The sequence below is a fragment of the Mixophyes fleayi genome, chromosome 3 (assembly GCF_038048845.1).
Source record: "Mixophyes fleayi isolate aMixFle1 chromosome 3, aMixFle1.hap1, whole genome shotgun sequence".
Lineage (NCBI taxonomy): Eukaryota > Metazoa > Chordata > Amphibia > Anura > Limnodynastidae > Mixophyes > Mixophyes fleayi.
Window position 1 is genome coordinate 262,687,098 of NC_134404.1, and position 144,179 is coordinate 262,831,276.

The 144,179-nt window shown below is 39.6% G+C and overlaps 1 protein-coding gene across 4 annotated transcripts; it reads right to left on the reverse strand.

Moving 5' to 3' along the window:
- Window positions 1-7,852: 7,852 nt before the first annotated feature.
- On the reverse strand, window positions 7,853-117,963 carry CNST (consortin, connexin sorting protein). Of its 4 annotated transcripts, none has more exons than XM_075203533.1 (12): window positions 117,852-117,963; window positions 99,103-99,180; window positions 77,492-77,922; window positions 65,133-65,299; window positions 60,384-60,414; window positions 58,481-58,567; window positions 56,414-56,528; window positions 54,483-54,504; window positions 53,934-54,030; window positions 36,853-37,679; window positions 10,420-10,555; window positions 7,853-9,418 (listed from the first exon to the last, which is right to left on the reverse strand). In XM_075203533.1, the coding sequence occupies exons 3-12, from the start codon at window positions 77,889-77,891 to the stop codon at window positions 9,213-9,215; spliced, it is 2,088 nt and encodes a 695-aa protein (XP_075059634.1). In that variant the 5' UTR covers window positions 77,892-77,922; window positions 99,103-99,180; window positions 117,852-117,963; the 3' UTR covers window positions 7,853-9,212. The 4 variants fall into 4 exon arrangements, with proteins under 4 accessions (XP_075059634.1, XP_075059633.1, XP_075059635.1 ...); XM_075203532.1 differs by having other exon boundaries at window positions 117,848-117,952; XM_075203534.1 differs by lacking the exon at window positions 99,103-99,180 and having other exon boundaries at window positions 117,848-117,944.
- Between the last annotated feature and the right edge of the window lie 26,216 nt (window positions 117,964-144,179).

Below are 144,179 nucleotides of genomic sequence, written 5' to 3' on the forward strand. Positions count from 1 at the left end.
TACAAACACAAAAGACAAACTACACTAAGTACAGACACACTCTCAACACAGTCACACACAAGTAACACAGACAAAGAACAAGTCAAATACCAAAAAAAAATACAGAAAATAAAAGAGAAAATAAATGTACAAAACAGAAAAATACCACAGGACTACTCACACTTCAATCAGATATCGCTCCACCAATCCACCAAACTCCAACTCTCACCAACTCACAGCAAACCACTATCCTCCAAACTCCTCTCACAAAACTCCTTAAACCCCTATCAAAGAAAAAGTGTCAGGCCAGTGGTTTATATAGGGCTTGTGATGTCAAATCTCCTGACTTTGAAAATAGCCAATAGTAACAGGCCAGGAGACAGGTGTAATTTTCAAAAATAACCGCCTTTACACAAAAGCGCCGTCATTTAAAGCAAAAGCGCCATGTTCTATTCAAATCCGCCGGCGGCTTCGAGCATTACATCCCGCCGTGACATCACCGGCGGCTTCAAATTGAAGCTGATATGCGCCCATTAGTAAATCCGGCTGTTTGCAATGCAAACCCGCCGGAAAACCGCCGCGATGCATGGCGGCTTCAAGCCGCCATGCATCACGCCTGTTAGTAAATCTAGCCCTAAGTGACTAAACATCCCAGAAAATATCCAAAGCCCTGCGAGTAGTTCAAGCAGACAAGGTAGATATAGCACTGATTCAAGAAACACACTTCAAATACAGCCCTCAGGCTTCACTTTTATGCACCCAATGTTTTCTATAGCAATAATTTTAAAGGGAAAACAAAGTTGGCTGCTATTCTATTCCCTAAACATATCCTTCAGTCAGATAAAAAGACGAGTAGATTAGAAAAAGAGAGGGGTGATTGGATCAGCTTAGTTAATGACACAGTTGGGCATGAACGTTTTGTATATACCAGCAGGAAATGTTATTTAAAATATGAAAATATTTGAGGTCATTGACTGAATTCCCCTTATACTTTAACCTCCATGTCGAGATCTTCTGAAATGAATTTAACCTGCAGGCAACTTATGATAATGTGTTTAATAAATATTGTTTTCTTTATACTCTGTTCTCTGTATTATATAACCTTTGTATCCTATTACACTGCAAGAAGGATCTGAACTGAGGACATGAACTTTTTACACAAACATTATAGAAATTTGAGCAAGCAATAGCTTCTTCTCCAATGGCCAAAAGTCCTGGCCAAGCAGGCTTCACAATTTCTTATTAAAAGACTTTCAAATACAGGCTTACTCCCCTTCTGTAGGAATACAACTCCATCTCACAAAAAATAAAATAAATCACTAGGTAATCACTAGATGCTTATAGAACAGTCCGACCTAAACAGGGAAAGTGCCCTTTCTAATGCCCAAGCTACAGACCAATTTCGCTCCAAAACATTGACATAAAGCTCATGTCAAATTGATGGTAAAATTTTGCTCCCTGAGATAATACATTGAAATGCGATTGGGTTTGTCCTTGGACGCTAAGCCTGAGACAACACAACCAAAGTGATTAACCTGGTGCACCTTGCTTCCCAAAAGGAGACCTACTCAATCCTTTCGTCTACTGATTCCCAGAAGGCATTCAACAAAGTGGATTGGGGTTTTATGATTGGATTTTAGGTCTCCATAGAATCTTAGCCCTATAGGACTCAACTGCAGCTAAAATTCGCTGCAGTTGAGTCCTATAGTCGGGTCCATGTCAAAGTTAATATCAAATATGGCACTAGGCAGGGCTGCCCGCTATCACCTTTAATATTGGTCCCTGCATGAAGGACCTTTCTATATACCTGATGGGAGTGCTTGCAGATAATGTCCTTTTGGAAGAAAGTGATTCTCACCACCAAAACTATTCTGAAATGTGAGGTCCAGGTAAATCCAGGTTTCTAGCTTTTAGTTATGGCTAAAATCCCTATTGGCAAACATAAAAAAAGTCTAAACAATGCCATAAAAGGCAGTGATCCCAATCCAACTAGAAGAACTCTTTTCCCCACTTTACTAAAATATTGTTATAAAAGAATAGAGTACTACATGATTTTGAAAGATATTACATAATTAGCAAATGACAAATTTACATTTGAATTCTGTGCTGCATGGCTACAGTGGATGGAATTTAAATAAACGGATCATTACAAAGGTCACATGGTAAGGGAGTCTCAATGTCAGGAGCCGCGGCGGCCACGGGCACCGCCGCGACTCTCCTCTTTCCTGTATTGACGTCCCCGGCCGTCGCCATGACGACTGGGCGTCACTTTCGGACGCCGAGTGTGTTAAGCACTGCGCCCCGGCAAGTGCTGCAGCCGGATGCATGCGCTAAGTATAGCCTGTGGGGTAATGAAGCAGCATTTATTAGGTAGTGCTGCCTGTTGATCATTACAGGGCTGAGCCCTGATTGCCCAATTTCTGTATATAAGGCAGGGAGGGCTTAGCCTCCCTGCCGGTTATAGCGTCCTAGTGTGTTACTTGTGCTGACCTGCTCTGATATTCTGCTGGACTCCTGTTTTGACCCTTTTGCCTGTTTACCAGATTTTGCCTTATTGCCTGTGCCCCTGACCTTTTGGCTTGACCCTTGGATACTGCTGATTTGCTCGTGAATCCGACCCTTGCCATGTTTTCTGACTATTCTACCAAGCAAGTGACCTCGGATTGTTCTCTGGATACATTGTCTGCTGCTGGCCCTCGACCCTTGCCTGGACTTCACTATGCTGTCTGCCATAACTCTCTATTCCTGGGTTCTCCGCAGCCGGTACACATCTCACGACCCTCCGTTTGTCTGCAGCCAAGTCTGTCCCCACCACTAGGGGCAACAGTGAACACCAGACTTTCCGAGCAGACTCCGGGTTTTGTTGTACTGGCTGGAGGGGTTCCTAACACTCAATGAATCGGGTGAGGTGACTTTTTAGGATCCTGGAAAACATTAGGGCATAAAACCATAGCTCTTGGCCAAATTTTGGGTAAACCTATGCCTCCGTTTCAAATGAGAACATTACATACCTCCTTCTCCTCTTCCTGTTTTTTTGTTTTTACTATTGCTTGTTTAATGCTGGCCTAAGTCAGTTAAACTGGTCATCGCCACCCCTGGTTTTACAGTACTAACCTTGGCCACAGAAACTCTTAGGGATGGTATTTGTTCATACTAAACTTTTTTGTACAGTCTGTTCCCAACATTACTAAAATTTTATATTGTTTGTATCATTTTTATGTTCTTATTTCTTAAGTTTGAATAAAGTTGCCAGGACGCCTCAGTATTATCAATTATTAAGCCTACTCCTTGCTTGAATCAATAGGTCCAGCAACTTCTTGCCTGAACTGTATCAAACTCTTCAGCAAAATATTAAGACTTATAATTAACAAAGGCTAGCATTACACACAAACCATACAACATAACACAATATATTTTTAAAAAATAAAAAAAGCAAACAAGTTTACAAACTGAATTACAGCAGATTCACCTTTTTCTTCTTTTCTTTATATAGCAGAAAGTAGTATTACAATATATTTTTGTTTAGCGATTCAATTTGTGAATTGGTTTTTTACTTAGGTCCCGTTTTTTGAGGTTGGCAAAAACCAACAAAGCGAACCTTAGTGAACTGTGTGGTTAAACTTACTCTTCTAATTTAATATTTACCGTTTAACAAATACCCTAGCTCCATTCAGATTAGTCCCGCTAGAAAGATCAAATGATGTATTTTTATGTTTGTTAACCAACATAATTGGTGTATATATTATGTGTATCATATTTATATGTATGATATCACTATAACTGATCAATGTTTTACTTAGCGTTGGATATATGAGCAGTATAACAGTCATGTAGTATGGGTGTGTAAAACCACATATACCACAAGATGAATTATGAAAGTGCCTCCCGGATACTGCCCTCTGTACTGAGCCAGAACTGAAATTGGAAGCTGCTGCACAGGTACAAACAGTCAGCTCTGGTTCAGTAAACACATAATAAAGCAGGTTTAGAGAGTCACACAAATTAAACATGAGGTATGATCAGTAGCAGGAGCTGCTGGTTCATCATTTTTTCAATGCAGAAACGCACATCCTCTTCACCTGCATTAAAAAAAGGAATTGAATTAAAAATCGGACAACAAATACAAATAGAATGGGATTGTGCAGTAGATTGCTTTGGCTGTCCACTGGGGCATATGAAATTGCAATAAGCAACTCGTTCAGCATTCAACCATGTAATACCATGATGTCTACTCAGAGCCCCATTTTGTCTAAAACCATTCTTCAGTATAAGCAGAAGAAATTCACAGCATGTGTCAAAATTATAATATCCATAGAAGCTAGCTTAACCTTCATAACTATGGCAAACAACATAAATGGAGCAAATTTAAAACTCTTTATAAGATGTAAGTCATGACAGGACACCAATTATGTAATATACACTACTGAATCCCAGTAGTGTAACATATTAAGTGTGACTTAGTAAATGTTTGTCCTAGGAAAAGAGGGAAGGAGACTAGCCATTAGTGCGCTGCCTTAGAACATTGTGGGAATGTTATAAATATATAACATACACACATCTCACCATTAGTGATATAGGAAACATTAGCACTTAGACCGTCCATGGTTTCAATTAAGGTCAACTGAGGCACAAATGATACCTTCCTCCAAAATTTACAACTTAAACCCTTCTACTGCTACGGCCATTACAGTTATACCATAGCTTACTTGAACCGCAGCTGTGCACGCTTATGCAGCCAGCCCCAGTCAGTGAACAAATAGCAAGAGAGGCTCCGTGAGGCAATGAGGGAAACAGGCGCTATAACATTATGGCACATAATGTACTAAGATATATATGTATACACACACACACACACACACACACACACGTATAGTCACAGTCAAGATTATTGATATACAGAATGTTTGATAAAAGTGGTATAAATAGTACAGAAGTACAAAGTACAGGAGGCATATCTAGAATTACAACATGAGTTTATCATGACACTTGCTTGTCTCACCAGACCTACTGTTGCAACATGACCTATTTGCACAGTGTGGTAATGTTTAGGAACCTCAGAGAGGTTTTGCAGGGTTGACAACCGGTTACTCGTGAACATATATGTATAAAACAGTCTTCACACCAGAAGCTCTTACAGTGCAATAAAACAGAAATAAAACAATTCCTCGCCCTGACACATAAAATAAATTCCACCGTGGAAGCAATTAAATAATGGAATAACTACTCACTGTTGAATACTTCCCTGTTGCTTCCCCTTACCAGAAACCACTCTATTATATTAACACACAGAGGCATCCAATAGAATGCCACATCTTGTACCCAAAGACGTCCTCGGAAGACGTGCTCTACGTAGTAGAGCAGGGAGGGGTGACTGAAGGGAAGGCAATTACATGCCTTAATGACTCAGGCACAAAATCTCCAATAACTTTTAGAAATTCCTAAAACAATCCTTTAAAAAGACTAATAGGCACATTATTTGCTTGAGCTTTGAGGGTCCAGGAAGCCACTATACTAAAGACGAACTAGGAAAGGAGTGTCAGATGACCTCTGAGATTGTGGCTGCGTTTCACTCATACTATGCCAAATTACCTTTCTCGGCACCTCCCTCAGGGCCACCATGACCTCCGACAAATATCTATTGCTTCCTATATAGCGGAGATTACATTTCCTACTCTCTCAGATGCCGATAAAACTTTCCTCAAACAACCTCTCACTCCAGAAGAGTTAGTTGAAGCCATTAAGTCTTCCCCTTCTGGAAAAAATCCAGGATCGGACGATTTCACAATTGCATATTCTAAAATGTTTAGGGACAAAGTGGTTCCCCTGATAATTTGTGCTTTTAATGCAATTTCAGATGACACCCATTTTCTAAACAGTCTCTGGAGGCGCACAACACTGCGATTCCTAAAGAGGGAAAGAACCTGTCCCAGTGTCAAAGTTATAGACCAAATTCTCTACTTAATGTAGTCGTGACTCGGAATGCGAAACTCATAGCAAACAGATTAAAGATCAACTTCCTAAACTGATCTACTCTGATCAGGTGGCTTTTGACCCAGGTCGAAAGGCATGGGACAACACCACCAAAGTTATAGATTTAATACATGTAGCTTCAAGTTCTACCAATCCCTCCATGCTTCTTTCCGCAGATGCTGAAAAGGCCTTCGATAAGATAGACTTGTAGGTTATGCAAAGTATATTGGCACACATGGGACTGGCCTTCACAGGATTTTGGCACTCTATAAATATCCCAATTGAGAAATCTGTCGTTATCTCCAGACAAAACATTTTCTGATCTCAGCTATTGTTCATAAAGACATGAGCAGTGTATCCACAATATATGAATCCATGTGTTTGTCCTCGGCTTGTCCATCCCACATGTTGTCCATGATTTATAAACTGCTTATGGAGAACCTATTTGACACTCTCCAGAAAGTTACGAGAGACTGGGAGCGAGACCTTGTGGTGCAGTTAGGGAAAGTGACTGGGCAGATATTTTGTGCACTCTGGCTTGCTCCGTTAGGTTAAAGGTTCAGGAAACCCAATAAAAAAAGTGTAGACCAGATGGTATCGTTTTCCAAGTATTTTGACAAGGGTCAAAGGGTCCCAGGGGTCCCTAATACATGTTAGAGGTGAAGGAGGCCGTGGGATAACCTCTTCACATCTGGAGGAGGTGTTCTAAATTGCGCAACTTTTGGAATGGTGTAATTTCAATTTTAAAAACTATACTGGGATGCGAAATTCCAGACTCTGTCTTTTTGACGCCTTAATAGGATTTCTATGTCAGTATCCAAATACAAAAAATCTCTTGCAAATCAACTTAATTGTGCTACAAAAGAGTTAATCCAGGTTCATTGCCGGTCTCTTACTCCTTCAACTTTAAGTGGTTTGCCAGGAGAGAATATTTCTGGAGTACGGATGACATTATCCTTTCTCCTGCCGACAAATTTGGAGTCTATTGCACCACATGGGCAGTTGGTTGAAATGTACAGACTCAATACTATATAATTCTATACAATCCAGACCATCATAGAACCCCTCTACTGAGGCTACCACCACCCCCCCCTCCGGTTGTCCTCAAGAGACCCTGGGCCCTAGGATAGGATACTATGCATGATCTTCCCTCTACTTACCACACTCCCCTCAATACTCCCCTCCTCCTTGTTTCCCCCAGTTTATTATATTTGCGTATTCCTCTCCCATTCCTTGCTCTCAAGTGAAAGATACTCTGCAATTTATATGAATATAACTTTGTTTCTTCTTGACTGTTATGGATGCTACTACCAATTCAAAGTTCATTTGTATTAATGGGCAGACAGACATTTAGCTACACTTTAATAAGTCTTATTTTACAATTTGTTCGGTGTCTGTTGTACTACCAAAACATCTTTAACGCTTTGATTTGATTTACCGCTTTGATACACTAGTGTATGTTATACTTGGACGGTACTGGTTTACTTTTACCAAAAAAAAACCACTAATAAAAGAGGTAGTAGTAGTTTGTATTTCTACCATACTCAGCAATGATTTACTTCTGGAACTTTGTGGATAATGGGGTTTTGGATAATAGATTCCATACCTGTATTTGGTAAGAATAAAATTCTTTGTAGCATTGTCTCTGTATTTCGTGAAGCCTATGCTTATTACATGGAGACCTCTCTTTGCAGTAACAAAACTAAAGAAACACAAATTTATTTAGGCTATTTTGCACAACACTGCAGAATATGCTGGTGCTATTTAAATAACAATATTGTAGGGGTAAATATTAATCACTGACAACTATGTTAAACACCTTTCTGATCCAAACAGAGCGATAAACATAAAAGTAGGAATCTGTAAACAAAGCATTAAAAAATACAACATCAGATCACCCATGTAAAATACTTTTTCCTTTTTAATATTAAGACAGAAATGGCAAATTAATTTATACACAGATCTTGAAGAGACAACAATGAAAACAAATGTAAAACAAGGCAAGACCGATAAGCACAGATCTATCTGTAAGGGCAACCTAATGTGCATAATTATTGCAATATATATTTAATAAAGGCTATTTCTAAAGCTCTCTTTCGATAGTATTTGCCATCTCAAAATAATCTGTACTGTTAAACATTTCCCCAAGATTTGTTAACTTTTACAGTACTATTGTTTTACTTTCAATAACTATTTTTTCATTTAAAACGTTTTTCTTTTAGACATTATAAAGATGGGTTCTGACTATTTTGGTGCACTGATTAAAGTCAATCTTTTCCTGAAGCAGCTAAAATAAGATAGAAACCCCAAAACTCAAAAACAAACCACAAGTTTGATCTGAAGAAAAGAAAAATCATACTACATGATACAAGACACCTCAATTACAAATATATCATCATTGCACATCTCAACACATCACAAAAAGTCTGCAATTTCCCTTTAAACTGATCAAACAAATATAAATACATTTTAACAGGAAAAAAGTACTGGGCCAGCCAGTACAAACATGTACAGAAAGAAACATTACCCTCATGGCTAGTAGCACAATGAGTTGCAAAAATGAATCTGGGTTTCTGTGAAAATATTAGTTTTATAGGGAAAATGTGTTTGTAACTTTGGAAACCAACATTATTAATAATTGAAAGCCATTTTGTACCTATACAAAAATATTTCCAAAGCATAAAATAGTTAAAAAACAAAGCTGAAAAAAACTGAAATCTACATAAATTAAAATAAAATATGGAGGAGACAGGATCAGTATTTTTGTGATGTACATCTTTGCAAACGTCATAGTCTACATGTTGATGTATGAGCAGAATCTTTTTTTGTTTCAGTGATCAGACCGCAGAAGCTCAAACAGTCACCAAACAGAAATTAAAAATCTCACAACACACAAATAAATAAAAAGCATAAAAACAATGGGGTCCAACTTTAAAACATGCAGAGTCGTTGCTGCATTAAAAAATTGAATGCCTTAAGTTGTAAAAACAGTAGGTGGACTTTAAGTCTTCAGTGGTTACGTTAGTGGCTGTAGAAAGTTTCTGTGCCATTTTGGATACATAATTCGTTCCCCCACCATTATATGTCATTACTTAATATTCATCTAAAATAATTGACCATAAACTCTTTCTTCTTTTACAATGTCTTCAAATCAAATTGAAATGTTCATTAATTAAGTTACACTTTAACCCAAGAGTGTGAATTATTCCAAGGTTTAGTGGTAGACAAAAGCTACATGAGAAGGCAAAACGAAGTCTTGTCCGCTATGTGACAAACAGCCAGTGCCTTAAAGCTTGCATTCCCTGTGCAGCCTGAGTGTAGTAGAAGTCCATGTTTGCAGCAAAATCTTTACATATAGAAGACTCCATGTCGCCAAACGTACAGTATAATGCAGTTCCACCAATGCTAACAAACACAGTTACAATGCAAAGTGCTATCAGCAAAATGCAGGAGCCTCCACCAATCTCTTCTGCAATAAAAAGAAAAATATTGATGTCAGTGCAATTTAATTTCTTTAGCATCATAACACAAACTAAAAAAACATAAGCTTTAAAACGCAACACGCTTACATGAGCATGTGTTTTCTTATATTAAACTCGTCAAATAATTTAACATACAATATATCAAATGTATGGCAACGTTTACAGACAACTTGGAAATTGTGTAAAGTAGGAGCAATTTTAGTTTTAACCACTTTTTTTTTTTAAACTCTACTTTAGATTTAATTTGGGCACAAAGTTCTGAAGATCTTCTGACTTATACATTGTGAACGTCAAGACAAAGGAAGTTAAGCTGGAACTAAAGCTAAACAACAGTGGACAGTAAATTGCACTGTCTTATATTTTATTGTTTTTCAAATACAATCATTTTTTCCTCAGTAAAGAAAACTGTTCTGCATTTCTGTTCGGTTTATAACATATACATTTTCTTTTTAGAATGTCCATATCTTCAGTCAGACTTGAACTAAAATAACCTGCAAAGATAATTATCTAACCTGATACAGCAGAAAACTATTTTAATAATTTCTACACCAATGTTTGAAAAAATTAAAAATAAAAAAAATTTTCCAAAAAGAACCATATAATAGATATATTTTGGTTTTGTAGATGTGTCTGAAAGGAAGTATAAAATAACAATTTTTATAAAAGGATAGGTTATTTTTATTAAGTTTCTTTCATTCATCATTTACTACCATCTATTAATTTTACTTAACGTGCCTTTATTAGCCTCCGACACTGAACATAATTTTTATACAATCTGGCTCAATGCTCATTTGCCAAGCATATTTTTTTTTTTTTTAAAGAAAGAAAAAAGAAGTTTCCTTTAAAAAATCCCTTTTTCTAATATAAATAAAAAAACACTGTAAGGTAGTCCCAAACTTACTGGATAATGCAGGATTGTGGTTTGTATACTACATACCAAAACTGTGATAAAAACGGACCTCATATTAGCATCCTTTAATGGACATACCTTGGTCGAGAGCATCTTCTGTTTCCTGAAATCGCACTTTCCTCTTTGTCTGTTTCTGTGATGACTGGCCGAGATTCTCCCCCTCGCTTCCATCGCGCTTCTTTAGTATGGAGACCAGCCCGGAAGCAGGGTTCACCTAAACATTTACCAAAAAAAACACAACAACAAGTGATTAGGCTACCTTTCTTGATAAAAGTTAGAACAAACCCCTTCCTATGGGATCAAAATATTCTGCCAACAACTTAATATATCTACATACTGTTTGATCAAGATAAGATGTCATCTACAGAGGTCATCAGAAATAGTATAATCAGTAGGCAAATTATGTTGGTGAATGGTCAAATGGACACTTTAGAACTCTGCGACTTTATGACAAGAAAGCCATGGTGTTCTAAAACCAGTAACATTAAAGGGAATGGAAGAATGTTATCCTCCTGTTACACTGGCACAATTCCACTGCCAAAGCACTGCACGCAGCAATCGGACAGCGGGACAACTAAAGCATGACAATGGAACACCATTCCACATTTACTTTAATGTTACACTAACTGAGCATATTGTATTTTCACTTTACAACACTACGGCTTGTTGCCAAGAAAATTGCAGTGTTCTAAAACTCCCATTTGACACTGCACTCAATTTGAAACAACTGAACACAGGGAGAACATACAAGCTCAACACAGAGAAGGCCATGGTCGGGAATCGAACTCATGACCTCAGTGCTGTAAGGCAGAAGTGCTAACCAATAAGCCACCGTGCTGCAGAGGCAGAGTTGCAGTCAATGGTGTAAGCTCAGAAGATGGCTGTTAACCAGTGGAGTTCTTGTCAAAGTGTTAGAACTTTTCAATATCTGGAATTAACATGCTTTGTACTTTATATGAATATTGTAGCAAAACACAATGAAAACACAATGAAATGCACAGTGTTTAACATTCAAGTTGAATCTCTGTTACATATACATATATTTGCTTTCTTCATGTACTTATGCAGAGAAGGGACATCCATTTGTATGCATGCCAGCATATTTTAAAAAGAGTGAACGAAGTGTACACATTTGGTTGACCTTTTCAATATATTTTACAGTTGGGAATTTATTATCTTCATATTCAAAATTAAATAGTACATGTCTTTATGCATCACAGGCTTATAAAGAGAACGTGGTTTTTAGATGTATATTTTGAATAAAAATTGAGCCTTTCCACAGAAAGTGTAAATATATTGTGACAATATAAGTAAATGTGTTCCTGGCACTGTTTTTCTTCTCAATATTATCAACCTTAGCTCAGTTTAGTCTCGGCACTTTGTTCTTGTTCTTTCTTGGGCTCCCTTCTTTGAGGCAGGGTTGGTGTCTCACTCTCTCTCCTTGTAGGTAGGAGCCACCAATCACCAAATGTACATCTCCACACAACTACAACATTTTGTGTTCCCTGCACAACATGTTAATTGCTAAATTTTTGGCTCATAAAATTAGTCCATGGCTCCTACCATTTAGATCAAATTGTCTAGGCCTGGCCTACAGTGTCTATTTGCCTGCATATAGCAGACAATCTAAATACAGAGATTTCCCTCAGACTTTTGCTTGCAGCTTTCATTAAACCATTCTCTAGATCAGACAAAAACTTGGCTTTCACATGACATTACATACTATGAACAGTTGGCGATAGTAAACAGCAGCAATCCCATGCAAAAGAAAATGGTGTTTATTTGTTGTTTTGTTTTTACTTTTATTTTTTTAACATAAAGCATTGTGGCAGACTGTTAGGGGAATGTTGGTATATTCCATTCTCCCTTGGTCTGTTTCTGATTTATGTTTCTGGACCATGGAAACCACAGTTACATCGCACATGATGTAGTGGACAGAGAGGCTTTGGAAAGTTCCGCTATCACATGACATGCTGAAAGCTGTGAGCCTATGTCTGGCAGCCATTTTTGTTTGCCTACAAGAGACCTTTTGAATAGGCGATAATTATTTGCAACAGGATAGCTAAGAAAAATGATGCATGCTTAAAAGGAACTTAACTTGCTATTTAAAGAAAACAAAATATTCTTTGTGGGGATTACAGCTTTAAGTTTTATGATACCTACTACACCATTTCCCTAAATAAGAACACTATTGCAATACTGATAAATTACAGTATGCTCATTACAATAAAATACACTATGTGAGTCTCTCTATTGTATCAGCCAAATGAACTGCACTTGTTGATTTTCCCAGACTGGCTTTATCTTCTCTGTGTGGGAAATCAAAAAAGAAAAACACTAAATCTCTCTTAAAACGATTGACATAATTAATGCAGCTCTGAATTAGTATCAATATCATACTTTAAATAAACTGGATTTAGCTAAACCATCACAAGTGCAACAAGCAGGCAACATGGCTTTTAAATTTAGTTATAGGTTACAAAGCATTTGAAGTCACAGCCAAGTCATAATCTACTGGATTTAACATGTGCAGATTCTGTACTCAAGCTCAGCAATAAAAAGTCACACGTTACAGTATTGTATTTCTAGTACAGTTGCATGTGAGGGAGGAGTACAACTGAACATACAGACATTTTGATCATCCAATCAGAATGTTTGCTCTAATATACAGCTGTCATTAGACTGATTCTATAATACAGAGAACATTTTAGTGATCACTATATAATGCAGACCCCACATTTCTTGTGGCCACTTAAATGCATACCTTAAAACTCCGGCAGCTACTAGACAATGTAGAAATAATAAATGGCAAGTTAGTTAGGTGAACGTCCTTCATTTGTCAAAGAATTGTGTGTGTTCCCTTTGTCAGTGGCAGCAATATGGACAACACTGTCATAAGTGTGTCAAAAAAGGGTGACCACCCTAATGACATCCAGCCAATGGCAGTTCTGTGGTTGGAAAAATAATGCTTATAAAAAGGAGTCAACAGACTGACAACTTATGCGTAGTGTCAGGGCTACTGCCAACTTACAGCCGATTTCAGCATTGTAACACACAACTTGCTGCATGTTTTCACAGATGGAACATGACAGCTGATGACCCAAGTGTGGCCCCAGTGTGCTTAACATTGGAGCATGGGAAAAACACTGCCTACTGTGATGGAAGGATGAGGAAAAACTGTCTAAATCCAAAGCAGACTGGTTATGGCATAAACTGCAACCCATGGTGTAAGTAGGGCATGTTTGCAAGCCAGGATATCTAAACTCTGTTGAGGTTCAAGAGCATCCCGTCATGGCAGCAGTATACCCAACTTAGAATAACTGTATTCAACAAGATAATGCATCATGACACAAGGCTGTGAAAGCCTTGAAATGGTTTCAGGAATATGGCAGCTAATACAGCTTAATACAGCAGTCTTCTCACTTGTTAGCTCTGAATCCAATCGAGCATATGTGGAACAAGAAGAAAAAAAAACTATTCCGAGCATAGATCTACTACCAGCTAATTTGCAGATCAGATCTCTAACAAGTTTAGTTGATAAGAGCCAGTATCCTGTGCTGCACACAAAGATCTGTTAAGCCCATGCTCCTTCAAATTCAGTTTGAGAGGAAACAGTGGAGCAACCTGCTATTAGATAGATGTATCTAACACAATACATAATGACGGCTGTAGGGGTGAATTTCTGCTATAAATGGTTCAGAATTTCTTCTTAAATATTTTCAAACAATATCACATATCAAAACTCAATAACTGAAATTAATGTAATCAATGTAAGCAAACAGACCTGTACACACACACTTTCTAACAAGTGTTTACTTAGTTGTGTGACACAACGTCAACAGTGCCTGCAGTGCTCCTACAGGTTAAAGCTTGGTAGATATGCTGCACAGAGGACTTGACTTTGAACACTATTATAAGGAAGGACTAAGTAAACAATTTTGTCTATGCTTTTAACAGGTGTTTGTCATCGCCCATGTGGACGAGCCCTCATATTCATTTTTCGAGAGGAGTTTTGTTACCTGACTAGACATTTTTTTTTACTGTTCATATGATAATGGTCACTAAGCCTCCATTTTAATATATAACTATGAGAAAAATCCAAAACTGCATTAAGGCACCACAGATCCCATAGCAGCTAAACATAGCAGTATCGGAAGAAATTGCTGTCCTCAAACTTTGTGGAAACATCATAAATTGATAATATTATATCAGAGATACTGTTCTGTACTTGGAGCACTTCTTAGAATATTTCTTGAGCTGCTTGCAAGGAAAAGGTTCTCTCTGTCACTGCTTTAACAATCTTCTGGTTTAGGGCGTGGACAGTTCTGCAGCATGATTGCTTTGGCCTTAGCTCACCCTCTGATTGCAATTAGATTCAGAGTTCAGGCTCTACTTTGTGTTAGTGTCAGCCTTAGTTAAGACAAGCTGCTTGCTTTGAGTCTTTAAAGTCAGGAAAACCTATATATTTTTAACTTACTGCTGTTTTATTTGTTTTTGTATTCTGTTTCAAATATTTGTTTTTGTATTCTAGTTTCAAATATTTACCATGTATATGTTTTAACTCAATAAAAATGACTGTGCTCTCAAGAATAACAGCATGACCTTCTTGTAAAATACAACTCCTGAACATAAAAAATACTGGTAGGCAGATGCGTTATCTCAATAGGGAGATGACTGATATATAGACATATTTATTTAAAAAAAAAAAAAAAAATATATATATATATATATATATATATATATATATATATATATATATATATATATATATATTTATTTATTTATTTTTTTCAATGGAGACAAAGGAAACTGAGGCTGGCGCCATGTCCTCCAGCAGGCACAGGGCAGACAAGTGTGTCATGAGGTAACCCGTCAAACGTCAATAAGTGAATGTAATAGCAAATACTTGTGCTATACTATTATAGCATAATCTTTTTTTTTGGATCATCCAGACATTTTATTAGAATGAGTTATGCATCTTGATTACGGCTCTCATACTGGTCATAGATTATATTATGGTGGTATGTCAATTTACTTACATTTTCCCATATTGTCATTTCTAAATTTGGATATACTGCACTTGTGAAATAACCAGGTGCTTTGGATCTGTCTAGTCCTTGCTCACCATGAGGCCTAATGCATTCAGTGGACATCTGAAGGCTGCAAAAGGATGTTAATACTTAGAAGGCCACAAATATGTTTGAGTTCAATTTATCACTCCTTGAATCACTTAACAATAAACACCTAATAGATTAAGGTTAACTAATATTTGATAACAGATTAAAAATTGATACTGATTAGTAGCACAGAGAGACATGTTGTTTGCTAAAATACTGTAATATATATTAACGCAGAAAAATATTCTGGTACTTAAAAGTGAATTAACTTACCTTAGCCTTCCTGTTAAAACCATTTGTCTGTGACATTGGTGGTGTTATGTACAAGGATAGAAGTTATTTCACAGCACTAATGTAGTAGTACACCGTCACTGCAATAGCGTAAGTAATACACTGTTCACTGACAAGAAAATTAAGAGACTAGTACCTTTTAGAATGGAATGTGCTTCCTGATTGTTTTATGCTCAAGTGTGACATTCCAGCCCAATTCTTGATAAAAGTCATGAATGCAGACTGCAAGCAATACACTTTAACTATTTCCTTACCAAAGAGAATGTAAACCATATCTCTCAAGGATGTAATTAAAAAGTAGATGTGGGTAAAGCAGGTGAGCTTAAAGGAGGTCACCAATTCTGTAGTGCTCACTACTCAGTCACCTCTTGTTTTAGCAAAAAAAAAATCAAAAAAAAAAATCAAAAAAAAAAATCATATTATTTTAAAAATATATGTCTATTTTGAAATCACACATGGAATGCATAATTACATATAAGGTTGAAAAAAAAAAAAAAAAAAAAGGACACATTGAGTTGACCCCCTCGTAAACTCTATTTGTGTTGGTCCAGAGGAAAGCAAAACAAAACCTCCAATGACCTCCTAAATTTAGCCTCACAGAAATGGCAATCGGATAAATTCCAAATTCCATGGATCAATCAGCCCCATAAGGTCCTCTACTAATTATAGGTACAGGTACCATTCCACAGCTGAAGTACCCTTACAGTTAAGAGCTAAGCTGATGGTAAACATAATTCTTTGATACACAGTTGATGACCTCTTGTCCTTTCTATGAACTGGTCAAAAAGTTTGTTGAACAATTGTTTTTATTTACCTCTAATATATTTATGCGCATTGATTTGGTTACCTCTAAGGGGACCTTTGGTTACCTCTTTCCCCAAAAAAAATAAACCTAATTTTTCTAACCTCTCTTCATAATTTAACCACCTTCATTTTCCTTATTAATGAGGTTGACAGCCTCTCTCAATCTGTCCTATGTCCTTCTTAAAAAGAGACAACCAAAACTATTATAAACCCATATTAAAGATGTGCTAAAACTATGATAACCCATATTAAAGATGTGCTCTAACTTACACAATGTTAATAAATTGTTTTCATTGTTTATTTTGTTGATCACTCCTTTGTGAAACCATGCTGACACTGTCTTAAGTTATTTGGTACAATATATTTCAGAATTAATTCAATTTTTTTTTTTTCACAGTCGACAGATTTCACAGGTCAATTATTTCCGTGTTCTAATTTTGTTGGCACTGACACAGTTATGAGGGGGTCCATAAATAGAAGAAATAGTGGTTTATCAATAACTGAACTTAGGTTCTTTAGTATAAGTGGGTGGATACCATCTGGACAAGGTGCTATATCCACTGGCATCAATTTCATGCATTGTATTATTGTATTTAACACTAATACAATGCATGAAAACGGGTATTAAAATGGAAACCATTGTTTAAAATTACTTTTTTCTTTGTCTTCTACATTACTTTTCCTAATTTAACCTTTAGATGCCCAATGTTATAAGAAGTATTTTTCTTGTTATGTATGTACTTGAAAAATGTACTGCAATATTTTGCAATACATTTTTCGCCTCTAGCCTTTGTTAACCTATCCTTTTTTTTAAAAAAACAAACACTTTTTATTCGCTTTGTTTCATTCCTTGTATTTCCAAAATTAAAATTTAACTAACTTATAGATTAAACAATATACCCCCCCCCCCCACCTTGTTACCTCCAATTCTTTCTTATTTAACCACCTTGGCTGCCTTATATTCCAAGAAATGTTGTCATCATATGGTGTTTGAAGCAGTACATCAAGTATTTTTCTTTTGGCTTCTGTGTATTTATTTAAAGATACACTGCCACCAAACAAGAAAGATTTTACTAACATGCTCCTCCCCTTCATGGGTTGTTATATATAACCCTTTTAACGATGGCTACTCTTTCTCTTACAGTCTCGGCCCAAAAAGCACGGGAGCGGAGGGAAGGATGGGGGGAAAAGTTGGGCGATTAACATAGCACTCACACCTGCCCTCCACCAACATTTAAAGTTGGTGCATTTATTTGCCACTTCTGTAATATAGAACCTGCAGAGCCCTGGACAAACAGCTGCATGCAGAAGACTATTAGGTTCCAGCTAACGGAAGGGACACTTTCAGGTGGGTGGTAGTGCAGTTTGCAACCTGCTATGCTTCAAGCTGATTCTGCCCTTCTTATATTCATAGTTTGTATCCCATTTTGTGTACAAGGTTTTTTTTTATTGAAACTTAAGCCAAATATTACCATGTTGTGATGACTATAACCATAATACTCCTCACATGTTAATTAGCTATAATACGTGTTCTATAAAAGTTATTTTTCTTACACTTTTAAAATTAGTGGCCTTTTAAGATAGATAAAAATCAGCTTCCATTATTGCCACTACATTGCTTGTGCCAATTTGCATCTGGATAATTAAAATTACCCATAAAGAGTACCACATTATTATATGCTGCCCTTTCCACTTAAATATAAAATGTATTTCAGTACAATTATTTATGCTAGGTGGCTTATTCCAAATCCCAATCAGTACTTTCTAGTGTCCATCTCCCATAAGGACTCTACATTGTCAGAGATCTCCAGTTTGACAGATTTTAAATATGTTTTTACATATACATAAAACACTCCTTCTTTCCGATGTTTCCAATCCTTCCTAAATATTATATTCTTCAACATAAATGGTTTAGTGTTCAAACATCATTAACACTAGTTCACATAATTTGCTTGAAAGACTTCTAGCATCTCTTACCATACAAGTTTAATTTTACAGACATACCTTAAGGTCTCTTCTATTTCCCCACCTCTCCCAATTTTCCCCCATTTCCCCTGACAAGCCTGTTACCTGTCTACACTGTATTGCACACTGCTCCTGTCTTCACCATCCCACCCAGTTCCTAGGTTAAAATCTCCTCCAGCTGTCTTACCATCTTCTCTCCTTCTCTTTGAGGTGCAGCCTGTTCCTACTATAGAGCCTTTAGCAGAGATAAATGGGCCCAGTTCTCCAAAAACCCAACACCATACTTCCTACACATACTTCTCAGGCACATTAACCTCTTCAAGCTCATCCTGTCTTTCAAGTAAAGTGTGCCACATGTAAGGTTTCAAAAAATACCGCCTTAGAGTTCCTTGCTATAAATTTACAGTCCAAGTCCTTCAAAAAGTTAGTACACCTGAACAGACAACCCCCATATCAGCCAATTTGAAGTGTGCTACCCTACCTCAGTATTCTGATCTCCCATGTGTCCTCCCTTTCTACACTGGCCCCAACCATTGCTTGCTCTCACTGTGGCCAGTTGGTCACTTAGGTAAAGAGTCTGGGTTTCCAGATGAGCAACTTGCTCACATCCTGTGCAGCAATATTCACCCTGCTGTTTTATTCATCCTGTTATAGGGAAATACTTTATTTTTATTCCAGAAGTACATACATAGAACAAGATGTACACCAGGTGGAATTACCAATCATGGAATATATAATGATTGTGATCTACTTAAAACTGTATGTGGATACTTAAGTTGGGTACAAAGCTATGCAATTATCGTGCAGATCACACAATTTACAACCGTTAGTTCAGATATGAATATAAGTCTGTGCGCTCCCATGATCATGTTTTGTCGTACCAAAACACGTCGCATCTGTTGATTTGGTTTTCTAAGCCTCCTAAAAAATCACAATCGACAATGGAATAGTGTCGGGAAACGTGGAAGTGTCTGTGCACTCACAACCAGCAGCGTAGGCAGATATCTGTAGAGGATGTACAGTTACGATCTTTCAGGCAGATGGTAAAGAGAATGAAGATTACAGATCTGACCGTAAATTGTGTAGGTTTGTACACATGAATTGGCATGCTCATCGGGACTTTCAATCATTGGTGAAATCATTACAGAAATTGCATCTAAAGTAAGATTGCACAGATGTGTATCCAGCTTAAGTCTACAAAGAAGGTTTTGAATATTTGTAACAAGTCATAAATAGTAAATGTGATGTATAGTACAACAGAGTATTAATACAGTAGCATTAGAGTACCAATAGACTAATGGCAAATAAATTATAAATAAGTCTTAAAATCTTGCTACCCCATTTTTGTTCCTGCGATTAATATCCATCTGTATCGAATGAAATATAAGCCACACATCAAATAAACTTCCATAAATGCCCTGAAGCAGCAGATTGTAGCCAGCATGTGAAACAGCCACATACTGATTATGACATCACTTATGACCATGGACTGGCAGACAAGTTAACCGTTGTTGTAAAGCTAGTGATAAAAGCAAAAAGGAAGACCATCTAGTGAAAGTGAACCTGTCACCAGAGAGCATGATGAATCAGTGTATAAAAAAACTTTTTCATAAACAAATATTTTTATTTATTTTCTTAATATTTTACAGACCATCAGAGCAGGAGCAGTGCTGAAATACCAGACTCCAAAGGTGTTTCAACCTTGTTCATACACAAGTAAATATAACAGCATTGTGTACATATGAAGTTGTACTGTGCATAGATGGCCTGTTGTAGATCGCATAAGATCAAGCAGAACACAAACCGTAACATTAAAGACTGTGCCCACCTTTGACAAAATTTGAAAACAGCATTCCCAAATATAACAAACATATATCGAACACCTCCTCACATCACTCCTATACTTTCAAGTTATAGGTACCAATAGGTACTCACAATAGCCTAAGCTATTTAAAGTGTGTAGCTGCTTCTCACAGACCACCAACAAAGCTTTACACTGTAGAGGCATTGAAGCGTTTCCACCAACTGCAGCGGAATACAAGCGCCCTCCAACTACTGTAAAATCACCCCTGATGTCAAGAAAGTAGAACAGTCAGGGTGAATCTATGTGGGTTCTGGTAGAGTCAGCTGACCAATGTTAGGTGAATGATGCCGTGGAGTGTCAGCATACTTAGTATTCACATTGGCAGACTGAATCATCTTATATTAGAGATGATGTGGAGGTAAGGAGAGATCAACCGGATAGAAAACTTAAAATAGAGTACAAGTACCAAGGATACCATATTTTATCTACATTAGGGCTTAGGTTATATTAATATTTCAGCAAAGTAGGACTTTGCCTTAGTGTTCCTACTAGAATTCCTACCAAAACTAATCAGACTCTACCCTACTCCCACTTTTACTACTGACACGGTCTCATCTCCACTTTAAGCCACATTCACTTCTTGGGGTATATTTAGTAAACTGTGCATTTGAAACCGTGGAAGTGCTGCCTATATGAACCAATCAGATTCTAGCTGTCATTTTGTAGAATGCACTAAATAAATTACTTTAATCCAATTGGTTGCTATAGGCAACATCTCCACTTTTTCAAACCCGCAGTTTAGTAAATATACCCCCTTGTCCTAGCTCTGGCTTTTTCCCAGTAGATTGTAAGCTCTCTCAGGAGGAGGGCCCTCTATTTTTCACATCTGTATTTAATTCTGGCTAACTTGTATGTCTCTGTTTAATGCATGCTTATGTTTTCCACACTATCTGAAGCTGCAGAACACTGTAGCGCCTTACATATCTACATTGATAATAGTATTGTTTTATTGATGTCTGCTGAGGACAGGTGTTTGGAAATGCTCAATTTTGGGCAGCTAAAAAGCAGCGTAGCATCAATACCATACTTACCAACTTTATGACTTTCAATTCCGGGAGCCTGCGGAGGAGGTGGGCGTAACGGGGGGCGGGGCTCCAAAATGCTCGTCATTTTGGACCCGCCCCCCCATGACGTAATGACGCAGAAGCGTCATTTGACAGCGGGGAGAGGGGCCAAACGCCGCGATTCACCAGGAATCGTGGCGTTTGGGACCTAATTCTGCTCACTTCACTAGGAAGTGGGCAGAAATATCCAGATGCGGGATAGTGCCACACTCTCCCGGGAGTCCGTGAGACTCTCGCAAAATGCGGGAGTCTCCCGGACATTCCGGCAGAGTTGGCAAGTATGATCAATACCAATGACTCTTTACGAGATGACAGCTAGTGCAAGCACATTGCCATGTTCATTTAGGTTTATTCTGTTTAACTGTTGATTATGATGTAACATGTGTAAACCCAGAGCCATAACACGGGCGGTGCGGCCGTTGCGACCACCCAGGGCGCAAAGCCAAGAGGACGCCACGGCCACCTGCAATTTAAACTATTAAAAACTATATAATATGCCCTGCTAGCAAGATCGCCCCCTCCGCCCATATCACTGTACAATTGGCCACATGCTGCCTGTTCCTGTATAGGGGCAGCATGCAACCAGTCTCATTACACAGGGGTGGGGCCTCTTCATGTGCACACTGCACAGGCTCCCCCCCTGACCTTTCCGCTCCTCGTTACATGATGCTGTTTCCAGCACAGGTTCCCCTGCTATCTGCAGACTTCCACCCCTCACTCCCCACAGTGTTTCTGTCTGCCTGTCTATCTTTCACCCCGTCTCTTCTCCCTTCTTGTGTTTTCCTATCTGTATGCTCTTTTATATGTGTCTTTGCATCTCTGTCTTATCTGTCTGTGTCTGTGCATCTCTTACCCCCAGTTTGTGTCTGTCTTTAATTTTGTGCAGCTGTCTCCCCCTGTATTTCTTTGCCCACCCTTAGTTGTATCTATCTCCCCACCTTCTTCTATCATTTGCCCTCAACACCCACTCTTCCCCTGTGCCCCTCACAGCTAGCCCTTCTTCTCCCCTCTTACCTTCTGCCTCCTCTTCTGCTGACGTTGGAGTCCTGGTGGCTGCCGATTTGAAGAGATGCGGACAAACTTTTAATATTTTTTTTCATACATTGTGGGGTAGATTCAATTATCCGCGATGTTCTGAGGAACATCGTGGCTGCGCCTTCTTGCTGTTACTATAGTAAATTCTCCACTGACTTTCCCTTACACCTCAATGGGACACGAAGAAAAATCAGCAGAGATTTCTTGTAAAACTTTCACGGCCACGATGTTCTGAGGAACAGGCAGCTAAATGAATCTGCCGCTAAGGATCCTATTCATTAAGCTCATAACCCCATTAGCACATGCACTTTTAAGACAGGGATTCCTCATTGAAGTTGCATGTACTAAAGGGCAGATGTATTAAAGGATGAAAAGCCCTATTACCAGGGAAAATAAGAATTTTCGCCGGCGATACTTTATTTTTGTTTCACCCTATTCATCAAAGGTTTATTGCCAGCGATAAACCCGACGGTGGTAAATTTTTACATAATTTTTTAGATTACCAGACCAGCTGCTGTATTGATAAATTTTACTGATAAGGGATTTTTTTTTATCACTGTAATAAGTGGCATTGAAAATCTGTTTTACACATTACCATGAAGATGCTATTCGTGGTAAATAGGCCCCTATAATTTTGAATTGGATCTTTAATGCTTTTTACAGAAATAAAATTCAAGCTCCCTGGTTATTTGATAATGCTAGTTTAGACTAGCCTTATCAATATTATGTTGATTTAAAAACACAAATAATCAGTAGCCTTGTTTTAAGAGTTGTTCTTTTGACAGGGGTCTTTTTAATATAGTGAGAGACCTTAAAATATCAGATTTGAGATTACATAGTATATTTACTTTGTATAGCGATACAAGTTCCCCACAAGAATGGACTGCACTCCCCTGCTCTGCTCTGGAGGAGAAGCAGACAGGCCAGCTGAAAGGTAAGTGGGCTTTCAGCCAATGACCTTTATCGGTGCCTCTGGCTCTTCAGTGTTGTGGAACCACAAAGCACAGCATGCCCTACCAGAGGGCTAGCTGGAACTTGTCGTTCGAAAAAAGCTGGAGAGCCATAGGTTACACTGTATACAGCCAGCCACATAATACACTTGTGGAACTGTAATCACAGAGATGAGCCGCTGGTTGTGCAGGGTTGCTTTGTGATAGCTAACATTATTTTTCTTGTTTTGTTTTTATTTATTATAGAACTAGGGCAGTGTTACCTCCCAGGGCGCAATTCAGAGTTTTCGTCATGGCTGGGAGAGACCACGTACACTTCCCAAGATAGGGGTTGGGGGGGCAGTGCTCTCTCGCCCAGAGCACTATCATTTCTAGTTACAGCTCTGTGTAAACCATTAAAACAAGCAGAAACTATGACCTCACAGAGGGAACATTTATCAACCCTATTGCTACATGCACACTACCACAGCATTTTACTAATAAACATGGCTAGTTTATACATATTAATTTGAAAACAGATGATTGACAAAAAATGACCAGCAATGCTGTGGTTTTAGCAACATTGTCCATTCAGACGCTAAGTAAATTCCTTTACTGGTCTCTAGCCCTTTGTATTGGTCAACAGTCTAAGGTTGTTTCTTGTATCCTGTTGCATGCAATGTGATCAAAAGATAAATAACAAAAGCAAGTTTTACTCAAAAGGAGGAGAGATTTCACAATGGAAAAACACTAAGGGCTAGATTTAATAAAGGGCGGTTTGATGAAACGGTTACAGCGGTTTTAATGCCAAACCACAGTTTTGGAAACCACCATATTACAATTTGCCATCCTCATTTTGAACTTGATCAAAATACAAACCGTTAGATTTACTAAGCTGATGTTTAACAAACCGTCGAGAAAACAGCCAGAAAAAAAATGAGGTGTTTGTAAGAGACGAAATTGCTCAAACTGCATGCTGTTTGAGCTATCTTGCCATTCAGAACATAAGAAGCACCATTAATATTTACATTATGGGGGACAATCATCAGTTATTTATATAGCGCCACTAACCGGGCAGCGCTGTACAAAGAACTCATTCACATCAGTCCCTGCCCCATTGGAGCTTACAGTCCAGATTCCCTAACACACACACACACACACAAACCGGAGCACCAGGAGGAAACCCACACAAACACGGGGAGAACATACAAACTCCACACAGATAAGGCCATGGTCGGGAATTAAACTCATGACCCCAGTGCGGTGAGGCAGAAGTGCTAACCACTTATGCCTCACAGCACATTTCTAACTAACTTATGGGTACAAAATGTATTTTTCAGTAAGGGGGCACTATTATTGCTTTATATTATGGGGGAAATATGAATATATAGTTATATTAACTGGGTAATATTAACTTGATTGCTAATGGGGGGCAATAATTATTTATGATGCACACAAGTGACACTACATAGTGCCCCATATTATAATAATATTGTCCCTTTAATATAATAAAACATTACAATTTCCCTCATAAGCTAATTAGAAATGACCCGTTAATCAACAAATGATGATTGCCCCATAATGTAAATGTTAATGGTTCTTATGTTCTGAATGGCAAGATAACTCAAATAGTACTTTTGAGCTCTCAAGCCAATCAGAAGTAGGTATGTAAAACCTGTCTTTGTTCCTGGCGTTCGGTTTTAACTAAACCGCTGGCTGTTTAGCCATTTTCAATCCGCCACACACTACCATGCATTTTATATCGCAGCTTAAAACCTCCCTAAGCAAATGTGGCGGTTTACCGACACCAAACATGATTTTTAGTAAATTTACTCCTAAGAGTCTCTGCTGCTTGTGAACCACTTCACCGACCTACTGCTCCCTGACCAACCCGGCTGTCAGCGATAGACCAAACTACTCTTAATGACCCTTGCATGGATCTCTAGTGTTACAGTGAAAGCCTATAGAGAAATAGAGAATACATTACAAATATACAAATGCACATCTTGAACAATTGTTAGTAGGAAACTTTTCCATTTATACATTATGAATTCTAATACTTCACTTTGCTCTAAATATACTACAACAAGAACATATATGCTGTGTTCCTATTACATACTTTCACACTGTCATTCACCTGCAGGTGTGTCTAGCTAAACCTATGCTGTGTGAGCTCATGGTGGAGCCACCGCTTCTGTACACAGTATATTGATAACGTTAATTTACATAGGGATTAGGATCTGTGAGGATATTAGTTGTATTATTGTACTGTCTGAATTGAAAGGGACCAGAAGGTTGCCAGGTGCTGTATTATTTAAATCTGTACCAGATAAAAAAGATCAGGATAACACTTCATACAAATGTTTTCTGAACAGTAAATGTCTAGGTCTCGTAGAAACGAAATGACTCAGAATAGTGGTGCCTGCCCCCACAGATCGCTGGCCAAAAATGGGGTCCCAGAATACATTTTTCAGGGTTGAGCAAGAAGGTAGTATCACAAAGCAGGCAGCCTAATACTATGCTCTTCCCACATAACTAAGGCGCGCACTGAGCAAGAAGGTAGTATCATAATGCAGGCAGCCTAATATTATACTCTTCCCACATAACTAAGGAGTGCACTGAGAAAGAAGGTAGTATCACAATGCAGGCAGTCTAACATTATGCTCCTCCCACATAACTAAGGAGAGCACTGAGCAAGAAGGTAGTATCATAATGCAGGCAACCTAACATTATGCTCCTCCCACATAACTATGGAGAGCACTGAGCAAGAAGGTAGTATCATAATGCAGGCAACCTAACATTATGCTCCTCCCACATAACTATGGAGAGCACAGCGCCTGTAATAGGTACCATACTATGGGTCTTATACATTTTAGGAAAGAAGGAGCTTAGTAAAATATTGTGACAAGTTCAGATATACAATATGCAAGTCATTCAAGTCTGTGTTTTATTTGAACTGGGACTTTATAATATACTGGCTATTAAAGTGTAACTATTTTATCATTTTTATTTGCTATGCACAGGGCACCAATTATTTCAACTTACAAAGGTTTTATTTTGGGATCATGGGCTAAAAGGGTGGATTGACACTAGCTTAGAACTTTGCTAATGCTTTAAGGGGGGTATTCAATTGTTAGCGAGTTTGGAAGTTCGAGCGTGCAAAGTCATTTTTTTGCTATTTTACCTTATTTTCGAGCGCAAAAACTTCTCACGCAATTCTAATATTATTTTTTTTTTACTGAAATGGTGTTATCGCGCTCCAAGCGTTTGTCAATGTTAAAGTATAGGCTGGCTGCGAACCCTTAGCGGAAAAAGCTATTCAATTGTTTTTTAACGCCGTGTGTGAAAAAGGCAAATATGCTGTTTTATCTCGCACCTCCATGGTCTGCTCAAAGAAATTTTTTTTTTATTAAGTTAAGAAAAATATACATTAAACTGAGAAAATACGTGTAAAAGTTCATGAAAGTAACCTAAAAAAAGAAAAGTACCCGTATATACTCGAGTATAAGTCGACCCGAATATAAGCTGAGGCACCCAATTTTACCTCATAAAACTAGGAAAACTTATTGACTCGAGTATAAGCCTAGGGTGGGAAATGCAGCAGCTACTGGTAAATTTCAAAAATAAAAATAGAATTAACAGTTCCATTTTGATGACTTTATATAGATGTTTTTATACTGTCCAACTTTATATATTATTATGCCAATTTGCTAATCAATGAGCTGTAGCCTATGTTCCAGGTTTGGGCTACCTTCAGCTCTCCAGTTCTTCTGGACCATAAGCAGCTGCCACAGGCTGAAACTTGTACAACAGCAGGTGCTACAAGTTCTCTAAACCTGATAAATGCCTCCATGACAGCTTACAGAATTCTGCCCTTAATAGTGTCTGGACATCATACATAAAGAGGGGACGTTATTATGAGAACACAGGAAGACACTTTATAAAGGAATTACAGAACAATTCCTAAGTTTAGAGATGGTTCTCTCTCAGTAAAACTAGAGTAAAGGGACTGCAATGTATGGATTTACATTACCATTATCTGTTTTATTTGGATTCATAGTTTGCAATTGAAAAGTGTGAATGAATAAAGATTGTTTAAACCAAACCCCCCTTATAAGTAAGCACTCCGTGCTTGGGGACTAGAGGATGATGCGTCCCAGGCACTGCACTCCCCTTTTGGGTCTATCTGGAAGCCGCAAGAGTTGCCAAGGTTGCAGTGAAAGATGGACATTTCCCAGCAGCACCCTGAGCCCAAGACGCAGACAATCAGGAACAGCAGTCTGCAACGGGACCCAAGAGAACCGCTGCATATGTGCAGTCTAATGCCGGGCAGCGTCTGAGAGAGTGTTCCCGACGTGGCTCTGCGCAGTGTGACGTGTTGTTAGAGGTCACTCTGCACAGGCCGCACCTCCACCACCCACCTTGCCCGCTTCTCTCCCCACTAGGGATGCCGCTCACCTAGCTCACTCGAGTATAAGCCGAGGGGGGACTTTTTCAGCACAAAAAATGTGCTGAAAAACTAGGCTTATACTCGAATATATACGGTACTAAAAAAAGTGTATAATAATTAATAATTTTTGGAAATTTCCCCCTTTAGAAAAAACCATAGTGGTGCATGTATTTAAACTTTTTTATATCATATTATTTTTTTTGTTTTTAAGGGGGGGTGGTTGTGCCAAAAGTATCATGTTTTTTTTTGTTTTTTTTTAAAGCAAAATCGTTTGCTCCCCACTCTATTTAGTCTTAGCCCTAGTGCTGGCAGGCTATTGATGTGTGAAAAATTTGACGTAGGGTTCCCCCTAATTTTATTGAACCAGCACTGGGCAAACCAGCCGGGGTGATAGGCACTATAACAGGGGGGGGAACGCAGTTTGGGTCCCACGGCCATAATGACTAAACACCCACAGACTGTTCAGCGCTGGCCTGGATTCCCTAGGGATTGTGGTCCGCTGAAAAATGTAAGCGGGCCACCCCCCTATGGTCACCCAGGCCAGTGCCGATAGCACTAGGGCTCTTCCTACTACCCCTGGGCTGTGGGTAGTAGAGTAATAAATGGGGATTTTGTATGAAAAAAAACAAAAAACATTTTTTTACTTGTGGAACTACATGTCCCAGCCAGCCATGTTGTCCTAAATAGTGTGGGTATGCTGCTACTTGTCTAACTACAAGCACCAGCGTACCCATTGCACCCAGGGCATGTTTGCACTTGTAGTAGAACCACAAGTGCCAACATGCTCTTACACCCACGGCTGGCTGTGATCTGTAGTTCCACAAAGCAAAATGTTAAATAAAAGCACAACAGCCTCATTCCAACCACAAATCTTTATTAAAAATAATAAAACCCCAAGAAATACAGTGTACACCATAGATTTTAATAAAAATAAAAATAAAAAATACTCACCATGGACGAAATCCTCAGTGTTATGATGCTTTACTTACACACACTCATTTGCGCAAAGTCCCAACAAATATTTTTACCTTCGAAGAAAGGTCCGGCTTGCCCACTGTCCCACAAATATTTGTACCTTACAAATGTCCATGCTTGGCCAGTGTTCAAATGTTTGTAAATTTCAAAAAAATGTACCTCCTTGTAAAATCTTTAATTCTGCTGTACAGGGGGGGGGGGCATTGTTGCTTGCAGTGCTGGGGCCCTTCTTCATTGCAGTGTGGGGGCCCATTCTCTTGTGCAGTGCTGGGGCCCTTCTTGATTGCAGTGTAGGGGCCCAATCTCCTTTGCAGTGCTGGGGCCATTCTTGATTGCATTAATTTACTTTTATTTTTTTATAGTAAAATGAGTGCCTTAACCATTTCAAACTCGCTAGGACCAATAATAGAGCGCGAGGGGGTGCATGCAAAAAAACAATTGAATTGAGGTTTTTTTTTTTAAACGCGCGCTCGAACAGGAAAAAACGAGCGCGGTTTTTAACGCATCTCGCTAACAATTGAATACCCCCCTAAGAACAATATGAAAAATAAAGGTCATTCCACACCGAGCCAGGATATTAAGCTAATGCATATTAGTGACTTGTCCCAAACCACCACATCTATCGCATTTTTAAACTTAACCAAGATGGACTACGAGACAAGTTCTAATCCAAACTTTTAATGGAAAATTATGAAACCTTTAATAATAGTAATTAGTTACCAAGAGGCAGATGTTCCCCAAATCCATACTGTGGTGAGAAAAAGTGCTTTCATCAGGCTAGGTGGGCGAAAATCCAGGGGAGAAAAACCTGAACAACAAGCACACTTTGCCTGCATTTCAGCCACAGTGTGGTGATGAGCGACACTACTGTAAACAGATCTGCATAACTGATGTACGAGAGTTCCTGCTTGCATGAAAATGTTTCCGTAAGTACTGCTTCAGCACTTGTCTGTAAGAAGTTCTTACTTTGAGTGTGTAAGCATAGATACATCACTGAACACATAAGGGTCACAGATTTAATGGCCATCCATAACAAAAAAAATAAATATGAAAAGTATTCTATATACAATGTTCTAAAAGTATTTTTGGGGAAAAATAGTTTTTTTTTGCCATAATTCCTAGTTGTGTCAAATTTAAGTTTCCTTGGGCACATCATACTCTATCTCTAGCTATGAACATTTAATTTTGTGGAATACATTAGATATAGGCATGTTCTATTCTGGCTAGGAGTTATCATCATCATCACCATTTATTTATATAGCGCCACTGATTCCGCAGCGCTGTGCAGAGAACTCATTCACATCAGTCCCTGCCCCATTGGAGCTTACAGTCTAAATTCCCTAACATACACACAGACAGAGAGAGAAAGAGAGACTAGGGTCAGTTTTAATAGCAGCCAATTAACCTACCCGTATGTTTTTGGAGTGTGGGAGGAAACCGGAGCACCCGGAGGAAATCCATGCAAACACGGGGAGAACATACAAACTCCACACAGATAAGGCCATGGTCGGGAATTGAACTCATTACCCCAGCGCTGTGAGGCAGAAGTGCTAACCACTGAGCCACCGTGCTATGAGTGCAAACTTGCCTACAGAAATGTAATGCATTATTTTGTAGTTAAATGTCCTTGTAAAGTATATATACATGGTTTTCTGATTTAAAAACAAGTTGTGTAGGAAAGTAAATCGTCCTTTGACACATCTTGTTCTCCATAGTAGAGTTACAATCTAATCTAGGTCATCAGAAAACTGTTCTACATTTTACAGGTGTTTGTTGTGCTAAGATCACATTTACATCTCAGGAACTGTTAAATCAATAGGGGCAAATGACAGATACACTAAGAATAGCTGTGAAACATTCATTGTAAACAAAGAATACTTGTACCACAAGTTGGTCTAATAACTACCTTATTTTGTGTCTAAACGGTTAGCCTCATGGGAAAGTAACAGTGACAAATTGAGGAAGTTCTAAACACTTACATAATGTTTAAAAGAAAAAAAAGAAAAAGACAACCAAATTATTGGCTACAGATTATACCTATTGACAAGTAAGTTAATTACAACTTGCTTGGATGATACAATACATATGTAAACAATACGTATGCAAACAATTAAAGGCTACAACTGCACATCATCAACAATTATGGCATACATGATGAAAGAATTAGCAATATGTTTTTCCTAAAACAGTGCCTGTGAGCCGTGTGTAAACAGATTTCACAGACTGAACACAGTTTAAAGAAGCAGAAAACCTTTCAGACAACTTTATCATTAGACACTAGGTTTAAGCAACAAGCGATACACCATTTATCTGATCCCAGTATGTTCACATCTCTACTTCTCAGTTCATGATATATACTATATTCACTCTTCAGTAAGCAACGCTGCTCACTGCACTGCAATCTCCCTTATATCCTTCAAATTGTTATGTCACAAGGTCGGCTAGTGATTACAGGTGAGCTTTCCTCTGCAGCATTTAGGGCTTGTTCAGACAAGCGGATCATTGACGGTTTTGAAATTTTCTTCACATTTCATAGTGGAGGGCTAACAGGAGCTAAGCCCAAAAATGCTACCAGCTTTTGGATCATTGATTTTTATACAGACGTGTGTGCAGTTCACAGAGGTTATGGTTAAAAAGGGCACAGCCACAAATGCGAGAATATAGATAATCTATGACCCCCATGCCCAGAAGAGGACTGGCAAATTTTAGCACTGGGGCAAGACTCGACTCAGTAGCCTACTGGGAACCTTTTAAAGGAAAGAAATACAGGTGGCCCAGTGACCCAGCCCAAGGTAGCCCACTATGGGACCAGCCCAAGGGGCACATGCCCCCCTGTCCCCAGCCCAGCCTGTCCGTGCCTATGGACATGTTTCAATGCTTTTCTAGTGTTAGTATTCAAAACAAAACATGAGCTGACCTAAGGGCTTGTGCAGACAAACCTCTGTTCAAATACTAATTGTAACATTCGAATACCTCCTAACCTTCCCGATTTAGGCGGGACAGCCCCGATTTCGGGGCTCTGTCCCACCATCCCGATCGGTAGGAAGGTTGGGGGAGATTCTGTCCAGAACAGCGGTAAAAAAGTGCCGTGTGCACCGGTGTATACAGAAATTAAGAGGTTTGGAGGGGATGGGAGGACAGAATGGGGGCAGCTAAGTGCTTCAAAATCACAAGGCACGCCCTGGGGATGTGGCCGTGCCCCTGAGAAACAAGCTAATTGTGTTGTGTTCCATTTTCTACCTTCCAACATTTATGTAAAGATGTTGCATTGCATAAGCCCTAACAGTTGTCAAATTTGCAGCTTGAAAGTATTTGGAAAAATTCTTCTTCTTCAACATCTGTCAAGAAATGATTGTAAATAGGAGGGTCTATAAAAAGTCCAACTATTTACTTGTAATTCGCCGTACATAGGTGGAATTCAGATGTCTGGAAATCTGCATTCCACCAAGGCTACATGAAGTAAATGTTATATCCAGTATTAAAGCAAATATAATTATTGTAATGAATACTATACATGAAATAACTTGAGTGCTTATACGTTGTCAAGTTAGGAGGAAGGCGCTTCTCCAACTAAACAAGCAGACAGTGACTGACAGCTAGGCAGACTTGCTTTGCCAAAATGCAATGGTGGATTGGTTGATTCACACAGAGAGGCAGAGCTAGTCATGTACAGAAACTCATTGCCAACTTAATTCCCATTAGGACATGGTCCTAAATATGTGGGAAAAGATGCAGATGTCTGTAGTAGAGTAGGGGTATTTTACTGTTTAACAGAGCTGTGATGCAATGTCAGGTTAACACTGCACAATGTATTTATTACATGGTTCATAAATAATAATAATCCTAATAATCATCAGTCTGGGAAATCCATAAAAAAAAAAAAGAAAAAGAAAAAAAGATAATCCCTGAAACTGAACAGCTAGCAGACAAATAACAGTCCTTGCAGGGCATTATTTTTTTGGCGTTAAACTGCCTCACTGTAGGCTTTACATATGCACTGGAGTCCACGTAACATAATAGTGTGTTATTGGAATATATGCAGAAATTCAGATTATGGCATTTATTGACTTTTGCTTAACGTTAACATTGACAATTGTGCATAATACTTTTCAAATTGGAATATACTTTTTCCTGTTTTATAATTCTCTGCAAAGACAGATATAAAACTTTACTGGAACAATACAACCGTTTTCCAACACTGCTACAATCCTTATTACAAATAGGTCACAACACACTTAATATCTATTATCGGGCTGGACAAACCCCAGTAGCCAGCACCTACAAAAATATCAACAAATTTTTATAGCTCTCAATGGCAATACCACTATACTGTTTCTTAATGCAGCATTCCCACATATTGTTTTCTTTAAATAGCAAATGAAATACCCGTGAAGCATGTATTTTTCTTAGCTGTCCTTCTACAAATCATTATCCCTTTTTCAAAATCTCTCTGGATGTCATAAAATATGGCTGCCAGGCTTACATCATGTCATGTGAAGGTAGAGGAGGAAGGGGGCTATATTACAGTACAGAGAGCAGAGGGGTATTCCAAGGCTTCTCTGCTCACTACATCATGTGCCATGTGATTGTGGCTACCATCATAGTGCATGACACTATGCAGAATTATAAATCAATAACTGCACAATGAAGAGACAAACCAAGGCAAAATGGTAAATACAGGTTATAGCCTGCCACAGAAATTTATGTTAAAAACACCCCTCATTTTGCCTTAGAAATGCTACTTTAATTTCTGTAACTGACTCTCAATTTATATATAATTTTGCACAATCTTGTGGTTTGCACCTGGCCAATAAGATGTTCCTATCACACACTGTACTGGTGTGTACGGTCACACAGTAGATTTACATACCTTCCGCTGTCCCGATCTGAGGGCTCTGTCTCGCCAGGGCCGTAACTAGGGCTGTGCGACAGGGGCGATCGCCCAGGGCGCAACGCTGAAGTCTCGCCATCCCAATTGGGACAGCTTTGCCCTGCGGGTGGGAAAGTTGGCAGAGCAGCGGTGAACGGGTGCCGTGCGCGCAATGAAGGTGGTTGGATGGGAGGTGAGGAGAGAAAGGGGCAGACTAGAGCTAGGGATGTCCTGGAGTGTGGCCACATGTCTATCATGCCGTAGTCATGCCCCATAATGCTGTAGCCACATGCCCAAATGTTGGGGGGTTATGCGTTTATTAAAGTTAGACACCAGTTACTGCTGCTTTGTTTAAATCAATATTTGTAAGGAGATAACTTCCCGGTATGTCAAAAACATATATAATTAAATGTGCCTTACAAAGATACAGAAATTGCAGTTATGATATACTGCAAGTAAAACATTTTCTTCTCTTTTCAAACTTATTAACAATGATAGTATAGTATACAGCCACCTATTATTAGGAGTTTGTGGTTATGGTTAAGTAGTCCTTCAAACTGCTGACTGTGGATTCTGGCTTTGTACCAGTGGTCACTCTGCCAGCAAGTCTAAACAAGGACAGTAAATGCTAATCCAATACAAAATTACTTCAGTTAGTACATCTTAATCTTTCCAATGCAAGCAAGTGTACAACTGCATATAAAAAAAACAAAAAAGCTTTCAGTCAAAATAGCTGAGCTTATTTTTTCATGTTTGTTCTGCATAATCTAGATCCAAGAAGATCCAGCTAAAGGACGACTAGATACAAAAATCAAAACGATTACATGAAAATAAAATTTGCCATTGAGTCTAAGGGCAAAACGTGTTACAATATGACTGTACAATTCATGTTTAGCAGATCGTAGATGAATCTTTGCATGTGTGGGAATCTTACAATCCAATCTGATCATAAATATTGTAACTGTAAATATTGTAATAATTACTGAACATAATTTTCTTAAAGCTGCACTGCCCACTCACTGTAAAATTTTACAAATGTGCTCTACCCCCCCTAGCCAGAATCATGGGGCTGCTACAAGCAACAGATTTTCCCAGGACTCCTCAGCTTTGTAATAAAAACAAACAAACATTTTAAACAACATATTACTTCCTTCCTCCATCCAAAACAGCTATAGTCTGGTTTAACAGACTAGATTTATATATGTCGATGGATAATGTCATCTTGGCCGCACTAGATAGTAATGCAGAGTTCACGCCAACTTGGTTCAGCTGGCTGACCTTTAAAGAATCAGATACCTATAGAGGTTATTATATCTAGAATTAGTTATTTTAGTATTTCTTAGTGCGACTGGTGGATATTTCCTACTCTACTGCTCTTTTTTTCCACACAAACATTTTTAAAAATTTGGCACGTTGGTTGTATAATGATTTTTGTTGGCTGTACCTGATACTTGTCGTTTTCAATAAAAAACAATTTACTTAAAAAATACACACGAAAAACCAGCTATAGTCACTCCCAGAAGATGGTCAAGCACTGTGATTCTGCAGTAATATGGCCCCAAGATAATTATCCTATTGTAAACTATTTTGGGGAAAAAATGTGTATGGCAGATGATCTGATCTTGTTTGGCCACCCACATGTGTCTAAATTAAACAATGATCCCACTGCAAGAATCCCGGGTCAAGCGGCATTACACTGGCCTGTATGTGGTCACCTTTAGACAGTGTACAAAAGATAAAAGGATCAAATGCACAATTATAGCTTGTTGGTTATGTTTGCTGTGACTAATGCCCCTCTGTATGTATTCACCAAAATACAGTTTGTACGGACCATATCTGTAACATGGGTGATAATCACACAAGATCTGGCTTACCACTGTTCTAGAGTGATAAAAGATAGAGAAGTATCACCTTCTAAACAACATAATCTTCAACAAGCTCACCAGTACAAGAATCTTTAGCAATGTCCAAAAATGGCTTAATGTGCTATTAAAAAAATTAAAAATGTACTCAAAAGCTTAATCAGTCAAATAAAATATATATAAAAATCACTTTTGTGGTGTTAGCATCACTCTTACAGCAATGGCACAAGACTGCTCATCAGCCAGTGCTGTGCAATTATATAGACATGGACTAGCTATAGCTCAGCCAGTGATTGGGTTAGTCTTACATGAACTGAAACTGCATAATTACTGCACAGGAACGTTAGACCTGGAGCACTATAGAATACAGTCAGGGGTAGCATGAAACAAGCTGATTTGGGGTGACAGTACACATTATTGGCAGTTAGCAGAAGTGTCTGATCTGGATTTTGCTATATCAGAAAGTTTATTCTACCTGGGTTTCTCCATAAGAAGTATTCAAGGCAGAGTTGTGTATTGTATGAAAAATACAAAACAAAAGCTCAAAGGGTTTTAAGTTGAAATATGAATTTAAGCCAACCCTCTACGTTCTCATTAAAAGTACTTTGGCGGCGGTCTCTCCCAAGCAGGAGAGATTCATGCTGCTCCAATTAGAATCGGCAGAGGTCCCAGGAACCTATTAAGTACAGTAGGAGGAGAGATCCCTCAAAAGTACTCTTATCGGGATAGCAAGGGTTTTACCAGGATACAAATATAAGGTGGAAAAGTAATTTAAAAATATCACGCACTAGAATGTGAGGATAACTTCAGACACTTTGCTGTAATAACATAATTTGGTTGCAATGAGGTTCAGTCACCCTGGGAACACACACATCGCTCAAAACACTGCAAAAAAACAAATTACTGTACTAAGAATGTAGAAACAAGGATTCTGTACAGAGAGTAGAAATATAACATACAGTATGCATTGGTGGGCGCATAATTCTTCGAAGCTGGATAATTTAAGTAATATTTAATAAAAGTACAAAAGTGGTACACAACATGACAAATAAACAAGGAAACCTGGTTATTTGCAATCTTGCACCAGATCACACTTTATTAAATACGCACAACTGAGTAGAAATGCTGTAGGCTGTAAAGCAAATCAGAACTACATAAACCATTTAAAAAAAATCCAAGTTATTATAGCTAAATAATTGAAGTCTGGTTTGCAGGCATTTAAAATACATGATATTCAGTGTTATTAGTCACTTAATATATAGCAGGTATACACATCACCACTTACCTCTTCTATCTCTATCCTCTTTGCTAATTCATCTAGTGAAAGGAAATTATCCCCCAAGATGGACTCCCCTGGGCTTGGTGACATTTCTTCTTCAGAAAAAGTCTCCTCCTGGAAGTCCAAGTGAGCCAGGAAACTCTCACTATCCTTCAGGTCGCCATTCAGGAGACTTGCTATAAATTCAACTGTTGCTTGTCGTCGAGCTTTGCTCTGTGTGTCTTCTGAGCATTTCTGATTAGCACTGTCCTCGATAGACTGCCCTGTTTCACCTACTTGGCTCTCTGCATTAATAATCCTTTTTTTAACAGCTTCTCCATCTCCTTCTGCTGTGTAATCTTCTGTGCTGTCCACTCTGAGGACAGACTGGATGAGACTACTGCATTCTAGGGAACTTCTCCCTCCAGTAAGGTCATTGTGTGCTCCTGAAGCACAATCTGAGTTAACTGCAGCTGCTGATATTAGGGTGTCTACCATTTGGTTACTAGCCTGTTCCTCCTTGGAGAATGCATCTATTTTTGACACATCATTGCTGTGCAATGTTGCTTTTGGTTGCAGTAGGTTGTTATTCTTCCCAGCATCCCCAGAAGAAAAGCTGCTGTCAGGATTAGCCCAGCCTCCTGTCCCTGTAGACTGGGTGGGAGTCTCCGACGTTGTTCCAGAACTGGTTAGCTGCTGTTCCTCCGCATGGTCTTTCCTGGGCACAGTTTGGTGGTCAGCTGCCCTGGTTAGTTTGTCTGCTGCACTGACATCAGGAGGTGAGTTCTCTGTCATTGCTGCCACGCCAGTCTTCTCGTCTGTTGTTGTTCTGCTGCCAGCTTCACTTTCTCTGTCTAAACATTAACAGGAAATGAGTTTTAGTTCTTTATAAAGAAAACAGCCCAGCTGCACTGATAAAAGAGAACACAACAAACTGTGACTTGATAACCACAGGCCTAATTGTTTAAGACACATTGTGTCCTGGGCTAATCATGACTAGACTATAGCTAAATTTAGACATCAGACAATTAATAATTAATGAGTTGCCTCTTTCTCCTCCCATCCTTGCACGTTTGTTCTCATACAGATGTGTGAGGTAACGTGCAATTAGGAATGACACACAATACGTCAAACAGGATCAGGAAAGAAGGAGGCTTTCTGTACATCAGCAAGAAACATGTGCCCCCTCCAACAGCAAGAAACATGTCCCCCCTCCCCCCCTCCAACACTGTGCTACCCTGCTCTCATCAGAGCAGTTTCCTCATTATGTGTGGTCTGTACAATCCACTGAAAATCAATACTGCTGAATGATGCAGATGGGTTCCAGAGCAAAGGTCAAATTAAATGGAACAAGGACGGTATAGTTGGCAGACTGTCAGCTTAGCATAGTGCACAAGCTATAGCCTCATAGAACATGACATTACCCATAACAGTATTTACATCATCCAGAGTTTTTCCTCTCTCCCTTTTTGGTTCCTTCAGGAACCAAAAAGAGTAATCCGATATATATTTTACAATATCTCGTTTTACTAAATCCCCTCTAGTCCCATCATGTTTCTTTTTTTTTTTTTTTTTTTTTTTTTACTGTAAGCTTACATGTGCAGGGGCCTAAATACCGTGTTGTGTTTATAGTTTGTATTTCAATTATGCTTATTGTGCAGCTGTGTGGACTAGATTAATACCTTATAAATACCAGTTAATAATAATAATATACAGCAATATCAGAAAAGTTTTTCTAAATGTAAAAGGTAAACTCTATGCCATCCACGCTCATAATTAAAGTAAATACACACATACATATTCACGCTCTCATGGTTGTAGCTGTTGGGCAGAATTTACTGAGCCAAACAGAGCATTATGTAAGTTTTAGCTTAGACTTACATGATAGAGCTCCTGCAGTCAGCTTAGAGTGAATTGGTAACTGATGTAGCAGATGACCAGACTGTGACAGCAGGAAGTTCTGAGTTTTCCTAACAGACACTTCAGATGTGACCAGGCTCAAACCTGATACCCACATCTAAGTACTCACATTATATAACCCACGTGTTTATTGCTCCAATCAATGTGTACTTTCATGTCTGTAAAGGCTCATACACACTAACAATAACAAAACTAAATAAAAACATGGGGTGCGGGGCACGACAACAACAACTGTTACCCAATTTGCTTTTAGATGCATGCTAAATACAGCTTGATGTCTATGTAAACGCATCCTCCACTCACACTCAAGAATTAACAGGTCCTGAAACAGAGCACATTACATTGTTGGTGCACCCAAGGGTGCATATTGAAGATGTCTGTGCCGCTGCCCTCGCCATTTGCTGAATGCATCTAAGTACCAAAGGTTCAACACATTTTCTAGCCAGTATTATCCTAATAGATGATGTAACAAACACATTCCCTGAGCACATGAGGACATGATCCAAGCAACCATAATTTATGAAGGAAATTCATAAGCCACACTCCCATCATGCCAGCATATGTGACATTTACTTTTTTTAAAGGACACTCCTGCTAAATACAGTCAGGTTCATAAATATTGGGACATCGACACAATTCTCATATTTTGGGCTCTATACACCACCACAATGGATTTTAAATAAAACTAACAAGATGTGCTTTAACTGCAGACTTTCGGCTTTAATTTGAGGGAATTTGCATCCAAATCAGGTGAACGGTGTAGGAATTACAACGGTTTCTATATGTGCCACCCACTTTTTAAGGGACCAAAAGTAATGGGACAATCGACTCAAAAGCTATTTCATGGACATGTGTGGGCTATTCCCTTGTTATTTAATCATCAATTAAGCAGGTAAAAGGTCTGGAGTTGATTCTAGGTGTGACATTTGCATTTGGAATCTGTTGCTGTGGACTCTCAATATGAGATCCAAAGAGCTGTCACTATCAGTGAAGCAAGCCATCATTAGGCTGAAAAATCAAAACAAACCCATCAAAGAGATAACAAAAACATTAGGTGTGGCCAAATCAACTGTTTGGAACATTCTTAAAAAGAAAGAACGCACCGGAGAGCTCAGCAACACCAAAAGACCCGGAAGACCACGGAAAACAACTGTGGTGGATGACAGAAGAATTTCTTCCCTGGTGAAAAAAAACCCCTTCACAACAGTTGGCCAAATCAAGAACACTCTCCAGGAGGTAGGTGTATATGTGTCAAAGTCAATAATCAAGAGAAGACTTCACAAGAGTGAATATAGAGGGTTCACCACAAGATGTAAACCATTAATGAGCCACAAAAACAGGAAGACCAGATTAGAGTTTGGCAAACAACATCTAAAAAAGCCATTACAGTTCTGGAAAAACATCCTATGGACAGATGAGACAAAGATCAACTTGTACCAAAATGATGGGAAGAGAAGAGTATGGAGAAGGAAAGGAACTGCTCATGATCCAAAACATACCACCTCATCAGTGAAGCATGGTGGTGGTAGTTTCATGGCGTGGGCATGTATGGCTGCCAATGGAACTGGTTCCCTTGTATTTATTGTTGATATGACTGCTGACAAAAGCAGCAGGATGAATTCTGAAGTGTTTCGGGCAATATTATCTGCTCATATTCAGTCACATGCTTCAGAACTCATTGGACGGCGCTTCACAGTGCAGATGGACAATGACCCGAAGCATACTGCAAAAGCAACCAAAGAGTTTTTTAAGGCTAAAAAGTGGAATGTTATGCAATGGCCAAGTCAATCACCTGACCTGAATCCGATTGAGCATGCATTTCACTTGATGAAGACAAAACTGAAGGGAAAATGCCCCCAAGAACAAGCAGGAACTGAAGACATTTGCAGTAGAGGCCTGGCAGAGCATCACCAGGGATGAAACCCAGCGTCTGGTGATGTCTATGCGTTCCAGACTTTAAGCTGTAATTGACTGCGAAGCACTTGCAACAAAGTATTAAAAAGTGAAAGTTTGATGTAGGATTTTTTAGTTTGTCCCATTACTTAAAAAGCGGGTGGCACATATAGAAACCGTTGTAATTCCTACACCGTTCACCTGGTTTGGATGTAAATTCCCTCAAATTAAAGCTGAAAGTCTGCAGTTAAAGCACATCTTGTTAGTTTCATTTAAAATCCATTGTGGTGGTGTATAGAGCCCAAAATATGAGAATTGTGACGATGTCCCAATATTTATGGACCTGACTGTATGTTGCACTGGTCTTAGAACCATCTTACCACCCCTGTTTCACAGTACACTGAAAACTAATGGTTATTCAATATAGAAAAATTACATTTAAAAAAAAGCACATTATTTTTTCTCCTCCAATATGGAGAAACATGTGAATTCAGCACCAATATATTAGGCCACATGCTTTCTGAAATTGCTTATGTCACAGTTAATTGCATGTATCACTGAACATTGTCTGCAATACATTTTTGGCTCTTCTACTATTTCATGACTGTCTCTCCCTGTCTCCTAGTATTTTCAGTATCCTGGTTAATGGGAAAAAAAAAAGTAAAAAAAAAAAGTTGTCAAAACCCCAATCAAATTATTGTATAGAAAGGGAGGGGCAAATGCAAGCCTGGAAAATAGCTTTGTCTGTGATGTCCATGTAACAATGTGATTTGTAAATTATATGGTTATTTAGATTTGGGAATGGCTCTCTGAAACCAGGATTCTTTAAAATGACTAAGCATCTCAAAAATGCAATTATGAAATTAACCACCTATTTACATTAATTATTAAAAAACTATTTGCTTTATAAATACATTAAGCATCGACTGGAAACCTGGAATTGTTCTAATATAAGAAGTGCAAAAACTACATGGTCAAGAAAACGCAGAAAAAAAAATGAGAAGAAAAAATAATAACAAAATGTCCAACCGACAAACTGGAATAATAATAATAATAATAATAATAATAATAATTTCAACTGCATTATATAAACACAGTGCTATCCAGAGAACACACTGGAAACTAGAAATGGCATAGGACTAGGAAAAAATGTGATATACTGTATAGTATATATATATATATATATATATATATATATATATATATATATATATATATATATATATATCTATATCTCAATGAATGAAAATGTGTGTCAGTTAATATGAAGGATCCACTTATTGACCCACAATATTTTAAATAGCAGTCCTTAACACTTTCCACCCTGTGAGCTAAGAGTAAGGCCATCAAAATAGGCTGTGTTAAAATATTATAATTGTACATTGGAATTAAAGTAATTTAATTAGAAAACCTTCTAAATATATGGTTATAGTGTCATTTGTTAGAAAGTTTGGGGACCACTACTTTATATCACATGCTAATGGTAATAATAATATAATGAAAATCAATTAAAATTGTTTTTAAAACAGTTTACTTTCAGCCAATATCAGTGTTAGACGGGAAGCTACATGTGTTTTGTGTGACTTTTCTTATTTGCAAATCCTCACTCTTTTTTTTTTTTGTCTCAGTCAATAAAATGATTTAGTGGCTCCCATACAATTTACTAAACACACATAATCAGAAGTTAGGTTCTCTTTGCAGAATAGTTTGTGTATATATATATTTCTGGACAGCCACAGGGGAAAACTGTCTAACGACACATACTAGGTGCTAAACAGTCTCTATTTCTTCATGTGTAATATGACAAAGCTTAACCAGCAGGGTAACTCCTCCTGTTATAAGAAAATAGAAGAGCCTGTCAGTGGCTAAGTAATTATTAGTCATTTCAGTATTATTTACGACAGTCACATGTAATTTTCTGCATCACCCAACAACCTGGTACTGTGCAGCACCAGCCATAAATTATATTGATATAATGGAAATGGTTGTCATGCATCCAAAATCTATTACATTAATGCCACCGTTAAAGGCTGTACTTCTGCTTTCAGCTATGCATGAAAAGTACAGTACACATATATAATGGCGGTACTGCCGCTGGTACCTCTTGTCAAGTTCCTCTGACAGGTTAAGCTTTTATTATTTCCTTATAGGAGATGTTTACTTTGAGACATTTTCACCTGCAGGTAGAGGCAGGTTCAGACCAGTACAGGTCTGTACCTGTACTGGTCATCAAGCAGGTGCTATATATGAACTTTATTTTGCCCAAATATATTGCATCAATTTTCCATTGCAAGTACATTCCAACAAATATAGCAATAACTACATAAATGCGACAACAAACGTATATGCCGATTTAAGAGATTATTTAAATACCTGGGCAGTAACTCTACCGGGTATTTCCCTAGCGGGATCTCGGATAGCCGCAAGGAACTTCCTTATTCCCGTCAGCTGATATCATACTATGGTCGATGTTTGTCATAAGCTAAGCGGCTTTTCCTTCCTGTCCACTTTATTGTGATCAGAATGTGATAGGATAGTCGTCTATACATACTACATATCAGCCAAACTGGCCAACATCAGCTATGCACGTATTGTCACATTTTCTCCTTTTTTCTTTATTATAAAATCAAAAACAATTATTTGGAAGAGTAGACAGACTGCTAAAAGCTACAATGTCCTGGCATCTGGTCTGACTAAGTGCCAAAAAGACATTAGCTATGTATGAAGCTGAATAAGACAGTGAAGATTTTTTGAGGTTTTGTTCTTACAAAATGTATTGCACAATCTTAACATAAATTTTTATTATTCTATTTGTGTACAATGTTTCTCAGAAGAAAGTGGCACATGCTAAGAGATTCTGCATAGTTTTATTTCAAATAATATGCTTGCCACAAGCCCCATTAAGGAGATACTGGAGTACCAGACGGCTGGACATATGGATAAATATGGATAAAAAAACATTCTGATGCCACAATCTCTTATTGCATGTCACTGGGCACATGCTTCACTGGCAGAGAGATAATCATTGGGATAGTAATAAACTCATCTGATGCTAAAATGTTAACATAAGTAATACCATTACCTAGTTTTGCACAGCATACATTTTCAAACATGCCAAGGGGATTATCCATCCCAGTTACAAGTCTAAATTGCTTACTGGTCCCTGCTTGGCAGAAACAAGAGCCTCTAGCACTCGTACACAGGGAGTTTGGAGCATGAAACCTGCGTGATTAATGTTGATCTTTTTAGGATTAGGAAGAAAACACCAGCTGCTGTTTCTGAGTTCATATCCAGTGTAGTCATGGTATTAGCAAGCAAAAACAGTTGCTAAGCAAAAGTGATGGTAACAAACAAGTAGAAGTTTCATACACAAAAATAAGAGGATGATATAATGACTATAACAATGACAAAGCAAGTAGAAGGTGGGTAAGGGGCAGTTGACTTGGCTTGGGGTGCACATTAAGCAATGAACGCACAACTGCTTAACTGTTGCAAATTCCCTGCATTATCATGTTCTCTCAGAGTCATTTCTGACTACACACTGGTAAAATAGTGTCTACTCAATACACTGTGTAATGATATCATGTCAGGAACAGATACAATATGCCATCTTTGCAATGAGTGCCAAAAAAACCCCAAAAAAACATCACACACACACACACACCAAATCAATCTCACACTGCTCACTATAAAGCTCCAAATGTGAAACACATGACCTGTGCGGTTTTCACAAAAAGCTTGAATATTTTTAGCTGCCATGGATCAGGGCTACATGTTACAAGTAGTGGCTGTATTTGTATTCCTTTACTCCAAAAGCTTTAAAGATTTCCCTCGCTCATGAAAGCAGATATGTTTGTTAATGCAGGAGAAGCAGTAATAATATCTGATTACAGAAACAAAAGTATCACTGATCTATTTGTGGAGAGCTGCTATCTTAGCTGTGCTTTTGACATTAATATGTAATCCTGGTATATGCCATAAGAATGAACGATAACTGCAAGTGCACACCTATCTTAGTGAGCATCAATTAGGTGGTCTGCAAGCTTTCTATTGTTCATACTGTACCACACAGCTAATCTCTACTCTATCAACTAATCACTAGTAATTGGTGCATACAAATCTTGCAACATTAGGTGCTCAACAGACCTAAGACATTCCCAAATCCACAAGAGAAACATCATTTTTGGGTTTTGGCATATATGGAAATTCTGTTCGTAAGGACACTAGCACACAGGCTTCCACAAATAATCTCCTTGGCAGAGGATGAACACAAAGTTCCAGATGAAAGGTTACAAATACCATGTCCTAAACACAGATTTTTGACTTTCCATAGATGTTCAAGCCAGACACTACTGTTTCTTTTAACAATCAGATTATCCAGCGTCTGTTAGTAACACAATAGACTTTCCATAACAATATTATTATACACATGAAGACTGGTTTCCACAACAGCACCGCTCACAGTCACTAGAATATAGTATTTGTTTATACAATGCAAAGTGAACCATTTGCCTGGTATTATTATTAATGTTAATATTTTTGTTTTAATATAGTATAAAAATAGTATTATGATAAATACAACATAAATTCAGCATATAATTTAACATTTTTGGAACATATAATCATGCTTCCCAGTAGTCCTATTTGGAGCTCAAAATCTGTTACCTGTGTTGTTTTTTTCTTTTTTTTGTATTTCGATTTTAAGCTCTTATATGGATATTTACCTTTAAATAAACAACTCATCATTGTCTCTAAAAGGCAAGAGGTATTCAAAGTTTTAGTACCCATACAAACCTTGCTCTTTGTCACTTTTAAAACAGTATTGTTCAAAGAGCAGCATTCTCATTGCCTGCCTGCAACACTGTGTATTATGTGCTTAAGCGCTCTCAAATAAATCTATTTTATACTGTACCCAGCATCAACGCTTGTGAGCCATGCAGGCAATGTTGAAGTCAGCAAAATGCAAAGCAAACACTTGTCAGAAAAAAATGCATATGTATGGTGACATTTGTTTACATTATTTGTTGCCAAAGAGGGTTTAAGTACAATTACTACACATTAAAAACATGCATTGCATGCAGTAAACCATGTACACAGTTCCTTACTGTTTTGTCGCATTAGTACAAAGGGCGAGTCTGGCGGCCTGCCGGGGTGTATGATGTCAATGTACGTATTTGTTTGTTTCATAAAAGTATTTTATTTTTCTAAAACGAAGTGTTTCAGTAATTTGTAGCACCGTACCCAAAATTACTAAAATACACTTAAAACCCGTATCTGGGTTTTCCCCATGATGTCCCTGGCATTCCCTTAAATAATTTAGCAATGCTCATTACAGTGACTATAACAGTTTTGATGATCATTTCTGTGTATATGAAATTATAGCCGAAGAGCAGCAGTTATGAACTTTATTACCCCTTTATGTTGGGTTTTTTGGACATTGCTAAACAAAACACTATGTAAGGGATAAGTCACAATCAGCTCTAAGCAACCAACAATCATTTTGTGTGTATTTATCTCCAAGTTATTGTAGCTCTTTGCCATCTACATTTCATGGTAAACCACTGTCTACACTTAAAAAGGTAATTTCGTCATATATGTTAGATGGGGTGTTCAGTGATGTGCTGGATTTCAGGATACTGTAATTCCAATTTACCTTGGACATTTTATGCCATTAGAGTAAAATGACACAAAAAATAGATAGACCAATAATAACTACACAGCAATGAATGGGTATATCACACATAATAAAATGTATGAAATGAAAACATAATCTTGCTGGATATAACATGAAACAAGTTTCTATTCGGTCTGTTACGAGAGATAAAATAAAGAAATATAACAAAAATACAAACTATGGACCAGATCTATTTTTGCAGGAAACAGCAGGGCTTATCTGTGAACACACGACCTCAGCACTTCCAAACACTCATTTAACATATCCACTGCGTTACATCAGCCAGCTAGACACAAGTGTCACCAATATAAAAGTCCTCGCAAATCACTCATTTTACTTCAGCCATGGGGAAGATTGTGTCTACAAGGCACATGGCTACAATGTGTACAGAGGACATAATTGGTAGGGTGTGTCTGCAGGACAATGCCCTTTTCTCATGTGGGGGGAGCGAATAGGCTTAAACACACAGAGATTACTGTAACCATTTGTTCAACTGATTTACAGAGAGTAATACAATTATTCATGGCAAAATGACTTGTGAGGAATACAAAATTGTTCTCTTCCTTTTAATACTAAATAGTTTACGATGAAATTGTGCCTTTATACAAACACATTTATATGTTTGCATAATATTATTCATTAAATTACCATGTTTTATTTATGGCATTAAAACATAATTTCACTTCTATGAATAAAATAAAGATGCAGGGCTTGTGTTCCACTTTCAGGAAAGATTGTATAGATCTTTCCTTGCACTGGTTTGTGAAGTTCAATAACAGTAATGGGCACCTGGAAATAGCTTGCCTGGAAGAGGCTGCTGCTATCATATTGCACTGTGTGCTTTCTGCCAAGAAGGTATCAGGGGAAAGTAAGGATAAGCTGATGGGATGCTAATTAAGGCTTCATAGCTGTGACCTTTATAATCAGATACCTGTAGTATCTGGGTGGTCACTACTAGACTATAAAATTCTAATACAAGAATCCCACTGAGACTGGAAATGCAGTGCTGGAAAGTATAGGGATAAAAGTGGGTGTAGAAGAGGGTATGTTGGTTGCTATGAGTATAGCAGGGAACACAGTAAAGTCCTTACACGTGGCTGACTGTCCCTATCCTTCCATCACTCATATTTCAAATCCAGCCTTCTGCTCCGCAACCTGACAGTCACAAAACACAAACCTTGTACCTGACCACAACTCTGTCACACTGGACTCTCCAGTGCGAGTTCTAAGGGGGATGCATATAGAGTTGTGGTCAGCGTACCTAGGTACAACGTTTGAATTTTGGGACTGTCAGGTTGCGGGGCAGAAGGCTGGATTATAAAATCTAAAGACTAAAGGATTGCTTTCATAGACTTTCACAAAAAAAGATCAATTCCTAATTCTGTTTATTATATGTCAGGTTACGCTGACTGCAATTAGTTATAGGTAATTACCAAACTAGGGCCCCTTTAACAGTCTGTCAATGACAGCCTCCTGTTCCAGTGCTGTGCCTGAGACCCATATGATTCGGTTGTTGGGCACACATCTATCAATATTTACATGACAAACAATACAAATGCTATGTATCCAGTGCTTAAATGGTATTTCTGCATTTTGATTGCTACAGAACTCAGTGAGGATTTTCTCCAACTTGCGGGGAGGGAGTTATGTCAGGGCACAGGAGAGACAATCCTCAGTTAACAGATCACTGCTAATTGTGAACTACTGCTAGCTAGCATTATCAAATCAGCTTTAGTCACAGTAACAAGTGCAGAGCTGCAAGGAGGATATAAATAAAGTCCCCCTGGCTTCCTCAAAATCTTTTAATTTTAAAAATAAATTAGTGAATATCATACAGAATGCTTTTGGTCCCAGCCTCCAGCAAAAAAGGCACTTCATAACAATTTTGGCTGCCCATTTCCGGACGGACCACTTACTCACACTACAAAGAACTGTGCACAGAATGCTTTGCTGTCAGTCCCTTAGGCCCCTATAACTGCGCCAGACCTCCAGACCACACATAAATTGAGGTTGTATGTATAAAAATATTAACATTAAATTATATATATATATATATATATATATATATATATATATATATATATATATATATATATATATATATATATGAAATTATATCAATCCCACTCTGCTAACAAAGGAGAGCCCTACCAGTTCTTACAAAAAAAAGATGAAATGTGCTTGAATAGACCAGAAAAAGAAAAAATATACACAGTGGGACACATGCATATAGAAAACATAAAAGTCTGCTCATTTAGAGGCAAAAGCCTTCTGGTCATTAAGTGGTTAATAAATAAGGCGGCTCTATGATATGGCTAATATGACTAGAGGAAAACTCTACAAGAGGGGTGATTGTTGGGGCACATTCGGTAGGAGCTACTGAGACTAATACGATAAAGCTGCATGTGTGACCCCAAAACATTAGGCATGCCCATGAATATGTAAAAATTATTTTAATGATTTTAGGCCTGCCCAAATATTCAGTCAACAGATGTTTGTGGCCCCCTTGGAAACCATTTTGGTCACTGGGTTATCAGGCCCATTTGTAGTAGAATTTGCCCATGTGTGGGCCAATCCTACTACAGACTGGTACACCACTCTCCACATCATAGAACGATGTGGAGAGAGGTGTGCCAGTTTGATTCCTTTCTGCAATAAGTCCATACAGGTGAAATGCTGCAATTCTACCACCAGTGGCCGCCATCGGGATCATGGGCCCTTAGAAGCAGCAGAGCTGCATCCCTCAGCTCAAATGCTGGCAAATGCCTTAAGGGCCGATGGCTAGATGGGCAGGTCCGCATGCCCGCCCAAGCATCAGCATCTTCCTGCACGCTACAGGGTGATGCTGCTGCTCGGGTGGGCATGCGGCAGGCTGTATCGTGAAGTGAAACGGATATAATAAGGTAAGTGTGGGTGTGCAGTATGTTAATAAGGGGTGTGTGTGTGTGTGTGTGCACGACCATGTTATTATAACGCTTGTGTGTGGGCGCAGTATTTTAATATAGCGTGTGTGTGCGGAGTATTTTAATATAGCGCGTGAGTGTGTGGGTGCAGTATTTTAATATAGCGCGTGTGTATGTGGGTGCAGTATTTGAATATAGTGTGTGTGTGGGCGCAGTATTTTAATATAGCACGTGTGTGTGGGCGCAGTATTTTAATATAGCGCACGTGTGTGGGAGCAGTATTTTAGTACAGCGAGTGTGTGGGAGCAGTATTTTAATATAGCGCGTGTGTGGGAGCAGTATTTTAATATAGCGCGGGTGTGGGAGCAGTATTTTAATATAGCGCGGGTGTGTGTGGGAGCAGTATTTTAATATAGCACGGGTGTGTGTGGGAGCAGTATTTTAATATAGCGCAGGTGTGTGTGGGCGCAGTATTTTAATATAGCGCGGGTGTGTGTGGGCGCAGTATTTTAATATAGCGCGGGTGTGTGTGGGAGCAGTATTTTAATATAGCGCATGTGTGTGTGGGCGCAGTATTTTTATATAGCTACTCGTCTATGGAGGGGGTCCCCAAAAGTTCACTGTACCTGGGCCCCAAATTTCTCTTGCCGGTCCTGTACATACCATTATCTGATACTGGTAAGCCCTATGCTGCAAATAGAGAGTCAAGCTGCTCGTAATACATTTGTATCCCATGGGACACCGTATAACAATGACCTTTGCAAAAAGTACTGTAATATTATTATTATCTTGAACAGAGGTGGGCCTGTGTGCTTTAAATGCCAGGGCTGATTTTTAGTCCCAGTCCAGCCCTGGCAGCAGCTGATAACGCTGATTACCCCTTAAATAGAAGTCTCTTGTAATCATCTGGACTGGATCATTGCAGTTTCTGGTTCCAAATACCCTGCTATTTCAGTAGTATTCATATTGTTATACCAGGCTTTTTACTTTGGCTTATCCTGCTCTTGCTTCTTAATCTCTGGAACCCTGACCCTGTCAAGTGTAAAGGACTATTTCTGAACTGTGTGTTACTGGCTGGTTACATTGCTTATTATGCTTTGCTCTGTGGACTTGCTGTCCTTTTGCACCTGCATCAGAGCCTGTTTACGTGTGTGTTGCAGCACCAGTATTCCTCATATGGACTTGCTTTTATCTGTCTTTGCCTGGCCTACAGCCATTGAGATCCTTACCTTGTGTGTTATAATCAATACAAATCACCAAACTGCACCTTAAATCAATGTTTTAGTGTGATATTACAATGGTGACACAAGAGAACTTAGACAGGTGTCTGAGTGACAGGGTAGTCTGAGGATACCTCAGCAGCAAGGAGAAATTGCCGCCCAAATCTCTAGAAACAGTGGTTTCCTCTACTGTTTACCAAATATGAACTTATTGAATTCTTCTTGGAGAACCGTGTGTCACATCCACCAAGATTCCTACACAATGTCTGCCAAGGTGCAATGATGCTCTTATGGGGTCTTGTGACGGCCCAACATCCTGTTAAAAATGTAGTCGAGATTGAATTGTATTTCACAATCAGTTGAATAATCTCAGCCTTTGTCATGATGGTATCTCTCAGGGTGGCTGCCTATAGTGCCAGGAATTTGTTCATTAAACTAGAACATCTTTATAAGCTTAGTGTGATACACCATTGCACACACTAACATGAATCACAGCTATGTAATACAGTCACAAATACCATACAAAACAATAAAGCAGGAGTCAGCAACCTTTGCCAGTGTGCTGGTAAAAATCATTTCTGTGTCTATGTATTCTACTGCTTTGATTGTAAAACTATCAAATGTCATTCACTTACTCTTACCATACCACCACTTTTATATATATATATATATATATATATATATATATATATATATAATGCGAATAGTAATGAGACCAACAAACAAACGTAGTGCCCCCTGTTCATATTGTGCCTCATACTTACCTCAGGAGTCCACGCACACATCTTTAGGTCCACAACGGAACCTGTGCGTTGCCTCACTAAAGCAGCCAAAGGTGCCTGAAACAGAGCTGCTGTGCATACAGCTCAGATTAGGCCACATTTGGCTGCTTTAGCAAGACAGCTGTGGCGCTCCGGCGTGACACCGGTCCACATGCCCCATCTGCCAAGGCTTGCTGACCCCTGCTATAACTCATAGTATTGCAGATGGAAAAGATTTTTAAGAACTAGGAAAGACACTGTTGCTAGCTTGTTATCCTCTGACTGCGTGCATCTATAAACAGTTATATAACTGATTAAAAAAAAAAAAGTAATAGATTAGACAAAATAATCAGCCTTCTGGAAAACAGTTGGGAATTACTTTTGTGGGCAAATTTATAGTTTGTAAATGGCATTAGTGAATGTAGATAATTGTGAATAGTTTTTCATAGTAACGGTAACTATGCCACTTATATAATGGGGCTCTTGACATAATTACAATTGTATGCAATTAAATTAAGCAACAGGAGCATATAATGCCAATGTATAGATATCCTGTATAATGTGTTCCACTGTACATCAAGGTCAGACACTACAGGGGAGTTCGAGTTCTATCAAAGATTAATATGGACCAAATATCCTATTTTTTTGTGTTATTTAAAATGGCAATTTGTTATTGGCCTGATCTAATAAAGGCAAACTGCAAACTTGTAAAATCTCCATAGAAAACCCCCCAAATACATACATCACATAAAAGATTTCCGCATGGTGGGCTGCAGAGCAGGGGAATCTATTAAAGATTGATTTGCAGAATGAATCTCACAGAGATTAGTCGGATTTCCTATTCATTAGGATAGACAATGCATTCAATATGTGCAGAAAGCACACAGAAATGAATGAGAAAATTCTCTGTGAAGTAAAAATATATTTTATATTATTGTATAAATCAAAAAAAGAATTGCCAGCATGACCCGTCAGCCCAGGTATGCTGGAACAGCTCCTCAATAGCATTTCCCAGATATTTTGTATATTGATAAACTTTGTGTGATCACTATATTCATAGTTATGAATTTTATGGCACTTTTCTCATTATAGGGCACTACTTGAAATACATCTGGAATTAATTTGCAACAATTACATTATTATTTTAGCAATTAAGCTCAGTAAATTAATGTTACCAAACCAACAGAGTTAGTATTATAGAGAATTTTGAATAATTTTGCAATCGTATTATTACCTCATATATAAATCATGGCTCTGTTTTTGGGGTTTTTCTAAGCAAATAACACTTTTTTTAATCATTTGGTGAAACTTTTCTGGATACAATTATTTTTAATCAAGAGCCTTTCATATAGCAGATTCATCATGAATTGTATTCAACTCTATGGGGTAGATTCAATTAGCCTATGGTAATAGCTGCACATTATTACCATTACAACAGCAATTTTTGCTCGCGGCTAAAAGCAAAAGTCAGGAGAAATTACCGTAGTAACGTTAATAATGCATGGGCCGCTAATTGAATCTACCCATATAAGTAATAAATATATGTGTGTGTATATGTATATGTGTATATATATATATATATATATATATATATATATACACACACACACACACACACACACACACACCCGTACAGATGTACATACATGCACACTTAAGACAGTCTCCTGGGCAGCACGGTGGCCTAGTGGTTAGCACTTCTGCCTCACAGCGCTGGTGTCATGAGTTCATTTCCCGACTATGGCCTTATCTGTGTGGAGTTTGTATGTTCTCCCCGTGTTTGCATGGGTTTCCTCCGGGTGCTCCGGTTTCCTCCCACACTCCAAAAACATACTGGTAGGTTAATTGCCCGCTATCAAAATTGACCCTAGTCTGTGTGTGTGTGTGTGTTAGGGAATTTAGACTGTAAGCTCCAATGGTGCAGGGACTGATGTGAATGAGTTCTCTGTACAGCGTTGCGGAATCAGTGGCGCTATATAAATAAATGATGATGATGATGATTCACTCATCCTAAATTGTAGGATGGGTATATGTTTGTAAAGTATTCTATTACAGGACAGATCTGAGTCTATAACAGTGGTGAACTTCCCTGCTTCTATTATATACTTTGGTTTCAATAATCAGTTTGAATAATCACATTACCTTCTAAGGATCAAAATAAGAGCTATCAATTCAATTAGCTGCGAGGTGCCGCTGGATATTGCCTCATTGTCCGGCTACGCACACTGCTGGCCAATACGGTACAGAAAATCCGCTCCTTTTGTCCTCGCTTCTCTATGGGACGCGAGGGTAAATGAGCGGAGATTTGAGAAGAACCATTGAGGCAATGTTCTGGACTCACACTGCTGCACTTTGTGGATAAATGAGATCCTCACTTAGAGAAGCATCATTCACAAAGGGATGAAGAAATTGGAGAACATTTTATTGAATGGAGTGTAAAAACTAAGTCAGGTGGTATTGCTTTTATGGTCTACAGATAGTTCTTACTGGCATACTAAAACTTATAATATTCATTACACAATCACAACACAAATCTCATCAGGGCAAGCATTTATTGTAAAATTCAAATTAAACGTTTCCTCCTAAATGGATTGTACTCATTCGAATTGCTAAAGGCAGAGGACACAAGCTCTAATAGAAACTGAAAAGGCAGTTTTTGTTTCAGCATTAGAATACTACTAGCTTTATTAAGATACCTCCACAAAGTACAGCAAAAAAAATAAATTAACATACATACCTGAACTTTCGCCCAGTGCGCAATGTGCATCAGTCCCACATAATCCCATTGCCCGAGTGAGGTTTGGCATTTTCATAGACTTCTCTAAAGAAGGTACCTAAAACAAATGTAATGTAAAGTTTATGATATCAATAAGATGGTTTTAATAAGATATCATAGAACATCTCAAGACCGGTTACATGATGGCAGTAAACATACAAAAACGTGGTGTGTAACCAGCACATACTCCTGCAGTCGTTTGACCCCCTTGTATTCACTTCAGTGAACATGAGTAAATGGCGCATGTGGCATCTAAAAGACTCTGCAGTGCCGCCACTCTCAACCCCAGAGGTACAAGCAGAAGTGGGTATGAGCTAGCTCTAATATGTATTTACCGACATTAAAAACGCATGCATTTAAAAATTCCAGTGGGTAACCAGCCTATATATAAAGTGTTAAGATTAGAGAGTGAAGGATAAATAGAAACGGTAAAGCATATTTGCTGCAAATGCAAATTTCAATATATACAAAAAAACAAATGTGCTTAATGTAAATTAACATTGGTCTTACTTTCAAGGTGGAGATCTGCGGACTATGGGGAAAAAGTGGAGGAAAGAACAAAAATCATTAGAATTGAATTTAAAATCTACACTTCTATCATTGTAAAAAAAAGGTCACATATTATAGCTCAATTTGTCTTCTAAACTTAGCATTGCACTTGTCAAAGTATTACATTTACACATACACATACCCACGCAAACACAGGGAGAACATGAACTCTGCACAGACAGGGTCTGGTTGGAATTGATAGTTATGAACTCAGTTCATAAACTGTGTCAGGCAGCAATGCTAACCACTGTGCTGCCCAATAAAGCTTGGGGTTTTGCCCCAAAGCACAGTTACAACTTTCTGCATCATGCTGGGTTTGTCTGGCAATGGGGGGGGGGGGGAGGGAAAGCCTCTATCTAGAATATAGAAATAACGATGACGAACACTCTCTGTACAACAACATAAGTATTTATATAAATAAGATATGCATGGAAACATGAAAAGCCAGATAATCTGGTGGAAATATTGTGAGGTGGGGATTCAAGGACATGTGTAAATAGCTGAAAAGTGAATACTGGTACTGATGGGCCTGTTATAGGGTCTCTCTTCTGCTACAACTGGACAGAGCTGGTAGCTTGCGAGTAGATACTAAGTAGAAAAGGTTTCTTGCTGTTGATAAAGCCTAATAAAGTCAGAATGGTTAGAATGGTGTCTGTGTGGTGTTCATACTCCTATACTTTCTTAACGTGTCTGTTCCTCACTAACGGCACTCGCTAACCTGCATTGGAAAGAGTCCAGTTGCGCTCTTCAAAGACCAGTCTGGACGCAATGCTACAATAGACCACATCCTCTATTCAGTTCATCAGTACCTTCACTACTTGTGAGTGCAGTTCTATTATTCTCTTCACTCTAAACACTGGAATAGTATCACACTACGCTCTTGGTGCACATTCCTTTAGAATGAGAATTGTGAACGGTGAGTAGAACATTCAGTAATGTTACTGTTGATGTATTATTAGTTTCAGAGTGACATGTAATATGCACATGCAGTGAGTATTGAAGTACAGTATGTGTAACAGCATAGTGTAAAACATAAGCACATTGGGATTCACCTTAAAGTTTCATTAATTTCATTAATCACTTGGCCTACAGCATATTAGTCACTGAAATCATCGATGACTTAATCTTACAGTTCACACTAAATGTTAATTAACCCACAGACAAACGTTTCTACTGTAGTTTTAAAAACAAATCTAATAAATAAATTGAATGCATAACAAAAATATAATGTTAGTTCACTAAATATTCACATATCCCCATATTTAATAGAGCGTATAATTAGCTGATTAAAAAAACTATTATAATTGAAAGAATGCAGTGAATTCCTAAAAGAGAAGCTAAAATATTTAAATGAAATGAACAGAAAAGGTTAAAGCCACGAGGACTGCGGAATATGGCTCATGGAAAGCTGGGAAATAATTACGTTCATCTCTTTATTCCCACAAATACACAACTGTATTGGTGTTTGTCATATACTTAGCTTGTAGCTTTAAGAACAATGTATATTACATAAACATCTTGCTGTATAATGCAAGGGAACCTTTACATTAGAGATTCATATTTCTAAGGGTATTTATGCCAGTGACAGAAATAAATTATTATCTTAACACGAGAAGCCACTATTTCATTGATGTTTATTTCAACGAGAAGAAACAAGATTGTAATAAATCCTCTTATGAATAAACATAAATAAACCAAGAAGGTTGTAAGTGCCAAATGACTAATGCCCACATTTTGCTAAACATTTACAGAAAAGTAAAAATGTGGTAAGCAATGCTTACTAATAAACTGATAAAATTACTTACGTAATCAACTGAGGTTGAGAACAAATCTCTTCTATACACGTACGTCGGCTTCCCAATAAGAAATACAGAAAACATGTGAGCACTTACTCTTGATGAGAGCCACATATACTGGAAAGTCTTTCCAGCTCTCGACTGCTTAGTCCTTTCTCAGAGTTCTGGGTGGAATGTAATGGCATAGATTTTGTTGTCTTCCATTTTGTTTCTACATGATTGAAGGAGATAATAAAGACAGTTTAGTCTTTAGTTTAAAAATCACAAATCAGACATTAACTCTGAACAACTGTCTCACCCATTGATTTTAACAGAAGAGAGTGTTGGGGGGGGGGGGGGGGTATCTGTAAATAATAACTGTAAAAAAACAGGCTTTTGTATGGAAATAAAATAAAGCTGCAGAGGCTCCTTTCAACAAATCAGTGATATAAGCCAATGTTTTGCAGAATACACCTTCAGGTATCTGTTTTCTCTGCACATACATTGGTATTATATAGCTGATTTGAGCCTGTGTTACTTTCTCTTTTTGTGAATTCCAGCTATACAGAGTGTTCTCTTCTAAATCTATAAGAATCATCTAATTTCACCAAGGATGAACTAAAATGGAGGCATGGGGGCACACAGCTTTTAGATCTTTAGGATTTAGGTGAGCATGTTTTCAAAATAAATTAAATTTTGTAGACATCTGTTCCCGACATGGGTAAATTATCTGAAGGGAATCTGATGGATGTAATTCTAAAATATACTGTAAAAAAGTGTCCCGTTTTTTGAGGGATTGTTCATGCTCAGCCGACTAGGCAAGTTTAATTGGATCCTGGTAGTGCAATTCATGTTACCTATTTGGGTCTTGGGAAAGCGTTCATCAGTTTTGGGCCCTTGTCCTTATTAATCTTTTTTATTAATTAACTTGTAAATGTCCTAAAATACGACACTAAACTATGCAGGATTATTAACACAGAGCTGTAACTAGCTACAGAAAGTTTTAGACAAAATAGCAAAGTGGGCTGTGAACTGGCAGATGCATTTGAAAGTAGATAGATATGGGGCAGGCCTGGCCAACCCGTGGCTCTCCAGGTGTTGTGAAACTACAAGCCCCAGCATGCTTTACCAGTGGATAGTCAGCCAATAGCTAGCAGGGCTGGGACTTGTGGTTTCACAACACCTCGAGAGCCACAGGTTGGCAGGGATATGCAGCTAGGTCATGGTAGCAAGTATCCTACTCACACATTACATAGCACACAACTGGGGAAAACTGAAATTGAAAATAGTGAAGAAACCTAGATGACCGAAAGATGAGTAGCAGCACAGTATCACCAGCAGTGACAAAGGCCAATATAATACTAAAATGCTTAAGGGTTAAATTAGGTTGGAAGAACTAGGTTTGTTTACTCTGGGGGAAAAAAGGCACCTTCAAAAGGTGACCCAATTAATATGCAGAAATATACTCAATGTCAATAAAATTACTTGTCTAATGAACTGTTTGAAGCAAGGACCATACAGAGGTCATTCATTGTAAATGGAAGAAAGATGATATTATGAGCATAGGAAGGGGCTCTTTATTGCTATCGTGGTTAACCTATGGAAATCCCTACCACGTGAGCAGGTGATAACAAATCTAAAATGGACTGATATCTTTCTTACAAGAATGGGAATTAGTACAATTAGGACATTATGGGGTAGGTCCATGGAATTTATGCAATGTTTGCCATTTTTCGGATTAGACATTTTCCCTCACCTCAAACCTTTGAGGCTAAATTGAGAACTGCCACACAGAGGGTTTTGTTTTGCCTCAGGATGAACACTACTTTATGGGGAGTATTCACTGAGCCGTGACGTTCCGCCGAACATAGCTGCTGCGCACATTTTCAGGTACCAAGATACCGCAACATTGCACCCCATAGCGGTGCGAGTAGAAATCTGTTATGTTACATTGCAGGGGAGTGCCTTCGCGACCACTCCGGAAGCACTCTGCTGCTAACTGAATACGCCCCATGTACCTTTTAACAACCTTTTTAACTAAGAATCATTAGAAGAAGACTAAATGGATTGTTACACAAATGTTTTGGGAATCAGCAGCATGGTAAAACTGCCCTGTGAACAGCATGTAATTAAGAAATAGAGTGTGGCAGGGAACAAGATGTACACAGCAAATAATTTACTCACCCCACTGCTCCTGAATGGCAGACAGATTTGCAAGTAACTGCTCATGATATATTCGTTCTAGCTGGATAAACTGCATTGCATTCTCATCTGATTAAGCACTTAAGAAATACTTCCTTTGAAATGTCTAAACAGGACGTAAAAAAACCACCTAAACTTAGTGGAACAACATGGCGATATTAACTTGATATTGTATAAAAAATATGGTACTCATCAATTATACAAGTGAAACTTGAAACGTGCAAGTGCCAGTCACTTATTTCGGTTATCAAAAACCTGTAACATGCTGGAACTTGCAGTTTTTCACAACAGCTGGGAAGGTGACATCATGTTGAGTAAGCAACATTATGCAAAGCCAATGTACCTGAACTAAGCAGGTGGGGAGGTGGTACCAGGAAGATTAATCATCAACGGAGGCCCTCCCATGTAATACAGTCTGTTATTCTGTCCTCCTGTCATTTCAGTTATCTTGAGCACTCCACTTGCGCTAAAATGAACCAAAATCTCCCTGGAATGACAGGTGGGTGGCGTCAAGTGGCGCCAGTATAATTAACAAGCACCAACATACTGGTATATTATATATAATGACGCATTAATGTTAAATAATATTACTTTCCTAAAGAGGAACAAAATCAAATAACATATCTTATGTAGTAACAGAGGGTGAATTGTACAGTTTTGTCATTCATTGCATGTCCATGAATCGGTCTAATCAGAAATTCAAAACTGTTGGAAATGCGTTAACTGGGTGCAGCACTACAGATAGTTTGCTGCACTTCCCTAGTCATTGACATGAGTGAAAGTACTGCCCTCTTGGCAGCACACACAAGAGATATGTTTGCTCTCAGAATATGTAGCAGAACACTGCCCACAGTTTGAGGAAACATCACAGCAGCTGCCAGTCAGAAAATGTTTGCAGACCTAATGTAAGTAAAATTTGTTTTAGATCAGAATAAACTTAAATTGCTCTTGTGGAACATACAACAGCCAGCAATGGAAAGAAAATACTTCTGGCTATAAAGAGAAATTCATATAAACAATTTGTTGATCGTAGAAGTCAAATAGTGGTAACACCATTACCTATCAAACCTTGATGTGGAGTTCCAGCAATATTATACAGTTCTACAAATAAAAACTCTAGAATAGGTGGACTACAATTCATTAGCTGCAGGGGAAATATCTCCTATTTACAGTGACTATAAACCGTATTCATCCCCTTTTCATTTTATTAGATGTAGTAAGTGCTGGGTCAATTCTGCAGCCTTCTCGTAGCTCGCACAGGACACTTTCTCTACAAGTTATGTTAATGTTCAACAATAAACCATGCTTCCCAACTGTACCGATTTAGGGGAGACAGTCCAGATTTGAGGACTTTCTCCCGCTTTGCAGATTGGGACAGCTTTGTCCTGATTGGACCAAAATGGTGGGAGGAATGTATAAATCCATTTACTTACATCCAGCGGTGAATGGGTGTTGTATGAACGCAGCAACTGCATGGACTAGCAAGGGGCAACCAAGTGATTGAGAAGCACAATAAATGCATGCAGGGGTGTGGCCACCCCCCAAATCATATAACCATGCCCCTGTTGTTACATGGCCACGCCCCATCACCCTCTCTGTCCCAATTTGAACAGCCACAATGTTGGGAGGTATGAATAAACTATTACTTGCAATACCATAACAAACCACATTGCTTGCTGCTGAATCATTCTAATTTATTAGGTCACTGTGATAACATATGCTGGACATAATTACAACATATGCTGGACATAATTAAACAACTAAACTTAAAAAAAATGAATCATCAGAGTCTGTTGTCCATGTGAAGGCAACTAAGAATATAACTGAATTTTGAATCAGTAATTGCATGACACGTTACACTAGTTGCCATATAGAAAAAGGATACAATCTTCCTCCTGAAAATAGGTTTCCGCTATCTAAAAAGAGAAAAGAAAACACACACTAGGTGAATAGTAGTTAGTTTTAGCCTGTAATATAAAAGGAATTGTGTTGAATGATTTATGCTTTATACCCAACTCTCGTGTCTACTTTCATCTCCCTCCAAAACCTGAAGCTGCAGTTGCTAAAGATTATGCCGAGTAATTGGCGCAAAGCCAATAACTGCAATTAGAGCAATTATTAAACTTCTATCCAATAAAACTTGCCAAATCCCCTTTAATGGTCTGATCAGCTGTGTAGCACAAAATACATGTTGATCCTTTAAAATATCGTTTTTAAAACTCCCACATTTATGTACATTCTAAATGTAAATGAAATTGACATTACATTTTTTATGCAATGATCATGGGTGTATTTCTCATATATGCCTGGGAGACCTGTGTCGATAGGAAGCCCATCGGTGGTGGCAAATAATGATTAGAGCATAATAACTGGGCCTTTGCTGCAAGAGGTGTTTGTTTAGAGAAGAAAATGAGTGCCTTGCAGTCGGTTTTATTTTACCCATACCAATCTGCTACAGAACAATGTACGTGGCAGGGACAGCATGGGGTATATTTACTAATCTTTGGGTTTGAAAAAGTGGAGATGCTGCCTATAGCAACCAATCAGATTGTAGCTGTCATTTTGTAGAATGTACTAAATACATGATAATTAGAATCTGATTGGATTCTAAAGGCAACATGTGCACTTTTTTCAAACCTGCAGTTTAGTAAATATACCCCCTAGAGAGTTCTCTTTCCTGCAACTAGTCAGAGATTCTCCCATTTCATCCACAAGGGGGTGGCAGAGTGACAAGTTAAAGCATTGAGGATAAAAGATAAGGAACCCTGTGGTATTTCTAACATATGAACAGTGAATAAGGTATGTTATGACCTAGACCTGATGTTAGAGACAAAGAAGGGTCAACAATCAGTGAAGATAGAAGGAACAGTTGTTCCGGTGACTGTATTGTTAGGAAACAGATACACAACACACACGTTCCATACTTTCTGCTTATCAGGCATTTGTAAATATGGAATGGGCTCGAGTTTTATTGGTAATCCATACAATTTATTGTTTAATAAAATATATGGTGCTTTAATCGTCTAGGTATGGGTAGCAAAAGTTCACAATGAGATTTGAAATACTTAAATCTAAAGAAAGTAATTAACAGATTGATGGAAGTTATGTGGATGTTCTTAGTAAGGGGGTAAATAAATTATTGATTGTAAATGCATGAAGTGCATTATTTACTATATTGCTATGTGAGTTTATAAATAATGTACAGAACATTTATGAAACTCTGTATGGGGTACTGAATGCTAAACTATTGCTCGCTCGGAAAGTGTTTAATACTCCACAGAATTGATTTTTGTTCCAGTCCAGCTCTCATGGACGAGTACAAATCTCTATTTCTCTAGGAGTCTCAGGGGTATATTTACTAAACTGCAAGTTTGAAAAAGTGGAGATGTTGCCTATAGCAACCAATCAGATTCTAGTTATCATTTATTTAGTACATTATACAAAATGACAGCTAGAATCTGATTGGTTGCTATAGGTAACATCTCCACTTTTTCAGACCCGCAGTTTAGTAAATATACGCCTCAGAGTTTGATTTTACTTAAGTTGTGCTAATCATATGGCACATTGGGAGAGAGAAAGGGGTGGAGACAAGGCTTCACTGATCTGCAACATGGAGACAGCCCTCAGGATTGCTTAGGGAAGCACAAAATTTAAATACAGCCCTGATGGTTATGAAAAATGAAAGGTTCTTTGGTTTAGATTGACATACAGTTAGCCCCCCTGATTCATCACTTATCTGCATTCAAATTCCTGTGTAGTATAAGATGGACTTGTCACATACAGAACAGCATTGCACAGTATGGTCTGTGAATAGCGACATTACAGGCCATAAGCCTTTCAGTGGGTGCAATGTGGAAATGTTAGCTTGGCATGGAATCACTAGATCCATTTTCGCTGTCCATGCAATCAGAAGAATAGTTTTGATTTATTACCAATGACTGATCACCTTTTACTGAACATATGTATATTGTAGAATACATTAGGGCTCATGCTAAGTTGAATGCAAATTAATAATACACTTTTTTACATCTGAGCATGCTCACAAACCAGTATTTTCGGATCTAGTACCTTGTGCGCTTGCCCAGAACTATAAAAGTTTATTATGTGTCAGAACTGCAATTTGCGTTCAACTTAACATGAGCCCCATTAAAAGCAAGCGGAGGGACATTGTTTTATTCTTACTTAAATGTAGCAGCCTTCAGTACACAAAATCATATCAAAGCCAGAGTTACTTGTTATTTAATATTAGAGAATAAAGAGAAATGCTAGTCTATCAAATTACCATATAAATGTAATGCTATACAACTTACCACACAATTGTAATTGTCTAAAAAATAAAACAAAAACAATTTGACATAGAAATAACAAGCAACTATTTCATCATTTTTAGCAGCAGAAATTTTCCACTGTGCAATTACTTGTACACACTTGCTGCAGGTAAATTGGTTTGGGTGTTTCTGAATGTACAGTCGTGGCCAAAAGTTTTGAGAATAACACAAGTATTGGTTTTCACAAAGTTTGCTGCCTCAGTGTTTTTACACCCTTTTGTCAGATGTTGCTATGGTATACTAATGTAAAATTACAAGCATTTCATAAGTGTCAATGGCTTTTATTGACAATTACATTAAGTTTATGCAATATTTGCAGTGTTGACCCTCCCTTTTTAAAGACCTCTGCAATTTGCCCTGGCATGCTGTCAATCAACTTCTAGGACACACACTGACTGATGGCCGCCCATTCATGCCTAATTAATGCTTGGAGTTTATCAGAATTTGTGGGTTTTTGTTCGTCCACCCGCCTCTTGAGGATTGACCACAAGTTCTCAATGGGATTAAGGTCTGGGGAGTTTCCTGTTCATGGGCCCAAAATTTCGATGTTTTGATCCCCGAGCCACTTAGTTATCACTTTTGCCTTGTGGCAAGGTGCTCCATCATGCTGAAAAAGGCATTATTCCTCACCAAACTGTTCTTGGATGGTTGGGAAAAGTTGCTCTTGGAAGATGTTTTGGTACCATTCTTTATTCATGGCTGTGTTCTTTGGCAAAATTGTGAGTGAGCCCCCTCCCTTGGCTGAAAAGCAACCCCACACATAAATGGTCTCAAGATGCTTTACTGTTGGCATGACACAGGACTGATGGTAGCGCTCACCTTCCCTTCTCCTGACAAGCGTTTTTCCAGATGCCCCAAACAATCTGAAAGGGGATTCATCAGAGAAAATGACTGCCACAGTCATCAGCAGTCCAATCCCTGTACCTTTTGCAGAATATCAGTCTGTCCCTGATGTTTTTCCTGGAGAGAAGTGGCTTCTTTGCTGGCCTTCTTGACACCAGGCCATCCTCCAAAAGTCTTTGCTTCACTGTGCGTGCAGATGCACTCACACCAGCCTGCGGCCATTCCTGAGCAAGCTTTGCACTGGATGTGCCCCGATCTCACAGCTGAATCAACTTTAGGAAACGGTCCTGACGCTCGCTGGACTTCCTTGGGCACCCTAAAGGCTTCTTCACAACTATTGAACCTCTCTCCTTGAATTTCGTGATGACCCGATAAATGGATTTAGGTGCAATAGGAATATATATATATATATATATATATATATATATATATATATATATATATATATTTATTTTTATTTTTTCTGCAACCTATAGAATATAATTCAAAGGGACATGTATTTATTTATCTCATGTATAAGTCCCTTTTTTTCCCCCTTCAAGATCGTTATGGTCAATATCCATTTATTTATTAGCAACCATATAAATATGCACACCAGTCTGACACTGGTTCACCCCTGAAGAAATTCGCCTAAGCGAATGAAACGAGTTGGGTCACGCCTACACGATTGACGTCATCCGGAAGTAACGGTACCCGGAAGTCAAGTGCGTTCCACTGTGGAACGCACGCCATCTCTCCCCCCCGCCTGTCGGCAACCTATTATCTGCAGGCACGTTGCTAGCGCTGCAAACTGACAGGGATCCCTGCACCACTTAACAACTGGACTTCAGGCTGGATTCCGCTCGCTCTGACGGCCGAATTGAGGTTGGTAGAATTATTACATATTGGACCCCGCTGCCCTGTCATTGTTTTGGGCTCTAAAGAACTCATCATATTCCTATGGGACAATTGCATCACATTTTTTTTACTGCTTCGTCCAAGTGATGCTTTGGACTTTGTTTTGATTGACTTCACATTGATTGGTTTGGGACAATCAGTGGCTCACTTTTATTTTTATTATATTTTATTTTTTTGTTTCTGTTTTTGTTTTTATCGCTGATTATTGTTCATTTATTCCTTGAATTATTTGATCTGTTGCTGCTAACTGGATTGTTTTACTATTGTGTAGTCCATTAAATGTGTTTTTATTCATTTACTATCTGCACATTTTTACCATATCATATATATCACCACCTGACATCAAGACAATTGAGCGCAATTTCCTTATACTTTATTTCTAGGGAGGTAAATATGTTTGGGTTTTTTCATGCAGAATTAACAATTCTTTAGTTCCAACCATTTATCCCCAAATTATAATATTCCACAACTCCAAACATAGCAGAAAAGTTAGATTTTTTTTTATCTGTTGCAAAATCCTCTCCAATGAACATTAACACTCTAAAGATTATGTACCAACTCCCTACCTGATGAAGGCACGTAGGAAGCATTCTGACATTATCAGTCTGTTCAAACCCTTCTTGGATGAGGGAAAAGAGAGAGTCTCGAAGTTGCTTCTGAGTCCTGTGTTCAAGGCTAACCATAGACCCAGGTGTGGCCAGTTCATGAGAGGCGGCTGAGCATTTCCTGTCATCTGAAACAGATACATCAGCTAAGGATTAGACCACAGAAATATTCATATAAAATTAAATTTAACATAATGAGGCCTTACATCAGTAAGTGTAAAGCACAATAAACGTACATTAATGTCTAATTATACAGTATTCAGCACAAACAGGTGATGTGGAAGCCAACCTGATTGACACAATATTGACTGATTATAGTTAATATTGTATCAATACAATATACTTATATTTTAGAGAAGTAAACAAGTGTCCAATTTCGTTATCTTCAGAATTAGCAGGAAGGATTAAAAGATGATCTGGTCTGAACAGAGGCTTTCTTAAGAGGGAGATTCAATAGCCGGCGATGTAGGGTGCTGACATGGAGCAGCGCACAATGCTGGCAATTACGGTAGCAATCTCCGTTGATTTTCCCACGTCTATGGGGTCCGATGAAAGATGAGCAAAGATTTCTGTCCAATCTCCGCTACGAGGTGTCTCGCAGAAGTTCCGGGGACACCTCGCAGCTAACTGAATCGCCCCCTTAGGGGGAGACAAACTTAATAAAGGACAATGAGAAAGGTCATGATAAATCAGGTGAAGTGAGATTTACAATGTCACCACATATGCATTCAACAATGTTGATGCATGATGGGTTTGTTTGTCTTTTAATCTCACGGTAGCCAATGTCAACTAAATACTTGTTTACCATATTAGGAAACTGTAAATATGAGTAAAGATCATTATACAGTGTAACATATTTTGTTAAAAGATATAAAAGCTTGTACTTGTCTGCATAAGGACACACTTCTGGTGTTAATTTTCAACCCATCTTTAACAAGTTACAAAAGGAGCTGAGAGAGTGGTGAAGCAAGAATTTATTCTCGATAAGCAGGGCTAATGTTATTAAAATGAATATTCTCCTGTGTATTCTGTATCTTTTGCAAATCTTACCAATCTATATTCCTAGCAAGTGGTTTTTAAATTTGAACCGACTGATTAGAGACTTTGGGGTATATTCACTAAACTGCGGGTTTGAAAAATTAGAGATGCTGCCTACAGCAACCAATCAGATTCTAGTTACCATTTATCTAGTACATTGTACAAAATGGCAGCTAGAATATGATTGGTTGCTATAGGCAACATCTCCACTTTTTTACACCCTTGTTTGGGCTTGAAGTAAACCTTGCTTTAAGCATGACATTTTATTCAGACGTAGACAGCTGGGTGATCTCCAGCTTCCTCACTTTGAAACTTATTATGATGCCCTAATGCTTGGCAGAATACTAGATTGGACAAGGTTGAGAGCGGACAAGCTGAGGGTTAATTCCCACTGGCGTTTAAACACTGTGACTTATATTTTTATTTCTTAACAGTTTGTTATATAGCTCCTACATGACGCAGTGCTCTACAGAGAATATTTAACTACTCACATCAGTCCCTGCACCAGTGGAGCTTACAGTCTATAGGTTAATTCTGTTAGAAGCCAATTAACCTACCTGTAAGTCTTTGAACATGGACAGGACCTTTGGGTGGAATCAAACCCATGAACCCAGTGCTGTGAGACAGCAATGCTATCCATTGTGCCACTGTGCTGCCTACTATATATCCATTGGATTAAAAGAAGAAGATTTTCAAATGGATTATAAAAATAATATACTGTGTTTGAATTATAAACTTAGACTTTTTCCTTTGAATAACAGGAGCAAAATTGCCCCAGTGGATTACAAATATGGAACATTTTACAACATGACTAACTTGACTGGAAAACAAGATTTTTTATTATCACTAACTTGGGATTTTTTTATTTCAAAGAAAGTTTATTTTCAAAAAATCATGTATTTATTGTATGAACTTACTAAACTGATTTTCCCAATAGTGGTTCACACTGTGGGTTTCCCTGTTAATGGTGGGAAGCAGCCCAGGCTTTTCATCTAAATTATTAAATCTTCTCTAACCATAAGCATTGTAACATCAACCCTTAATGGCTTTTTTTTTTTTTTTAATTCAACACTTACCCCACCTGTGATTACAGTGTGGATTTAAACCCTGCTACAACCCTACATGGAAACCATTTAATCAGTCTGCCGGCCTGTGTTTCATTCAGCTCTCCTGCCTCTCTGATACACTATAACATGCTATATGCGATAGTACATTATAGCGTTGTAGTGCTACATTGTACAGAGGTGAAAGCACTCCATGGAAACAGTTTTACATACCCATCAAATCATGTCAAAACAGCCTGGAGCACATAGCTGGTGGATAGCTGATCTACGGACTGATAGGCAAATATCTATTTTAAAAAAACATCCATTATTGGAGTATAAATGAGTGTGCAAATTGCTCGGATATTTATTAATTTAAAAGAAAAGGTTTTACAGTTACCGGGCCTGATTCATTAAGGATCTTAAATGAAGAGGTATCTTATTTCAGTCTCCTGGACAAAACCATGTTACAATGCAAGGGGTGCAAATTAGTATTCTGTTTTGCACATAAGTTAAATACTGACTATTTTTTCATGTAGCACACAAATACTTGATAGCTTATTTGTACACTGAAATTTAAAGTTGATATTTGTGTGCTACATGAAAAAACAGTCAGTATTTAACTTATGTGCAAAACAGAATACTTATTTGCACCCATTGCATTGTAACATGGTTTTGTCCAGGAGACTGAAATAAGAAGTTTATTAAGTTAAGATCCTTAATGAATCAGGCCCACCTTTATTAAAAGTCCTAAATTGAAGATTCAAATAAAATGATTAGCAAATTAAACATTGCCGTCTGTCATATTAAAGAAAACAGTGCAACACATTGGCTGAATCACACACATACACACACACACAATTACATTTAAACCTACAAAGCACAATCCCATGATGAAAGTATAAGGTTCAATTTAAAAAAACGTTCTAAGTACATCTATAAGCACATATTGAAGAAAATATTTAGTTACAGATGGGGGTAGGGCATATATTAAAGGTCAATTTGTAGAAAAAGTGATAAAAATTGCCATTTTTTTGTAGGTGATTTCCAGATCTCCGAATCAATTAAGTATCAAATCAACAGCTTTCTAAACTTCCAAAGCAAAATAAATAAGAAAATCTCTAGTTACCGAAATTACTGATCTTTCAGTGATAAGAATAGAATGGTGAATCTATAGCATACTTACCTACTTTCTTCAGCTCCCTTCCGGGAGCTAGCCAGTGGAGGTGGGTGTGAGGGGGCGGGGTGGCCAAAAATCGCGTCAATTTGGCCCCGCCCCCTGTGACGTCATGACGCAAATTGATTCATCGGGAATTGCGGCGTTTGGGATCTAATTCTGCCCACTTCACTAGGAAGTGGGCAGAATTCGGGAGATTGCCACACTCGCCCGGGAGTCCGGGAGACTCTCGCAAAATGTGGGAGTCTCCCGGACATTCCGGGAGAGTTGGCAAGAATGATCTATAGATTCTTGGAAACTTGGAAATTGATCCTGGAAATCAATAGCAATGAACTCGCTGGACTCAGAAACGAAAATTAGATAAACTAGATAAACTTAGTGATACTTAAAAAAAAAATGTTACGCATGTACTGTACAAAGCATTGGGATTACCAGGTTTTCATATGTGCACTAAAAACTCCATTGCATTGAAATAAATGAGTAAATCTTCATGAATGGAGTTTTAGCATTTATAGCCAAATGAGCTAGTTAATAAAACCACTGACATGTGGACAACATGATTGAAGTGTGAGATGTGTTCCAAATCAGTGCCGTAACGAGGGCGGTGCCGTCGCCCCGGGCGCAATGCCATGGGGGCGCAGCAGCCGCCCGCTACCTGCCTCCATAGCTTCAGCCCTAAGAGAGAGAGAGAGAGAGAGAGAGAGAGATACTTACAACAGTTGGATGCTTCAGCCCTTAAGTCCGTCCCGCAGTGGAACGCATATGCGTTCCAAATGCCGAACTTCCTGTCAGTGGAACGCACATGCGTTCCACTGCGGGACGGACTTAAGGGCTGAAGCGTCCAACTGTTGTAAGTATCTCTCTCTCTCTTGACGTTATCAAATATGCCACAAGCTGTCAGAGGTGCACGCTGCGCAGTAAGAATGGCCCAGTTCAGAATACTTCACTGCATGCTTAACCCCAACTGGAGTCTACTCTGCAATCTGTACTGTGCTTGGAGCAGTCAGGTCAGTACATTTTATTTGTTGCACACAACTGTTCTTTATTCTGTCAATTATTAATGAGCTAAGCAGTGGCACAAGAGGTCTAGCCTTATTTTTCAAAAAATAGAAGGGGACTAGTACATCAATGAGGAAGTATAGGAAGGGTTACAAAGAGGGAAATGGACACAATATTAATACAGATACATTAAAATATGTAATAATTGATCAAAAATGGTCATAGATTTAAGTTGTTCCTAGCTATATTATGTAGATGCTGTATGTTGAGGTTTCATTAAATTGAAAGGTGTGGGGTCTCAGTATTTGCCAACATTTCTTGTTTACAGATTACACTCTGAATTAGTGGTGAACACCTGGAGGTTACATGAATATTGTAAAAACTGATTTTTATATACTCTGTACATTATTCAGGTCTTGTGAGTGCTTCATATCCTGTGTGTGTGTGTGTGTGTCTCTCTCTCTCTCTCTCTCTGCGTGTGTGCATATATATATATATATATATATATATATATATATATATAGAATTCTTTCAGTAAAGTGCTAGCCACACCCACACCAGGTTGACCACACCCACTTGTCACATGCCACTCCCACTTAGATGGGGGGCGCCAGTGCCCTGTCTCGCCCAGGGCACCAAAATTTCTAGTTACGGCACTGTTCCAAATGATCTTGTTTTTTTGTGTGCTCATAATAACAAAAAAAAAAAAAGAAAATACTACTTGTGAGAGGCACACCTATCACAATGAATTAAATTCAGTGCATTTTATCATATAAGGGATGAGAAAGGAATATGGACAAATTCTTATTATTCATATAACACCCAAAAATAAGATCAAAGAAACACTCACAATAAAAATTAAATATAAAACATGAGATTTTTGGTATATGCCAAATAGTCAGATATGCATGGTTTTGTTTCTGTATGCTTTCGGGAGCATTGTGTTCCATCCCCCTTTATGTACCCTTCCCCCTTTTCTTTCTTCTGTACCCCCTTTTTGATTTTTTTTTTTAAAAAAAACAATAAAAATGTTATTCGTTAAAAAAAAATATATATGAGATTTTGTGTGTTCCCATAGAACCCCAGCAGCGTAAACTTTTTTCAACATCAAAAGAGATTTAAAAGTCTTAACCAAAAGTTTAATTTATTTCTTATGCTCAATATTGAAAGATTACTACTAACTAACGAATTATAATATAATTGCAGTGGATGCAATATAATCACAAGAACATAATCACACAGTATTAACAAATGAATAGGCCGCTCGTTTAAATAACACACTGTCGAAGTCAGCAAATTGGATAAAGTCATATCAATTAAAGTCTAGCAAACTTAGTTGTCTTTGTCTGAAAAGATGTGTATGGTACGCATCGACGTACAAGGGCACGCTATGGCGTGAAAGGGCGTACGCATCCACTACACGTGGCAGCAACAGTAATTGGTCTTTTACCATACATTCGCACAAACACGCATACTTCAGTCAGTTATGTCGAAATATAGTAGTATTTATATGTTATATCAGAGTTACATGCATATTAGTGAAATACACGGAACGGGTTGAAGGAATAACATCATGAGTGGTATCATAATGAACCTTGTTACATATCCTACTGTTTTGTTCACTCTGCGAGGGAATCGCAGAGTGCATACACAAGTTATGAATGATAGGGAATTATGAACTACTTAAGACTAAGGAATCTTGGCGGGAAGAGCAGAGCATACCCCCTGCAGAGATGACCCCCCTCCTTTGGATTCCTTAGGATGAACCAGCCAATGATTGACAACCCCTTGGACATTCCTGAGACCTGGACCAATAGATGCAAGCTATACCATCTCCATTGTATTACTGTATTTGATTGTGTATATAAGCAGCAGCTTGTGATCCAGTATGCAGACATCTTGTCCCCAGACTTCAGGATTGAATGACTGCACTGGATCCAGAGCACCTGCGATAAGTAACGGCTGTATTTACTATTACTTCGCTTGAGCATATTATTCTACTTATTGCGAATAAATCTTTGTGCGTTTGAAACACAAATCGAGGTTCGACAATCGTTATTGGATAGCGACAATACGCACATAACAACACACACACACACAAAAAACAAAATCAGGATCATCCGAGCTAAACGTGGCAACTTCTGCTGGATGTCAAAATGTCAGAAAATTTTATAACCAGGCCATTTGACTAGTATCGACGAGCTTCTTAGACAAAGATTTTCCCATTAACTTCAATTAGGGATGTGCACCGGCCACTTTTGGTGTCTCGTGTTTTGGGTTCGGATTTGCTTGATGTTTTGGGTTCGGATTTGTTTTGCAAAACACCTGTCGAAAGGTTTTGGTTTGGATTTAAGGTTTTGGATTCGGATTTATTTTGAAAAAAGCATAAAAAGTTCAAAAATCAAGTTTTTGGGCTTATTTTCACTCCTACGCTATTATTAACCTCAATAACATTCAATAACAATCATTTCCACTAATTTCCAGTCTATTCTGAACACCCTCACACCTCACAATATTGTTTTTAGTCCAAAAAGTTTCACCGAGGTAGCTTTCTGGACTGCATAGTGGAGTGGTCCCGGTACCCAATTTGACACCGGGGCCACAATATATCACCCTCAACTGGTCTCAATTCCACCAAAAAAGTATCTGGACTGCGTAGTGGAGTGGTCCCCACAATATAATAAAAAAATCCCTCAGCTGGTCTGAATTCCACCAAAAAAGTATCTGGACTGTGTAGTGGAGTGGGCCCCACAATATAATAAAAAAACCCTCAACTGGTCTGAATTCCACCAAAAAAGTATCTGGATTGCGTAGTGGAGTGGTCCCCACAATATAATAAAAAAAAAACAATTGCTCTGAATTCCACCAAACAAGTATCTGGACTGCGTAGTGGAGTGGACCCGGTACCCAATTTGATACCGGGGCCACAATATAATAAAAAAAACCTCAATTGTTCTGAATTCCACCAAACAAGTATCTGGACTGCGTAGTGGAGTGGTCCCCACAATATAATAAAAAATCCCTCAACTGGTCTGAATTCAACCAAAAAAGTATCTGGACTGCATAGTGGAGTGGTCCCCACAATATAATAAAAAAAACCTCAACTGGTCAGAATTCCACCAAAAAAGTATCTGGAATGCGTAGTGGAGTGGCCCCGGTACCCAATTTGGTACCGGGGCCACAATATAAGAATAAAACCGTGAACTGGTCTGAATTCCAGTGCACAGATGGCGGACACCGGATGGACGTCTAAAACCAACATAGCAGTTAAGGGCGCAGTTCCTCTTTTTTGTGACTGCACAAACAATTAACGTAGTAATAGAAATGACAGGTTTTTGTTTTTTTTTAAATATAGAAAGAAAGAAAGAAGGTAGTACTAGAAATGGCAGTTATTTATTTATTTTTTTAAATAGAGAAAGAAAGAAGGCAGTAATAGAAATGGCAGTTGTTCGAATCCCCAGGAGAGTTTAAGTGGGGTGAGCCACAGAGAGATTATTTCCCTCAGTTTCTCTAACAGGTTGTCAGTGTTGTTTGTGCCTCTTCTTAAAACCTGTGATACATAACTACACACACTCGGCAAAGCTTTTACAAATTATCTGCGGCACAGGAGAGTACCACTGGACTGTACTTTAATAGCAGTACCTATTATTTTTGGGTACAGCAACAGTGAATGATCGTAGTTAGACTTTTAAATAGCAGTACAAGCTAGATTTTTTAAAATTTTGTAATATTTTTTTCCAATTATTTTTTGAAAATTTTTTATTTTTAATTTTTTTTATTTTTTTTTAAATTCATTTTTTATATTTTTTTTTTATAAATTTAAATTTGTTTTTTAGAACTTTTGGATAACTTGGAAATAACAATGCCCTTAGCAGAACAGACCACAGGACACAGGAAATACAGAAAGAAAGAAGGTAGCAATAGAAATGGCAGTTCCTCTTTTTTGGAACTGCACAAACAGTGATGAAAATGAGGGTGGAGCTGTTGGCATGTCACGGTCCTCTTCAGAGGACAATCTCCTGACCAGCAAGTCTTTCCACCACTGTAGACTTGTGTCCGCCGGAAACAGAGACACAACATACGCTTTAAACCGAGGATCGAGAACGGTGGCCAGAATGTATTCCTCTGACTTTAAAAGACTGACCACCCTCGGATCCTGGCAAAGCGTACGAAGGGCTTCATTCACAAGAGCTACATGCTTGGTGGAATCGCAATGGTGTACCAGCTCCTCCCTCACTTTCTCCAGCTGCTTCTGCAAAAGCCTGATCAGGGGAATCACCTGACTCAAGCTGGCAGTGTCGGAACTGACTTCTCGTGTGGCAAGTTCAAATGGCTGCAGAACCTTGCACAACACGGAAATCATTCTCCAGTGCGCTTGACTCAGGCGCATCCCCACTCCTTTTCCTATGTCGTAGGTGGCTGTGTAGGCTTGAATGGCCCTTTGATGCTCCTCCATCCTCTGCAGCATATAGAGGGTGGAGTTCTAGCACGTCACTACCTCTTGTTAATTTAGATTGCAAGGCTTGTAAATACTTTAAAAATAAAAAAAAGCAGGTTGCACAGACTGTGGAGCTAGAAAGTGAAATTAAATGATTAAATGGACCACGTTACTTTGGTGGCTATCTATGCCCCCCCAACCCTACATTTGTAGTTGAATATAAAAAAAGCAGCCTGCCTAGACTGTAGAACTAGAAATTCAAATATACAAAGAAATGGACAAAGGCAATTTGGTATCTGTCTGCATCAGATCCCCTCTCCACTAGGAGTAAAATAGAAAACTATTCAGCCGTTATATAATCTAGAATATAAATAGAAATTGAGAAAGGCAATTTGGTATCTGTCTGCATCATAATCATCAACATCCTCCTCAGCGCCAGCTACATCAATAGCCTCCTACCGATGTACAACATTCACACCTTCATTAGCCAAATCTGTAACTGGACTGTGGGTGATCCTTCCAGCATATGCAGAGGGCCCAAGCAAATGGTGGAAGGAGCCACCTCTTCCCGTACAGTGATGGGAAGGTCAGGCTTCGCAACCACCAACACCCTTGGACTCGCCTTGGGGACTTGTGATAATTTCTTTAGAAGGCAAGAGTTGTTTGCTGTGTTGTTGCTGACAGCATAACTCTCTTAAATTTTTTGTAGGGGGGGGGGGGGGGGGAGGGTTTAGTTCCTTGGGTGAAGCTGAACCACTAGTCATGAACACGGGCCAGGGCCTAATCCGTTCCTTGCCACTGCGTGTCGTAAATGGCATATTGGCAACTTTACGTTTCTCCTCAGATGATTTTAAGTTTCTCTTTTTGCTACTTTTACTGAACTTGGGCTTTTTGGATTTTACATACCCTGTACTAGGAGATTGGGCATCGGGCTTGCCAGACGACGTTGATGGCATTTCATCATCTATGTCATGACTAGTGGCAGCAGCTTCAGCATTAGGAGGAAGTGGGTCTTGATCTTTCCCTACTTTATCCTCCAAATTTTTGTTCTGCATTATATGTAGCACAAGAGAGTGTACCCCGAAGCCACACACACTCGGCAAAGCCTTTAAAAATTATATGCGGCACAGGAGAGTACCACTGGACTGGAGTTATACAGCAGTACCACTGGACTTATATTGCAGAATCAGTGAAATTTGTAATATGGCAGTAACAACAATGGACTTATACTGCAAAATCAGTGAACTTTGTAATATAGCAGTACCACTGGACTTATATTGCAGAATGAGTGAACTTTGTAATATTGCAGTACCAATGGACTTATACTGCAGAATGAGTGAACTTTGTAATATTGCAGTACCAATGGACTTCTACTGCAGAATGTGTGAACTTTGTAATATTGCAGTACCAATGGACTTATACTGCTGAATCAGTGAACTTTGTAATATAGCAGTACCAATGGACTTATACTGCAGGATTGTTTTGGGATATTTTTTTTTATTTTTATAATTACTTTTTTGTAATTTTTTTTATAACTTTTTTTGAATTTTTTTATAATTTGGGAATAATGGGGAAATAACAATGCCCTTAGAAGGACAGAGCACAGGACACAGCACCACTGGACTGAACAGGACACAGCACAGAACCCAGCAGCACCACTGAACTCAGAAGGACAGAGCACAGGACACAGCACCACTGGACTGAGCAGAACACAGAGCACAGCACAGAACTGAACAGCACGAGATATAGCAGGACAGGGGACCACCTAACACACCCTCCCTCTACCCTGATCAATGCCCGAGTGAAGATGACGGCGACTAGCGGGGAATTTATAGGATCAGAGTATTGCGAGATCCGACAGCGGGATTATGACTCAGAGCCTCGGTTTCAGTTTTGCAATTGGCGGGAATACCCGGATCTGTCCCGGATCTGCAACGTTCGGGTGGGCTCGGATATCAGAAATCCGAGTGCGCTCATCTCTAATTTCAATGGCCTTTCTACATTTTACATCACACATTTTAAACATCACTGGTGAATTCACCTTACTTAAAACAAGTGAAAAGTTGGAACAATGAATTTTTGTTTTTTCCCTGGTGGTTTCTTGCAATTTTGGCATTTAAATAAAAATATTGGTTGAATTTATATATTGGTTGAAGTAAGTGTTTCTTTAACAGCCACCATTTTAGTGCCCTGGGCGAGACAGGTCACCGGCGCCCCCTATCCAAGTGGGAGTGACATTTGTCAAGTGGGTGTGGTCAACCTAATATGGGGGGGGGGGGGGTAGGTTATCAAAAGAAGAGAAGACAAAGAATGAGAGAGACTGTGTAAGGAGAGAGAGAGAGCAAGGAAGAACAATAGAGAGGATAATGAAGGAGAACCATAGTGGGGACAAGGAAGAAATGAACCAGAGAGGAAAATTGGAGAAGTCAGTGAGACAATGGGAAAGGTAAGAACTTGAGAGAATATGCTGAAGTGGAGAATAAGGGAGGATGAAGAAGAGGAAAATCAGAGAGAGGGTTGTAGAACGGGAGAACCAAAGAATGATGAGAGAGAGCACACATTGCTGATAAAGGTGAGGAAAAACTGTGACAACCAATATGGTGGAATCGTATAAGGAAGATGAGATAGAAGGAGTGAAAAAGCATGAAGCAGAGGAGAAATTGAGAGAAAAGAAGATGAGAAAAGAGTAAAACAGTGAGATAATAAGGAAAGTAAGGGGAGCATCATTTAATGATCAAGAAGACAAACATAATGTGAGGGGAGGTAAACTGAACCAGAAATATGGATGAGAATTGTAAAAATAGAGCAAAGAGTAAAAAGAAACTGGGTGTTAGAAATTTTAAGGAAGAAAACAGATGGAGGGAGAGAGAGAGCAAAAGTAGCTGAAATAGATAGCAAAACAAGTAGAGAGAGGAGGCAGTAGTCATAGGGGGTGGAAAGAGGCATGATTATATTATAGATTAAGGTTATCTGTGTTCTCCTATTCCCTGGCAGCAGTACAGAAAGGAAGAGCAAGCTTTGTGCATTCTTGAAAAAACACGGCAAGAAGCCCGGGGGGTAACAAACAAGCAATCACACACACACACACACACACACACACAGGCTATTTTCGCACAAGAGAGACTCTTTTACTTACCCGCAGTGGAACGCATGTGCCTGTTGGCGGAATGCATGTGCGTTCCACCAACAGGAAGCTCGGCATTTGGAACGCAAGTTTGCATTCCAAATGCCGAACTTCCTCTCAGTGGAACGCACAAGCACTGCGGGTAAGTAAAAGCCTGTAGATAGAGCCAGGTAGCGGGCGGCTGCTGCGCCCCCTTGGGTTTGTGCCCTGGGCGACGGCACCGCCCTAGCTACGGCTCCGACAGCCACACTAAAGGGTTAAGGACAAATTTCACCAACTGCCATGGTTGGCTCAAGGTTTTTGGTTTCCCATCTCATATATCTTACTGTTTTTTCCTGACTCACTTAATAAATGAATTACATCATCACTGACTGAACCTGAAATGTTCATGTCAAAATTCAAAAATGAAAAGCATAAAATAAAATGAGGCTCAGCTATTTCACTAACTATAGTACAGTTTGTGTAATCATTAAGGGCAGCCAAAGGCATTTACAGCCTTACCTGTGACTTTTCCATTGTGGTTTTTTTTATTTCTATTACTGCATCTGCCAGTCCCCCGCTTTCCTTTACTAGAAGCATTGTCCCTGGTCGAAAGCGGCGCAGGAGGCAAGCTATCCACCAGCGTGCGATCACTGTCTTCACAGCTCTTCTTGCAACTAAGCTGACCACACATCAGGTTGCAGTTTTCATTATTATTAATGCTGTCCTGAGCATCTCGGCTTTGAACGCTGACCTGTTCGTTCCTGGATAAAGACTGGTCGTTCTCTTCACTTAACTTGTTCTCATTGACATCAGAAGCCATTTGAGAAGAGGTCCTCTCTGTTTCAGCATGACCACAAATCACCATGTCATCTTCTGTGTTGGTTTGCAGGTCTGTTAGTGGGGTTTCCTCTGTGTTCATTGTGTTGAGTCTTGGACCATCTCAATCAAGCCTAAAAATGAAAATGAGTATTGTAAATGAATTGAAGCTGAAAGCGCAAGATATATGAATAATCATATTGCTAAAATACATCACTTATGGTAAGTGCCATTAGAGCCAACATCTAACAGGATATTGTGACCAAAGCACAGATGCTGATTTGGTGTCTTTCTGACTTTCCTAGAAAGATATAATTTAGTATACATGGGAAACTAATCTTCCCAAAAGCACTGTCGCTCAGAATATAAAGTGATTTGTAGGCCATTTAGAAAAAACTATATCTAATGCTATTTGTAGTAAACAGGATCCAGCTAATGCACATTATATACATTTATATTTGAGTCAGCAAAGTATAATATTGCACGATCAAAATGCAATTTACGCTGCTTAGTCAATGAATTAATGACCATATAATAGCAATTGTGTCAAATTAGAAACCATTAGCACCTCTGATCATGACTCAGGGCACATCAGTAGGTAAATGGTGGGTGACGCTGAGCATTGGGCACATGAGACAATGACTTCCCCAAGGTGCAGACACTATCACTCCAACTGCATGTTGAAATGAATGGAGGTTCTACTAAAATTCAGGGAGCTGCGAGCTGAAATTCAGCGAGATATTACCGTATTAACAGTAATATTTTTCGAGCGCATGTATTTCGGCGATCTCGCCATCAATTGATAATGCCCCCTAGAAGTTTTTACATTTTTTTTTTCATGTTATAATAGGCCTTTGGATCAACTTCTATTTTTAGTTCTCCGTTAAGTGCTAAAAATCCTGTTTTAAACAAAATATATTTTACTGGAACATATACAACAGTCTGCTTTCTGTCATTTTTTATATGTATCCTAAATAAAAAAAAAACAAAAAAAACAATTTTCAAACATCTCCCTAAATAAAAGATCAAACAAGTGCGATTAAGGTTTCAAATGTGAATTACTCCCGTTCAATAAATACACATGGACAGGGCATCAGCAGTACTGCCTTAAATGGATCAACATGCTCTAATGAATTACTGTATCCAAATGTTGTGCCAATAATATATTCAGGTCAGTAAAAAAATAGAGAGAGATATTAAGAAATTAAAAGCAGTACAACACTCATGCTAAATTTCTCCAAATTTAGTATAAGAAAATGCAGTATAACGCAATCAAGTCCACATTAAAAAAAATATTTACTTTAGTTAGAAGTAAAAAAGTCGGCAACTTAGTGCCAGCTCAATAGCACAGTTATCAATGTACATTCAAGATGGAAAAGTGTTGTTTTTAATTTAGTTTCTGGTGTTAAATAGAGACCTAAACAAATAATTTGTCGACCATGGGAACAGATACATTGAAGTCTATTGGTGATATTTCAATTTATCTCAGAGTAAGCAACATGACTAATGTTTAGTTTTATTTTATATTTTAATGTACAGTTATATAAATATAAAATAAATACAAATTCTGCTATATAAATATGCTCTATTATTTAAGTAGAAATAGGTGTCCTTTGCAGACATAGCCTTTTAGTGGTGGGTCATTTTTATTTAAAGTTTAGTTTTTCATTTGAGATCAAGAAACTGCATCGAACACCAATTTGTTTCATCCTGTCATGTAGAAATGTTTTTATGCAAGATGAGAATAATCTCACTAGTTTTCTACCATTCAACCAAAAGGATCAGAAGCTTTTGGATAGTAGGAAATAAGAGGATGCCAACCTTAGGACAAAGGAAAGGTGCACGCATATCTCCATATATGTTACAGGACTTTTTTCGGGCTGCACCCACTCTATGAAATTCTCTCCCTCGCACATTAACACTCTCCTCTGGTCTACAAGCTTTCAAGCGTTCTCTGAAAACCCACCTCTTCAGATAACCTTATAATATTCCTCAACCACCCTCTTAACCTCACTACATTACCCTATTACCACCCGTTCTATAACTGCCCCTTGACCAACATTGTTGTGTGACAGGATCATTTAGCTTATGAGTCACTTTTACCTTTGCAGTCTGGCTGGGCCGACTGCAAATGTAGACTTAACCTCATGTGTCAAAACTCCCATTGTTCAATAGATTGTAAGCTTACAAGCAGAGCCTTCTCACCTCTTTGTCTGTTTTATCCAGTTTGTTTATTACTTTACTATGTTTGTCCCCAATTGTAAAGTGCTACGGAATATGTTGGCGCTATATAAATAAATGATGATGATGATATATGGTAGCAGTATCCACCTTAACTCCAATGATTTATGATTTGACTATCTTTTCTCCTCATCTCTGGGAATAAAACTGCTGTTATTTACACTAATGTAGATGTTCATCAACATCAAAAAGTTCAGTTATTCATATTGCGGTTATAAAATATACAAATTACACTTAAGCTGCAAATAGTATATTGAACTAGATTCCCTGTAACACAAGAAAATCTAAATTTTTGGCTTTCACGTACAACAATAAGTGCAAAGACAGGCAAGATATAGACACAAATGTTACAATTAACCATTAGATAAATAAACATAGATGGTATAAGTGGGGGTAGAGGGGGAGGAAACTGAGGCTGTTCCCAAGGACCCCAGAAGGCCGAGAACGAGTGTACATGACATTAATTAATTCAAATCTGCCATCTTTGACCTACACGTATTGCAAAGCTGCATCTTTCACTTTTTATTTTTAAATGGATTGTGGGAAGACCACCTCCACCATATGCCTTGCCTGGTAACAATGCATCAGATCACAGAGCACCGCACTGGCTGCAATGCACCACCAATTGATGGGAATGTTGCAGTTTTATAAACATATATCATTATAATGTAAACATATATTGGTATATTATTTCCCACGGTGTTAATAGAATAATATGAATGATATCTTAAATGTTACATTTTCTCCGCTTCTACAAATAATGCTTTAATGTTCTATGACTACTTTCTGTGTCTGACTGTATTAACTTGCAAGTACTTGTAACTTTCTACAAATGTTCCGACTGCAGCTGGCATATGATTAGAGGGTGCTGACCACTATTAAATGGCCTTCAAAGTAGAAAAGAACAATTTTGGACGTGAGAACTTATTTTACTGTATATTTCAACTCTTCGAAATAGTGCTATTGCCATCTACCGACACAAGTCATGAAAAACAAAAAACATTTTGTAGACAGACCACCTCAAGATTTATTTTTTTAAAAATCCATGAGGATTAAAAGCTGGAAGAAAGAAGCCCCTTTGATTGAGGTGCACTAATAAAAAGTGGAACAACAGATATGGGGAGACTTTATGCAAATAAAAAGATTTCATCACATTTTTTTTTTTAACAATATGCTCAGGCAAACATGGGTATGCTATGTTCTACAAGCGTCAGCGAACTTAAACAGTTTATGGTTGCCAGTACTTGCCGAGACCAGTAGTACAAAAATGTTTTTTTGCTGTTTGTTTTTTTTTTACATCATTTAACACTTTATTACCCCAACACCCACTGCCAATGGAGTTGTGTGGAGCCCCAGTATTTTTATCACAGGGCTGTTTTTTCCCCTGCTTCTGGATGCAGTAGTTCCACAGAATATGGTTATAGCTTTCTATACAAACAAGCACACAGTGGACCATGTGTCAGAGTTTCTTGCAAACCTCCACTTAAACCTTCCCAATATCCAGGGACTCACCTCCATATGTTTATACCATTACCTACACCACACATACCCTTCCACAACTTGTAGCCACACTGCTATGGTGAATCTACCTTACCCTCAGTGTATGGGGCTCTCCTCCTGCTGTACTGACCTACATCCCACATATTCAGGGACCTACCTTCATAACCATGCTGATAATGGCAAATTTCTTTGTTGAACACTTCCAGGAATAATCAATCCCAGAAACCAGGTATTATCTCACTGCAGCCTTCAGCTGGTTACACACCTATGCAGTCTTACTTTGGTGAAATTGTAATAGAAATCGCATCTAAAGTCCCGATGAGCATGCCAACGTATGCGTGCACACCTATACAGTTCACCATCAGATCTGTGAATATATCTCTAATTACCATCTGCTGTAAACATCATGACTGTACACAATCTACAGATATTTGCCTACACTGCTGGTCAAAAAGTGGGCATACACTTTCACATTTGCCTGACATCATTCCATCGTCGATCAGATGCTATGTGTTTTGGTATGATAAAACATGATAGTGGGAGCGTACGCACTCTTGCAATATCTAAACATACTGTTGTGAAACGTGTGACCTGCACAGTAATTGCATAGTGTACCAAGCTTTACAGTCTCTTACAGCACTCCCCCTCGCTGTAGGGTCTATCCATACTGCTGCTAGTCAAAAAACTTCCAATTTAAAAAGGCACAATTATACTTGACCTCTGGCCAAGTTTGCGGACACTCTCTGTGTTCCTTAATGCCTCTTGGGACTCTCTTCCCCTTTTCCATTCAGCATTGACCTCTTGTGGCAGCTGCCACGCACCCTCCTGTAATGATGCCTCCTATTGTATACCCATGATGGTGGGGATCCCTGTTCACTAACCCCCTAGTAGTTAATTCAAACTTGATGTATTTCGGCATCAGCTGCGCACCCCACCTCACTCCTTTCTCCCAGGTCCCTGCTTCAATATGGCTGCCCTCAATACTGGGTGAAACAAGATTCTTTATAGACTCTGGTCCCCCCTCTGGTCTCTGGAAGCCACAATAGTACATATGTGAGCTCCCATTTGGCTTGTTATATTAGGTTATACCATAAGGATATTCTGCATTATCCTGGAATTTTATAAGATGCTTTTCTGCTTTGTAAGTAAAATTTACTGTAGCTTAATGTTATTTTCTAGATAAGGATTCCCCAACTCCCGGTCCTAGAGCACCACCAACAGGTCAGATTTTGAAGATCTCTGTAATCACTAACAGGATCAGTTATTTGACTAGGCGAGTGATTACCCCACTTGTTCGAACATTTTCTAATTATATATATATATATATATATATATACACACATACACACACACACACAGAGATACAGAAAGAGAGATATGTATAGATAGATATATATAGATAGATATACATATTTAGATAGATACACAGAGATACACATATATACATGTGTAAATTATATATATATATATACACATACACACAAGTTAACCCGTGCATGATACTCATGCATTCTAGTCAAATCAAGCTACTTAAGGTGTTAAAAAGGTTCTTGTCATGCATTTGGGGCTAGGCCAGGCCTCCTCAGGGGAAAAGCGTTACTTCCCGACGTAAGCGCCCTTTTTTAACGTGGTTTTGTCCACATGTCACCACCTCATCATTTTTCTCCATCACCTCATCCTTCATCTTTATCGCCACATCTATCCAGATGTCTATCCAGACACAGGGATCTCTCTCAGCGGTCCTGAGTATCACACTCCTCTCGCTCTGTCACCCTCGGCAACCACCAACCACTCCCCACTGTCACCCCCGGCAACCACCAACCACTCCCAACTGTCACTTCTCCTTCAAGAAATATATATATATATTTTTTAAATCTTTATAAACACTTTTAACAATTAACAAATTAAATTAACAAATTAAAAACATCTTAGTATACCAAATTTCAGCCCTGAGTTTTTTTTCCACACACACTAAGAATTTAGTAGGTCAGTGTATAACTCCGTCCAGCAGGTGGCGCTGCAGCAAATTTCAGCCCTTTCTGAGTTTTTTTCCCCACACACACACTAAGAATTTAGTAGGTCAGTGTATAACTTCGCCCAGCAGGTGGCGCTGCAGCTTGTTTTTCTGTTTTTTTCACACACAGACACACGCCACTAGGCTTTTATATAGTAGATTTATTAGAAAACATTCATACTTCCCAGTTGTGTTTCGGATACAGGATTCATAATTATCTTCCTAGGGCTGCGAACATTGCTCACAACGGAGATGCTTTAATGACTGAAATAAATGTGATTTACTATAGTAGGCATAACATAAATCAGTGTACAGTCATGGCCAAAAGTTTTGAGAATGACACAAATACTGGTTTTCACAAAGTTTGCTGCTTCAGTGTGTTTAGACCTTTTTGTCTCTATGGTATACTGAAATATAATTACAAGCATTTCATAAAATGTCAAAGGCTGTTATTGACAATTTTATTAAGTTTATGCAAAGAGTCAATATTTGCAGTGTTGACCCTTCTTTTTGAAGACCTCTGTAATTCGCCCTGGCATGCTGTCAATGAACTTCTGGGCCACATACTGACTGATTGCCACCCATTCGAGCCTAATCAATGCCTGGAGTTTGTCAGAATTTGTGGGTTCTTGTTTGTCAACCCACCTCTTGAGGATTCACCACAAGTTCTCAATGGGATAAAGGGCTGGGGAGTTTCCTGGCCATGGACCCATCCACACACTTCATGGTGACTTGCATTCCGATCGTTTTAGCTGTGCTTTGCGTAATTCAATTAATATTTTGAAAATGTTCAGCAGAAAAGTAAGCAATTGTAACTCACACCTTAATATAATGATCATCTTCTAAAACCAGTTTGTCATGTTGAAGCTTACCAATTCATTATAAAGGGGGTTCCACTTTAAATATCAATTGTACACTATCCCCTTCTTTCTCAATCATAGTATGTAGTCCAGTATGGGTCTGTTGAAGAATCTTCTCCTACGATATGATTCTCAAGCCATTTCATGCATTGTTCAAAGAATCTCGCCTCCTCCCAGCCACATGGCAACATTAGCCATTTTGCATGTGTTTGTAAAACCTCACACACAACTCAGGTATCACAGCTGTTATCTGAAACTGACCAAACGGAGACATAGGAGGGTGTTGGGACACTGGGAGGGTTAATAGGATAGGAACACTACACTAATAGGGACACCCTACACTACAGTCAAGATATAGAATATATATATATATATATATATATATATATATATATATATATATATATATATATATACATATATATACACACACACACACACACACACACACACACACACACACACTATACTGTTCTATAGGATTACTCTACACTACAGAATATATACATTATACTACAGAAAACCTACAATAAGCCACAAGAAAGGATTCTATGCTACAGGAATGTTCCCTACGCTGCAGATAAAGAATTGGATCCAGGATACAAGGACATGATAAGTATCATTAATATATATATCCATAAAGCTATATGTGTATTTGTAATGTGGATTTAACTATTTATATACATATAACTGTGTCGCTATTGTCTCATATCTGTGAAAGTTATATCAATATTATAAATACTGATTCTTATCAAGTATACATATGTAAATCAAGGATAGTGTAAGGGAAAAGGTGGTGAACCTAGGGTTAATTTTATATTGATATACTATGTTATGTTGAACAACATTATAATATATGTGTGAACTGTGAATACAAGCTTTTTTGTGTTAACAGTAAAATACTTTGATTTAAATACATACGTGTTGTGAGTATTGGTTATTTATAACAAATATATACTGTGAAGTACTGCTGAGATACAGTGCTTATATTGGATAAATAGTTCTGTAAAGCTTGTGTTATTTAGTGTTGGCAAAAGACTGAGTAAGGCAACACTGTGTAAGGAAAAGTGCGAGTTTTATAGCGAGTGTATCTAAGAACAGAATAAGAGGATAACGTGCGCATGTAAGGCGCTACCACAGGTCCTTTTACAGGGTCCTTCCCCAGTTTTTCAGTAATGGAATAATGGTGTGCCCCTTATTTAATGTGGACTCACTCAGAATTTTGCCTAAGAACACAGCCATGAACAAAGAATGGTACCAAAGTATCCTCCAAGAGCAACTTCTCCCAACCATCCAAGAACAGTTTGGTAACGAACAATGCCTTTTCCAGCATGATGGAGCACCTTCCCATAAGGCAAAGGTGATAACTTAGTGGCTCGGGGATCAAAACATCGAAAGTTTGGGACCATGGGCAGGAAATTCCCCAGACCTTAATCCCATTGAGAACTTGTGAATTGCAGAGGTCTTCAAAAAGTAGCATTCTCAAAACTTTTGCCCATGACTGTAAATATAAAATACTGACAAAATCATATGGGTCTAGTTTGTAAATCAGAAAAGATACTACACATACAGCGCCTCAGTTCACATTCATTCTCTGTGTTTCATGGAATATCAGTTTTCTTTTTTTTAGTAAACTAGCAAACGTCATTTTGTTTAAATAGGCTGTTGGCAACTCAAATAATATGTTATATAGTGTTCTCAAGTCCTTGGTAACTGTTTTTAGTGCTTGAGGCAAGGGTGTTGCTTTGCAGCAGATGGGAAGATTCTACTGAATAGAAACATTCAGAAATGTAACCACATCAACACAAAATTAAAGCAAGTTAAGTTATTTTAAAACATATATTAAATTAGATCATTCAGCATCAGTGGTGGGTTGGCACTCTAAACTAGGGATGTGCACCGGCCGCTTTTCGTGTTTTGAGTTCTGATTACCTTCAGGTTTTGGTTTCTAATGGGTTTTGCCAAAACACCCCCCTCAAGGTTTTGGTTCTGATTTTGGGTTCTGGTTTTTTTTTTTTTAAAAAAAAAAAAAGCATAGAAACTGCTAAAATCCAGACTTTTGGTTTTTTTTTTCATTCCTACGTTATTATTAACCTCAATAACATTCATTTCCACTCATTTCCAGTGTATTCTGAACACCTCACAATATTGTTTTTAGGCTAAAAGGTTGCACCAAGGTAGCTGGATGACTAAGCTAAGCAACACAAGTGGGCGGCACAAACACGTGGCCCAACACGTGGCAGGATCAGTGAACTTATATAGCAGTACCACTGGACTTATACGGCAGGATCAGTGCCTTGCTTGCAGTCTCCTAGGTAACGCAAATAATCTGTACAAATATGCACACAGGGGCATGGCCAGTAAAATATGGAACACATACTTTATGGATACTACCATTGTAGCAGAGGGCTGTAAAACTGGAACATGAAAGCCAATAATAAATAGCTATAACATTAACTGTAACACAGATTAATAGATATTTACAGGATCTGGTTCATACACATTAGTTATGCATATAGAATATATGGATTTCTGGTTAATTATATCACTGTCAATTCATGTTTTTCCTGCAGTAGGAGGAAGTGAGCCGCTATGACAAAAAACACAATTTGCACATATCAAAATTGCTTCAGGTTGGAAATAATAAAAAATAAGGGCTAACATTGGTGTTTCGCTAGACATCCTGGACGAGAACTGTTTGATTACATTGTGAAATGCATGCAGAGTGAACAACTGTGTATCCTATGTCCTATCTGCTTGATTTATATAATAAAGTCAAGGTTCTGCTAGAAGTAAAATAAATCCCACTGTAAACAATTCAGGGATTAATAACATGGACACGCCTGTATTATCAAGCACACATTATATACAGCCAGGACCAACTGATGGTCTAGTAAAGTTCACAGATGTAGCAGCATCTGCCCCGCTGAGAGTTTAAAATACACAGTGGACAGATAAATAAATGCAGACTCAAACATTAGGTGCAACAATATCCATAAACAAATTGGTTATGGGCTGAAAGAAATTTATGCTGAGACAGAAATTATTAAACATCATTAAGCCAGGTACATGCAAAGAAATGTTGACCAATAAAGAGGAACTTACAGTAGTTGACCTGAAGCGCTTTCTACATTCCCATATCAGAGAATGCTAGGCAACAGGAGATCTCGCGAGATCCGACGGCGGGATGACGAGGTTTTGCCTCGTTCTGAGTTTTGTGATCGGCGGGAATACCCGAACAGTGCTCGGATCCGGGCTCGGATCGGCACTGTTCGGGGGGGTTCTGATTTGCCAAATCCGGACCCGCTCATCTCTACTCTAAACAGAGAGTATAAATAAAGAGAAGCATTTTCTTGTATCAAACGGCCTCAAAATGTGCGCAATAATACTAATCAAAATATAAAATCTTTAACCAATCATTTCAAAGTGTGAGTATACATAATGGCAAATTCTATATTCAGAAAGCTGATCTGCACAAATTAAGAGTGCGGCTCCAAGGAAGCAGCATTATATGATTTGTACAACAGAAGAAAAAAAGGATTCAAGTTCTGTTTTGACGAAGTATGCACGACATTACATATTCCAATAGTTTTGTTGTTCTCCACTACAGGTTATAATGTGTTGCTAAAAGCCATTTTATTCCTTAATGGCTCATCTCATATAGCAGCCACAGAATACCAGACCTGCATATTAACCATGCTGTCTTAAACAGGAATGGAGAAGGTAAAGACTGTTTTTTTTTATTGTAACCTATTCAACTTTATAGCAAAATATACTATTTGGGTGGAAATAACCTTCTGCCGGTGTCCTTTGACAAGCTTACTGACAAAAAGTCTGATAAACACAAAGGAGGTAAAAGAAAGTTTATAATATACCCTTTTTTAAATAAATAAATAAATAAAAATGCTCAGTTCTGATAAGCTCTGAACATGGAAAACCATACTAACAAATATGTTGCCGTACTCCCCTCTAAGCCAATAAGAGCTTTGCTTCATTGATGATGTAGTTTTTTTCATAACACAGGCTCAGCCCCATGATCCTGGCTTTAGGCAAAGTCTATGTCATGCATGACATATGAGCAGAGATCTGACTAAGGCATCTTTCTATTTACATAACGGAGATTACATTTATGGATGAAAAGCAGAAATCCCCCTATGATTATATGGATTATTAAGTTTATGTAATAGCAAATAGAATAGTGAATAGAATAACTCAGAAAGAATGTCAAATAAAAAAAGGACAGTATTTTGAAAAATGCATTGCTTTTGTCCTCTTTAAGAGAGAAATAAAATTAAAGGAAATCCTACTCTTTAATTTGTTTCCCAATCACTTAACACTGCAAACATGTGTGATGTGTAAATAACAGAATGCAAACGAGATATCAACAGGGACATCTCTAGCAGTGTGTGCTGAAATATGTATGCTCGGTTATTTGTTAGACAAATATAGGTCTCCACTCAACTTTGTATTTCATTAACAAACTATGCACAATGCATGAACTATTACAAATTCTATTGTGCTCCAAATGCTTCCAGATAGAAAATATGTGATTTGTATAACAAAATAAACTACAGCATAGACAATAAGAGAAAAGAAGTCCTGAAATAATAAAGTCAAGAGAAAAGAAACGCACGGCAAAAAAAAAGAACAATAAACTAGTATTTAAAAAAAAAGTATATAAACATATCATGCAAATATTTTCCACAATAAATGTGGAAACTAAGTTGCTGTGCATGCCCAGCAACTCCCTTGGGCCTTTGTAAGACCCAAGAATTGAGTGTGCATTGGAAAGTTTATTTACAAATAATATATAAATGTATATTACTGGCAAGAGCACGCTTCCGGTGAAACACACACACACACACACACAAACAGCTTCTTGCTTTTTACTTAGTTTTAATGTCAGGATGGTAAAGTATTTGACAATATAAATATTCCACACAGATTGTTGTAGCCCTAAACACTAGCTAAACAGACAACAGCTCTCTAACAACCAGCCAGCTTCTCAAGCATCAGTCACACTGTACAGTGAAACAAATTTTTATAGCTGACACTCCTCCCACAGCCCTAAATTGATGGGCAGGTGACACATCCATCTTCCTTTAAAAGGGATCTCTCTCCTTGGGAGACGTCTAGCTCCCTCACCTATGATCCAATTGTTGCATCTCTAGCTCCCAGTTAAGCCTTCACTGTAGGCCTACCTTCAGACCTCCTTAGTACATTTTTATTGTTATGTACAAAAGACAATGTTTAGTGGTTAGATATTTAATGTTATGTCTGCTACTATGTATCCTCCTCCCTTCGCCCTCTCTTTTTCTGTACCTTTTCCCTCCAAACTTATAATCCTCTAATAAAAACGATTTATATTTAAAGAAAAAAAAAAAAAAAGTGAGCTCTCATCAGCTGTTCTGTTTGCCCTGACCCAGACACACCATGCCAGCCTGCTGTGGGAAAAGACATTTCAAACCATGTAAGTTAAACTAAACTTTAATCTATTTTGTCACACATACTGTAAGTCTTCCACTTGCTTGTCTGTAAACTCGGTGCACCGCTGCCCAAATGTGATTTTATATCTATATCTATATATCCACAGATATCTATATCGAGAGAGATATTTACCTATGCATATCTCTATACACCATCTATCTATACAGACACATATATATATATATATATATATATATATATATATATATATATATATATCTATTTCAACATCATCATCTATTATATAGCGCCACTAGTTCCGCAGCGCTGAACAGAGAACTCACTCACATCAGTCCCTGCCCCATTGGAGCTTACAGTAGAAATTCCCTAACATATACACGCACACAAACAGAGATACTAGGGTAAATTTTTAACAGCACCCAATTAACCTACTAGAATGTTCTTTGAGTGTGGAAAGAGACCGGAGAAAACCCACACAAACACGGGGAGAACATACAAACTCCTTACAGATAAGGCCATGGTTGAGAATTGAACTCATGACTCCGGTGCTGTGAGGCAGAAGTATCTCTCTCTATATATATTTATCTACTGCTCTCTGTCACGATAGCCAGATAATGGGAATGGTCTTGACCTCTGCTCGAGTGACAGCTTACCCTCAGAGAGGTGCGGAGTCTAACGGAGGAGAGGTATTCACCACGGATTCCAGCAATTGAGTATGGTCTTAGCTGCTCTTAACCGCAGGTCGCAGTCCTCTAGGGGACGCAGAGCAGATAACGCGCGGAACCACTAAGCAACTGTAAGGCAGAAGGGAAGTAGTAGTGAAGAGATGACCTGCAGAGAGCTGGAGCACTGAGATCCACACAGGTGTTATAACTCTGGAACAGGACCGAAGATGAGCGATGTTCTGCAGCGGTAAACGCTGAGAAGCGGTGAGCTGCACTGGTAAACACTGAGAAACGGTGAGCTGCACCATACACAATGTCAGTAGCCACGGGAGCAGCTGAACAGGAGTCAGAGGAGATGCTTAATATCAGGTAGAGAGACCTGATGATCTAACACCCATTAAATGAAGAAGAGTCCTTATAAAGGGAACTGGCTGCAGATGATGCAATCAACGAAGAGCAGAGGTTTGAAAGTTCCCGGGGTAGCGCATGCACAGACGACTAGGCGAGATGGCGTCCGATGAGAGAGGAATGCCAGGCTGAACAGCAGGGGGTAAATGTATGAATCTCTGGATTCTTCATCTCCGGCGTGTTCAGCCTCTTCAGCGCTTAAATTTAAAGCGGCGCTGCATTGTAAAGGGAAGTTTCACTGCAGTTTCATTTAAAGGGAATGCAGCGCCGCTTTAAATTTAAGCGCTGAAGAGGCTGAACACGCCGGAGATGAAGAATCCGGAGATTCATACATTTACCCCCAGATAGCGGTAACCAACAAACACAATGAACCACACTAGTGCGGTGCACAATACTTTCTCTCTCTCATATATATATATATATATATATATATATATATATATTTATTTAATAGTGGGGTTTACTTCTTTTCCATGTAGGATCAGCAGCTTTTAGCTGCCTTAACAGTCAAATTGGCATCACAACAAAAGTTCACCAAGCTATCTGGTCTGTGAGCAATCAAAAAATATCATAAATAAATCCTGCTTGGCTGAGCTCTACCAGAAGAACTGATACTAGCTATACCCAGACTATTCTACGAACACTGGTCATAAACGGGATCAAGGGTTCATTTAAAAATCCTCTTTGCCCTTAGAGTGGGAAATATAGTGATTACACGCAACATATATTCACATTCCCTCCCGCTCACTGCGATCGTCCAACGATCGTCGCCTCTCTTCCCCTCTGATTACCTCCTCTCACGCACGTATCCAAGACTTCTCCCGCGCCGCTCCCCTCCATTGGAACAAGCTCCCCCGCTCCATCAGAACTTCCCCTAATCTGTCCTCTTTCAAACGAACATTAAAATCCCACCTTTTCCTTAAAGCCTTCCAGTCTCATGCCTAAACTCCCACCGGTCGGCTACCTCTCTTTCTCATCCCTTCTTCCCTTCTCCCCCTTCCTCGACTCCGTCTCCGTTTCTCCCGTGTCATCCATGTGTCTGTCTGTCTTCCCCTCCCTTTAGATTGTTCGCTCCTTTGAGCAGGGCTCTCCTACCTTCTGTTTCCATCACTTTTAACTGCGCTCTCCAGCTACTCAGCTCACCCCCTCTCAGTCCCTCTGCCCTCTGTCTCCTCTCGCTTCTCTCCGCTCCCCTCAGTGACTCTCAACCTGTCATCCGTGCCCACCCTCTTGGGCCATAGTTACCTGCCTATACTCACTTTTCCCCTCCCTCCCTCTCTTTCATGCTTTGCCTGAGCCCCCAGAGTTATAGTGCTTACTGTTACTTGTACTGTGCTGTTTCACCTTGTACTGTGCCATTGTTTGTCCTTGTACGGCGCTACGGATACTTTGTGGCGCCCTATAAATAAAAAAATAAAATAATAATAATAATAATAATAATAATAATAATAATAATAATAATAATATCTTTAGCTACAAAAGGCTGGAAGGTTTGTAGCTCTGTGTGACATTACTCATATGGCTACTGCCTTTGTTCCTCTAGCTCTTTTTGTGAAAGACACCATGCTATTGAGATTAATCTGTTTTGCCTAGAGGGTGTCACACAAAACAGATTTTCTGCTGACATTTGTCTAATCTTCAAACAAATTTGAATGTGTATGGCGTTATGAAAAAAAAAGGCTCCCTTAACCTCCCCCCAAAAGTTTCTGCTGATAACACTACCCTCTCCACTGTCTCTCAAGTCCGCTGACTATAGGTAATCCTTGATACCTCCCCTCTAACCCCACTCCTCATAATCCATCCCTCCCAAAAAATCCTGCAGCTTCCATCTCCGTAACATATCCAGAATCCATCCTTTTCTCACAATGGAGTCTGAGAAAACTGTTATTGACTCCCTTGTAATCTCCCACCTTGAATACTAAAACCTCCCCCTATCTCTCTCTCTATATACACCTCTCTACAATAATATATATATATATATATATATATATATATATATATATATACATATATATATACATACATACACACACACATACATACATATACACACACACACGTACGTACGTACGTACGTACGTACGTACATAAATACACACACACATATACACACCTCTCTATAATATCCCTCTCTCTGTCTATCTCCGAGAGTCACCTGAGATGGTTGGGTGAAAGCTCCCACCCATCCTACAACCCTACCAGCGGAACGGTGCCTCAAGTACAGCAAGTCAAGCCTGCCTTTTCTGCTTATGACACACCAGGACAACATACATTTCACTTTCTTCTCTTAGCAGATAATGCCCTTAAAGATGAGAGTCTACGAAGTACAAGTAATAGAAGCCTAGCCTCCCAAAATAGCAGCATTAAACTGTTGAGTAAAGTAAACTCAAAAATACTTCTAAAGCTTGCCTGTTAAATAACAACCAAAATGTTGATTGTGGCTAAAACTATCCTTGCATCTCTCGGGTATATAAACATTTAAGTACAGTAAACAGTATCTAAAATAAAGATTGAAACCAAAATGATGAGTCCAGAATAAATTGTTAGAAATATTTGAGATATATATATATATATATATATATATATATATATATATATATATATATATATATATATATATATATATATATATATATATATATATATATTTTTTTTTTTTTTTTGCAGGAATAAAAGGGGTAAGCAGGATTTATTTCTAGCCTGACAGTGTTCAGCGTCTAGCCAGATACTGACAGTCAGCAGCTGCATGAAAGGAAATCTTTCTACGCATTCCTCTTCCCTACTACATCCAACCAACTACCATTCTCACAAAATATCTCAGGATGGAAAATCAGCTTTCTCGCTCTGTTAGTATGGCATCACCAGTGATATAAGAACTACATTTTGCAGCTAGACAATGTTTGAAAAAGTAAACACAAAAATAAAATAAAATTTCACACATGCAGTACATGATACTCAATATAGAAATAATTGTTACTTTACTCTTAAAAGATGCAGTAAAAAGGAAATTAAATGTACACTAAAATCTATTGTTGCCTTGTGGACAGTTTTAGAGGAGGCCAAGAAAGACAATAACCAAGGGGCCTGCACCCAGGTTTTTGTTTAATCACAGCTTTGTAATGGTTCATTTTATTGTAATGTGACCTGAGTATGTTCAGAGCGGAGCCAAGGTCCAGACATTTGACACTGGCTGTAGATGTTTACTTGGTAAAAGCAGGCAGTATAGGCAATGACAACACTGCTTGCTTTTTGCTCAACCCCTTCATGATTTGCACTTATGATGGTGAGAACATTTGCACTATTGTGCTGCTACTGTTTGGCCGGGACTAACTTTTTTTTTTCCAAGAGAGATAAGATTTTATTTGGTAGCATCTTTAGAATTTAACACAAGGCTTTCATTTTAAACGCCATATGTAATGATTGTAACTATTAGTATGATTCTTAGTACTATGCAGTGGTCTAGAGTGAACATGTTAAGGGATGGCAGTATTGGCACTGAATTCCAATTGGCTACTGCTGTTCATTGAGCAAAAACACAGCTAAGTTATTGACTGCACAGTGCTGTACCATATAAAATATTACAGCCAGTGTCAAATCTCAAGACCTCTGCACCTTCAGCAAAAATGAGTCAGCAGCATAGACCTAATGTAAGGATAGATTATGTATTTAATAGGGGCTGTGTATATTCATCAGAAAGGGGTTCGTTCTCCTTGTAAAAAATTAATAATAGAAGGCAGGAGTGCATTGTTAAAAATCACCAAAAAGTCACCAGACAAGGGTGTGCGTTGCACAATGGACATTAGAAGTGAAGGCAGCGTATTGTATAAAGTAAAGAGAGTGGATATGGGTGGTGTGCACTATTTAATGATCAGCAGGAAGGGGGCTGTGCATTATATAATAGCCATCAGAAAGGCATTATTGCCTAATAGACATCAGAGAGGCTTGTTTTTTTTATCTGTGTAAGCGGAACTGGAGGAAGGCCGTGCATTCTATAATGGACATGAAAGGAACCTACTTCATATAAGAGTCAGCTGGAGCTGTGCTTTGTTTTAGCAGGCACTGGGCAAACCATGCATACTTTACATAGTGGTTCCCTTTGCACATTCCAGTAGCCCTGCTCAGTCTTGTCATCATTTGTTGCAACAATAAACAACTGGGACAATACTGCACACAACACCAATAGTTGAGTTACCCCCCTTCCTGGTATGGACAGATAATGCAAGATGATCAATCAGCAATTAATAGGGAATTTTACATGTAATGTTTTATAAAACCGTATTAACTGGTCCTCTGTTAAACTAGGGAACAATACTGGTGATAGTTTCACTGGGCTTGTTAGGAATAAGCATGAAAATACAGATTGAAAACTGCAATCTGTTTTAAGGACTATATTTTTGCGTCAAAATTGAGTACTGTCTAGATTTTCTTCTGGTTTTGTACTTAACTCTACAGACTAGCACCCTTCTCATTGAGGTATTTAGTATTTTGATTGAGCAACTTAAAAAAACATGGCAAGCACTGGTGGCTGAGTCATGTGTTTTGCATAAAAGGTGTGAAATGCTGTGAGCGCTACACTGGTTTTACAGGTTGAATGTATAAAATAATAAATTGCAATTGCAAAGTAGTAAAACACTTCATTTGCATCATATAAAAGGCTATTGAAAGGTGGTTCCACTCAGTGACTACTATACCTCCCAACTGGATGCAATAACAGGAGAAAGAGTAACAGCAATTTAAATAACCATAGTAACTTAAACACATGAACTCCATTTGTACAAGAGTAGATTGCATAAGCATAAAAGAAAACTCTTTTGTGTAACAAATGATTCATGTTTGGGGGGTGGATAACATGGTATCACAGTGCACTGGCAGGAAAAACTGCATCATACATGTACTCTGCCAGTGAACTGATTGATAAATGTGATACACAATAAAATATGTTTATCCCACTATGCATATCCCATGATGCAAAGTGCACAAAAATACAATGGCCGATACCTACTGGAGAGCTTTCTCTTCTCCCTGGATCATTATTAGTAAAAAAGAGGGAGAAATGGCAAGGGATTATTAAATAAGGGATAAAGGGGGCTTTGAAGATGTGCAAGGATTTTAAATAAAGTAAAGTATTTGTAAAAGTATCCGCATCTGATGGGAGACTTAAATCTAGTTTTAGACCCCCCGACTGGACAAGACTTGCTCTCCTGTCACCTGTACCTCCAAACTCTGGTGACCACTCTCTCTTATTCCATAAATTCATAGTGGAGTATGACTTATGACGCCTGGGGGTAAATGTATCAATATGCGGGTTCTTCAACACCCGCGTGTTCAGCCTCATCCGCGATCAAATTTCAAGCGGCGCTGCATTGTAAAGGGTTAACTTCCCTTTACAATGCAGCGCCGCTTGAAATTTAATCGCGGAAGAGGCTGAACACGCGGGTGTTGAAGAACCCGCATATTGATACATTTACCCCCTGGTGTGTGTTAGCCCCTGGCCATTCGCATGTACACAATACTTATTCCAGAATTGACCTCATACTCACTGACAAATGGGCCCTCCAACATTTTCAATCAGTTTCAAAACTCGCAATTACTTAGTGGGAGCATGCTCCACTTCTATGATCCTGGCTCGCTTCTGCCCAGTCCTGCCCCCTAGAACATGGAGATTACCTGATTATCTCCTCCCCTCCCCCAAAGGCAAGACTGCCCTCTAAATGTATCCGCGTTGTCATTTACTCTTCATACTACTACTTAACTGACACATTATGTACAATAGTATAAAACAGATAACATACAGATTTATATATAAATTTACATAATATGAGTTTTTAAAACATTATTGTATGGTCGATGACTAGTATATAATAAAATGTAAATAGTTATAATGTCTATGTATGGGATGGGAGAAGGAGGTGGAGTAATCTACAGGAGGGGGAACAAATTGTGTTAAATTTGCCTTAAGATGATGATGGGGGGGGGGGTGGGAGTTATAGACAGAAGGGGACATCCCCTGTCTCGAAAAACCGAGAGTCTATACCAAAGCCAAAATAATTACCAAGTAGTCCCCCGCCTTGTTTACCACTGGCCCTGCAGCACTGTGATATCGCGAAGGCACCTCAGGGAGCCTAGGCGCACAGTTTATGAACCACTGGTATAGTTTATATACTGACTCCTTAACTGAGGTTTAAATAGAAGTTCTGCCTGTTTTGTCCTTTTTTTTTGTTATTGTTTTTAAAACTATTTTTAGTCAACACGTCATGCCTATTTGCCTTGTACACAAGATAAAAATGCATGGTTTAGCATGAGTAGTTGAATTACTTTACATCAGAACAACAAAAGATTCACTACTAAAATCTACATCCAGCAACTGAGATTGCTGATTCCCTTTAGAGATACAATATACCCACTGTGTTGCCAGTGCATACAAAACTCTAACTTTCATCAATCCACCCCAAAATGCTTACACGGAGCAGGATTATTATCCCCCCCCCCCCCTCCCCCGGCACACTTTATTAGATGACCACTTCTGAACAGTATGGCGATCTGCAGTTTGATTAGCAAACCACTGATTATCATCCTATTTTTTAAAACATGCAACTCCATCGGGAATAGTTTTATGTTTCATTGCTCTATATTACTTTTTAGAGTGAGGGGTATAGATGAAAAGGGAGTAAAGGGTGAAGTGCACAACATGCACAAAAAGTCATTAAGGTAGAAAAGACATATTAAAAAAGAACATCAATAATGACAATAATCTTACAGCTAGCTGAAGGAGAATATATGCAACATACAGAGCTGACTGAACCATCAGAGCTTAAAAACAGACCACAGGTTCCACAAAAATGCTTCTGTAGTTTGGGAGGACCAATGATTAAGATTTTCTGTTATGCGACACCGATTTTCACAGTGTGCCTAGGGCGCCAAGGACCCTAGCACCGGCGCTGACTATTGTGCTGTCATTCTCTAAAGACTAGAGGACCAGATGAAGAGCACAGATCTGAATGTACATCGTGGGTAATGTGTATGGATGAATCGTCCGATCGATCTTTCAGTCGCAGGTACAATCGTTGTAGATAACAAGTCGGTCGGAAAATTCTTCAGTGTGTACCTAGCCTAAATGTGGACAAGTGTGCCCCTTAAAACTTTCCATGAGTTGAGATTAGAGGCAGTCAAAACACAGCACCTGATCCCCAGTTCAAAAGTTCAGTGTAAATTTACATACTGACAACACAAACACAAAGGAAGCAGCTATCTAATAAACTCACACAAAATTAAAAAGATAAATACACAAAATGCTGGGATAGTAATGAATGAAACTAAACCTATCATCTCGGCTAATCTTTACTAAAAAGAACTAATGTTTAAAGACACTACAGTACCTCTAAAACATAGTATTACTACTCCTTTAGACAGAAAGAGGATTAGATTTGTTTGTGTAAAAAACTGGTAACTATAATTAAAATCTAGAATTTACTTTAACACAGCCTCATTGTGCTCAGGGAAATGAGAACCAAATAAACTGCAGGTAAAAAATAATAATAATTAAAAGTAAAACAAAAAAGGGTGGATTAACAATTGCAGAGATTCCTTGAATCACACTTGGTAATTATTAAGTGGTGTGTCATCACAGCTGACTCTACATGATATTCAGTTTCACAGGTTTAGAAACGAAACATAGGAATTAAATGTACACAATAAATCTGAATAACATAATAACATAACTGCTCCCAGATAGTCAGAGTAATAATGGGTTTATAAAATAACTCATAAGCCAAGGTTGTTGCTCATCTCTCAATTAAATTGCCAACGTTAATGCATACACTCGTTTTGTAGTTTTTAGAGTAAGTCACCATAACTTTTCATGTTTCATTCCAGTTGTACTAGCAGAGGCAATCTTTATTTAAAAAACAACAATGGAATGCCTACATATAACTAAAGTACAGGAAAAAAATAAATTAATTCCTGAACATTAAAGTGTCACCCCAGATACAAGTGGTCTGAAGTGCTATTGTTGAAGTACAGTAATTAGCATGCTACAATTTACCTATAGAAACACATCAGTCATGATCATAGGGAAAACCAATTTACAAACATGACCACATTTACAGCAAAGACTTCGCAATTTATAATCTTGTCTCAAGCTGCAAATGAAAGAGGGTTAAACTACAAGTAATTACTCACCATTCTGACGATTCACCAATGAAGAGTCAGAAGTGATTAAAAAAAAAAACAGAACGAAGCAGGACACCAGTAGGATTTCTGGAATAGAAAAACACAATGATAAAACTTCCACTGGTACAGGGATCATATGTGTAGAAGACATGCATTATTAGCTATGATATAATGAACATTTGTGAAATTTGTTTTGATTTAGATGTGTTTTAAAAGCAAAAGCTGTACAATAAAGAAATGCAACTACAATCTTGTTACATAAGTGTTGTTTTGGCTACTTTACAAACAGAATTGTTATATAAATACATGATGTGAAAAATTCACACTTTAAAAATGCTTATTAACAACTTAAATTTTGTGCTGTCTCTGCCGTGCTCTATGTCAATACTCTAATTACTTTAAAGGCATCAGAGTGCAAGTACAAGACAGCTCAAAACATGGTTTCCAATAAAATTAAGCTGATCTGTATGCACCAAAGTTCAGAGTAAACAACGGGTAATGAATTGATGCATCAAAAATACCACAAGAACGTGTCCTTGTTCATTTTTTCTTTGTACAGTAGTTGAAGTGCCACATTTTACCTATATACACACATCAATCTTCTGTTATGTACTCTTTATGATAGGGAGAAAAAAAACCACATTCAGCAGGTATTCTAGCAGTTCAAAAAGGTAGGTGGCCATTGACACTGTAGACTTGGAGTGGAGGGGGTACAAAACTAAAATGCAACCAATTAGTTGCTAAATCCAGAATACAAGATGATCCAATGCAAAAACAAAACAATGTGTGTCATTCACAGATGTATATCCATTAGTGGCCACACATGCAGCCGTGTCAGTAAAGGAGCTTGATATCACCACGTGTAGCCCTGAAACGATAGGTTTGCCCAAGAAGGATCATGCCCATGAAAGACTGGCAGATGACCGCACTCTTCCTGTATGCAGTCATCTACCAGATACACCAACAGGCCCCCCTGTGATCTGGCTACACGTCATAAGAACAACTAAATGGATGTTCTTATTGTGAGGATCCTTCACAAATTAGTTTATCATATTTAAGCATACGTTATAATCACAGCCGCGATTATGCTTGTCAATTAGTTCCCCTTATAGTTAGCTGAAATCCGAAGTCCCACTCTGTGCCATGTGATAATGCCACACTTGCTACTCAATTATCCTCCTGATCAGCAGTATGTGTTATACGCGTATTTGACTGGTAGGTATATAGCGTAATTTCCCCACTTGCGAGACGAGGTTTGTGATATACACTCCAATGCGCAATGTTATTAGGGGCTTCCCTTCTTCCCTAAACAGCAAGGCACACATTTTAGGCAGCAAGGGAGGCGGACAGTATCTGCTTCTTACAGCATGCATGCAGTTCTAATAGCTGGATAAAAAAAAAAGGTAAGTCTGGTGGGCGCACAATTTAATGGTGTGGTGAGGGCTATTAATTTGAAGGTAGTGCTATGTTTTAAAGGTAGAGTCTATTAGTTTTTTTTGTTAAAGATTTATTTTTGAATGGTCAAAAAGATAGGAATAATGTCACGTATAAACAACTATGGCAGCAGTAAAATCAACAGGTATGTAGGTGTCTGCAGTATGAGTAAACATTGGTAACTATCTGAAGAGACCAAAAATATTTTTAATAAAAGTGAAGAAAAAGAACAAGAGGGAATCAAGATGAGGGCGAAAAAGGAGAGAGTAATGGAGAGATAGATAGAAGGAGGAGGTGGTGTGGCTATAACCGCAATGGGCAAAGAGGGGGGAGGGAAGGTGTGAGGAGGGAAGGTGTGAGCAGGGAACAAAGGTATTTTCCACTTTTGTAGATTGTTATCCTTGTGTCCTCCTCCTTTGTTACCTTTCCCCTCAGCTCCCCTACTTGATTTCCTCATCAATAGGCCCCTGTCCTTGGTCTCATCTTCTCCCTGGTCTTCCCACCTCGCTGGCTTAATCCTGTTAGTTGCCCCCGCACTCAGGGGCATAGATAAAAATTACTTTTTATCTCTCCCCTTTCTTGCTTGCTTTAGTTATCTTTCCCTTACACTCTCTAGCTTCTTAAGCTGGGTACACACTACACCAGGGTTTCCCAAACCCAGTCCTCAGGGCTCCCCAATGGTGCAGGTTTTTCATATCTCCTTGCTTGAGCACAGGTGTATTCATTACTGACTGACACATTGTAACAGATCCACAGGTGGTCCCAATTATGTCACATGTGATCCGGAAAACCTGCACTGTTGGGGAGCCCTGAGGACTGGGTTTGGGAAACCCTGCACTACACTGTTTTCGCCCAATAATCGGCTCAAACAGCCGACATACGACCACTTGTTCAAAAGTCGGGTCAGTGTGTGCAGTGACACGATGGTCGAAAGTCTGCCCAAATGGACGATTGTCACCTCATTTGGTTGGTCGTACCATTTAATATTTTCGTTCCAATCTCGTATCCGCTTTGTAGTGTGTATAAACTTACGACCGATCCACGAGAATTCTCCGATACTTCCTCGACCTGGGGGGCGTGTATGTAAATTTTTTGAGGTCTGTCCCAGTCCCACGTGGTGCGGAATCCACACATCACTGTGTTTTGTATCGATGTATATTGCACCTGTCTGGCTGCAGACCATTACACTTATGTAAAGCACGTGTGTTATTACCCTTTGCGTCTATGCCGGCAATGTATTCATATTTACTCTTTATACACTTATACCTTTATAACCTATTAAAGTTATATTAACCTTTATTAACTTAAAATTGTGAAGTACCCAGAATAAACCACACAGTGTTCAAGCAACATTTTTATTGCATGAAAAAGGTACAAAAATTGTAACACACACACACAGCTGTCAGAAAGATCTGCATGAGAAGTGAGCGCGCCCATACCAATCAGAGAGCTGAATACTGCAGAGTATTATTTTTAGTATTTAGTATTTTCAAAGGTGCTACTGGTTCGTGGCAGAACAGGTCTTAATGTTGCTTGGGTTTCTAATCCCTTTGATTTCTTTATCTACGAAACAAGGAAATAAAAAAAATGTTTACCATTTAACTTCTATATCTGTAATTTATATTCTACGACATAAATACTCTCATTTTCTCACCTTGCACACTGCTCGAGATCAGTTTATATTTTGGTCCCTGTAGCGAAATCGCAACAACAGCGGGCTTAACCTCTGAGCATTCTGGAAAACAGGCACCATTTTGGTTATTACAACGGTTTTTCCTTTTCAATTAGAATGAAATAAAGTCCTTCTAACAGGTACACTACACATGCTACTGACCTTTTTTAATGTCGTTGTCGTCCTGGTCCAGTACTTTTACCATCATTTCCACCTCTCTTGGGCTCTTTGCTCTTCTTGAGTATCTCCATCCCGCACCTTAACTTTTCCAACATTTTTTGGCCCTTCCAGCACCATCTCTGACTCTATCTCCGTCTCCATCTCCATAGCTGCAACCCCCACTGACACCTTCTCCTCACCCACAACCCCCACTTGTATCTTCTCACTCGCCATCTTCTGACGCTCCTCGGCGCCAAACAGGTTCCGCTGTCATTTTATACACTCAGACATGGGCGTTTGTTTCTGCTGTGGACCAATCAGCGATGATGCACGCCGAGAATGGAGCATTCCATTACATACGAAGGGATTTTATTATTAGGGAATATTCATTGCATTCCACTTTAGCAGTTAAATGTTTTTCTAAATTTAATGTATATTACTAAACTTCTATTTTATAGAAATGAATGAAGAGACAGTGTAGCCTTCTCTTTTTAGGCAGCTTTGGGAGTTAACTATAGCGAAAGCTCTGCCACTTTATGCTAATGTCTTTGGTATCTCGTACATTTCCCGCAAATGTCGCTGCAATGTATACGAAATTTAAATCATTGCTCACGACAACACGGCTGTAAAAGTTGCTAAAGGGACGTCCGCTTTTCCCTTTATCGTCCTAAACAAGGCTAGTGTGTATGCAGTCCATGGACCGAGCGATCGGACCATCGATCGCATGTAAAATCGCTCGGCTTAAAAAGTTGGTCGAAATTTCTGTAGTGTGTACCCAGCTTTAGTATCCTTCACTTATGGCCTCCTTAGTACAAGTGGATTGATAATTTACTGCACTTTGTTTTTGTAATGCCCTTTAGGCCGTGTCTTGTATTTTTTATTTTTTTTCCCCCATGCTGTATGTACTATTAAGCGGGCAATTTGTGGCGCCTTATAAATAATGGACAATAATAACAATAATAATAATGATAATAATAATAAGAAAGGGAGAGCGCAATTCGAAAGATAACCATGGGTCCCAAACTTTGTTGAAAAATTAAGAGTTGTTGACGATGCAAGTCATAAATTCTATGCGGTGGGCATGCCATGCTCGGCTAATCACAGTGGGGATAGAGGGGGGAGGGAAGTTTCCAGTCAGCCGCAATCTGGCAGGTGGCGGCTGAGATAATGTGACAGACTAGGTTGCTCTGGTGTCCAGTAGTGGAGTGAAATCCGAGGGACAGGAGAAAGTATTTTGGCTCGAATGGGAGGTCAATTTGGATAATGGACTGGACCAGATTTTTAATATCTAACATAAACTGGGTTACCTTTGGGCAGTCCCACCATATATGAAGAAATGTCCCAGGATCAATTAGTTTAATGGCTATTAACTATATGTGGAGGTGAACTGGGAAAGGAGGGCTATTTATTTAATGTTGTTGTTGTTTAGGTGGATATAGGCATATGTACTATACAGTATATGAATGCTTATAGCTTAATAAGCTCTATATTAAGCTATAAGCATTCATATACTGTATATTGCAGTGAATGAGGTATTAAATGTGTGGGTGCTATTGATTTAATTTTGTAGCTGGTTGGGTGAAGGAAGGCCTATAGTTTTCACTCATTGCTCGGCTTCCCATATTTCATGTACCTATCCTCTCTGCAAACTGGGTTACATACAATTGGCTTAAGAAACCAGCCTCAGGTAGTGAAAGCTGTAAGAGCAGGAACAAGAATCTGCCAACTGTTTTGATTCTAGTGTGACAGTCCCAAATTTAATTATGATAGTTTGAGGAGGAAAAGTTAGGTGAAGAGACAAATACTGGATAGAGGAGATCTTACAAAAAGGTGTGAAGTGAGAAAAGGAAAGGGTGGGTGCAGCCTGCTTCTACTGGTAGGTTAATTGACAAAATAGTGTATGTAATGAATTCAAACTAAATTCAAATAGGGCAGAACCTGATTTGAATTATTCAATATTCTCTGGAAAGTGCTGCATAATATGGGGCACTATACAAATAAATAACACTAATATTAATAATAATGAACCACATGCCTACATTTGCATACAGGGCACACCATTTTTGTATAGTCTAAGGTAGGATGGGACATTGAAAGAAAACCATTAAACCATTGTTTAGTCCTAAACATTGGTTCTAGAACAGTGGTTTCTATATTGTTTATGTAAACTGGCAACTTAAACATATAATACATTAATAAATTTCTGAAATCATCCCTGTTTATCTAAATGTCAGCTTACAGGTAGTACCTGAGAGCCAGGCACTCCTGCTCCACCGTGAAGTATTTCTTCTCCCTGGCCAGAAGTTTTCAGCTCAGATAAAGGATGGGTTTCTCTGTCCCATCAAATCTCTGCGACAGCACAGCACCCAAACTTACTCCAGAGGCATCCGTTTGGATATACATTCTCCTGCTGAAATCCGGCGCCAAACACAGAGCCCCCCGAAGATCCCGCCAGGCCGTTTCCGCTGCTTCCGACCAGACTAACTTGTCTGGGCAAGTTTTTTTTTTTTAGGAGTTCTGTAAGAGAAGCAGCTCTAGTGGCAAAATTAGCCATAAACCGGCGATAGTAGCCCATTAGGCCCAGAAAGGTTCTCAGCTGGGTCTTACGCACAAGCTTGGATCACTCCCTGAAAGCCTTTAAATTTATCGACTTGGGGTTTGACCTGACCCTGTCTCACAATATACTCAAGTATTGACGGTTAGACCCGCCTCCCTGAGTGAGGCTAATACTGCCTCTACTTTGGGTAGATGGGTCTCCCAGTCCTGGGAGTGGATGACTGTCACGGGCACTAGGAGTCTTTGCCCAGGATATCACCAGATGATGTTCTTACCAGAGTAATATAGCTGGTACTATGGTCCTCTGGTAGCAGGGTGACAACGGAACAGGAGAATCAGCAGATGGTGAGAGAATGCTCAAGGAAAGTCTATGACTAGCAGCAACTGGTAATGACCTAGATGTATGAACATGAGGAACCAGATGGACAAGTAAACGTGAGGAGAGTCAGTGGTCTGCGTACAGCAAGTTGTACCACTGCTATAGTGAGGAGGAATGTCCAGGAGTAGAGAGGAGGTAGTGAAAGTCAGTGGTCTGCGTATAGCAAGTTGTACCACTGTCTATAGTGAAGGAATGGATTCCAGGTGCAAGTAGGTAATGGGGAAGTCAGTGGTCTGCGTTCAGCAAGTTGTACCACTGCTATATATATGTGAGGAGGGGCACGAGGAGATGAATGGAATGCAGAGGATACACGGGGCACACGGAACTTGATCCCACGATGATAACCACAATACAATAATAACTGACAAGCGCTGCTTGAAGTAAACAAAGTCACTATAGAGATCCAGGTAATAGGAAACAAAGTCAATAGTAACAATAGCTTCAGTAGATGGCAGACTCCGGAGATGAACACAACACAGTCCAGACGGATATGCAATACAATAGCAAAGTCAATGGAAAGTATGCATACCGCGGTTCAGGAGAGCAGGCTGTCAAGGAGACGTGCAGGGATACCTGAACGGCTGAACGCCGGCAGGAGGAGAGACCACTGGAGAATGGAAGCGGTAATCAGGTTGGTGCAGCGCACGGAAAGGTAACCGGTGATCAACGGAGCAATACTCAGGAAGCAGTAGTAAGTAAAACTGGAAACATGATGAACACGGGAGAGTTGAGGCTGTCTGGTATCCGGCAGTAGTAGCGGAGGCAGCGGAGGGAAGGCACGCTGAACACAGGAGAGTAGAGACGGTCTGGAATCCTGCAGCAGTAGCAGATAGGAATCAGTGGAGAGCTGACACGATGAACACAGGAGAGTTGAAGTGGTCTGGAAACCACAATCGTAGTAGACAGGAATCAGCTGGAGCTGAATACACGAGGAAACACAGGAACACCTTCAGAGGCTCATGGGGAATGAGACTCCAAGATCAGGCAACTAGGTAATGATCACAGGTGGTTTAAATAGGGAGGGTTGCCTGATCATCTAATCAATTAAAAGCAACAGATACTGAAGGTTTCATAAGGGCTGCACATGCGCAGACCCTCAGGATGGCGGACGGCCACGGTTCCTGAACACAGGAGAAATGGCACTCACAGTCCGGTGAGTGACAATGACTATATCATCAAGTATGCAGCTGCATACTCCTGGTGTGGTTTTAGAACACGATTCATGGCTCTTTGGAAGGTGGTGGGATCCCATGTAGCCTGAAAGGTAGAACCTTGTATTGGAATAACCCATCATGGGTTGAAAAGGCTGTCTTAGCCTTTGCAGATGGTGTTAGGGGAATTTGCCAGTAGCCTTTGGTTAGATCGGACGTTGTGAGGTACCGACTATTGGCTAAGGTTTTCAACAATTCATCAATGTGAGGCATCGGATACGTGTCAAAAAGGGAGACTTGGTTTAACTTCTTAAAGTCGTTGCAAAAACGAATACTCCCGTTTGGCTTGGCCACTAACACAATGGGGCAATTCCAGTTGCTCTTGGATTCCTCAATGACATCAAGGTTCAACATTTTTCTAATCTCGTATTTCATAGCTACACATCTAGCTTCAGGAATGCGGTATGGTCTTACTCTCATCACCACCCCTGGAGGTGTGACTGTCGTGTGCTATGAGCTTGGTACGGCCTGGCACCTCAGAAATCACGTCAGTCTGTTGTCTCCACCCTGGGGACAGATCGTCCCTCATGGGAACTTTGTTTTCCTGTACAACTGCATTTACCAACGTGGCTTGTGGCTCCTCCCTATCATGCCAAGTTGACATGATATGTCTGAATAGGTTTACTCCTGCCTTCCTGACTTTATAATTAACAGGCCCCACAGCCTCAATCACCTCATATAGCCCCTGCCACAGGGTGAAAAGCTTACTCTCTTGTGTGGGTACCAGGACCAGAACTTTGTCACCTGGTTGGAAAGCACTAACTACAGCTGACTTATCGTAGTTTCTTTTTTGTCTCTCCTGTGCCTCATGCATATGTTGTTGTACCAAAGGGGTGATCCTCCCCAACCTGACACAAACTGGATCACATTGGGTTCTTTTGGACTCTGTTGCTCCCAGCCCTCTTTGAGAACATCAAAATGCCCCTTGGCTGCCTGCCATACAACAATTCGAAGGGTCTGAACCCGGTAGATGCTTGAGGCACCTCCCTCACTGCGAACATTAAATAGGGTAATGTGAAAAAATAAACCAAGCGCTGTCTATCTAGATATAGACTCAATAATGTATATGGGTGCTGCCTTTAGGGATGTAAATAGTCTCCCTCCCTTTCAGAGATATAGAATATAGAATGTATTCCCTGGTGCTTCACAAATAAAAGAAAACTTTAAAATAAAATGAATGTCAAACTTTATATCACTAAATGAAATAGGTGAAATCACTCTGGCCAAAGTCTAGCAGAATATATACGCAAACAAAACACACTGAAAAATCAAAAAAATGGCAAGACACATGTGTCTGGTAAACAATATGAATCTTCACACTACAAGTGTGTAGAGATGAACCGCGGTATCCCAATTTAATGCGAACATCTACTAACGATGTCCATAATATTATGGATATGGTATGTTGCCAGTCCAACCAATAGAATAGTCTGAGACCGACTCACAGATTGTTGGGGAGAGTGCTTTCCTATCGGTGACTCAAAAGGTGCTTCTTCCAATCCACTGCAGATCGATCGAGAATAATTGCAGCTTCTGAATTTCCCCACTACATGCTGCGTATGGGAGGGCACATGCGCACAGGATTGTAGTTTATGATCCATGGCATGGCATATTGTTTACGAGACCAATATGTGTCTTGCCATTTTTTGCCTTTTCAGTGTTTTTTGTTTGCCTATATATTCTGCTAGACTCTGGCCAGAGTGATTTCACCCATTTCATTTTGTGATATAAAGTTTGACATTCATTTTATTTTAAAGTTTTATTTTATTTGTGGAGCACCAGTGAATACATTCTATATTAAATAGGGTAATAGCACATCCCAGTCCCGTTTTTCCTGCGCCACTGCCTTCCTCACCTTATGTTTGAGTGTCCTATTAAAACGTTCCACTAACCCAACAGTCTGCGGGTGATATACTGATGTTTGTAACGTTTCTACTTTTAACAACCGGCATAGCTCTTCCATTGGATGGGACATAAAGGGAGTACCCTGATCAGTCAGGATTTCTTTGGGGATACCCAACCTGGTACAATAGAGAAGGAGTTATTTTGCTATTGCACTGGACCTTATATTGCGCAAAGGTATAGCCTCTGGATACCTGGTGGCATAGTCCACTATGACCAATACATACTGATGGCCGCGGGCCGACTTCTCTAGTGGGTCTACCTTACCAATACGCTCAAACGGGGTCTGCACCACAGGGATGGGAACTAGCGGGACCCGGTAGTCTGGCTTTGGACAAGTTCTCTGACATACTGGACACGTCCAGCAAAACCTTTTTATTGCCTGGTACACTAATAGAACCTGAGCAACATCCACTCCCGTGTTTTATCTTCCCCTAAGTGTCCGCCACACAGATGTGTATGTGCAGCTTTGAGAACAAGTGATGTATGGATTTGCGGCACTAACAATTGCTCTACAGTTCTACCCTGTACATTAGCAACTCTATACAACAGATCATTCTTTACCATATTAATAGGCAATACCTTCTGCAGGCTTGTCAGTCTTCTCTACCCCATTAATCTCAACCACATTCCTATAGACATTACCTAAGGCAACATCTCAAAGTTGGTCTTGATCAAAGTCTTAGTAGAAACAAGTTGGACAATCCCAGTCTGAGTCCTTATTGGGAGGTGTAGCCTCTTCAACAGAGGTCTCACCATCGAACGATGCCAGGGTCTGGTTCTGCGTTGGTACTTGTGCAGCTCTCCTTTGTCTATGCTCCCACCTCTCAGGGGGTGTATTTTCCTGAATTGTCTGGTTCAGGTTTCGTAGTAGATCCTGGCGCATCCCATTTTCTGTTCCCTCAAGCTCCTCCATCAAGGCTGGACTTTCGGCCGATGCTTCAATTGCTGACGTATCTGGCTGGATTCGCTCCTGGAGGATCTGCTTGAACAGCGGAAAGTTTCTGCCCAGGATTAAAGGGTATGGCAGTTTTGGGGCAATGGCCGCTACCACTGTTACTGTCTGTCCATTCACAGTAACAGGCAAAAGAGTCCTGTCATATTCCTCGGCAGTCCCATGGACACAGAGAACCCTCACTTTGGGCAGATTATGCGTCAGTTTCTCTGGTAATATGGAGATGGAAACCAAGGACAGTGCACTACCAGAGCCAACACCAGATGGTGATTCACATACACAGTCACGCGGAACAAGCAGGACTTCCCGGTAACCGGACTCATTGTACAGCAGCTCTGATAAGTTGGTTGTGTTTGTGCTAGTGAACAATCCATAGGCTCTACTAACGTTGGGCACTGAGCCCTCAAGTGTCCAGGCTCGTTGCACTTGAAGCAGATTGGATTTAATACAGGTTTGGCTGCCTTTTTATCAAGCAACCTCTTCTCACCAATATCCGGTTCACTGTTCCATATGCCAGATTTTGACCAAGGCACAAACTTTGGAGCAGGCAACGGAGGTTTGGGCATATGCTGTAAGGCGCTGTATCTCTCCACTACAGCAGCCAATTCCTCGTACAACTGAGGATCCGACTGCAGTACCCACCTTTGGAGCCCTCGGTCCATACCCTGAATACAGTGGTCAATGGCCAGAACTTCGATAATTCTGCCCGCAGTGTTCTTTTCTTTCTGCAACCACTTCTTTAGTGTTCTACCAAGTTCAGCAAGCTGAGCCCGAACCGTTAAATCTTTGGAGAGTCTCCAGTCATGATATTGTTGGGCCTGCCCTGCTCTGGTGACTCCAACCCAGCCGCTGATAAATCGCCAGCCTGGTCCTCATCTAAGTCTATATAGGTTTGCTGTGCTTCTCCTGAAAGATAGGTAGCCGGGTTTTTGGACCAAGACCCAGGTGGCCACTTGGCTCGGGTGGCGGGACGCTCAAAGGCTATTAGATATGCCTCCACATCATCATCAGAAGTTAATTTCTGTAGCACAGCGGTAGCTGGAGCCCCTCTGCCCCGTCTCCCCTGAGCGATCTCCTCACAGAGAAGTCGGGCATTTTCCTCCTGCACTGCTGCCATATGCACTAGTATTCTTAAAATGTCTTCCATTGTAAGTTAAGCTCTATCATGAAGTCTTATATATGGAGAGCTAAGCCTCCACGTATGGCAATGCAAACTTCAAGGGGGCTTGGCCCTTCCCAACTTGAGAAACTATCATGAAGCATGTCTGCTGTCCCAGGTGAGAGATTGGTATCTTCCGAGGGGTGAGAAGCCATGGGTAGACCTGGAATCGGCCTGCAATCCTGACTTCCCCCTGGTTGATCTTCTGTGGGTGCCCAGGGAATGGAGACATCCTGCCAACAGCTTGCCTGCTGTCACTAGAGATGCCATAACAATATGGGACAGACTGTGTGGGGATACTGAGGGACTAGTTCGCCCCACACCAAATGTTTCCATACAGGCAGTGGCTAATCAGATTGTAGATTTGAACTTATCGGGTTGGGCAGCTAGAGGAATCCAGACACTGGGTCACTTATTTGAAGCGGACAATCTCTCCTCTTTTACTCACCTTTGTGGCTTATATCAACTACCTAGGGGAGACTTCTATAAATATCTACAAGTTAGATATTGGTTAACAACTCCACCACTTAGGGACCTGCCAATCGGCCATCCCCCTGCATTGTAATACACTAACTTGACAAAGGGGAGCAATAGAGCCAGCATAACCACTTGGTATAATATCCTACAAATGCATATTGACTCACCCAAGTCTAAAATGCAACTCCAATGGGAGGCGGATCTCCAGGTGGAGTTATCAGGGAAAGACTGGGAGCGTATCTTTGTGAATTCCTTCAAAATGTCTAAACCACACAGAAATGTTGGTCAAACTCATAAATAGATTGTATGCCACCCCAGATAAGTTACACAGGATGTGGCCCTCAGCTCCCCCAACATGTTGGCGAAACTGTTCAGAGAGAGGTGATATTCTGCACATGTTTTGGTCTTGTCCAGTGATACTGCCTCTGTGGAGAGAGGTGTTCATGTTAGTAAGTAAGATTCTAGGCCACTCAGTCCAACCGTCCCCTGAATTGGCCCTTCTGCATCATTATACAGCTTCAATCCCGAAATGGGATAGGTATGTGATGGAGCAGGTCTTTATAGCTACTAGAGAGGCTATTGCCCAGGCGTGGAAACAGCCTCTCCCGCCTCCGTTGGCAAAGATTATCTCTAAACTAAACTTTAGTTTCGAAATGGAAACACTTGGCATGCCATACTCCACGGCAGTTGCCTCTCCGTTGGTGAAGTGGCGCGCCTGGCATGACTATGTGACTGAGGGAGAGGGGGCTCCAACAAGAGACTCACAACAGACGAATGAGAGTATGTCCCTAAATATATAGTTTTTGGTTAATTTATAGAGATCTATAACCATGGTTGACATTGGAGTAAAATTTTGGATTGTGTGGGAGGAGACGTGGGAGGAGACTTGCCGGGCGCTCTTGGTACATTCTTTTGCCCGTTACATTATACTGAAATAGTTTTGCAGTGCCTCTTTATGCCAAAAGTATGGATTTTATGACATGTTGTTGTGTTCCTTACCCACTATGTACCCCCTTCCCTATTTTGTTTTATTGTCCTTTCTTTTCTGTACCCCTTAAAAAAAAAAAAAAAAAGGAAAAATCAAAACATTTTTTGAAGGTAAAAAAAAAATGTCTTCCATTCCCACAGGAGTTTGTGCTGGGAAATGAAACCTAGCTTCTCTCGGCATTCAGGTAAACATTAAAAGTTTCTGGACCACACCCAATTCACAACCGAGTGACCCACAAGGTGTGGTACTACAGTTACCAGAAAAATAAAAAGTATTTTTGTTTTTAAACCCTTTTTTTTTTTTTTTTAGCTGACGTGTGCTTTAAAACCTACACTGGTAAATAGCAAACAAACCAGAAAAAAAAATATGTTTTATTTTTTTTTCCGACCACACCCAATTCACAGTTTGAACCTTTAACAAGTGTGGCACTACAATGACCAGCAGTGCTTAACTTTTGCTTTCTTTTGCAACCAAACCAGCTGGTAATCAGTTCCCAGTATAAAGGTTTCTCTCTTCACAGCAACACATTTGAAACAAAGCATTTCAACAGTTTGGTGTATTATAATGGTTTTTAACAGATTCCACTCACCGCCCTTGCGTCTGGAGGCTGGGAGGACGGCTGTGTTTTAGCTGCCCTACAGATCCCACGATGACGCCACATGTGAGAAAGTACAGCATTCACATGAATCAGACACAGGTATGCTGAACCATTTAATTGTTTATTAGTAGTTGTCAGGATGGTAAACAGTTCTAGTGATGGTACAGCAGACATCTAGTAAAAGGAACACAAAATCCCCACCACCTACACCTGGCTAAACATTACTTCCCTGTCTGCAAGCCGGACACTTACTGGCATCAGTGGTGCCACCCACACAGAAAGACAGTGTCTTTATCCTCCACCACAAGCACTACAACAAATCACACCCATGTGGAACGTGTGTGCGTGTGTGCGTCTGCTAAGAGAGGAACCGAGGGAAAACTTAACCCTGTTTGCAGCCTGCTGCTGCAGACTAACTGTGTTCCTACCTGTTTCCTTACAGGGAACTGTGGCAAATATCCCTCTTTGCCACTAATAAATTATATATATATATATATATATATATATATATATATATATATATATATATATATATATATATTACGAATACAGTTTAGAAAATACATCTAACCTCAGTTAAATACCACATGCTTTCTGATGCATATTGTATTACACAATGTATTATGTCACAGGTTATTGATTCCAATGTTGACTCTAAATAAGAAAATGTAGGTTTATGCTGCATTTGTAACTGCCTATATTGTATAGCTGTAGAGTTTATTTTATGCATGACCCATCTATGTACAAATATATGTTATGAGTACTAGGCTACACCAAACACAACTATTTAGCTACATACAGTAGCAGCCAAGTCATTGTAATCTCAGGATAGAATATGAATTAGGGCACTACTGTTGCAAAAAGAAAGGAGAATCTTTGTTTGGAGTGTTAATGTTGTACTTGATGAACAATTGTTTTTGTCAATAAGTGGCTCATCATGAATGCGAATCCTTGAAATAATTAGTTTAAGGTCATGTGAACATTATTAACAAACACTGTCACTTTCCAATTAGCTACACAGATGTGTTATCCATGTTGACAGATCCACTTTCTCTCCTCATAGAAAAAAAAAACAAAAAAAAAAAAACACACACAGATTTAATCTGCTGCCGATAATCAGATCACTCAAATATGTACCTAATCTGGCAAACAATGCGGTGGTCTACATTGTATATATCCAGTTACTTTGTAGCCAGGCCAATGTGACGTGGTCACGTGAAGCTCAACTATTGTAAGGAAACAAACAATCAATAACCTAAATTAGGTAAATATATAAGAGGTAGTAATAGGTCAAGACAAGGTACATAAATAAAAGAATAATTAATAAACAGCAAAAATAATTATATACAGAATAAAAAAAACAATATAAATAATTTTGTGGCATAAGATAAATACATAGTGAATACCTGAATGGCAAAAAAACAAACAGATGGAGAGAGCATAATTGTATACAAAAAAGTATATGCATACAACTATTATTGTGTTTCAACAATTTTCTAAATGAATTATAACTTCTACTGAGCTCAATGGAGTAAGAGGAGAGTAACAGTATTAATCTTAATAGTATAGCCGCAAACTGACTAAAACAAATTCAGACATTTGTTACTTGATTCTTCCATTCAGGGTCCATATGAAAAAGATCCTCCTATAATGTGATTAGAAGTAGATAAAAGTTCTCAGTGAATAATATATATGTTAAATGGTAGTGTGAGTGTCACTGTAGCTGGAACCAGATAGGAGCTCTCTGCTGCAAAGTGGAATATTAAAAGAAACACTAGCATGATCTCATTGCGTAGTAATCAAGGAGAAAGGGATATGGAGGCAAGCATTAAATTTACAATTAGAAATAGTACACTAATGTCAAAGATAGGTGGTGCCATAGACATTTCATCTGGTAGATTCTCACCTACAGTCACCACTGCTATTGACAGAGACGAGCTTGATGATGTCATACTACTACTTTAATGATAAAACTAGAATGATTTATTGTGATCAGAAGCAACTATTATTAGTTTAACACAATAAAAACACTGCAAGGACCATTTATAAGTGTCTTTGTCTCGTTGAATTTAGAATTTTTATCTTTTGCATAATAGTTACCAACTGTCGTCCCAAAATTTTACTATTCCCCGATCCATCCTTTGGACCAAGTGTTAAAATGCTGACCTTATAGGCATGTATAAAGCTAGGTACACACTACAGAAAATTTCTCCCGGTGAGATATCTTTAATGATTTTACCAATAACTGAATATCCCGATCAGCTTGCTGATTCATGTGAACACACTTACACGATTTACCTTCAGATCTGTGCTTTTCATCGGTCATAACAATCTGCTTAAATGATCGTGACTCTGCACACTCCATAGAGATCTGCCTACACTGCCCAAAATCGTTTATCGAGATTTTTAGTCAGTTTATAAAATCAAACAATACAAAGTGCTTTTTGGTACGATAAAACACAATTATGGGAGCGTATATACTAATGCGATACCGGACCCAACAGTCATTCATCATGTGATTGACACGATAATTGGGTGAAAAAACGGTAATGTGTACCTAGCTTAAAAACACAGGTACGTTGTATCATAAAGCACGGTGGCCACTAAGTGGTTAGCATTTCTGCCTCACAGCACTGGGGTCATCAGTTCAATTCCTGACCATGGCCTTATCTGTGAGGAGTTTGTATGTTCTCCCCGTGTTTGCGTGGGTTTCCTCCAACACTCCAAAAACATACTGGTAGGTTAATTGGCTACTAACAAATTGACCCTAGTCTGTGTGTGTATGTTAGGGAATTTAGACTGTAAGCCCCTGATGGGGCAGGGACTGATGTGAGTTCTGTACAGCGCTGCGAAATTAGTGGCGCTATATAAATAAACGATGATGAAGATGATTATTAAGAGGGTAAAAAGGATACCTACTTCTGGCCCAGACTATAGACTACCATAAAGAAAAGGTAAGCATCACCCAGTGAGCGATTTCCAACATCAATGAACCTTTAATTGAATTGCAATTCTCTGCCAATGTGTCATATATTGACGATTTAAAATTACTTTTATGTTTCGTTTTTTTATATAAGAACACTTTTCTAGATGCCCAAATATGTATGCAAATTTAAAACGGTCACAGTGTTGACTCCATATCACCAGATGGCTCTTTATGCTCCTGGTTTATAAAGAATGTTATCTTGTGGGGGTCAGTTCTTTAATCCCTTTGACGTATACTGTGATCCCTAGATGACAGTATATGCATTAGGAATGTCATCATCAAACAGAAGCAAGACCAATACAAATCTGACCAATCTCTTATTTCTTTATTCAACAAAAAATATATATCTTGTTTAAAGAATCTCTGTAATTAAAAATGCCATAATACTCAAATTAAAATAACCTGTTTTATGAGGCTGTTAGTCACAGCTCAACTGGCAGGACATTATAAAACTGCCTAAAATGATGACACTGAGACATAGTAAGGTAGATTACTACAGACAGCAATAAAATTAACTACGGATTATTTCACAAACACCCAGATCATGTTCGTTAATATACTGGTCATTGCTGACGTTACAATTTACAATGTCCTTAAATATAGTTCATGTGTGTAATCTAGAAGATTCTTACAAGCATCAATTAGTTTCATCAATATGAATTACTTGCCTGTGAAAAAAAAACACTATACACAAATGCAGGGCTCAAAATTCCTTCTGTCACCTCCAAATGAAAGGCCAGTTTATTTAAACTGCAGAGCGTTTTGCCAGAGCAAAACAGAAATCCTTCTTGCATGTGCACCACCCTGCTCTCTCCTCCACTGCTTCTTGCCTTATATATAACAAGGGGTTAAACATGTTATCACATACATTGCTGTTAGCAAAGCACTCAAGTGACACCATTACCACTCAGTGTTTGTTTATGGGCTATCAATGACTCAAGGTAGGCATAGTGTGATACCCAGGGACCTTCCCTTCTATGCCACCTACTTATTATACGTCAAGTTTATTAGAGGTGTAATCCCAGTATTTTATTAGCTCCATGGAGCCTAAGGACCTGATTTGTGCAGCGATGATTTCCGGGGATTCGTGGTTATTCTCACAGGGTCGGCTAAACCACTGATTTGGGGGGGGGGAGGAGATGAGTGGGCCGCAAGTGAAAAGGAGGACCAATGAAAAGTCACAATCACAGACCTTTTTCCCTTCCACAGCCATTTCAAAGTGGTGAACAAAAATATTCACCGCTTTAGGTTGTAAAGAGCTTTAAAAGGTATGCCCTTAACTAATGTTAAAAGAACAGAAATAGTGCAGGCTGTTATACAAATGTTACATTGAACACACTTTAAGCTTCACAGGCATATGATCCTATAAAATGCTGAACGTTTTGGTTTGCAGCACATGCTTCACATATGCAAGGAGGGATACATCAAATTAAAGCCCATAAATAAGGTCTAAGTTAAAGAGAAGATTTAGTTACCATTACATAGCTGCACTTCATTTATTGGTTAGCTTTGGATATGAGCAGTAAAAAAACCGAGATACACTGGGTATTCTATAAAATTTACACAAAACACGTGTACACTAATGAACGATAACAGTTATCCAGTGGCAGGGATACATAGATCAATATATACACAAACATATATATGTACATACATATATACATACAGGTGCAGATGTTAAAATAATACTGTCCTAAACTATCATTAAGAGTTCAATGAAAATTAAAATACTAAAAAATTAACCTACGCAATAGATATTTTGCAAATATATCAGTACTAATTTTATCAGTATTTAGATTAAAAACTACATAAAGGAAGACTGAAATAAGTTGTACAAATACAATTTAAACTATCTGTAATATAAATGGCAATTTATATACAAATTCAGCAATTATGTAGCGACCAGCTCCCCTTTAAACACGAATTCTTCAATTGCAATACCCGCGACCAAATTTATTGTCAGTAAAAGATATTGGTATATTTTAAATTATTGCGAAATGAGTGGCATAATAACAGCTGATCACCGTACCGAGAAACTGGCTCAGGAGGTGAGGTGTGATGCTCTACAAAAGATGTTCCTGTTGGCCATGAATAGAAAATCCCTCCTTTAAGAATCATATAGCTAGAGACCACCCTCATTCTTGCTTCCGTGTCACTTGCAATCTCCATTCTCACTCACCACTCTCCTGCTCTTCATGCAACCTTCATCTCTTGATCATTTACCACGACACACTATATTCACATGCATACTACTGATGACAGCTCCCCCATCACTTACCTACCACGTCTCAGAGTCCTTATCCACTCCCAGCCGGGATCTCCCCTCTCCGGGGTTTCCGCTCGCTCTGCGTATAATAGCAACCGAGATAACAGAGCCGAGGCCACCGAGGCGTCACGTGACACACCCGGCTCACGTCATCGCCCGGAGAGGAGGGAGCTCCACATGGGGAGGAAGATTGGCCGTATAGCGCGCACAGCATGCTGGGTAATGACAGGTGGAACGCACACGCAGCATTACAGGAATATACCCGGGTTGTACAGTGATGTGTCTGTACTTCGCATTAAGCCACATTCATAGCTTGGGTATCCCAACATTTCCCTCGCTATAATCCAACCATACAAGTTACAATAAGTGAGGTTCACATTATAAGGGCCGCCATCAGGGGGGTACTCCTGTACCGGGCCCGGGCTTACCAGGGGGTACAGCGGCAGGGCCCCCTGTCTGACCCGGGCCCTCACTGCCCACATTTCTTTTTTTTCTTTTTGCGCGCGCGCGCACCCAGGTTCGTACTAAAAGGAATGACAGCTTCAGTCTGCTAAAAGGAATGCCAATAGACTTCTATGATAGAAAAATGTAATTTTATGTATATTTTAAAAACTCATACTTTTCAAATAAATCTTTCACCCACTTATTGCTAAGGTACTTGGTCATGTTTTACATGTGGAATGACGGACGATTACTATCGAATGACAGCTGTTTTCTACGCCATGTCAATGCAGAAATGCTAAAACAATTGCTTTGCTGTCATGGAAAACACCCCTATTTCTCACACATTCCCTAATCCCACACACTAATCCTTTAGCATATGCATTCCCCCACACCTGTACCCCACCACACAAGTCCCATAACGTGGAATGACGGAAGATTACTGTGGAATGACAGCTGTTTTATATGCCATGTCAATGCAGAAATATCAGTAAAAACTTGTATTTCTCCCAAAAAACACCCCTATTTCTCCCACATCTTCAATCCCATACACTAATCCCTTTGCATATGCGTTCCCCCACACCTGTACCCCACCACACGTCTCATAACGTGGAATGACGGAAGATTACTGTGGAATGACAGCTGTTTTATACGCCATGTCAATGCAGAAATGTTAATACATTTGCATTGCTATGATGGAAAACACCCCTATTTCTCTCACATCCCCTAATCCCACACACTAATCCCTTTGCATATGCGTTCCCCCACACCTGTACCCCACCACACATGTCTTCTAACGTGGAATGACGGAAGATTACTGTGGAATGACAGCTGTTTTATACACCGTGTCAATGAAGAAATGTCAATACATTTGCATTGCTGTCATGGAAAACACCCCTATTTCTCCCACATCCTTTAATGCTATACACTAATCCCTTTGCATATGCGTTCCCCCACACCTGTACCCCACCACACATGTTAATGACGGAAGATTACTGTGGAATGACAGCTGTTTTATATGCCATGTCAATGCAGAAATATCAGTAAAAACTTGCATTTCTCCCAAAAAACACCCCTATTTCTCCCACATCCACTAATCCCACACACTAATCCCTTTGCATATGAGCTGCCCCACACCTATACTCCACCACACAAGTCTCATAACGTGGAATGACGGACGACTAATGTGGAATGACAGCTGTTTTATACGCCATGTCAATGCAGAAGTATCAGTAAAAACTTGCATTTCTCCCAAAAAACACCCCTATTTCTCCAACATCCCCTAATCCCACACACTAATCCCTTTGCATATGCGTTCCCCCACACCTGTACCCCACCACACAAGTCCCATAACGTGGAATGACGGAAGATTACTGTGGAATGACAGCTGTTTTATATGCCATGTCAATGCAGAAATATCAGTAAAAACTTGTATTTCTCCCAAAAAACACCCCTATTTCTCCCACATCTTCAATCCCACACACTAATCCCTATGCATATGAGCTGCCCCACACCTATACTCCACCACAAAAGTCTCATAACGTGGAATGACGGACGACTAATGTGGAATGACAGCTGTTTTATACGCCATGTCAATGCAGAAATGTCAATACATTTGCATTGCTGTCATGGAAAACACCTCTATATCTCCCACATCCTTTAATCCCCTACACTAATCCTTTTGCATATGCGTTCCCCCACACCTGTACCCCACCACACATGTCTCATAACGTGGAATGACGGAAGATTACTGTGGAATGACAGCTGTTTTATACGCCATGTCAATGCAGAAATGTTAATACATTTGCATTGCTGTGATGGAAAACACCCCTATTTCTCTCACATCCCCTAATCCCACACACTAATCCCTTTGCATATGCGTTCCCCCACACCTGTACCCCACCACACATGTCTTCTAACGTGGAATGACGGAAGATTACTGTGGAATGACAGCTGTTTTATACACCGTGTCAATGAAGAAATGTCAATACATTTGCATTGCTGTCATGGAAAACACCCCTATTTCTCCCACATCCTTTAATGCTATACACTAATCCCTTTGCATATGCGTTCCCCCACACCTGTACCCCACCACACATGTCTCATAACGTGGAATGACGGAAGATTACTGTGGAATGACAGCTGTTTTTATATGCCATGTCAATGCAGAAATATCAGTAAAAACTTGCATTTCTCCCAAAAAACACCCCTATTTCTCCCACATCCACTAATCCCACACACTAATCCCTTTGCATATGAGCTGCCCCACACCTATACTCCACCACACAAGTCTCATAACGTGGAATGACGGACGACTAATGTGGAATGACAGCTGTTTTATACGCCATGTCAATGCAGAAGTATCAGTAAAAACTTGCATTTCTCCCAAAAAACACCCCTATTTCTCCAACATCCCCTAATCCCACACACTAATCCTTTTGCATATGCGTTCCCCCACACCTGTACCCCACCACACAAGTCCCATAACGTGGAATGACGGAAGATTACTGTGGAATGACAGCTGTTTTATATGCCATGTCAATGCAGAAATATCAGTAAAAACTTGTATTTCTCCCAAAAAACACCCCTATTTCTCCCACATCTTCAATCCCACACACTAATCCCTATGCATATGAGCTGCCCCACACCTATACTCCACCACAAAAGTCTCATAACGTGGAATGACGGACGACTAATGTGGAATGACAGCTGTTTTATACGCCATGTCAATGCAGAAATGTCAATACATTTGCATTGCTGTCATGGAAAACACCTCTATATCTCCCACATCCTTTAATCCCATACACTAATCCCTTTGCATATGCGTTCCCCCACACCTGTACCCCACCACACATGTCTCATAACGTGGAATGACGGAAGATTACTGTGGAATGACAGCTGTTTTATACGCCATGTCAATGCAGAAATGTTAATACATTTGCATTGCTGTGATGGAAAACACCCCTATTTCTCTCACATCCCCTAATCCCACACACTAATCCCTTTGCATATGAGCTGCCCCACACCTATACTCCACCACACAAGTCTCATAACGTGGAATGACGGACGACTAATGTGGAATGACAGCTGTTTTATACGCCATGTCAATGCAGAAGTATCAGTAAAAACTTGCATTTCTCCCAAAAAACACCTCTATTTCTCCCACATCCACTAATCCCACACACTAATCCCTTTGCATATGAGCTGCCCCACACCTATACTCCACCACACAAGTCTCATAACGTGGAATGACGGACGACTAATGTGGAATGACAGCTGTTTTATACGCCATGTCAATGCAGAAATATCAGTAAAAACTTGTATTTCTCCCAAAAAACACCCCTATTTCTCCCACATCTTCAATCCCACACACTAATCCCTATGCATATGAGCTGCCCCACACCTATACTCCACCACAAAAGTCTCATAACGTGGAATGACGGACGACTAATGTGGAATGACAGCTGTTTTATACGCCATGTCAATGCAGAAATGTCAATACATTTGCATTGCTGTCATGGAAAACACCTCTATATCTCCCACATCCTTTAATCCCATACACTAATCCCTTTGCATATGCGTTCCCCCACACCTGTACCCCACCACACATGTCTCATAACGTGGAATGACGGAAGATTACTGTGGAATGACAGCTGTTTTATACGCCATGTCAATGCAGAAATGTTAATACATTTGCATTGCTGTCATGGAAAACACCCCTATTTCTCCCACATCCTTTAATGCTATACACTAATCCCTTTGCATATGCGTTCCCCCACACCTGTACCCCACCACACATGTCTCATAACGTGGAATGACGGAAGATTACTGTGGAATGACAGCTGTTTTATATGCCATGTCAATGCAGAAATATCAGTAAAAACTTGCATTTCTCCCAAAAAACACCCCTATTTCTCCCACATCCACTAATCCCACACACTAATCCCTTTGCATATGAGCTGCCCCACACCTATACTCCACCACACAAGTCTCATAACGTGGAATGACGGACGACTAATGTGGAATGACAGCTGTTTTATACGCCATGTCAATGCAGAAATGTCAATACATTTGCATTGCTGTCATGGAAAACACCTCTATATCTCCCACATCCTTTAATCCAATACACTAATCCCTTTGCATATGCGTTCCCCCACACCTGTACCCCACCACACATGTCTAATAACGTGGAATGACGGAAGATTACTGTGGAATGACAGCTGTTTTATACGCCATGTCAATGCAGAAATGTTAATACATTTGCATTGCTGTGATGGAAAACACCCCTATTTCTCTCACATCCCCTAATCCCACACACTAATCCCTTTGCATATGCGTTCCCCCACACCTGTACCCCACCACACATGTCTTATAACGTGGAATGACGGAAGATTACTGTGGAATGACAGCTGTTTTATACACCGTGTCAATGAAGAAATGTCAATACATTTGCATTGCTGTCATGGAAAACACCCCTATTTCTCCCACATCCCCTAATCCCACACACTAATCCTTTAGCATATGCATTCCCCCACACCTGTACCCCACCACACAAGTCCCATAACGTGGAATGACGGAAGATTACTGTGGAATGACAGCTGTTTTATATGCCATGTCAATGCAGAAATATCAGTAAAAACTTGTATTTCTCCCCAAAAAACACCCCTATTTCTCCCACATCCCCTAATCCCACACACTTATCCCTTTGCATATGAGCTGCCCCACATCTATACTCCACCACACATGTCTCATAACGTGGAGTGACGGACGATTACTGTGGATTGATAGCTGTTTTATACGCCATGTCAATGCAGAAATGTTAATACATTTGCATTGCTGTCATGGAAAACACCTCTATATCTCCCACATCCTTTAATGCTATACACTAATCCCTTTGCATATGCGTTCCCCCACACCTGTACCCCACCACACATGTCTCATAATGTGGAATGACGGAAGATTACTGTGGAATGACAGCTGTTTTATACGCCATGTCAATGCAGAAATGTTAATACATTTGCATTGCTATGATGGAAAACACCCCTATTTCTCTCACATCCCCTAATCCCACACACTAATCCCTTTGCATATGCGTTCCCCCACACCTGTACCCCACCACACATGTCTTCTAACGTGGAATGACGGAAGATTACTGTGGAATGACAGCTGTTTTATACACCGTGTCAATGAAGAAATGTCAATACATTTGCATTGCTGTCATGGAAAACACCCCTATTTCTCCCACATCCTTTAATGCTATACACTAATCCCTTTGCATATGCGTTCCCCCACACCTGTACCCCACCACACATGTCTCATAACGAGGAATGACGGAAGATTACTGTGGAATGACAGCTGTTTTATATGCCATGTCAATGCAGAAATATCAGTAAAAACTTGCATTTCTCCCAAAAAACACCCCTATTTCTCCCACATCCACTAATCCCACAAACTAATCCCTTTGCATATGAGCTGCCCCACACCTATACTCCACCACACAAGTCTCATAACGTGGAATGACGGACGACTAATGTGGAATGACAGCTGTTTTATACACCATGTCAATGCAGAAGTATCAGTAAAAACTTGCATTTCTCCCAAAAAACACCCCTATTTCTCCAACATCCCCTAATCCCACACACTAATCCCTTTGCATATGCGTTCCCCCACACCTGTACCCCACCACACAAGTCCCATAACGTGGAATGACGGAAGATTACTGTGGAATGACAGCTGTTTTATATGCCATGTCAATGCAGAAATATCAGTAAAAACTTGTATTTCTCCCAAAAAACACCCCTATTTCTCCCACATCTTCAATCCCACACACTAATCCCTATGCATATGAGCTGCCCCACACCTATACTCCACCACAAAAGTCTCATAACGTGGAATGACGGACGACTAATGTGGAATGACAGCTGTTTTATACGCCATGTCAATGCAGAAATGTCAATACATTTGCATTGCTGTCATGGAAAACACCTCTATATCTCCCACATCCTTTAATCCCATACACTAATCCCTTTGCATATGCGTTCCCCCACACCTGTACCCCACCACACATGTCTCATAACGTGGAATGACGGAAGATTACTGTGGAATGACAGCTGTTTTATACGCCATGTCAAAGAAGAAATGTCAATACATTTGCATTGCTGTCATGGAAAACACCCCTATTTCTCCCACATTTCCTAATCCCACACACTTATCCCTTTGCATATGAGCTGCCCCACACCTATACTCCACCACACATGTCTCATAACGTGGAGTGACGGACGATTACTGTGGATTGATAGCTGTTTTATACGCCATGTCAATGCAGAAATGTTAATACATTTGCATTGCTGTCATGGAAAACACCTCTATATCTCCCACATCCTTTAATGCTATACACTAATCCCTTTGCATATGCGTTCCCCCACACCTGTACCCCACCACACATGTCTCATAACGTGGAATGACGGAAGATTACTGTGGAATGACAGCTGTTTTATACGCCATGTCAATGCAGAAATGTCAATACATTTGCATTGCTGTCATGGAAAACACCTCTATATCTCCCACATCCTTTAATGCCATACACTAATCCCTTTGCATATGCGTTCCCCCACACCTGTACCCCACCACACATGTCTCATAACGTGGAATGACGGAAGATTACTGTGGAATGACAGCTGTTTTATACGCCATGTCAATGCAGAAATGTTAATACATTTGCATTGCTGTGATGGAAAACACCCCTATTTCTCTCACATCCCCTAATCCCACACACTAATCCCTTTGCATATGCGTTCCCCCACACCTGTACCCCACCACACATGTCTTATAACGTGGAATGATGGAAGATTACTGTGGAATGACAGCTGTTTTATACACCGTGTCAATGAAGAAATGTCAATACATTTGCATTGCTGTCATGGAAAACACCCCTTTTTCTCCCACATCCCCTAATCCCACACACTTATCCCTTTGCATATGAGCTGCCCCACATCTATACTCCACCACACATGTCTCATAACGTGGAGTGACGGACGATTACTGTGGATTGATAGCTGTTTTATACGCCATGTCAATGCAGAAATGTTAATACATTTGCATTGCTGTCATGGAAAACACCTCTATATCTCCCACATCCTTTAATGCTATACACTAATCCCTTTGCATATGCGTTCCCCCACACCTGTACCCCACCACACATGTCTCATAACGTGGAATGACGGAAGATTACTGTGGAATGACAGCTGGTTTATACGCCATGTCAATGCAGAAATGTCAATACATTTGCATTGCTGTCATGGAAAACACCTCTATATCTCCCACATCCTTTAATCCCATACACTAATCCCTTTGCATATGCGTTCCCCCACACCTGTACCCCACCACACATGTCTCATAACGTGGAATGACGGAAGATTACTGTGGAATGACAGCTGTTTTATACGCCATGTCAATGCAGAAATGTTAATACATTTGCATTGCTGTGATGGAAAACACCCCTATTTCTCTCACATCCCCTAATCCCACACACTAATCCCTTTGCATATGCGTTCCCCCACACCTGTACCCCACCACACATGTCTTATAACGTGGAATGATGGAAGATTACTGTGGAATGAATGACAGCTGTTTTATACACCGTGTCAATGAAGAAATGTCAATACATTTGCATTGCTGTCATGGAAAACACCCCTTTTTCTCCCACATCCCCTAATCCCACACACTTATCCCTTTGCATATGAGCTGCCCCACATCTATACTCCACCACACATGTCTCATAACGTGGAGTGACGGACGATTACTGTGGATTGATAGCTGTTTTATACGCCATGTCAATGCAGAAATGTTAATACATTTGCATTGCTGTCATGGAAAACACCTCTATATCTCCCACATCCTTTAATGCTATACACTAATCCCTTTGCATATGCGTTCCCCCACACCTGTACCCCACCACACATGTCTCATAACGTGGAATGACGGAAGATTACTGTGGAATGACAGCTGGTTTATACGCCATGTCAATGCAGAAATGTCAATACATTTGCATTGCTGTCATGGAAAACACCTCTATATCTCCCACATCCTTTAATCCCATACACTAATCCCTTTGCATATGCGTTCCCCCACACCTGTACCCCACCACACATGTCTCATAACGCGGAATGACGGAAGATTACTGTGGAATGACAGCTGTTTTATACGCCATGTCAATGCAGAAATGTTAATACATTTGCATTGCTGTGATGGAAAACACCCCTATTTCGCTCACATCCCCTAATCCCACACACTAATCCCTTTGCATATGCGTTCCCCCACACCTGTACCCCACCACACATGTCTTATAACGTGGAATGACGGAAGATTACTGTGGAATGAATGACAGCTGTTTTATACACCGTGTCAATGAAGAAATGTCAATACATTTGCATTGCTGTCATGGAAAACACCCCTATTTCTCCCACATCCCCTAATCCCACACACTTATCCCTTTGCATATGAGCTGCCCCACACCTATACTCCACCACACATGTCTCATAACGTGGAATGACGGAAGATTACTGTGGAATGACAGCTGTTTTATACACCGTGTCAATGAAGAAATGTCATTACATTCACATTGCTGTCATGGAAAACACCCCTATTTCTCCCACATCCTTTAATGCTATACACTAATCCCTTTGCATATGCGTTCCCCCACACCTGTACCCCACCACACATGTCTCATAACGTGGAATGACGGAAGATTACTGTGGAATGACAGCTGTTTTATATGCCATGTCAATGCAGAAATATCAGTAAAAACTTGCATTTCTCCCAAAAAACACCCCTATTTCTCCAACATCCCCTAATCCCACACACTATTCCCTTTGCATATGCGTTCCCCCACACCTGTACCCCACCACACAAGTCCCATAACGTGGAATGACGGAAGATTACTGTGGAATGACAGCTGTTTTATATGCCATGTCAATGCAGAAATATCAGTAAAAACTTGTATTTCTCCCAAAAAACACCCCTATTTCTCCCACATCTTCAATCCCACACACTAATCCCTATGCATATGAGCTGCCCCACACCTATACTCCACCACAAAAGTCTCATAACGTGGAATGACGGACGACTAATGTGGAATGACAGCTGTTTTTTTACGCCATGTCAATGCAGAAATGTCAATACATTTGCATTGCTGTCATGGAAAACACCTCTATATCTCCCACATCCTTTAATCCCATACACTAATCCCTTTGCATATGCGTTCCCCCACACCTGTACCCCACCACACATGTCTCATAACGTGGAATGACGGAAGATTACTGTGGAATGACAGCTGTTTTATACGCCATGTCAATGCAGAAATGTTAATACATTTGCATTGCTGTGATGGAAAACACCCCTATTTCTCTCACATCCCCTAATCCCACACACTAATCCCTTTGCATATGCGTTCCCCCACACCTGTACCCCACCACACATGTCTTATAACGTGGAATGACGGAAGATTACTGTGGAATGACAGCTGTTTTATACACCGTGTCAATGAAGAAATGTCAATACATTTGCATAGCTGTCATGTAAAACACCCCTATTTCTCCCACATCCCCTAATCCCGCACACTTATCCCTTTGCATATGAGCTGCCCCACATCTATACTCCACCACACATGTCTCATAACGTGGAGTGACGGACGATTACTGTGGATTGATAGCTGTTTTGTACGCCATGTCAATGCAGAAATGTTAATACATTTGCATTGCTGTCATGGAAAACACCTCTATATCTCCCACATCCTTTAATGCTATACACTAATCCCTTTGCATATGCGTTCCCCCACACCTGTACCCCACCACACATGTCTCATAACGTGGGATGACGGACGATTACTGTGGATTGATAGCTGTTTTATACGCCATGTCAATGCAGAAATGTTAATACATTTGCATTGCTGTCATGGAAAACACCTCTATATCTCCCACATCCTTTAATCCCATACACTAATCCCTTTGCATATGCGTTCCCCCACACCTGTACCCCACCACACATGTCTCATAACGTGGAATGACGGAAGATTACTGTGGAATGACAGCTGTTTTATACGCCATGTCAATGCAGAAATGTCAATACATTTGCATTGCTGTCATGGAAAACACCTCTATATCTCCCACATCCTTTAATCCCATACACTAATCCCTTTGCATATGCGTTCCCCGACACCTGTACCCCACCACACATGTCTCATAACGTGGAATGACGGAAGATTACTGTGGAATGACAGCTGTTTTATACGCCATGTCAATGCAGAAATGTTAATACATTTGCATTGCTGTCATGGAAAACACCCCTATTTCTCTCACATCCCCTAATCCCACACACTAATCCCTTTGCATATGCGTTCCCCCACACCTGTACCCCACCACACATGTCTCATAACGTGGAATGACGGAAGATTACTGTGGAATGACAGCTGTTTTATACGCCATGTCAATGCAGAAATGTTAATACATTTGCATTGCTGTGATGGAAAACACCCCTATTTCTCTCACATCCCCTAATCCCACACACTAATCCCTTTGCATATGCGTTCCCCCACACCTGTACCCCACCACACATGTCTCATAACGTGGAGTGACGGACGATTACTGTGGATTGATAGCTGTTTTATACGCCATGTCAATGCAGAAATGTTAATACATTTGCATTGCTGTCATGGAAAACACCTCTATATCTCCCACATCCTTTAATGCTATACACTAATCCCTTTGCATATGCGTTCCCCCACACCTGTACCCCACCACACATGTCTCATAACGTGGAATGACGGAAGATTACTGTGAAATGACAGCTGTTTTCTACGCCATGTCAATGCAGAAATGTCAATACATTTGCATTGCTGTCATGGAAAACACCTCTATATCTCCCACATCCTTTAATCCCATACACTAATCCCTTTGCATATGCGTTCCCCCACACCTGTACCCCACCACACATGTCTCATAACGTGGAATGACGGAAGATTACTGTGGAATGACAGCTGTTTTATACGCCATGTCAATGCAGAAATGTTAATACATTTGCATTGCTGTGATGGAAAACACCCCTATTTCTCTCACATCCCCTAATCCCACACACTAATCCCTTTGCATATGCGTTCCCCCACACCTGTACCCCACCACACATGTCTTATAACGTGGAATGACGGAAGATTACTGTGGAATGACAGCTGTTTTATACACCGTGTCAATGAAGAAATTTCAATACATTTGCATTGCTCTCATGGAAAACACCCCTATTTCTCCCACATCCCCTAATCCCACACACTTATCCCTTTGCATATGAGCTGCCCCACACCTATACTCCACCACACATGTCTCATAACGTGGAATGACGGAAGATTACTGTGGAATGACAGCTGTTTTATACACCGTGTCAATGAAGAAATGTCATTACATTTACATTGCTGTCATGGAAAACACCCCTATTTCTCCCACATCCTTTAATGCTATACACTAATCCCTTTGCATATGCGTTCCCCCACACCTGTACCCCACCCCACATGTCTCATAACGTGGAATGACGGAAGATTATTGTGGAATGACAGCTGTTTTATATGCCATGTCAATGCAGAAATATCAGTAAAAACTTGCATTTCTCCCAAAAAACACCCCTATTTCTCCCACATCCACTAATCCCACACACTAATCCCTTTGCATATGAGCTGCCCCACACCTATACTCCACCAAACAAGTCTCATAACGTGGAATGACGGACGACTAATGTGGAATGACAGCTGTTTTATACGCCATGTCAATGCAGAAGTATCAGTAAAAACTTGCATTTCTCCCAAAAAACACCCCTATTTCTCCAACATCCCCTAATCCCACACACTAATCCCTTTGCATATGCGTTCCCCCACACCTGTACCCCACCACACAAGTCCCATAACGTGGAATGACAGAAGATTACTGTGGAATGACAGCTGTTTTATATGCCATGTCAATGCAGAAATATAAGTAAAAACTTGTATTTCTCCCAAAAAACACCCCTATTTCTCCCACATCTTCAATCCCACACACTAATCCCTATGCATATGAGCTGCCCCACACCTATACTCCACCACACAAGTCTCATAAAGTGGAATGACGGACGACTAATGTGGAATGACAGCTGTTTTATACGCCATGTCAATGCAGAAATGTCAATACATTTGCATTGCTGTCATGGAAAACACCTCTATATCTCCCACATCCTTTAATGCTATACACTAATCCCTTTGCATATGCGTTCCCCCACACCTGTACCCCACCACACATGTCTCATAACATGGAATTGCGGAAGATTACTGTGGAATGACAGCTGTTTTATACGCCATGTCAATGCAGAAATGTCAATACATTTGCATTGCTGTCATGGAAAACACCTCTATATCTCCCACATCCTTTAATCCCATACACTAATCCCTTTGCATATGCGTTCCCCCACACCTGTACCCCACCACACATGTCTCATAACGTGGAATGACGGAAGATTACTGTGGAATGACAGCTGTTTTATACGCCATGTCAATGCAGAAATGTTAATACATTTGCATTGCTGTGATGGAAAACACCCCTATTTCTCTCACATCCCCTAATCCCACACACTAATCCCTTTGCATATGCGTTCCCCCACACCTGTACCCCACCACACATGTCTTATAACGTGGAATGACGGAAGATTACTGTTTAATGACAGCTGTTTTATACACCGTGTCAATGAAGAAATGTCAATACATTTGCATTGCTGTCATGGAAAACACCCCTATTTCTCCCACATCCCCTAATCCCACACACTTATCCCTTTGCATATGAGCTGCCCCACATCTATACTCCACCACACATGTCTCATAACGTGGAGTGACGGACGATTACTGTGGATTGATAGCTGTTTTATACGCCATGTCAATGCAGAAATGTTAATACATTTGCATTGCTGTCATGGAAAACACCTCTATATCTTCCACATCCTTTAATGCTATACACTAATCCCTTTGAATATGCGTTCCCCCATACCTGTACCCCACCACACATGTCTCATAACGTGGAATGACGGAAGATTACTGTGGAATGACAGCTGTTTTATACGCCATGTCAATGCAGAAATGTCAATACATTTGCATTGCTCTCATGGAAAACACCTCTATATCTCCCACATCCTTTAATCCCATACACTAATCCCTTTGCATATGCGTTCCCCCACACCTGTACCCCACCACACATGTCTCATAACGTGGAATGACGGAAGATTACTGTGGAATGACAGCTGTTTTATATGCCATGTCAATGCAGAAATATCAGTAAAAACTTGTATTTCTCCCAAAAAACAACCCTATTTCTCCCACATCCACTAATCCCACACACTAATCCCTTTGCATATGAGCTGCCCCACACCTATACTCCACCACACAAGTCCCATAACGTGGAATGACGGAAGATTACTGTGGAATGACAGCTGTTTTATATGCCATGTCAATGCAGAAATATCAGTAAAAACTTGTATTTCTCCCAAAAAACACCCCTATTTCTCCCACATCTTCAATCCCACACACTAATCCCTATGCATATGAGCTGCCCCACACCTATACTCCACCACACAAGTCTCATAACGTGGAATGATGGACGACTAATGTGGAATGACAGCTGTTTTATACGCCATGTCAATGCAGAAATGTCAATACATTTGCATTGCTGTCATGGAAAACACCTCTATATCTCCCACATCCTTTAAGCCCATACACTAATCCCTTTTCATATGCGTTCCCCCACACCTGTACCCCACCACACATGTCTCATAACGTGGAATGACGGAAGATTACTGTGGAATGACAGCTGTTTTATACACCGTGTCAATGAAGAAATGTCAATACATTTGCATTGCTGTCATGGAAAACACCCCTATTTCTCCCACATCCCCTAATCCCACACACTTATCCCTTTGCATATGAGCTGCCCCACATCTATACTCCACCACACATGTCTCATAACGTGGAGTGACGGACGATTACTGTGGATTGATAGCTGTTTTATACGCCATGTCAATGCAGAAATGTTAATACATTTGCATTGCTGTCATGGAAAACACCTCTATATCTTCCACATCCTTTAATGCTATACACTAATCCCTTTGCATATGCGTTCCCCCACACCTGTACCCCACAACACATGTCTCATAACGTGGAATGACGGAAGATTACTGTGGAATGACAGCTGTTTTATACGCCATGTCAATGCAGAAATGTCAATACATTTGCATTGCTCTCATGGAAAACACCTCTATATCTCCCACATCCTTTAATCCCATACACTAATCCCTTTGCATATGCGTTCCCCCACACCTGTACCCCACCACACATGTCTCATAACGTGGAATGACAGAAGATTACTGTGGAATGACAGCTGTTTTATACGCCATGTCAATGCAGAAATGTTAATACATTTGCATTGCTGTGATGGAAAACACCCCTTTTTCTCTCACATCCCCTAATCCCACACACTAATCCCTTTGCATATGCGTTCCCCCACTCCTGTACCCCACCACACATGTCTTATAACGTGGAATGACGGAAGATTACTGTGGAATGACAGCTGTTTTATACACCGTGTCAATGAAGAAATGTCAATACATTTGCATTGCTGTCATGGAAAACACCCCTATTTCTCCCACATCCTTTAATGCTATACACTAATCCCTTTGCATATGCGTTCCCCCACACCTGTACCCCACCACACATGTCTCATAACGTGGAATGACGGAAGATTACTGTGGAATGACAGCTGTTTTATATGCCATGTCAATGCAGAAATATCAGTAAAAACTTGCATTTCTCCCAAAAAACACCCCTATTTCTCCCACATCCACTAATCCCACACACTAATCCCTTTGCATATGAGCTGCCCCACACCTATACTCCACCACACAAGTCTCATAACGTGGAATGACGGACGACTAATGTGGAATGACAGCTGTTTTATATGCCATGTCAATGCAGAAATATCAGTAAAAACTTGTATTTCTCCCAAAAAAACACCCCTATTTCTCCCACATCTTCAATCCCACACACTAATCCCTAAGCATATGAGCTGCCCCACAACTATACTCCACCACACAAGTCTCATAACGTGGAATGACGGACGACTAATGTGGAATGACAGCTGTTTTATACGCCATGTCAATGCAGAAATGTCAATACATTCGCAGTGCTGTCATGGAAAACACCTCTATATCTCCCACATCCTTTAATCCCATACACTAATCCCTTTGCATATGCGTTCCCCCACACCTGTACCCCACCACACATGTCTCATAACGTGGAATGACGGAGGATTACTGTGGAATGACAGCTGTTTTATACGCCATGTCAATGCAGAAATGTTAATACATTTGCATTGCTGTGATGGAAAACACCCCTATTTCTCTCACATCTTCAATCCCACACACTAATCCCTAAGCATATGACCTGCCCCACACCTATACTCCACCACACAAGTCTCATAACGTGGAATGACGGACGACTAATGTGGAATGACAGCTGTTTTATACGCCATGTCAATGCAGAAATGTCAATACATTCGCAGTGCTGTCATGGAAAACACCTCTATATCTCCCACATCCTTTAATCCCATACACTAATCCCTTTGCATATGCGTTCCCCCACACCTGTACCCCACCACACATGTCTCATAACGTGGAATGACGGAAGATTACTGTGGAATGACAGCTGTTTTATACGCCATGTCAATGCAGAAATGTTAATACATTTGCATTGCTGTGATGGAAAACACCCCTATTTCTCTCACATCCCCTAATCCCACACACTAATCCCTTTGCATATGCGTTCCCGCACACCTGTACCCCACCACACATGTCTCATAACGTGGAGTGACGGACGATTACTGTGGATTGATAGCTGTTTTATACGCCATGTCAATGCAGAAATGTTAATACATTTGCATTGCTGTCATGGAAAACACCTCTATATCTCCCACATCCTTTAATGCTATACACTAATCCCTTTGCATATGCGTTCCCCCACACCTGTACCCCACCACACATGTCTCATAACGTGGAATGACGGAAGATTACTGTGGAATGACAGCTGTTTTATACGCCATGTCAATGCAGAAATGTCAATACATTTGCATTGCTGTCATGGAAAACACCTCTATATCTCCCACTTCCTTTAATCCCATACACTAATCCCTTTGCATATGCGTTCCCCCACACCTGTACCCCAAAACACATGTCTCATAACGTGGAATGACGGAAGATTACTGTGGAATGACAGCTGTTTTATACACCGTGTCAAAGCAGAAATGTCAATACATTTGCATTGCTGTCATGGAAAACACCCCTATTTCTCCCACATCCCCTAATCCCACACACTTATCCCTTTGCATATGAGCTGCCCCACATCTATACTCCACCACACGTCTCATAACGTGGAATGACGGAAGATTACTGTGGAATGACAGCTGTTTTATACACCGTGTCAATGCAGAAATGTTAATACATTTGCATTGCTGTGATGGAAAACACCCCTATTTCTCTCACATCCCCTAATCCCACACACTAATCCCTTTGCATATGCGTTCCCCCACACCTGTACCCCACCACACATGTCTTATAACGTGGAATGACGGAAGATTACTGTGGAATGACAGCTGTTTTATACACTGTGTCAATGAAGAAATGTCAATACATTTGCATTGCTGTCATGGAAAACACCCCTATTTCTCCCACATCCCCTAATCCCACACACTTATCCCTTTGCATATGAGCTGCCCCACATCTATACTCCACCACACATGTCTCATAACGTGGAGTGACGGACGATTACTGTGGATTGATAGCTGTTTTATACGCCATGTCAATGCAGAAATGTTAATACATTTGCATTGCTGTCATGGAAAATACCTATATCTCCCACATCCTTTAATGCTATACACTAATCCCTTTGCATATGCGTTCCCCCACACCTGTACCCCACCACACATGTCTCATAACGTGGAATGACGGAAGATTACTGTGGAATGACAGCTGTTTTATACGCCATGTGAATGCAGAAATGTCAATACATTTGCATTGCTGTCATGGAAAACACCCCTGTTTCTCCCACATTCCCTAATCCCACACATTAATCCCTTTGCATATGCGTTCCCCCACACCTGTACCCCACCACACATGTCTCATATTGTGGAATGACGGAAGATTACTGTAGAATGACAGCTGTTTTATACGCCATGTCAATGAAGAAATTTCAGTAAAAACTTGCATTTCTCCCAAAATACACCCCTATTTCTCCAACATCCCCTAATCCCACACACTAAAACCTTTGCATGTGCCCTCCCCCACACCTATACTTCACCACACAAGACTCATAACGTGGAATGACGGATGATTACTGTGGAATGATAGCTGTTTTATACGCCATGTCAATGCAGAAATATCAGTAAAAGCTTTAATTTTTCACAAAAATACACCCCTATTTCTCCCACAACCCCTAATCCCACACAGTAATCCCTTTGTATAGGCGCTCCCCCACAGCTGTGCCCCACCATACATGTCTCATAACGTGGAGTGACGGACGATTACTGTGGATTGATAGCTGTTTTATACGCCATGTCAATGCAGAAATGTCAATACATTTGCATTGCTGTCATGGAAAACATCCCTATATCTCCCACATCCTTTAATCCTATACACTAATCCCTTTGCATATGCGTTCCCCCACACCTGTACCCCACCACACATGTCTCATAACGTGGAATGACGGAAGATTACTGTGGAATGACAGCTGTTTTATACGCCATGTCAATGAAGAAATTTCAGTAAAAACTTGCATTTCTCCCAAAAAACACCCCTATTTCTCCAACATCCCCTAATCTCACACACTAAATCCTTTGCATATGCGTTCCCCCACACCTATACTCCACCACCCAAGACTCATAACGTGGAATGATGGATGATTATTGTGGATTGATAGCTGTTTTATACGCCATGTCAATGCAGAAATGTCAATACATTTGCATTGCTGTCATGGAAAACACCCCTATTTCTCCCACATCCCCTAATCCCACACACTAATCCATTTGCATATGCGCTGCCCCACACCTATACTCCACCACATTTAACAGAGTGACCTCATTCTCCCCCACATTCAGTAGCCCCAAAACCACCCCATCTTAAATAATAGTCTGCACTATAAAATTGCCCAACCATTACCCACAAACAAACTTGCACCCATTAATTAGCCACCACCTACCTCACACTATATTGCCACAAGCCCCCTGTACCATCACACACACATTACTTTGCCCCTTCATCACCATGTTTTGTCCCCTTATGATCACACTGCGCCCTCCATGCTGCTTTTCCCCCTTCACCTGGCTCCCCATTATCACACTGTGCCTTCCTGTCCCCCTCTCCATCACTCTGTGACTTTCTGCCCCCCCCCTTTTTCCTCATGGTGTCTGTGCCTCTCACCCCCTTTTTCCTCATGGTGTCTGTGCCTCTCACCCCCTTTTTCCTCATGGTGTCTGTGCCTCTCACCCCCCTTTTTCCTCATGGTGTCTGTGCCTCTCACCCCCCTTTTTCCTCATGGTGTCTGTGCCTCTCTTCCCTACTTTTTCCTCATGGTGTCTGTGCCTCTCACCCCCCTTTTTCCTCATGGTGTCTGTGCCTCTCTTCCCTATTTTTTCCTTATGGTGTCTGTGCCTCTCACCCCCCTTTTTCCTCATGGTGTCTGTGCCTCTCTTCCCTACTTTTTCCTCAGGGTGTCTGTGCCTCTCTACCCTACTTTTTCCTCATGGTATCTGTGCCTCTCTTCCCTACTTTTTCCTCATGGTGTCTGTGCCTCTCTTCCCTACTTTTTCCTCATGGTGTCTGTGACTTTCTCCTTTTATTTACTTACCTTTGTATTAGCTTTTTCCCTCTCTTCTCTTTTCTTCTGTCTTCTGTCTTGTTCCTCTCTGCACAGTTCCTCACTGAGTGTCAGGCGTGACTTGATGATGTCCCCCCTGAACACCAGCACCAATGCCCCCCCCCCTCCCCTGGCGGGTGGGTGCGCCCGCGCGAAAAAAAAAAGTTTAAAAAAATAAATGTGGGCAGTGAGGGCCCGGGTCAGACAGGGGGCCCTGCCGCCGGGCCCCCTGGTGAGCCTGGGCCCGGTACAGGAGTACCCCCTGTACTCCCTGATGGTGGCCCTGATCACCACAATGTAGTGTTGCTATAGAAAAATTATGCTATCACTGGATCAGTCAAAATTAATAATTTCCCTATATTGTTAATTACTCATTGATAGATAGAGATAGATTATATATATATATATATATATATATATATATATATATATATATATATATATATATATATATATATATATATATATATATTGGAATTCAATTGGCTGTGTTACGGGTAAAAGTAAAGCGGCCTGCGTATTACCATTATTACGGTAATAATGCACTTTATTATTACGGTAGTTTCAATTTCGGCAAAATATTTAACAGTGCAGTAACCTAAAGCAACAAGTCACTTACTATTATTAGACTACCCTTAAATATAGACTGATGACAGCTAAATGCTGAGTGGTTGCCATGGGTTACAGTATTGTCCAAGTCCAATAACCCTCCCTGAGTTTACTGACATATACCTGTCTGTATAGCTATTAATGTGTCAGGTGCCGCCTCCGCACCTCCGCTGGGTGACGGAGACGGACACCTTCTGCCCGGAAGGAACGTCCTGTTGCTAAGCAACGGGACGCGATCACATGACCGTGGCGCGATGCGCCGATTCGGTTGCCTGGCAACCCAGACGCTTCTCCGGCGATCAGCTGAGACTAATCACCGGAACTTCATCATGAGGACTTCCTGCCAGCCACTATTTAAACTCCACTCTGGCACCATTTGAGGGCCAGAGTATTGGTTCTACCTGCTCCAGCTATTAGTTTGTTTCCAGTTCCTGACCTCCTGTGTATTTGACTCCTTGGCTTGTGTTGAAGTCATATAATTGGATGAACGAAAGTATATTGGTTTAATATTGGTTTGCCGTGCGTATTGCGAAGCGTACGCCACGTGTTACGTAGCGTGGTGCGTTCGCACGGTAAAATACGCACACACACTCTCATTACAACATTTAGTTATTTATATAATCTCATAGTGGTTCTGTTACACTGTAATTCAGGAGCAGATAGTATTTGGTTTATTATTAGTCTATATATATATACATATATATATATATATATATATATATATATATATATATATATATATATATATATATATAGTGATTATATGTACATTGTAGTGTTATTAAAGGTTTAGGTTATAGGAAAGGTGTCATGCCTGATATCATTTTCCTTTGTCCATTCAGTTCCTCGTGTACTACTACCTATATATTACCAGTGCTGCTAGTCATAGACTTTCACAAGCATCTCTATCATCTGCTGTCTCCTGTTCCGTGATCACCCCGCTACCAGAGTACCATATTACCATCTATACTGCTCTGGTAAGCCCATCACCTGGTGATCCCTGGGTAAAGACTCCTAGTGCCCGTGACATATATATAGTGATTATATGTACATTGTAGTGTTATTAAAGGTTTAGGTTATAGGAAAGGTGTCATGCCTGATATCATATTGAAGCCCTAATCATCAGCAGCTGTCCGGTGCAGTCAGCGAAGAGATCGCACATTGCATACTTTAGTTATTGATATTAGAGAGTAAACCTTTGTATGATACTGGCTATGAAAGGAGCAGACCTCCTGGAGAGAAGACCCCCACCTTTGGATTCCTTAGATTGAATCAACCTATTACCTGTCTGGCCTGGACCCACCCAACGTCTGGACCTATAGAAACAATTTACGTCATCTCTATTGTTCAAGTGTAACACTGTACTGTATATAATCATAGCTGCACACACCCTGGCCCTCAGTCAACTCTGACACAGTATTCTAAACAGATATACTGTCCACCGGGTCCCGTGGGTGCGCAGCGTGCGCAAGCGATTGCATTGGTATGTACTTATCTTTTGGTATTGGCTGTGCTGTACTGTACTGTATTAGAATATAATAATGTATTGAATTGTTGACTATTTACACCTGCTAAAAATAAATAACTTTGTGCTTTGAAAACACATACAATTGATTGGGCAATGCTTATTGTAAAACGATAGAATTACTTTAACAATTTGGGGGCTCGTGAGCTTTGGAGGTTTCGTTGCCGATGATACGCAAGACCAATGGATTTCGGTTCCTCAACAAAGGGTGGAGACGCGTCATAAACGGGTAAGAACGCATGATGTTCAAAACCTGAATTTTACTCTGTGTTGTGAAACCGAATGTCCATTTTGCATTATCTAGGGCACGCTAACTAGAACCTAGGGTCAAAAGAGAAAACGGTTTCTTTTTTCTGTCATTGTGCGTTTTAACTGTATTGCATTGCTTAGCGTATGTGTATTTCCTGCTGTGCGTACGCGAACTTCCGGTAGACTTGCCACGTGGTTAAACAATCGTTTTGATAGTTATTGTACATGTATAGTATAATTACTTGTAAAAGCCTCTGAGATATTACTACTGTTGTTGGGAACTTTTGATTTTATGCGCAGAAAAGGTGTATAGTGTGTGATGTTGTAACGTAGATACACTGTTCATTATTCATTGTGCTCAGTTGCTGTCTGACGAGGCGGATTGCCCAACTGAAGGACGGTATACAGGGCAGGTATACCGAATGCGAAAACCGGGTTTTCGCAAAGCGCTACCAATAGATCGCAAGGTTTGCTAATAATTAGTATTGGTAGGCAGTGCGATCTAACCGCATCTTTAGTGCGAATTCGTGAAGCAGCTAGGAGGAATTATATTAGAAAGGCTGGTTGATTGTATCGACTTTGTTCTCCCAGTTATAATAAACTCAGCAGATTTTGTGGTTGAGCCAGGGTATCAAGGAGCGGATAGCCCTTAGGGCCCACAGTGATATTTCTGTATTAGGGATCCTCGCCGGGTGCGAGAAAAGCAAGTGAATGCAGCTAAAGGAAATACGTTCACCGAGCATTAGAGATCTCTAGCTGTGATTGTAGCAACAGAGTTGGTATATTGTTCAACATGGGTGCTAATCATACGCTAGAGATGGTCAGTGTAATGCCTAAGGAAGGCCCTATTGAGTCAGCGAGATTTCTCATGTGTGAAAAATATGGTGCATACGCAACTGTGTATTGTGACACATGGGTCGAAATGACCAAAGATTGTGATAGGCCTTTCCCAACAACAGGGAGTTTTAATGCAGAGGTACTAAATACCGTAAAAGATTAAGTACGGTTGATTAAGTCAACGAAAGTGAGAAATGCACCTAATGATTGTTTAAAATCGTGGCAAATGGAAGGTAACACATGGCAGAGCAGCGAATGCACAGCGGAAGTGAGTGTAAGGAAAAACACGTGTTCAGCGGAAGTAAGCGTACCGGAAACAAGCATTCCGGAAGTGTGCGTTGCAAAGCGTGGCGAACTGAGCGCAAACACGCCCCCGATAAATTCGGTCGGGGCGGGAAGTACAGCCAATACCAAAAATGTAAAAACTGTAACTAGTAACTTGTATGTTGTTTTAAGTAATGTTAAAAGTAATGTTTCAGGACAAAGAAAAAGAACGGTCCCACCAGCAGGGGCAGGAGCTGAAAGTGGTGAGAATAATGAAAAGGTTAACACAGGGGGAGACATCCATTGTACTGCAGCAGCAATTTCAGCAACTAGTTTTAATGATTTGGTAGACTTACATCCTGTCTGCACAACAGCAGTTCCCAATGGGAAAGCAGACAGGAATAGTGATGTTCCCTTAAAACATGTAGCAAAGCATGATCCATGCACTAGGTCTGAAACATTTTCAATTTTGTCTGATTTCCCTGATCCTAGGAAAGATTTGACCAAATGTCAGCAGTTTATTAGATATTATGATAATGTGTATGAGCCAACTAATAACGATTGGCGAGTATTATTGAAGACCTGTCTTCCTCTCAATACTGAAATACAACACTTCATTAAGGATTGTATGTTGGAGGAGGATAAATCCTTAACCGAGGATGATAATCAGGACAATATCAGACAAATAATCACACGGTTGGCCATATATTTTCCAGTGATAGTGGACTGGAGTAAAGTTTTTACTATCAGGCAAGAGGATAGTGAAAATGCAACAGACTTTTTTTGCAGGGCTCTGATGGAGATGGTCAAATATACTGGGGTATCAGACATAAAAGATAATGTAGATTACAGAGAGGTTGCTGTTAACGTTCTAATGGATGTACTCAGGGAAAACTTGAAAAGAAGGGTGCAAACTTCATTACCATACTGGAGAGGAAGTACTGTAAGTGTTCTCAGGGAGTCAGCTATAGGACATGATAAAAGTATGAATAAACAGAAAGAGACACTAAGTGATAGGGTAATGATGGTAAGTATCCTAGCACTAGAGGGACTGCACACACGACCACCAGCATACAACCCACATAACAGGAAACCCAGAATAGTGAGATGTTACAATTGCAGAGAAGAAGGACACATTAGGAGAGATTGTAAAAAAAAGAAGAGAAACAACAAGAGTTGAGGAAGTGTTTTCAATGCAATAAAATAGGACACCTAGCAAAACAGAGTGCAGACATGACAGGGACGTGTTTCTACTGCCGTAAGAAGGGACACATGAGTAAGAACTGTGTAGAGAGAAGAAAGGATACCTGGGTTGGAAATCACATAGACATCCACAAAAGAGGCGTACACTTCTCTCAGAGGTTCCTCTACATTTGATTGCACACTCTGTAACAACTAATACTTTGGGTGAGAACTATAACCAACTCTAGAGTTCAGGTCAGACATTGCAGTCCTACAACCAGGGGGGGTTTAATCTATGGTAAGTAATAGTGTGTACTTTTAGGAAGAAACTGAGTTTAAAAAGTAATCTTTGTTGATTTTGTTTGTTTGTTTTATGTTGTCAAATGCTTGTTTTCCTAATCGCTGGCCGATGGTAAAGAATGAGAATGCTTGGTTTGTTTGTTGTTTAAAGATAACTATCTTGTCTTTTCTTCACAGATAAAGGCAGACAAAAGAAGTATAGACTAGTGTTTAAAAGGGGTGAGATAGAGAAATAGAAGAATTACTCTTGAAAGACTAATTAACAATAGACAAATGGAACACTCTTTGTTTTAGGCTGCAGTGTCTCATGATAATTTGTTTGGCTGAGAATCATTATCCAACAATGAAGTATATACATACTTTGCTCCAAAATATCGTTTAGGTATCTCAGATGAGTCATCAACAGTTAAATTTTACATTTCTCTATTATAAGTTAGGAAAGTCCGTTGAAAAGTAGTCAATGAGATACCGAGTTCTTAATGAACAAATGACGGACGACACTGGATTGCACGGTTAAGACCCCCTAGTCATTCTTGGGAGGGATCATAGTTAAATGAATACAGCCATTTCCCCATAGAGTCAGAGTCCAATCCAGCTGTCATTTTGTTGTAAAAAAAAAAAAAATCTCCCTTTCTGCATGTATGTTTGTATTCAAATCTTTATATTCCCATAGTTCATTGCTTTCCTATTTCTCATTTTTTTTACACAAACGCTAGTCTCTCTCCCTCTCTCTCCCTCTCTCTCTCTCTCTCTCTGCTCTGGTAGAGATAAAATCAGACACAGTCTCAACAATGGGGCTAAAACATATTTTTTTTTTTTTTACATAAGACAATTTCAGAGATACACACACTAGATTAACATGAGTTACAGAAACAGTCAGGGGTTTTGTTTTCATGTGTATAGAAACTGCTGATTTTAAGCAGAAAGGCTCTTGTGGAAATACGATTCATGTTTTATAGATTGCATATCTGTTCTGTTTTTTTGTTTTTTTTTGGTTTGGTTCCTGCCTCCTGTACAAAAATGTGCCTTTATATGGATGCACAAAGGGTGGGGAGGACAGAAGAATGCTAGAGGTTAGGCATACAGATATGCATCTCTGTATAGAACATTGGAGTAGGATTTTTACTACAAGATACGACATAATGTGAAACCCTAGAAAATGTAAAATTTTCATGTTTTATATTTTTTTTCACTGCTAGACAGGTATGTACTGGATACTGTTATATTTGAAGGAAGTGTTATAGAAATAGACCCCTTTGCCTTTCCCACTTAGTCAAGTAGCTGAATGTGAGGTACTGAGAATGACATGTGAGTTGGCAGAGGGAAAATCGATTGATATACATTGGTCTTCAGCATTTTTCTAGTCTAGGGGGCGATGTTGAGGTGACTGAGAAATCGTTTTATAGCAATACCAGCACATGATTAGGACACTACATAGAGGACTTTATACAGTGACACAGTTACCAACTGAAGTAGCTGCTAGTAAAGTCCACCCTTACACACACGACCATACATGGCTGTCACACTAGGGCGAACATAGCTGTCAAATAGACAGCAGGGTTTTATGCGACAGCTAACAAATCTATGTTTTGTTTTGTTTTTCGTTGTATTGTTTTAGTTCTAAAATGTGAACACACACACACAAATGCACGCATAAACATATTGGTTAATATATAAAGATTTGTGTTACCTGAGGGATAAACTGTCTGGAAGGTGAAGAGATGTGGTGACTGGTGGACTCTGGAGAGATGGACAAGGTAGACCAATAGAGCCATCCCATATCCCTCCTGCTGATGGGTTTTCCTCCAGGTAAAACAAATACACGTCATCCAATTACCAGCCTGCAGGATCCTCAAGTATACACTGGTGTACCAATGAAAATGTTTGGGTAGAGGTGTATTGAAATGTGTCTAATGTATTACTGTATCATACTCAAAGCTTTTGTTATTTAATGTGATAGTCCTAGAGTTATAATAGATGAT

Excerpts from the sequence above, each read along its gene's own strand:
- CNST (XM_075203533.1), bottom strand. The coding sequence starts at position 77,891 with ATGAACACAGAGGAAACCCCACTAACAGACCTGCAAACCAACACAGAA. Across the intron at positions 37,680-53,933 it reads CGCACTGGGCGAAAGTTCAG|ACAGAGAAAGTGAAGCTGGC; the intron begins GTATGTATGTTA and ends GTTAATGTTTAG. Across the intron at positions 9,419-10,419 it reads AGAAGATGCTCTCGACCAAG|AAGAGATTGGTGGAGGCTCC; the intron begins GTATGTCCATTA and ends TTTTTATTGCAG.